This window comes from Cygnus atratus, chromosome 4 (assembly GCF_013377495.2).
Source record: "Cygnus atratus isolate AKBS03 ecotype Queensland, Australia chromosome 4, CAtr_DNAZoo_HiC_assembly, whole genome shotgun sequence".
Classification (NCBI taxonomy): Eukaryota; Metazoa; Chordata; class Aves; order Anseriformes; family Anatidae; genus Cygnus; species Cygnus atratus.
The window spans coordinates 16,532,254-16,667,366 of NC_066365.1; the positions used below are offsets into that span (position 1 = coordinate 16,532,254).

The window sequence follows — 135,113 nt, forward strand, 5'->3', positions numbered from 1 at the left end:
GCTTTTATTGCACCCCCACGTGCCACCAAGGCTTTGTGACAGCGGGACGGCGCCTGCCGTGCTCCTCAGGCACCCGGCACAGGGACGAAGCCCTCACGACGATGCTCGCCGTTCCTCGGGGAGCACGGACCAACGTGCGACAGGCCGTGCTCAGCGCCGGGGGCTCCCCGCTAGGGCCTCTCACCATGCGAGCAACCACCGTGACGGGGCGGCCACCATGACAGGGCGGTGCTATGCCGGGGCGGCGCCATTAGGGGGCGGTGGGCCGGAAGTGCGCAGCGCCGGGGGGGCCGCCATTACGGGGAGCCGAGCAGGCCGCGGCCCCGGCCCCCGGCGGGCAGCGCCGCCGCCATGGAGGAGAAGGGCTTCACCAAGGAGCTGGACCAGTGGATCGAGCAGCTCAACGAGTGCCGGCAGCTGAGCGAGAGCCAGGTCCGCAGCCTCTGCGAGGAGGTGAGCGGGGCAGGGCTGCGGCGGGGGCGGCTGGAGGTTGGGGCGGGCGGGAGGGAGCAGCTGAGGCCAAAGGGGCCGAAAATGGGGGCGTGGGGGGGGGGGTGGGAAGGGGAGCGAGGGGCGCTGAGACGGTGGCCCTGAATCCCCCGACGCCGGGAGGAGGGCTGCGGGCACCTGACGAGGGGCCGAGCAGGGCCGGGGTGGTGGGGAAGCCGTGCTGCTGACCTGACCGGGCTTGCACGCTGCTGGAGGGGTAAAGAGCAGGGAACGGCTGGGAGAAGGACGTGGTTCTGGTTGGGACAGGCCTTTGGCGGATTGCTGGTTGGGTGCGTTCGGTGCACGCTGTTAAAGAGCCTTTTTTGCCTGTCAGGAGGCAAGTCATGATGGATTTTGCTTCAGAAGTTAAATGCCCGTGTGTGAATGCTCCCTCAGTTCTGCAATCTATGACAAAGTTAGGGTTTTCTTTGGGCTTAGATAACGTGACAAAACTGAAGAACTGAAGTAGGCTTCTTCACAATATGGTAGCAAAGATTGTCCTTTCTGTTTGCTTCCTATCTCAGCAACCAACAGAGACCACTGCCACACACCAGACAGTCCAGAAGCACTCTTTGCTTCCTTTCCCAGACCAGCTAATAGTTGTCAGGCACAGGAGGTAGAGCAGTTAGTTCAGCGTTCCCTTTAGCATCATGTTGCTTATGGCGAGGTTGGTGTTGTCATGCCATTGCTTGTGCATTTTGCTCAGTTTTCTCAGAAGCAAATCATCTTTTCTGATGCTCCTTCTTGGCAATGCGTTTTGGCCAGTGACTGAACACCTTGGTGCCAGCTTTCAGAAGACACAGGTATTTCCTTTTCTCAGGTCTTTGAACAGCAGAAAGGGTCCACACTGCCACCCCGTAACGTGCCAGGGGTACTCTTCAGAAAGGTGGGAGCTGTTTGAATGTCACAGGCAGAGAGATGCTGTAGGACTCCAGGCTGTGGCTTCCTGGCAAATGCTTTTGCCAGCAGTCCTGACTTCTAGCTGGGCCTCCCAACCTGTGTTTCCTTTATCCTGTTCCCTTTTTTTTTTTTTTTTTAACCCATGCTGGGACTGTCCATTTGCTTTAAAGGCTTTTTCTCTGCTTGCAGAGCTGTGTCAGCTCTGAGGGACTGTGGTGAGGAGGGCTGGTGCTGCAGCAGGAAGCAACAGCAGTCACTTGAGCAGTAGATGTCTTGAAGAGCGAGCAAGAGCTCATTGTGGCTGTGCTGTCTCTTGTGTCAAGTCCAGCTAATAAGCCTGAAAGAACTTATTAGTGCGTTCTGTGCCTTGCTCCCAGCTTTGCTGGTTCGGAACTGCTGTTCTAACACACATGCTGTTACAAAGAACACATTTCCCTTCTCTGGCACCGTTGTTGATTAAGGAGCTGCGGCTGCTGTATTTTCCAAAGCTGGAGGGTACTGCTAGCAGACTGTGGCTGCATGTCAATGGTCGCACAGAAAGTAGGGAGCTTGGCATGCCATGTTGAGAGTGCAGGTGAGGGGGGTGTCAGCCATCCAAATAGCAGGTAGGAGCCAGAGCCTTTGGACACGGTGGGTTTCCTTTGATACAAATGCAAGCTATCACAGCACGTGGCTTTTCAGGAAGGATGCTGACAGCTGATCAAAATGGCTTGGGTATGAAGTAAATGTGGTGGTCTTACTTGGCTTATTCTTAAGCTCTTGAGGACTGGTTGTATGGTTTAGGTGGTAGGGGAGGGGAGCTGTGGGTTTTGTGGTCTTGCTGTTGGTGTGAAGCAGCGCTGCCTGAAAGCATATTTGGTGTCCCTGAGATAATGATCAGAGAAACCTTTACCAACTTTCTTGCTTCTGAGTACTCCCTTTTACATGACTAATTTCGAAGAGGTTAAACACAATAGTACCTCTTGCCTTGGGTTTAAATCTGTGAAAGACTTTGGTAATTTAAAAACAAAACTGAAAGGTTTATGTGAAAGTGGGGGGGGGGGCTGGGAATGTCCCAGACTTACTTGTGTGGGTTGTTCTTGGTTTAGTTGCTGGCCTAATGGACAGTAATTGAGGAAAAGATTGGAGACAGCTAGGCTCATGGAGGGTATGAAAATTAGAAAGTTCTTGAAATTTGCACCTGCAAAATCACTGTAAACTCACCTGCCTGATTACGACATAGTTTTGGCAGCTAATGCATCATATATTCCGTATGCAGATAATCAAGACGTCATCTGAAGACAACATGAAAACACTTGTTTCCTGTTCTGCTGGTCTTTAAAGTGAAAGCTAACTAAAATCATTCTGGCATTTAAATGATAATAGAAGGACAAACAATTATCACTACTGGAGCTTGTAGGCATGAGAAGTGTTCCAGCATGTTAGGGGAATGGGCATCAGATATCTTGCGTCTCACGCTGCTTAACTTCATCATTGTAGACTCTCTTTGCAGAAGAAGGTTGTTAAAACCTTTTTCAGCTCCTATTAAATAAGCAGTGAAAAATCTGTTGAGTTCTGTCTTAGATGCTTCATCGGGTGCAATGGCAGGTTTGTATCCGTGCTGCTAGCTTTGAGCTTCTGCACTTGGGTCCTGGTGGGAGGGTAGCGCTTGCTGAGCTGCCTGTGAGCTTGCAGGGGTACTGCTGCCCCTTGGAACCTGCACTTCGGACCCCTAGAGCCAGGCTAAAGGGCCAGGGAGGTGGATTTGCTCCGTGGGAAGCACTTCCAAGTTTGGACATGGTAAGCTTTAAATTCTTTGGATTTAGGGTTCAAGTCAGCGAAGAGTTGAGAGCCATCCGACTTACAGTGAAAGAAAACAGTTCTTCATTGAAGTAATAAGATGGGGCATAAAGGAAAGCAAATAAAAGGCTGTTTCTTAAATTAAACACAAGCAAACAACCATCTCTTTAGCTTCCTTTTTCTTCCATCCTTGGTCTTTGTATGTTTAAGAGGGGGCTGCGGACTTGTTGCAGTGAGCAGATTGGGAGCTTTGTGTTGTGAAGGGGTGGGAGGAGAAGGACTGTAATCGCTAATGAAGACTTGCGTTTCTCATCCGGTTGTTGAATGGTGACTGTACACCGATTCTTCAAACCAAGCAGCAGGAGCCAGTTGGTGCTCCGGGGAGCGCTGCTGATACTGGCACGTATCTGCGATGCTTCTGCCCTCCGAGATCATTTCACCCAAGAATAATCTCGCTAGAATGAGCTCGTAGGCTCTTCTGCACTAATTGGTGGAATTAGTGCGGGAGATGAAGCCAAGTGGCATCCTGGATGCTGTTCAAGCCATCTGAGTGTTGCATTGAGTCGTGGCCAGCAGTATTTCATCTCTCCAGCAATGGAGTTCACCCTAGGGTACGCTGGCCCGGATCGCTCCAGGAACGTGCCTCCAGTTGGTGCTTGGTGTCACTCTTGGGGTGTCCTCTGCTGCCTTGCTGTTGAAGGGCAGCTCCTCCGCTCCAGCTCCCCTCTCGTTTGGGGAGAATCTGACTGGTTCTTGTTCCTGGGGCAAATCCTGCGAGACTTTCCATCCTCAGCGTGCCTGTTGACACAGTAGTTCGATTGATCACAGCTGACGAATTTTCGATGTGAAACTCCATAGCTGGTTTCTCTGTTTCTTGAAGTAAGAGCCTCTTAAAAATCAAACTGAGATGGTGATGCAGTCGATGAATCTTCCAGAAGGAGCCGAGTCTCTGTGCTCTTGAAGGATCTCGCGTGCTAATCGGGTGCCTGGGGTCTCTGTTGTTCTCTAGGGAAAGCCTGAGGCTGAAAATCTGCCTCCTGGTTGGACATTAATCCCCTCACCGATGGAGTCAGCCTACACAGCCTTGTAGACAAATCTGAACAGCAAAGTACTTGATGTGGATTTGATCGTTAAGTCTCTCACCGAGGGATTAGTCTCCTGGTGATCCTGATGGTAGTCTCAGAGTCCCCGTAGCATCTCTGCTTTTGGAGCAGCGCATGAAGGGGTTGTGCTCAAGCCCCGAGACCGCTCGGTTTCCTCTTGTGGGGATGATGCAGTAACATATGGGGGCGTGCGTCCTGCAGGCTCCCTCCGTGCAGGCTGAGGGTGGGACAGCGTGCAGGCTCGTGTTCCTGTCTGCAGAGTCTGAAACTGGGCAGGAGTGGAGCTAAGGTGATTGACAGGCTCACAGCTAACAAAAATCATGGACTCTTCAGAGTAATTCTGAGCATGGATGTTGTAAATATTGTGCTTAATGGAGGCTTACTTGATAAAAATAGCTAAAAGCTCCTCCTTTTCATTGTGACCCGGCGGGTGTTTTTCATTCAAAACAAAGGGAACGCGCTTAGGAAGTTGATGTGTTAATCGCCATTGTCTAAAACAAACGTAGCTAAAATATGACTTTTAATAGTTATTTAACAGCCATCATAAGTAAGTAAAGGACAGTCGAGCGGGGCAGCTTTCCTCGCATCAGCTTCTTCCTTTCCTTGCTTTGTAATGTGCTCTTGTTACTTTAAGCCTTTTTGCTGTAGTCTTAGCCCTGCACAGTGAAATGTGTGAGCAGAGCGCGCTGATTAATTGCAGCTTTTCTGGGATGTTTTTAATGATGCTTAAGATTTTAAAGGTCTTGTTCTGCCTTAGACAATCATGTGAGGACGATCTCATGTGGTCAGCTCAGCTCCCAAGCCTGATTTGAACCATCTCTGCAGCGTTAAAATGACAAACTTTATTTTTCATGTGTGTGTACGTCCACATAGTAAGCTAAAACGGGCTAACCAGTAACAGCTGGTAGGCAGCTTAAGAAGCTGCTGCTCTTCAGCTAACAGCTCCTCCTCTGCCCCGAAGGGAAACTTCTAGATGCTCCTAGTAACCAACATTTCAGGAGTTGTGCTAGCCCATCTTCCTAAAACGCATTTCACGGGAGCCTGTTTGCGGTACTGTGCAAGAGGAGCTCTTCTCTGCTCCCTGCGTGCTGCCCTACCTCTACGTGTCTTTGGGACGTGTGTGGGTTGAGACACTGGTAAGCGTGCGTTGTGTCTGCGTTGTGACCCGCATCTCTTTCCCAGAAGCTTCAAGTAAGTCTGCTTGTTCTTACGCAGCCGGGAAAGGAGCAGCACGCGTGATACGAAAAGGCAGAAAACACCTAACACCTTTTTTGTGGTTAAGTTCACTCCAGTTTGCAGTGAAACCCTGTCTCTTGCTTCATGCAACATATGTCGGAACACGCTGAGCAAATGTTTTGTGACTGTGTTTTGTATCCTTCTCTCACAGAGGGTAGAAGCTCTCGAGAGGCATTGAAGGTGCTTTTAAAGACGTGAACAGGGAGAGTTCCAGTAGGGCTGCTGCACTCAGATGCAACACGTTAAGCAGTTTCCAGTCCCTGTAGAGCTGCAAGGTAAACTCCACATCACTGGCTGTGCGTGCAGGATGCCTTTGAGGGTCAGGGCCACCTCCCTCGGGTTACATTCCGTGCAAGTGGCACGCTGGGTGCTGCTCGAGCCCTTGACTGCCTGGGATTTAGTTACTCTTTCTGAATATACGCTTTGCTTACAGGAGGCTGGGCAACTGACCGTGAAGAGCAACAGTGTGAAGACAGGCGTGCTTGGGGAGCTTGTGAGGGATGTCCTCAGTAATCAGCTCCTTCCTGGTAGCGGCAGGTGGGACCTAGATCATCCCAAGTGCAGGGACTGGGGGAATTGTCCGATCATCGCCTGCGGGTGGCTGTTCTGCACGGTCATCCTTCATCCATCCCTCTGGTCCAGATCTGAGGGAGCCGGCCTGCGGGTGCTCTTTGTGCCTCACTTGTGCCTGGAGCTCTGATCTACATGAGCTGATGAGCTGGAGGCAGCAAAACAAACGTGGTATTTGATAACCATAATAAGGTAATGCAGATCTGCTAATTACAGCCATGTAATCTAGCCTAGGAACCGCTGGATGCAGGGAAAGAGATGACTAAATCCAGGGATGCCTTCCCTCCATCTGTGGTCTTTTTGTTGCCAGCTGGTTATGGCTGGGGAAGCTGATGGTAGCTCCGTAGGTTTAAATTGCCTCTGAGTTTGCTCTTCCACTTGTATGTGACCTGCTGTCAGAAAAATTTGTTAAGCTGTTGTGCTTGGAAGAGGATGGCAAGTCTGGCAGGCAGAAAGCCCCCTGGGCTAGAGAAGTGCCTCTCACTTATGCAGTGAGCTTCTGTGCCAGGGTAGTGAAGGTAACTTTAGGAACACTTGCTTCCCTCAGTGGCTTCAGCAAGAAGTCAGCCCCCTCTCAGAGGAGATGGAGTTTTCGGAGGGCTGGGGCACTGGTGCTCGCCGCTCAGCTCGCCTGGTGCCGTAGCACTGCCCAGCTCGTGTGCCAGGCGAGCTGCTTTGTCACGTGCGGCCGTTCTTCGCATCGGCTCTGCTCGCATGACGGGCTGGCTCTGTCGGTAGGGAGCAGGCGTGCTGCTCGCAGCGCTGTTTCCATGGCGCAGACCTGCTCCTGCGAAATCCTGGCCGTGGGACAGCACGCTTGCTTTCTGGGTGTGCGGCGATGGGGGGAAGCGCGAGGGATGCCAGAGGAGGAAGGCAGTGAGGAGCAGCTGTCAGTGCTGGCAGAGGAGCTGCTGGAGCCTGCTGCCAGCGAAGGTGGCGACGCGCGGGGTTCCAGGCGGCTGCGTGGGATGGAGAGTGATCAGCTGAGCAGCCGGGGTGGTAGTCAGCCTGAGGGAGCCCGAGCATAAGCGCGTTGTTGTAAGTCAGCTGGCATCTCAAGGAGGTCTGGGAGGTCATGGTTTTACAACAAGTGCAGGGATGAAATAGCATCTAGCTTTACGTTTGCTTTTGCAAATCAAGTTGCTGAAAAAAAACATAATAGCTGCTTGGGTGGTGATTTGCACGGTCTCCTCTGGTATTTCTGCCCAGACAGCAAGATTATTGACTGACCCCTCTTCACGCAGCTCTCACACTGAACCGGTGCTGACAGGACGTGAGCTGGCCAGTGATTCAGCTGTGGTTCTCGAGGTAAAAACTTGTAGGCATCGTGAGGCTGAGTAGCACTTGACGTTGGCAGTCAGACTAGAGTGTCGAGTGCTGCCGTAGCTCACGTGGTTGAGATGAGCTCTCTTGAACATGTAGATGGAGAAATCTGTCAAAGGACCGGTATGTTTCAAAACCAAAAAGTTGTTTAGGGTGATGTCTGCCTGTGGTGCTGATGGAAGTTGCTGGAGTAATGCTTCGTCTTGCTGTGTTCAGAAGACAATTAGTCTTCAGAAACAATTGGAGAGGATTTGTCGATGAACCCCATCAGTGATGGAAGTCATATGCAGCACGTGTCTTGAAGTTCACACTCCTTAATTTCAGGCTGAGAAAGAAGAAAATTTATTTCTTTGAGTTTGTACCTCAGTGTGCCAATAAACAATAAAATCTACATGACCTGGCCTCAAAGGAGCAAAATTGTTCATCTTGCGCAGTGATTTGTAACGTGCCCTTTGTCTTTGCTTATTCAACAAGCTGTTTTTCCGGTGGTCATCTGGAAGGGAGCCACCAGAGGGAAATTGAATTTCCCGTGCAAACGCAGTGGAATAACTTCTGCACCTGCCTGTGAAAGAGCTTCCTATGTTTTTGCTCTGTGTTTTTTTTTTTTCTCGCTAGGCTAAAGAAATTCTTACGAAAGAATCAAATGTGCAAGAGGTACGTTGCCCGGTCACCGTCTGCGGGGATGTCCACGGCCAATTCCACGACCTTATGGAACTCTTTCGAATCGGTGGGAAGTCGCCAGACACAAATTACCTGTTCATGGGAGACTACGTGGACAGAGGCTATTACTCGGTGGAAACAGTGACTCTACTAGTAGCATTAAAGGTATGGCTGGATAGCATTTTTTATGATAACCTTGGACAAACTTGTGGTTTTGGGGAGGTGTGAAAGAATTGCTCCCCTCGTTGACATTGCAGTTGGCTTGAGCTCGATGGATGTAAGTTGAATGTGTTAATGGAACATGCTTTTTGTAACAGAGCTCAGTGCTTACCTGCTGCTTGAAACTTCTTAGTATTTCTTTCCATACTCATTGTCCAATTCTTGTGTTAAAAGTTGGTTGTGTTATTTTTTGTTGTTGTCGATAGGTGCGTTACCCAAAACGCATTACAATACTGAGGGGAAACCACGAAAGCAGACAAATTACACAGGTGTATGGCTTTTACGATGAATGTCTGCGAAAGTATGGCAATGCCAATGTCTGGAAGTATTTCACAGATCTGTTTGATTATCTCCCGCTTACAGCTCTAGTAGATGGCCAGGTAAGCTTTTGTGCCTTGAATAAGGAAAACTGCCCGTTTCTTAGTATGAGAAACAAAGTTGTGTTTTTGCAGTAGAGAACTAATTTTCTGTATTCCAAGGTAGCTGTGTACTGATAACAAGGAGAAATGCTAAGTAGATAAGTGGACAGTAGAAGGCCTCACTGTTCCAAAATAAGGGAGAAGCTTGAGGAAAAACAGGATGAGCAGTGTGAGAACAGTAAAACAAAGATCACAAGTTCTCAAAACATAAGAAAGGAGAAATTAAAGGAGAAAATAAAGAAAAATCATACATGTATGGTATAGAGGAGCGTCGAGTAGCTTGTGAACCTGTAGTACTCCTCCAATGAGGAAACAGGGGAGGTGATCAGGCGTTGGGTAATAGGGAATAAAAGGTTATGATTTGTTTACTAAAATGCGCTCCTGATTGACAGGACGCCCGCCATTGCAATCGCGAATAAAATAGCTTCACAGAAGATCCTGTCTGAAGAAAATTATTTGAGATTTTTCTCACATTAGTGCAGCACAGGCTGTGTGGTCTGACCCGTACACGAACAGTCTCAAACAAGCTCTCTTAGTATGTGTCCAGAATTATTTTAAAGCCAGTGTATTTACTGTGGATTTTGGGAAAAATGTGGTAGGGTAGTAACACAGGTTGATGGAGCAGCAACGCCTTGGCACCTGCTGCTGAAGGAATGCAGGTAGGGTTTATTTGAAAGGACTCCCTGACAATTGGGACTCATCTTGTGATGTGTTGTGTGAGTCGAGGTATTGCTATGAGTCAAGCTAGTCTTGAAACTGAAGGCATGTTATCTTTGTAGCTCTGATATTGGTATGCAATGTGCACCCTTTCGGTTTTGTTTCCATCTGTGGGAATTAAATCTGGTTTCTCTGCTGCGAGGGTGAGGCCACTGTAATTGTAAAAGAATGATAAAGTTAAAACCAGCTATTTCTGAGATGAGTCTTCACAGCACAGATGCATTGAACGGATTATTCCTTTTTTCCTGCCGTAGATATTCTGTCTCCACGGTGGCCTCTCTCCATCCATAGATACACTGGATCATATCAGGGCTCTGGACCGCCTGCAGGAAGTTCCACATGAGGTAACAGGAAAGGAGATCCATTGTGATTTTAGATATGTTTGCTGAAAATGCAAATACGTAGTCATGTGGAAATCCATTTGCACAGTGAGACGCTGTTACACAGCAGATTATTGCCTCCGTAAGAGCTAGAGCAGATGAACATTCATTTGGGCAAAACACACCCAAGTCAATATGCTTTGATTGTAGCAGTCTGTAAAAGGAGAGCTGTGGGGTTTTCACAGCTGTTTTTTGCAGAAACACAGATTTTCTCGACTGTCGTGCTGACTCAGAGTTGTATTGGCAGGGGAAAGTGCCTGCTGCCTTCAGCCTCATTGCAGACTTCCTTGTGAACCAACCGCCACCATGTGAAACTGTCATGTCACCACCCCTCCTACCCAGCCAGCTCTTTCTGTGTTGTTTCACCTTGGTTGTTGTTACCCTGTTTTTCTGGGGACCTGACAAAGTCGAAGGGGGCCTGTGGGATATGCTGATGTACAGGAGTCCTGCGTGGAGCAGCCAGGGGGTGCCAGCTGGACCAAAGAAACCACCTTCTGAGCTCCTAGGCTTGCAAATAACTCTTCTTTGTTTGGGTGGTTGGAGCTTGCAAACAGTCTTATTTACCCTCTGATGAAAACAAATTGCTCGTCCTGAGATGTTGTGGGTACAGGAGCAAGAACAATGCAGCAAGGTCTGCCTAAGCCTTCAAAAAACCTGAAATAAGCTGTTTGAATTGCTCCCAGAATTAGGAGGCTGCCTGGTGGGGCTTCTGACTGTAGAGAGATGAAATGATTGTTTTCTTGCTCCGGGGCTTCCACAGTCTTATGCTGCATATGTTTGCTGAAATCTGACTTCCGTGAGGACCTCCATGTGTGATCCCTGCCACATAGCTGGGATCAGCGGGTGGGAGACAGCAGCGGGCTTGGATAAGGACTGGAGAGTTCTTTCTGCCCCATAGCTTCTAAATAGCTCAGCAAGAAAAGCCACTGAGCTTCATTTGTGCCTGTTAGATGTATACTGGGGTATTTTTGAATTTGTAAAGTCCAACAATCAACAGTTCAGGAGAGGAAATGAAATGCTTAGTACCCTGCCAGAAAGACTGCTGAAGATTTACCATCAATCTCTTGAACAGTTCACAACCTCATGTGGGTCATTTCCATTCCTTTAATTTATTGCAAGTTGGCTGGCACTAATGAACCCTTTGTGCACCCTTGGACTCGCGTACTTTCTCACGTGGCCTTTATTACACCGCGAGAGTCAGGAGCAAGTATCAGATCTGCTCTCCATGCCTTTGCAGGTCTGAGATGGTAAATGGTGTGCACGGAGGAGGAGGTGGAACGGTTTTCTGGTAGCATGGGCTCCTTTCTCAGCTGTGTGCATATTCATGTCTTGTGAGAGGATGTTTGATTCAGTGAGTGTGATGATGTGAGGTATGTCAGATAAACGTGTGTGGCTTGTGCAGAGAAGAACATGCAGGCAGTCTTTTTACTGTAAATAAACTATGTTTTAGAAGTGTCTTTTTATAACCATCTTGCTAGCAAAAGGAAAGCTAACGAAGAAGCTTATCTTTTTCAAGGGTCCAATGTGTGATCTGTTATGGTCGGATCCAGATGATCGTGGTGGCTGGGGTATATCTCCACGTGGTGCTGGCTACACATTTGGGCAAGACATTTCCGAAACATTTAACCATGCCAATGGTCTTACACTGGTTTCCCGTGCTCATCAACTCGTCATGGAGGTAGGGCAAGCACTTTCTGGTAGACGAAGCTAAAAAATGAAGGTAGATGAAAATTCTTGTCTACGTTGTGAGATCTGCTGATGGGTTTGCATAAGCTGACATCTGAAGGCTAAGCAGGTAAATACCTAAGAGGGATTTTAATCATGTGAAGGCAACAAGCAATGTAAACTGATGAGCTTTGACCTGCTGTGTAAATAGGGGGGTGTTCTACCTCCCCTTCTTCGAACACATTGCCGAAGAGACCCCGCCATACCCCATTTGTGGAAGCTGTAATCTCCTTACACTGACTGCTCTACTTAGGCTGCTGCTATGTTAAACACACTGTCCTATAACACACAGCGCTCAGATATGGCAGGGATTAAGCCCTAATTTGGGCTGTTGATAGGCTATTCTTGTATGTCTTGGTGGAAAAATGCCAGGTGGGTCAGTGGAGCAGGCTTATTTTTAAATCCAGTTCAAGTAGATCCTGGAGGTAGCCGTGTCCCTCGCAGGTGAACTGGCAAATTCTCATTTGTGGTGAACGAAGCCTGAGGGCTTATCTAAAATCTCTAGCTTTCCTTCTTGCATGATCCGTAACTTGCATGCAAAATGAATAAATCCACAAGTGGCACACAGCTATCTTCTCTCTGTGAATGGCTGAAACTGTTAAATCCAGGTAAGCACAGCTTGTTCATGCTGAGGAGTGCTTTTTGGAAATGGAATTTTAAGATGAAAGTCAAGTCAGTTGAAAATACATAGAAGAAAGTGTTTCACAAATGCCTCAAAACATTTCAGGTGGTAAGAGGAAATTCAGATGGACTGAGGGTCGAGGTTTAACAGAGACCTCTCTTTTTCTCTGGCAGGGTTATAACTGGTGCCACGACCGAAATGTGGTTACCATTTTCAGTGCGCCCAATTACTGTTACCGTTGTGGGAACCAGGCTGCTATCATGGAACTAGATGACACTTTAAAATATTCCTTGTGAGTAACCTGGCTTGAGCTGTTCTCTCTTCCTGCCTAACCATTGTGGACTGTGAGGAAAGTCTGATCCTTTCCAAGGGGGTTCTTTCATGAAAAGCAAGCTTAAACCACTCTGGTTTTAACAGGGTATGCTCTACCTGCAAGAAGGTATTGGGGAAAAAAAAAAGTAGCAAGTTGGGTTCTTAAAAGCTTTTCTCAGGTGCTTCTTTTTCTCTCTTTCCTGGCTCTGAAACTTTGGACCTTTTGCATTTTTTTTTTCTTTTTTTGTTAGCACTAACCTTTGTAAAGGTTGGTGAGATTCTGAATTTTGCATTTGGCTGACCTCCCGTGAAAGCAGCAGTGGGCTGCTGAAGCACTGCCGGTCAGGTGATGTTCACTCTGCAAGTAGCATTTCTACTGGTGGCTGAGCTTGCCTCCTGCTGGTCATTTGTTTTAGGACCTCATATGTCCTCCAGATTTAGATTTGGGGTGGTGGGAAGTCTGGGACACCTCACGCAGAAGCCACTGGGAAAATAAAATGATAGCAGCAGGAGGGTGAGTCTTGTGTTTGTGGTATTGAAAACTGCCTTGTGCGGAGGCAGGGAAGTGACCCCTTTTTCTTTTCCACAGCCTTCAGTTTGACCCAGCACCTCGTCGTGGAGAGCCTCATGTTACCCGTCGTACCCCAGACTACTTCCTGTAAACCTCTCCTAACCTTTGTAGAAGGAAATACACCCGGCATTTTAAAAAGCAACAATATTTACGTGTTTCTGTACGAAATCAGGGTTCGTCTCAATTACAATCCCTATCATGGACCAAAATGTGCCATACTGAGGATGAAGAGCATTTAGCACAACTTGAGACTGAATTCCTTACAACACTATATATCCTGTACCAATCAGTCCAACAGTCAGTTTGCCTGCTGTATTTGTAGTCTTTTTTTTTTTTTTTTCTGGACTGTTCAGAGAAGAAAAGGTAACTCTAACACTTCCATCTCCTTTTATGCTTATTTGTAAATTTTTAGTTCTAGTGTTTAACTGGCATGAATTAGCATTTTGGAGTTTATTTTTAAGGGAAATGCACACTAACTTCTTACCCCCTCCCCCCCCCCCCCCCCCCCGTTTATTTTATTGAAAGACGATGGGCCGAACTGGAGAAAAGGAAGCAATTCCTGCTTTTGGGAGTACGTTGTCATAACCCGGAATAAAGCGTTCCCTTTTTAGCTCGATTCCCGTTCTGTGTGGCTCACGTTTGTCTGCCCCCGCCCTGCGTTGCTTGTCACGGAAGCCCTTTGCCACCCGCCCGCTGTACCCGAGCAATGAACTCGCCCTTCTCAGCCCGACCCGCGGTGCTGCGCTCTGGGGGGCGGGCCGGGGGCGGTGCTGAGCCGAGCTGAGCCGAGCCATGGCGGCGGCCGCCTACGAGCTGCTGGTGCTGGGAGGTGGCTCGGGCGGGCTGGCCGGGGCTCGCCGGGCCGCAGAGCTGGGTGCCCGCGTCGCCCTGGTGGAGCCGCGCCGCCTGGGGGGCACCTGCGTGAGTCGGGGACCGGGGGACCCCTGCGGGGCCGGGGGGAGCTGTCCCACCCGAGCCGTCCCTTGCCCGGGCTAACTTGGGCGGCGGGGAGGATGTGTCCGTAGAGGGGAGGAAGACGAGGTGCCGCTGTCAGAGCAAGCCGGGGAGACGCCAGCCTCACGCTTCCCCCTCCCCAAATGTGGGAAAGCGGCAGCAGACGGCAAGCTCCCGGTGGATCCAGTCGGAGCCGCTACCTTACAGGCGAGCACCGCGCACCTTCCGTATTCTCCCTCAAGGAAGTGAAGGGCTACGAATAAACCACGAGGCCTCAAGGCTCCACGCTTGGCTGCGGACAGGAATGCGCTGCCCTGCCTGCCTCTGCCTGGCAGGGCACAGAGGGGTGCTGCGTTCGCTGCTGGCCCCGGGCAGGTGCTCTCTGGAGCATCACCTCACAGAAATTAAGTGCTGCGCTAAGACTCGCTCTTCTTCCCTTGCAGGTCAATGTTGGATGTGTGCCGAAAAAGGTGAGCGGGTGCTTTTGTGGTTGTTTGTAACGTGTTGCCTGCCCTGGGTTTGTTGTGGGGCTGGGCACAGACCCCGGTGCCTGGGGTTTCTTCCTGAGCGAAATGCCAGGAATTGCTGGGACGCAGCCGGCAGGGAGGAGGGCGTGGGGAGGAAGCAGGGCTTGGAAAGTGTTGAGCAACCGGGGCGCCTGGACCCGTGTCCTTTGGGCTGGCCCGGGCAGAAGCAAGGCATCAGGAAGCGCGGCACATGTGCAGCTGGGCTAAAAACCTGGTGGCACAAAGCCAGCGCAGCCAGGCTTTATCACCTCGCGTGCAAAGGGCTGCTCGGGAGGCAGCAGGAGCCTCATCGCCTTTGCGTGGAGGCTGGGTGCTTGCTGCGACAGGCCTCGGGGGCCCCACGGCGTTTGTGGTTTTCCTGAAACCTCGCCAGCCTGCCTGGCGCAACGGGCACGTCCCGAGGCGCAGGGGCGCTGAGCGGGCCGTGGCTCTGTGCGAGCAGGTGATGTGGAACGCCGCCGTGCACGCCGAGTTCATCCACGACCACCCCGATTACGGCTTCGAGACGTCCGGCGTCAGGTTTAACTGGAGGTGAGGTGGTGGTGGCTTCACCCGCATGGCGGCGGTTACATGGAAGGGGACAAGGGGCTGGAGCTCGGGGAAGGGCTCCCCAAAAGACGGGAGTGGGCTGCTGGCCTCAGCAGGGAAAGCAAGCAGCAGCACAAGCGTCAACGGGATGGCGCCTGCCTGCCGCGTAACTCGGGGCTGGTTTATTTTGTGGCTTGTTTGCCACGTACCGAGGGGATAGAGCATTTCAGCTGAGCTCAGTGGCTTTGTTAGTTGGCGGCCGTGATAAACTTCCACTTTGTTCCAGAACCATTAAAGAGAAGCGCGATGCTTACGTGAGACGCCTGAACGAGATCTATGAAAATAACTTAAACAAGGTGGGGGCACTTTTATTCCCTGCTGGCCTGGAAGCAGTCCCTTCTGTGTGTCTTCTGTATATATCTGCTGCTAATGCAACAACTGGGCTCCCTGCTGTTCCTCCCGCAGGCTCGCATTGACATCATCCACGGCTATGGCAAGTTCACCGCCGATCCAGAGCCCACCATCGAAGTCAACGGTAAAAAGTACACAGCTCCTCACATCCTCATCGCGACGGGCGGGTTCCCGTCGGTCCCCCCGGACAGTGAGGTTCCCGGTGAGTCCCTGCATGGCACGAGTGGTGCTGCGAAAGCAAATGATGCGACTGCGGGGTTGCGGAGAGCCCGTCTGTGGTAAAACTACTGCGCTGCTTTGCAGGAGCCAGCCTGGGCATAACCAGCGATGGGTTCTTCGAGCTGGAGGAGCTGCCCAGGTAAGGTGGAGTGTCCCCCTGCCTGCCGGGGGATGGAGCAAGGAGGTGGAGCCGCTGCTCGGTGGCTTATCCAGAGCTCCTGCTGGTGGTGTCACCCAGGGCTTCTTGGCTGTGCTCTGAGATGTTGCGCAGGCTGCTGTTTGGCAAGGCTTCCACTGCTGTGGCACCCAAAATGAGCTGCTCAGGGCCTCTGTCCTTAGCTTGGGCACAGGAGAAGCTGCCAGGCTTTCGCTGCACATGCTTGTCAGGCTCCAAATGCACACGTATGGCATCGTTGCTTCTCCGCAGGCGCAGCGTGATCGTTGGCGCAGGGTACATCGCGGTGGAAATCGCGGGGATCCTTTCCACGCTGGGATCCAAGTCCTCCTTGCTGATCCGTCGGGATAAGGTACTGCCGCTGGCTGGCCCCACAGTGCCTTCCGTCATTGCTGCATCCCAGGCAGCTGCAGATCTGCGGTGGGGCAGGCAGGGAGGCTCTGGGCAGGAGGCAGAGCGGAGGCGTGCTGCCGAGCCCGTCCCAGCAGCCACAGTGCGTGCAGAGAATTTCTGCAGCAGAGCGTGCCAGGGCACCTGCTTCCCCGAGCCTCGTGTTGAGTCACGGCCTGAAGAAAGAAAGATAATTATGATATTAAAAAAAAATAACAGTAAACAAAGGAGAGCTTTGTTATCAAGCGGAAGCATCACTTATCTGTGGCTGAGTGGGGCAAGAGTGCAGGCAGAAGGGGGATGTGGGCGGATGGGGCTGTCGGGCAGTGCCCCAGCATGCAGTCCATCATCTCAGATGGTGCGTGGTCCCTGCCCAGGTCCTAAGGACGTTTGACTCGCTGATCAGCACAAACTGCACGCAGGAGCTGGAGAACACCGGGGTCGATGTCTGGAAGTACTCACGGGTATGGGCCCTTGCTGGGGACATGTGGGCCAGCAGGGCAGCACCCCAAGCGAGGGTGTCTGCTCACCAAACCTGCCAGCACCTTTTCACCGTGGCCTCTGGTTGCTCCCACAGGTCCAGTCTGTCACCAAGTCCCCCAGTGGCTTGCTGGAGGTGACGGTGACGTCCTCAGCGCCTGGCCACAAGCCAACGATGGAGGTGATCCGGGATGTGGACTGCCTTCTGTGGGCCGTCGGGCGGGAGCCAAACTCAAAGGACCTGTGCCTGGATCGTGTGGTGAGACGGGAACATGTGTCCTTCCCCTTGGGCATCACCATCTTTGGGCTGCATGGGCAGAGCTTCTCAGAGCCATGTGGAACCATGAAAAGTGTGGCAGATCTCTGCTGGACTCGGTTCCTCCATCCGGAGACCTTCAGGTCACTGTGAGGACCACAGGGTCCCAAGTGCCAACACAGATGGTGTTCCCCTGGCAGGGCGTGGAGGTGGATGCTCGGGGCCATGTGGTGGTGGACAAGTTCCAGAACACCTCCAGGAAGGGGGTCTATGCTGTTGGAGATGTCTGCGGCAGAGCCCTCCTCACCCCAGGTGCGTGCTGGTGCCCCCCATCCCCTTGTTCTCCAGCCAGTCCAGGTCTCAGGCTCCTTGTGCCTCTCCACAGTGGCCATCGCGGCTGGGAGGAAGCTGGCACTCCGGCTCTTTGGGGGCCAGCGGGATGCCCATCTGGACTACAGCAACATCCCCACTGTTGTCTTCAGCCACCCACCCATTGGGACCGTGGGCCTCACCGAAGGTAAGGGTGGAATGAGCTGCTGGGAGGCCTGCAGGCGTTAAGTCACTTCCAGTGCTTGTGTGGAGAAACAGGCTGGGGAAACCGATGCACGGTGCCTTTTGTTGGCAGATGAAGCCATCTTTGCACATGGGAAGGACAATGTGAAGATCTACACCACGTCCTTCACCCCCTTGTACCACGCAGTCACCCAGAGGAAGGTGAAGTGCGTGATGAAGCTGGTGTGTGCTGGCAAGGAGGAGAAGGTGTGTGAAGGGGGACGGGGGTGTCCTTGCCCAGGGGGATGTGAGGGCCCCTGGTGAGGACCTCACTGCTGGGAACACCACTGGCTGTCTGCATGGTGGGCCACCAGTGGTGGTGGCATGTGTGTCTTGCCACGAGCCTGACCTCTTGCTTCTTCCTGGAAGGTGGTGGGGCTGCACATGCAAGGCCTGGGCTGTGATGAAATGCTGCAGGGCTTCGCCGTGGCCATCAAAATGGGAGCCACCAAGGCCGACTTTGACAACACGGTTGCCATTCACCCTACTTCAGCAGAAGAGCTGGTGACGATGCGCTGAATCATGGGATGGACTGGTGGCAGCTGAGGCAAAGGAGCCAGCTGCCACCTCTTGGCACTACCTCCTCTATGCAAACCAATTACATGAGCAAATGTCATCTCCTTCTCAGAGAAATTTTCCTGGGTAGTAGGGAAATTTTTTTTCATGTCTTAAAAATTGCCTAAATATCAGCCAGGTGCTCAGAGAGCCCTGCATCAGTAGAATCAGCGTGGCATGATTTAAAGTGGAAAATAAATGCAGTGATGCTGGAAAGCCTCTGCCTTGCGCCTAATAGTTACGATCCCATGCTGTGCTGAGCTGCATGTGGCAGGAGTAGGCTCTGGGGCATTGTCCCAGCCCAAGGGGACAAGGGCAGGGAGCCAGAACCATGTCCACTGGGCACAGAAAGGGGATGATGAAGGACCTGAGCCCATAATAGGGGAACATCACACGTGTTGTTGAAAAGTGTGAAAAGGAGGACCCTGGAAACCACCCAGCAGTCAGCTTTACCTCTCTGCCCAATGACACGATGCAACAGATCCTCCTGGAAGCCACGTGGAAATGTATGGAGGGCACAGTGGAGATTAGAATCATAGAATCATCTAAGTTGGATAAGACCTCCAAAATCATCATGTACAACCACCAGCCTGACCTTCTGATTCCCATCACTAAGCCAGGTCCCTTAGCACCATCTCCACATCTCTTAAATCCCTCCAGAGATGGGGACCGTACCACTGCCCTGAGCCAGCCAGCATGGCTTCAGCAAGGACAGTGGTGCCTGACCAACCTGGTGGCCTGCAACCACGGAGTGACTGTGCTGGTGGACATGGGAAGAGCTACTGGTGCCACCTACCTGGCCTTCTGTGAGGTCTTTGGCATGGTCCCATCCAACATCCCTGCTGTGGAGAGAGACAAATTTAACGGATGGACTATTAAATGGACAAGAAATTGTCAGGGTGGTTGCATCCAAGGAGTTATGGTCCATGGCTCAGTGTCGTGGTGGAGACCAAGGGTGAGTGCTGTCCCTCGGGGTCTGCCCTGGGACCAGTGCTGTTTATTAACCACGCGGGCAGCGGGACTGAGCACACCCTCTGCAAGCTGGTGGACGACGCCAGGCTGAGCAGCACGGGTGGCAAGGCAGAGGGAAGGGCTGCCACCAGAGGGACCGGGACACCCCCGTGAAGTCCTCCGACGGCGAGCACACAGGGCTCAGCTCCCCCCGCGAGTAACGGGCCCCGCACGGCGCCGCCATTACACGTATACACAGCCCAGGGCGCCTGCGCGGGGCGGGGCCTCCCGGCCGCCATCTTCCCTTCTCCCTCACGGTGCGCCGGGGGCCGGAGCCGCCGGTGACGGGGCGCTGCCGGTGGAGCCGGGGGGGGCCGGGGGCTAAAGCCCGGGGCCAGGCCGGCTGTGTGGGGCCGGGAGGCAGGGGGTGGGCTGGGGGCGGCTGCCTGAAGCCCAGGGTGCCGGCGTGCAACAGGCAGCCTCTGTTCTGGACGAAACGGCACTTGTCACACTCAGCTTTGTTCAGTGTTTGTACAGCGTGCAGAATGGTTACCGGCTTGGTTGTGCGATATTTGTACGATATTTGGATAGTTGGAGCTGGAGGCATCCGGGAGACTTCAAGGGCTGGAGGGAGCTGTGAGCTGCAGACAGAGGGAGACGGAGATGCCCAGGGCTTAAGAATTATGAAATACAAACTGAATAGTCTATAAATTAAAACACGCAACTGCAGCATGCAATATTCAAGTTATAACAGTGATTGATTTATGAACGTGTATAAAGCCCAGATCGTAGCAACAATTATGCACTATAATGAGTTTGAGACATCCAGAACTAATAAATAAATAAATACAAACTAAATTAGTCAATAGTTTTACAATGCACAGCTACGACATTCAATAATAATACTCAAGCTATGACAATGATTGATTGGTGACCTTGTCTTAAGCTCAGATTGTTTTAACAGGCACAAGTCATAATTACCCAGAGCTTTAAGTGCTGGAGATGTCCACAAGCTGCGCATGAACTGGAGGGGCGGCAAGCTGGAGATGTTCAGGGCTAATTAATCAGTAAATACAAACTAAGTTAGCCAATATCTATACAATGCACAACAGTGACATTCAATATTAATATTCAAATTAAAACACCAATTGATTTACAACCTTGTGAAAAGTCCAGGCTGTCTTAACAAGCATGAGCCTTAATTACCAGGGGTCAGAAATGAGCTGGAGCTATGGTGAGCTGGAAACATCCAGGAGACATTGGGGGCTGGAGGCATCCGTGGATTGCAGACACAGGGGCCAAGGGATCCAGAAACACAAACTACTCCATACTTCAATTCACACTGCACGACTACAACATGCAGTATTAAAGTTACGACAGTGATTGATGTACAGCCTTGTCCAAACCCCAGACTGTTGCAACAAGCATGAGCTGTCACAAGCTGGAGGTGTGTATGAGTCGACGCCACAATGAGCAGGAGGTGTCTCTGGAGGCATCCAGGGCTGGGGATATCCCTGAGGTATGAGATGTCCAGGGCCATTTAATCAGTACATACAAACTAATTAGTATCTATGCAATGTACAACTACGACATTCAATATTAACATTCGAGTTCTGTCGGTGATTGTTTTACAACCTTGTCTAAAGCCCAGGTTGTTTTTACAAGGACACTGTCATGAGCTGGAGCCAAAACAGAGCCAGAGGTGCAAATGAACTGGAGGTGCAATGAGCTGGAGATGTCCAGGAGACTTCCAGGTCTGGAGACATCCACAAGCTGGAGCTGCAAATGAGCTGGAGAAGTCCAGGGCTAACTAATCAGTAATTGCAAACTAGTTAGACAGTATCCATACAGCGTACAACGGTGACTTTCAATGTTCATATTACAACACCAATTTATTTATGACGGGCTGCAGTTACCTGGAGCTGGAGGTGTCGGGGCAGGAGCTGCGCTCCCCGAGGTGCAGAGCCGGGCTGTCCCCAGCCATGAGTGGAGCCACGAGGCACAGGGCAGGTGGTGCCCACAGGGACTGTGGCACCCAGACCAGACACAGCACAGCCACCAGGAGCCAAGGGCCATGCTGCCACCCACAGCTGCCCCTGGCACCCACCACGTGTCTCCTCCCCACCAGCCTCCCTCAGGGCACTGCTCCACCCTGGGGTCGAGCACTTCCATGTGCCAGCAAGCACAGCCCTGTGGCACCGCTGGCACCGGCAAATCCCTGGTGAGGAACCATCAGCAAAGAGGCTGCAGGAGCTGCCTGTGTCCAGCTGGTGCCAGCGATGGGACTCGGAGGATGGCAGGAGCCAGAGTGCAAACCCTGAAGCGGCCACATGTGCAGGGCCCCTGTGCCTGCAGGAGCATGTTTTTACTTAAAAGGAGGAGTTTGAGCTGAAACTCACAGAAAATGGGGTTGCGGGGGGGGGGGGGGTGAGAAGGGGTGTCACTGGTAATTAACAGGGTCACAGGTAGCTGGGGTGGGGTGGGGATCACTGGTAGGGAGCGCGTCCCCTTTGCAACACGCAGACAGGCGCAGGCGTTCGGTCACCCTTTTATTAGCACCGTGACAAGCGCGACCCCTTGCCCCTCCGGCCGGCGCTGGGACCCGCCTGCAGGTTCCTGCAGCCGCTGCGGGGAGAGGAGAGCAGGGGAGCTGTCAGAGCCCCCCAAAAAGGGGGTGGGGAGGTCCCCATCGACCCCCCGCAGCCCCCCACACCTTCATGCGACGTCTGTCTCCAGCACGTCCTCGCTTTTGGAGGGCAGGTTCTTGCTCAGCGTCTCCATCTCCTCTTCCTTCCTCTTCCTGCGCTGCTTCCGACAGTGGCTTTTTTGGGGGGAGGGGGTAATAATTAAAAAAATAATCAGGATGAGGCACCACCACGGGGCCTGCCACACTGTTGCCCCCCCCCCCCCTCCTCTCATCCCACCCCATGGAAGCTGTGGATGGGGCTGTGGATGGCTCCCAGCCCCGTGGCGATGCCCCAGCGCCCTCAAACACCACTCCCGCTCCTCCCATCCCCACGCCCCGTCCCCACGTACTGTGCGCAGAGGCAGGTGCAGACGACGAAGACGATGAGGATGACGATGCCAGCGATGAGGGAGATAACCACGATCTGGCCCCGGTCGCCCCGCAGGTAGAAGATGTCCACCCGCTCGCACCGCGCCCCCGTGTAGCCCCGTTCGCACCTGCCCCGCGGCACAGGGGACAAGGATAGGAGTCCAAACACCACCTCACATTGTCCCCCTGCGCCACCGGGCCCTCTCCACCCGGACTTACACGCAAGCCGGCGCTGCCTCGGCCACGAGGAAGCGGCACCTGCCCTTGACGCAGTAGTGCCGGTACTCCTCGGGGCACCGGGAGAAGTGGCCCCGCCGCCGCAGCTGCGTCACGTTACCTGCGGGGACGAGCACAGGGTGGCCCTGGGGGTGGCAGCGCCCCGAGATGCTCCCCAAACCGTGGCGAGCCTGAGCCAGGCAGGCCGCCAGCACATGTCCTTGGCCGCTGCCGGCTCGGGGACACGGCGCTGATAAGCGGTGCGCCAGACAAAACACCGCTGGCATCCGCGCCGCTGGCCGCCCCCCTGTTACCTGCACAGCCCTCGCAGGGCAGCCCCTCGGTCACGTTGGCGTCGGCGCCCACGCAGCTGAAAAGAGCCAGGCCTGGAGAGGAGGAGGCATGGCTCAGGGGAGCGGCACAGGGAGGGGACCCCCTTCCCTCTGAAGCATCATCGTCAGCTTTTCCCTGGGAGGGGAGGGGAGGGGAGGGGAGGGGAGGGGAGGGGAGGGGAGGGGAGGGAAGGGAAGGGAAGGGAAGGGAAGGGAAGGGAAGGGAAGGGAAGGGAAGGGAAGGGAAGGGAAGGGAAGGGAAGGGAAGGGAAGGGAAGGGAAGGGAAGGGAAGGGAAGGGAAGGGAAGGGAAGGGAAGGGAAGGGAAGGGAAGGGAAGGGAAGGGAAGGGAAGGGAAGCTGGTCCCTGTCTGCAGGTGCCTGGCCAGGTGGCATCGTGGTGCCACATGCCACCAGGCACCCTCCTGCCACCACCCCATCCCCTTCGTGCTGTTGGCACGGGCTTGGGGGACACAGGGGCAGCCGGTGGAGCCCCAGGCAGGGATGGACGCAGCAGCTAAGCGGCCCCTTTGGAAGAGCCTCGAAGGGGCAAGCCGGGTGGAGCCCCAGGCAGGGATGGACGCAGCAGCTAAGCGGCCCCTTTGGGAAGAGCCTCCGGTGTCTAAAAAACGTGCTGGCAACAGGAACGGGTGAGGTGGCCGTGCTGCAAACCAGCACCTGGAGGCTTCACGTGCCACCGTGCCAAGCCCCCGCTGTGACGTTGCTGCCGCAGCAGGACATGGGACATCTGTCAGGGAGCCCAGCCGAGGCAAGCGCCCTGGGTCTGGCACCTTGCGGGCGCCAGCCAGGAAAGGGACGCCCTGGGATGTTCGCAGGCAGCGGCGCGGTAACCGGATCGCCGGCATACCAGCACTGACTCAGCACGGCTCCGCGGCGTGGGGCCGAGCTGGGGACGGGTCCTGCCGGCGGGGCCGGGTGTCTCCCGTGGGGTGGCACGGCACGGTGCTGCGCGGCACAGCGGGCACGTCCCTGTCCCGTGGGGAAGAGCTGGGGTGGGCGCGACGTCCTGCTAGGCCAGCACAGCCTCCCCGCGAGGGGCAAGCCTGGGAGGGTCACCAGCGAGCGGGGTGGCAGCGTGGGCAGCCTCCCGTGTCCCCTGGCTGGTGTTGGAGCCTTTTCCAGCACCCGCGTCCCTCCTGGCTATATATAGGCACCGCTGGCGCAGCGGCACGCTTCGAGCGACCGGGCGCCAAGGGAGCGGGGCTCAGCCTGCGCTGCCTCCAGCAGAAGGGACGAGGCCAGGGCGGGCCCCCCGGCACCAGCTGTGGGCTGACTTCACCCCGAGCGTGCGGCTCAGCGCGGGAAGCTCCCCAGCAGGGCAGTTCCCCCGGCCTTATTGCAAACAGCTGCCGCAGCCGCCCTCCGCGAGGCCCCGGTGGCCTCCCTCCGGCAGCCTCCCCTCAGCGGGGTGGTGGCACCGGGGATGCTGCGGGTGCTGGTGGCACCGCGGGGTCCCCAAAAGCTGGGTCTCAGCCTGCCCATCGGCGGCTCCCAGCGCTGGATCTGACGCCCTCCATCCGCCCCGTGCCGGGCACCGCAGCCCCGAAACAGGTCGGGCACCATTCCCCGGGCGGGTGCGGGTTGGGCAGAGCGTGACACCAGCCCCACCAAAGGGCTGAGCCGGGGCTGCTCCCGTCCGGAGGTGGGAAGGAGCACTCCGAGGTGGGACCTTCCCCTTTCGTGCACTTTTAGTGCTCAGAGAGCCAGACCCCGCAGCGGGAAGATGCCCGTTCCTGCGCCAACGCGTGCACCTGTTGGAGAGGTGCTCGCTGCGCCCGCATCCTCCATCCCTGCTGCTGCCTGGGACAGCGAAACACGTCCACACGTCTGTCCACACATCTGCCCGCACGTCCACACGTCCACTGGCAACAAGGCCACCGGCGGGCAGGGTCCCAGTGCAGGTGACAAAAGTGCCCCGCTCAGTCCCGAGGGATTCAGAGCCGAGCGCAGCCCTCGCCCACGGCCGGGCGCAACCGGGGACCACCAGGACAGGACACGGGGACACCGCGGGGCACCGGGGACGGGACCAGAGGTGGCACCGGGACAGGCGTGCGGGACACCGGGCTGGGCACGGCGAGCACCGGGCCGGGAAGGGACGGGACGGGACGGGAGCACCCCGGGCGGGCTCAGGGTGCGGGGACCCCTCTCCAGGACCATGCGAGCCCCGTAACGGGACAGGCCCCCCCCTCGCCGCCCCGGTGCCGCCGCTTACCGGAGGCGAGGGCCAGGCAGAGCAGCAGGGGACCGGGGCCGCCGCCCGGCACCGGGGCCGCCGCCGCTTCCATGGGCGCCGCAGCCTCCGCCTGCCCGGTGCCCGGTGCCCGGCGGCCGCGGCGGGGCGGGACGGGACGGGGCGGGACGGGGGCGGCCGCTGCCAGCACCGCCACCCATTCCCTCTGCCCTCCTCCTCCTCCTCCTCCTCCTCCTCCTCCTCCTCCTCCTCCTCTTCCCCCCCGCGGCGTGGAAACCCACGGGTGGGGTCCCGGTGGCGAGGGTTTCCCCACCGGCCCCTCATCGGGGGCTGCGGGGAAGCGGGGAGGGGACGGGACCCTTCGCACCCTCCCGAACGTCCCCGCCGCGGGGGTCCCGGCAGCTCCGTGTCGCGGCGGTGGGACGGTGGGTGCCGGGAGGGGGGTGGCACCGCAGGGTGGGCCCCCCCGGCTCGCCCCGTGCCCGCCGTCCCTGCAGCGTGAGCTCGGGCGGAGGAAAGAGGGGCTGGGAAGGGAGCGGTGACCTCAAACCGCAGGATGGCAGCGATGGATGCAAGCCCTGGCAGCCGCCCCATTTGGCCGCCGGCCGGGGCTCGAGCGAGCTCCTGCAGCAGCCCCGGAGAGCAAAACCCCACGCGTGGGGCCCTGGCGGCCGTGGGTTGTCCCCTGGCCACGCTGGGGACGTGGAAGGCAGAAGTCACCCCCGGTGCTGCAGCTCGCCAAGTGCCCCCCACACAGCGTCCTGCTCGCCCCAAATCCTTCGGTGTCAGCTCACGGCCCCCTCCTCCGTTAGGAGAATCCCATCCACCTCCAGGGAAAAGGTCTGGAGACCCGTGGCCAGCCCGTCTCTGCTCCACGTCGTGACCCTTGCGGTGTCCCCGACACCGCTGCCGGCCGTCGGACCAGACCCCACACCGCTCTTGGGGTGACTCCCGGCTCTGCTCACCCGTCCCCTTTGTGTGCACCGCTACCTCCAGCACTCCCCAAGCCCAGCTGCCCTTCCTGCTCAGCAAACTCGCTCTTGTTTCGTCCTTTGCCCCCTTGCTGCCCTCTTTCCCTTCTTCTTTTTTTTTTTTTTTTTTCTTGGTTTCACCTCTTTGAGTCTGAAAAACCAGCCCTTTCCTCGCCACCTGCCTGGCTAAAATCTGCGTCGCTGCCCGCTGACCGCAGCGGTAGGAAGGGCTTTCCGCCGAGAAGCTTTCCCAGACACCAAAACATCAGGACAACGCAGGAGGCTGCGAGAGGCTGGGAGCAGACCCGGAGAACCCCTCAGGCACGGGGGGATATAAAACGGGCCCACCAAGGCGCCCGCTCTTACCGCCCGTGCCAAGCAGCGCGGGCAGAGGTGGCGGGGGAGAGGTGGCCGTGCCGTGGTGGCTTCGGCCGGGCCGGCAGGTTCAGGGGCTCTGCGGGAGGAAGGGGACCGAGTGACATCCCGGGGGGTCTCCCCGAGGGGGGGTCCCCAGCCTCCGAGCACCCCGAGCTGCGCCCGGCCGGGGGGCGTGCGGGCACCCCGCCTGGCAGGGGGGCGACGGAGCCGCCGCCCGGCCCCGTCCCGGTTCCCGGCCCCGTCCCGGTTCCCGGCCCCGTCCCGGTGCCAGCAGGTGCCGCTGCGCTCCCGGGGCTGCTGCGGGCGGGGAGCGGGGCGGGGAGCGGGGCTGGCGATGCCTCCCCATCCCGCCTCCTCCTTCCCTCCCTCCGCGGCTGCCCGCGCCGCCGGGACCATGGGCTGCTGCTGCCGCCTCCTCCTCGCCCTCCTCCTCCTCCTCCCGGCAGGTGAGCGGCCGGGGACACGCGTGGGAAGGGCACGCGGGGGGCACCCCCCTGCCGTGGGGGTGGGGGGATGTTAGGGGTGAGGGGCCCCGTGGGAAATAACCCCCCCCCCCCCCAAAATAAAACCACCACCCGCGGGTCCTCGGGATGGGGGGGGGAGGGGGGGGATGCGCCCAGCCTGGAGCCACGCGTGTCCGCGGCCACTAGTGGGGTGGGCAGAGATGCTTGGCCGCTCCTGTCACTTGCATGGCACAGGGACGGAGGTGTGCCCCCAACCACTCCTGAGGGGATTTGGGGGCAGCCCAAAAGCAGCCGGGGGGGGGGGGGGGGGCGGTGGGCAAGCCCCACGCAGGGAGAAACGCGGCAGGCACAGCAGCAAGAGGCTGTGCCCCCCTCGGTGGGATCCGGGGACATTCACCCACTGCACGAGGGGACCCCACTGTGCAAGGTTTTGGGCACACTGCCCCGGGCTCAGCCTCAGAAACGTTCAGCCTGCCCGGCTTTTACTTTATTTTCACTGCTGGAAAGTGAGGGGGGGGGAAAACAAGCACGGGAGCACTCTCAGCCATTCGTGCATGCTGTGCATCCCCGGCAAAGGGAAACCTGCGAGGGGACCAGAGTGCTCAGAGCACATCAGCTGCTCCTGGGACATCTCCCCCCAGCCAAGCATCCCTCCCGTGCCCACTGGGAGCTGTTTTTCCCAGTGCCCAGGATAGTTCCGGCACCATTCCCACCAGCACCCAGCTCTGCAGCACCGGCAGGGCCCCCGTGGAAGAACCCAGGAATATTTCCTAGGATTTTGGCCCCGCAGCTTTTGGGATGCTTCCATCAAGGGCCTGGATCTTTTGGGTGTTTTCTATAATTTTTCTCCGCTGGAGCAGTATTTACAAGAAAAAGTCTTCTGGCATCAATGTATTATTTAAATGTGCCTCAAGTTCATTCTCCAGGGCTTCATGACAGAGAGGATGCAGCTTGGCAGGAATAACTCCGTGCTTTTCTTGGCCCTGTAATGAAATAATAGCAACCCTTGCACAGTGTTTGAGAGGAAGGAGGAAGTTTGTCATACCTCTGACTTCTTGCTCAGGAGGCAAATTAGAGTGCTTGCAGCCTTGCCGGCCCAGCTGACGCAGAGGGCAAGGTCTGCGAATGAGGTGAGCCTCAGCACCCAGGTGATGCCACCCATCCCAAAGGGACTCACGAGGGGATGGGGACCTGCAGACCAGGGTCCAGCAGCAGCCCCAGAGGCTTTCACCCCGTGCTCAGGCCCCTTGGGCAGCTTGGGCACCAGGCTGGCCACGGGTTGCTCTGTCTCTTGGGAGAAAAACCTTTATGAGCTTCTCTGCTGTACGCTGTGCAGCATGCAGGCAAGTGTGGCCATGATTTAGAGGGCAGCCCTGTCGTGTTTAGCTGGGAAATAACCCCAGCAATGACAGAAATGTCCCCAGTCAGCACCCACCTGGGTGGAGGGGTGCTCGGGGCAGCCTCTCCCAAGGGGACGGGGCTCAGGAAAGCGGGTCCCCAGGCATCCCCAGGATCTGCACCTGGGACCCCTGCCCACTCTCTCTCTGCCCACCAGGGAGAAATAACCTCTTATTTCAGCTTGGCTGGGGGGCCCGTTTCTCACCCGAGCTGTGTGCTTGGGGCATGTGGCAGTGCTATCGTGCTGTAAGTTGTTTGTCTCCAGGGTTTTGTTTTTGGGTTTTGTATAGGTTGCTCCTGTAGACTTGCTTTTGGCCACGTGTCCTGCACTTGTATCGCTTTGTGTGGGATGGTGGATGGCGCTGGATCACTGTCTGCAATTGTTCACCCTGGGTAGATCCTGCGGGCAGAAGATGAGGCTGCCCTTTGGTTTTGCTTCCACAAACCCAGACCCATGACATAAAAATGGGTCTTACCTCTATGCTTCTTCTAGAGGCAGCTGCTGGGCTGGGGTAGGAAGTAGCATCCAGTTTGCTGAGCAGCCATGGGTTCTCCTCTGGGCTGACCTGGCCATTGTTCACTGTTGCATTTCCTGGCTTCAGAAAGGGTGGCTAGGTTAAACGTGGAGGGTGTCATAGTCAGGATAAGGTGCACCATTCCCTACGCTGCTCTCACTTGTCTCCTGAAGGAGATGCACAGCAAATGCGATGGCTGGGGACCGCTGCCAGGTGGGTCTGGGTTAACCCAGGGTGAGAGCACTGCTGCATTCCCCATGTAGATGAGGACTACCTGCTTGCCATGGCACAGCTGCCACATCCGGCTTCGTTTTCTTGGGCTGGAGCTCCTCTCTTTTGAGCTGCCTCTCAGCTGGTGTAACAGCCGAAAAGCTTGCCACGCTTGCTTCTGGAGTGGCTCCGAGCAATGTGCTGCTAATGAAGCTCCCAGCCCAGGTCAGGTATGTGTTTCCAAAGCAGGGCACGTAAGTGAGACATCACCTTCATGTGACATGCAGGAACCAGGACAACAGCATGCCCGCAGGAGAGGGAGCTGCTCCGTGCACTAGGTGGTGTACCTGGGGTTTCCCAGATGACTGGGATTGATGTTCTCGAAGGGGAGGATATCTGCATTACAGGGATTTGGATTTTTCTCTCCTGTTTCCATCTTCAACCCGTGCAAAGCCCCCACGGGGCTGTAACCTGGGCAGAAGGGATGGCACCAGGCGATGTGCCTTGTCCCAGCAGCTCCGCATCCAGCCCTGCTCCCAGCCGGGTCCAGCAGGGCAGTAAGGCCCTAAGGGAATCAGATGGGCACATTCCTTGGTGCTGAACTATGCTTGGTATCCTTTGATAACTGATGTCCTTCAGTTGCTTTGACAACCCTGACTGCCTCCTAGCTCCTGAAGTCATGTGGTCCTAAAGGAAGATTTCTGGTGCTTTTCTATCTTTTGTTCCAGTGCACTCTTCTGGCTACTGCTCCCAGCCACAGCCCAGGTGCTGGGAGGACAAGGGAACCACTGCCTCAGCAGTTCTTCACCTTTTCAGGTGTGCTCGTAGAGGACCCGGCTTGCTGGTGACCTCCCAGCCCTGTGGGTACAGGCCATCCTGAGCAGGATGTGGTGGCATGTGGGGCCCTCAGCCAGGGATGCTCCGCAGGGTCCCCACAGGACCCAAGGCTCAGGAGCAGCCTGTGTTGCTGGTGGGATCCCTTTTCTATGCTGGAGGAGAGGACAGCCTGACGTGTTGTGACCTGAGGTGGCAGTGGCCAGGCTGGAGCTCGGGGTCCCGTGGCGATGGTGGTGCAGGGCTGGGACATTTAGGGTTTCCAGAGGCAGCGTTACCCACCTGGGAAGCCGAGCTCGGCTGGGACCGGCCCTGCCCAGGCAGGAGGTGGATGGCCAGGGCCGAGCGCGGCGGCTGGGGCAGCAGGGTGATTTCTTTCAGCTGCTTGCGCTCTCCTGGGCAATGCCTGTGACTTGTGACCCGCCTGGGACAGGCGCCCAGCCGAGGACTGCATCCAGCCCTGCCCGTGAGGCCAGCTGCCTTTCAGCCCTGTAGATATTATCGGAAACTTTCTGACTCATCCTGGCCAGCAGCCCTGCCAGCTCTGCAGGATCCCCATCAGCTCGCCTCCAGACCCGGCGATTCTGTGGGACACCTCACATGGGACGGCCTTCTTGAAATGCACAGAGTAACCCACTGCTGCTGGGCTAACACCACTTTATTAACAATACTCGGCACGACCAAGTGCATCTGCAGTTTGGGGTTTGGGTGAGGCTTCAAGCAGGCAGCACAGGATCCCAGGGAGGTTTCTCAGAGGGTCAGCGAGGTCTCGCAGAGGCCTGGCAGCCCTCTGGGGTCCTGCCACACCTGGTAGAGCAGCAACACGTCCTGCTAAAGGCTGCGGTGACAGCCTGTAACCTGCTGGGTCAGTCACACCCCGCTGACGTGCCCTGGGATGTCTGTGGGCAGCCTTACTTCAAAGCCACCGAGGTGCAGGGCCAAGCCTGACCTCGAGAGCCCCAGGGCTGGAGGACGCGTGGTGCAGGCCGTCAGCACGTCCCCTTGGCAGCTGCTTCCTGACCCGGCGTGGCCACCTCTAGGTCCCGGGCTCCCAAAACGCTGGGTGCGAGCTCGGCACTTCCCTTTGCAGAGGTTTAGGTGCCTGCAGGTGTGATTTTGTGTTTGGAATTAACGCTGCCTGCTGGTGGGGGAGTGAGGCCTGGTGGTGGCACAGCTCGTGGTGCCGAGTCCTGCCGCCTGCCTGGGAGAGGTGCTCAGTGCTCCTCGTGAAGGCAGCCCGGGACTGCGGATGCCACCTGCCAGGAACCTGTGCCCGCTTCCCTTTAAATAAACAAAAGGCCACCCCAGAACACCTCCTTTCCCTCGCCTTTGATCTCCTCCATGTTCCCCCTGCCAAGTGAGTCTTGGGAAGACTGCGGGCATGCTTGAACCTGGTCAAGGGAGGAGAAATGGGGGATAGCAGTGTACCTGTACCAAAAAATAAAAAAAAGGCTATAAAGGGAAAATCAACTACTCTAACCTCAACATGCCTCCAAGTGCTCCCACCTCCCCTTCAGCACTGGGATTTGGAGCCAGCCCTCCTGGGTGCCACCAGCAAGGGGCTTTGGGGGAGCTGGCTTTCAGGGCAGGAACGAAAATCAGTGTTGTCTTGAGATTGTTTTCCTCCTTTCTCACATAGCCCCATGACAAGGTGCTCAGGGGTGTACATAAGAGAGTGCATGGAAATAGAAATTCCTCCCGACGTCACTTGCTGTTGGCATGCCCTTTCCACAGCCTGGCTGTGCCTGGGGAGCTGCTGGGGATGGCCTGGAGCTGAGCTTCTCTCTGGAGAGAGCAGGAGGGAGAAAAAAATAGCAGTCACTGGTGGGGACAGGGGAAAGAATGACTCATCTTCATGCTAAGAAATGGAGATGAATGAATGCACAAAGAAATGGGAGAGAAGAAAGCTGCCCAGTGTTATCGTCCCCAGCTGCATGGTGCCTGCTGGAGGGGCGGTGGGGATGGGGCTGCCAGTCTGGGCTAGGGGTGCTGAGCCCTGCAGGGGGGTGGGTTGGGATGCATGGGATGGGGAGTCCCAGGGTGCTGGGACCCTCTACTCCATGGCCCAGGAACGAAAGCAGGAAGAAATCCTCCTTTCCCTCCCTGTCTTCTCCTAAAGGGGGATTTCAGCTGACTTCGGGTTCCTGGGAGTTGTGACAAGCACACAAGATGCCAGCTGCCACAAGGATGTCTCCCTTACTAACCCTCATTTTTCTCCCTCCCAGGACTTGGTGATGACCCCACAACTTCACCCCTTGTCCCCGCCAGTGCCCCCCCAGAAGTGGTGGGGACAGCAGCAGGGCCAGGCTCGGGGGGCACAGCTGTCCCTGCAGCAGCTCCCCACCAGCCTGCACCACTGACTGCCACAGGACCCACCAGAGATGAGGTGTCCTCCAGGCCAGCTGAGGTGGATGACCCCAATGGGGGCACTGTGGCCATGTTGTCCCCTGCTTCCATCCCCACGAGCACCGTCGCTGCAGCAGACAACCCCCCCGTAGCCTTCAGCTCGGTGCCACCAGCCTTGGAGACCGCCCCAGGTCCTCGGACAGCACATAATGACAGCGTGGAGGGAGGGACGACGGATCTGGGGACACCTCCCAGCCCCACGGGCACACCTTCACCCTCCTCTTCCTCCCCACGCAGCAGCACCCCATACTCATCCCCTGGGACGGTGTTGTCCCCACCGACCGTCCCCAGCAGCACCACCCAGTCACCGATGCCGATGAAGGATGTCCCTTCCCCAGGGACGATGGCTGTGGCATCGAGCCTGGCCATGGAGCCCACATCCCCCTCAGTGACTGTGGCCAGCCCCACCGAGGACACAGCCGACGGCAAAAGCACCCCCGCCACCGGAGTCACCATGGAAGAGGTCCCACGTGCCTTGAGCGCAGGTGAGCAGCTCCCCTCCCCGTGCACGTATGCAGGCACATACACCACTTTTTTTTTTTTTTTTTTCCTGCCCTTGTCATTTATGGCTTCCCTTTCTAGTTGTTTTTCCACCCAGAAGTGACACAAGAGCCCGGCTGTCAACCCTGAGAGCAAGGCTGAGCTTTCTTGATGTGCTCCCTGGAGGAGCCCATGTCATCTGCTCCACCTGTGGAGGGAAGGGGTCGTAGATACCCAAACTTAGGTGCTCGGTTGTGAACAAAATCCTTAGCCTCATGGTTGTCCTTAAAAGCTCACGGAGGGGAGGAAAGAAGTTTCCTGACGATGGGCTAGGAGTAAGGGAGAGGAGAAACATGTTCCCTCTGGAGCGACCATGAAGCTGGTGCTACCTGTTCTAAAGCTCCTGGTCAAGGAAGAAATGGGGCCTGTCTGTTGGCAGCCATGGAGAAACCACCCACCACCTGGCTGCGGTAGCCTCCCACCGTGATTACTTTGTGACCTGTGGGCCCTGGAGAGAAACCCAGTTGTGTTTTAGCCCAAATCCACCTGCACTGTGTTACGGGAAGGGGGAGATCCCGAAAGTATATGGGTGCCTGACACTGCTGCATGGCCCAGCAGCCTCCAGAAGGGGCTTTGGGAAGCACTGCGGGGGTGTCTGTGCTGGCGATGGCTGGCGGGGTTGCATCCAGAGCTGCTGTGGACGATGGGGTGGGGGCTGAGTGCTGCTCTCTCTGGTGCTGCCCGCAGGGAGCATCGTGGCCATAACAGTGGTGGTCATCGTGGTGGTGGTGCTGGTCTTCGGGGCGGCGTACCTCAAGATCAGGTAAGGCCAGCAGCCCGCAGCAGGGGCAAGAATGAGGGCCATGCCTCGGGGCAAGGCCTCGAGTCGCAGCCTTGTATATCATGCCCCTACCAAAAGGCGCCTTTCCACAGGCAGGTGGTCGGGGTGGGATGTGCCGGTGGCAAAGTGCCCCCAGCTGAAATACCCCAAAAGCTGAGCTGTGAGGGCTCAGGTGCATTTATTTAATTTTACCCCACAGTAAAAGAGCTAATAAACCACCGAAACAGCCAGTGTCTTATAAATACAGCTCCCGTATCTGTGTTCCTGCCAGCTCCTCGCAGCCCATCCTGCAAGCGCCACAAGCTCAGCACTCTCCTCCCCGCACAGGCCATGGCAAAGCATGGGGGATTTTTCCTGCCCGAATGAGGGATAAATTTGGGCTTCAAGGTGCTGGAGGGCAGCCGGTGTGCCCGCTACTCTGCAGGCACCCCTGGCTGCATTTGCCTTCTGCAGGCTGACCTGGTGCGTGCTTCCCCACAGGCATTCCTCCTATGGCCGGCTGCTGGACGACCACGACTACGGCTCCTGGGGGAATTACAACAACCCCCTCTACGACGACTCCTAGCAGGAGAAGATCCTTATTTATCAGCGCTTCTGCAACACAGCACCCGCTGCTTCCCCCCCACCGTGCGTGCTGGGTCGCGGCCAGAGCAGGCGCCTGGGCCACAACCGCCGTGAGCAGGACCACGGCAGGTCCAGCAGAGGACAGGCGGCTGGAGGGCGGGTGCATGGCACCCACAATAAACCTGAGCGTTGGCCCTTTGCGTGGGAAGCTCTCTGATAATATGGGATGGATGCCGCCGCACCTCGGCTTCAGCAGCGGAGTGGGTCTTGGGGGGGGTTGGCAGCTTTGCTTTTAGCCCGATAAACCCGAATTCCCTGGGGGAGGTGAGGGGGGAGGCTTAGACTGCATCGTGGTGCCCCCGGAAGAAACATGGGGGAAGCTAAGACGGTCCCACTGCTTTGTGCACCCCTCCCTCCAAAATCACCTCCTTGCATTGCCCCACTGCAAAATCCTCTGCCTTCCCTCACCCGTGGTAGCTTGCCATGGGTGACAGGAAATTACAACTGCTCCTTTGCCTCTGTTTTCTTTTTTTTTTTTTCTTTTCTTTTTGTGTGTGTGTTTGTGCACAGAAGCTTATTTCCTTTTTAATCCCACTTTTTAATTTTTATGTTTATTTTCCCAAATACCATGTGGGAACCCCCAGGAAAGTTGTGCTTCCCACCTGCACTTCTGGGATGAGAAGCAACTCACTGTTGCACCCATAGCTGTTTGCTTCACAACATTACTTTTAATCCTTGAAATACCTCTCCTCTAAAATACACTGAAGCTGCTTTAATCCCCAGTTTATGCATATACCTGCTTGGACAAAAAAAAAAAAAAATGAAAAAGAGAAAAGGGGTGATTTATGGCTGGTCTCATCTTTACACGCTGTAATGCAGATGCATGCTTCTACCAGAGCAGGTGTGCTGGCAAGGTCTTTTTGTCACTTTTGTGGGATCAGCACCTTGAAGCTGCCCATTCAGGGGACAGCTATGATGGGCAGGACTGCATTTCTGCTCTGGCTCTGTGGCGGAGCAAGCCCCATGTGTCTCCTGAAACCAGGAGCTCCAGCCCTCCTCTAGCCATGATGCGCGAGCATCTGGGTGACGCTGGGTGAGCACTGGAGCAGGGGGTTATTTTGGGAAGGGGCCGGTCACTGCCCCCACAACAGGGTCTCCCCAGCACCCAAACCAGTGGGCCCCTGGAGAAAACTTCATCGTTTTTTTGGGAGCTGTCACTGGGTGGCTGAGGTTCACCTCAATGCGGAGATCCCACTGCTGGGCTTGGTGGCACTAAGGCTGAGCTGCGGTTACCAAGTGGTTGTTTAATCTCTTTTAGTTCAAACCAGGTAGAAACTGAATAAAGCAGAGAATGCTGCTAAAGCACTGCACAGCCCTAAGGTTTGCCCTTATCTGAAATACCGCGTGCACCTGGGTCTCCTCTGCCCTGCGCTGAAGGGCACTGCAGATTTGGAGCAGGTGTGACAGCAGGCAAGAAAAGCAATCAAGGTACTGGGAATGACCAAGGGGAGAAGAGGAAATTGTGATAATTAAAACCACAACCTGTGCAGGGAGGGCACTGCTCATATATTGCTTTTTCCAGCATTGGTGTGGCTGGTGGGAAATGGGTCCATGACAATCCCATGGTTCCTTGGTGGAGTATGCCAGCTCTAGGAGAAACCAGATGAGTTAATGGGAGAAAAATGCACTGATAACAGCAACTTCAAGCCTATCCAGCTGAGGAAAGACAAGCTTTCAGCATATACAGGGCAAGTTTTATGATAGGGTGTCTCTTTTCTTGTATTTCCTTATATTATTCTTATATAATATATTTGTTTATATTTGCTTTTGGCCAAGAAGAGATGACGTTTCAGTGGGCCCCAGGACATCCTCTCTTCTGAGCTTATGTTTATGGGCTTAAATACATCCTAGCAGGCATACCCCAGGAGGGACCACTCCTTTCCCATACTGAGTGATATGGGGCAGAACCTGAGGGCACCTGTGGAAAACCAAAATACCTCCTGGGATGCTGAAGCTCCGCAGTATTTAATATGAGGGTCCCCTTCTTTTTCCCCAGCAGCCCTGAGGATGAGGGGATGCTTGCAAAGCAGCCAGTGTGTGATAAAACCTGCTCACATCGTGTCAGGATGTGAAAAACCAATGCACAGATGAAAACTGATGTCTCGATGGAGCTTTCTCAGCCACCGAGTTAACATTTCCTGCAGAGATATTGTGGAACAGAAGTTTTATGGTTTCACTTCAGGTCATGACCCAAAGCATGAGGGCAGCCTGTGGCATCCCCTATCGGCCCCGGCAAGCTGCCTGGGGAGGCTGGGGAAGGGAGGGGAGAGGATGCTGAGGACATTTCCTTGTGTCCAGTTGTCACCTGAGAAAACACTGTCACCCTCCTCCCTGCAGCCTCCTTTCAGGTTGTGCAGCATGGTGAGGTCTCCCCTCAGCCTCCTCTTCTCTGGACTAAACAGCCCAGGTTCCCTCAGCTGCTCCTCACAAGCCTTTTCTCCTCCCTGCACCAGCTCCACCTCTCTTCTCTGGACACATATGAGCAGCTCAGTGTCCTTGTGGTGAGGGGCCCAAAGCTGAACACAGCACTCAAGGTGGGGTCTCACCATAGCCGAGTACACAGGGATGATCACCTCCCGGGTCCTGCTGGCCACGCTACTGCTGATACAAGCCAGGATGCTGTTGGCCTTCTTGGCCACCTGGGCACACCCTGGCTCATGTTCAGCTGGCTGTCGACCAGCAACCCCAGGTCCTTCTCTGCTGGACAGCTTTCCAGCCACGCTTCCCCAAGCCTGTACTGCTGCCTGGGGTTGTGTGACCCAAGCACAGGACCCGGTGCTTACCTCTGTTGAGTGCCATGCGATTAGACACGGCCCATCGATCTAGTCTGTTCAGATCTCTCTGCAGAGGGATCCTGCCCTCAGGAAGATCAGCACTCCCACCCAGCTTGCAATTATCCACAGCCTACTGAGGGTGCACTCAATCCTCTCATCTGGGTTGCTGATAAGACGTTAAACAAAACTGGCCCCGGTACTGAGCCCTCGGGGACACCACTGGTGACTGGCTGCCAGCTGGGCCTCACTCCATTCACAGTGCCCCTTTGGGCCCGGCCACCCAGCCAGTTCTTCACCCAGTGAGCCAGGCCATGAGCAGCCAGTTCCTCCAGGAGAAAGCTGTGGGGAATGGCCTCAAATGCTTTACTGAAATGTAGGTAGGCATCATCCACAGGCTCTCCCTCACCTACTAAGCCGGTCATCTTGTCACAGAAAGAGATCAGGTTAGTCAGGCAGGACCTGCCCTTCACAAACCCATGCTGGCTGTGTATCACTCGACTGTCCCATATATGTGGTGCGATGGTGCTCAAGATGATGTGCTCCACAACCTTCCCCAGCACCAAGGTCAGACTGACAGGTTTCCCCTGTCCTCCTTCCTGCCCTTCTTGTAGATTGGTGTCACTTTTGCCAACATCCAGTCAGCTGGGACCTCCCCAGTTAGCCCAGACTGATGGTAAATTATTGAAAGTGGCTTGGTGAGCACTTCCACCAGCACCCATGGATAAATCCCATCCGGCCCCATAGGCTTGTGTACATTCAAATGTTGTAGAAGGTCACCTGCAGTTTCCCACTGGATTGTAAGAGCTTCATCTCACTCCCTGTCACCATCTTCCAACTCAGGGGGTGGGTACCCTGGGAACAGTTGGTCTGACTAAAAAAGACTGATGAAAAAAGGCTTTAAGTAAGTACCTCAGGCTGTGCTGTATTTCCAGCAGCCATCTGGGAAGTTGAAGTCCCCCATGAGAACAAGGGCTAGTGGTTGCAAGATTTCTCCTAGTCGCTTGTGGGATGTTTTGTTTACCTCTTTGTCCCGGTTTGGGTGGTCTACAGCAGACTCGCATCGTAACATCATCCTTACTGGCCTTTCCCTGACTCAGTCCATCTGCCAGAGGACTACTTTTCCTCTGACAGATGGACCCCGTCAGTCCCCAGGAGACTTGTCTCCCAGTCACTGGAATAGATGAGAATCAGAGACCAGAAAAAGCAAATTGCCCATAGCTAACTTCCAAAAAGGAGGATTTTTGCACAAGTTCCAACTAAAGACTCCAAGCAGTAAACAATAAGCAAATATGTCACATTCATCTGAAATTGCACGACCTGGGAACATCTAGGACTTGGTCAGCTAAAGAATAAGGTGGCAATTACAGCTGTTTTCTTGAGAGGAATGTAAGATTTAGTCGAGTTATATTTTTTTTCCCATAATAGTGAGTATGGAACATTTCTGACCCCTGATACAGAGGGACCACTGACTTGCTCTTTGGATATCATTCATTGCTACTGCCCTGCATTTTCTTAAAATAGTTCTTTCTTTTAGCCATAGGCTTGGGCTCTATACATCCAGGCATATTGCATGCCTCTAAACCACCATGCAATAATAATAACAGTAGCATTGATAAAAACCCAAACCAGTAGCACGTGCAGCAAACTGGAACAGCGCTGCTGGTGAAAACCCTTGGGTGACGTGGGTTTGGATACCCACCTGCGCTGCAGGCCCACAGTGCGGTGATGGTGGCCACCTCCTGAAGGGCAGGTGTTCCTTTCGCAGCAGCAGTACTGCCTTCCTGCAGTTGGTGGGAAAGCTAGCTCAACCTCAACCCGCTACACCCGCCAGAAAGCAAGCGGAGGGATGGTGCAAGCACTGGGCTAACAGTAAGCTTTGTCATCTGATGGGTCCCCTTATCAGAGGAGGATGTAGTGATGGTGGTGGTGTGCCCCCAGCTCTGGGATGAAAGCTTTTGGTGGTTCTTCAGCCTTCCTGCTGGCTTCTGACATAGAGTTGTCCCTGATCTGTCCACCCTTTGCAAAAGCAAGGGCTGCATTATTCAGCTTGAAGAGCCTGTGCAAGGATGTCAAATTCACCTCTTTTCAAAGAAAAGGTAGCTGCAAGTTATTGCATCTGTCCATAGGTAAAGCCCAGAGCTCTCCCAGAGCTTCCACCGGGCACGCCAATGACTCCCATTAACTCAGATGTTCATATATATATATTTTACACACAGTTATAAAGGCCCTATGAAAGAAATGACTCAACAGCGACCGCTTTGATTCGATTTCGCGATGATGTACAGGAAAGGTAATTACCGTCTTCGCGTTATTTCATTTCCTCTGGCTTCGCCAGAGCAGCTCCGCACGGCCAAACCCTGCAAGGTTCCCTGGAGGAGGCAGCAGGGACTGTGACCTGCCACATCCAGGCTGCTGTACACCCACCGGGGCCCAGGCTGAAACAGCAGAAGCACTCGACGACGGGAGTGCACCACAGGGAACAGCCTCTGCAAGGGGCTGCTGTAGAGGCCAGAGACTCCAGCGCTGCCTGCCTCCGCCGTGATGCCCCATACCCCTCCCCGTCCTGCCACCTCCTTCCCCGTTCCCCAAGGATCTCCCTCCTCCCACAGCACGATGGCAATGCAAAGGGGGAAAAAGAAAAAAAAATGAAAATCAAAGCATGTTAAAAAGCCTCCCCCTCGCCCCCCTCCCCCAAATAAATAAATAAAGCAGGATATCTATGCCACAAGCTTGCTTTATTTACAGAAAAGAGCAATAGCCTCCTGATTGTTCCGAAAGCTCTCCCCCTCCCCCTTTTTGGCCAGATTCCCTCATCTCTTGGATACTTTATTTATTAGAAAACATAGCTCGCATAGCTGCGCCCAGCACAGCACGTTCCCCAGGCCGGTGGCACAGCGTGGATGCAGCACTGCCGAGGCCATGGTCCTGCTCCAGCTCTCCTGCCTCACCTTCCCTGGGAAGAAGGGCTTGACTTTGCCACGTGTAGAATCATAGAATCACCTAGGTTGGAAAAGACCATCAAGACCATCAAGTTCAGTCATCAAAATGATCTCTACAACTCATAGCTAAATGATCTACAGCTCCAGCATCTGTTACTTTAATCCTCCCACCCAAAAAAACACTAGAAAATTCACAACGCAAGGACCATGCCTCACCAACTTTTTCCCATAGCCCGTCTAGCACGTGCCACTGGATTGCTGTCATCCCCAGCTGCCAGTCATTTTTAAAGGTCATTTCTCAAGCTGTCCCCACGTGAGCACGGCCACTGGCAGCAAGCTGGTGCTGACGAGCAAGAGGAAGCCCAGGGAAGCCCTCTCCGTCACCTCTCACCGCTCACAAGTACCTCCAACAAAAACCCTTGGCCTCCAGCCCAACCAACTTGTGCTCCTGGATGTCACAGAAATATTTGTGCATTGTTATTTTTAGCCCTTTTTTTTTTTTTTCTTCCCACTTGAACAGCGCAGTAGGACTGACGGTCAGGGAGAAAAAGCAGGGAAATCACCCCATTTTCAGCTCCACTGGGGGAGGGTGTGGGGAGGGTGCAGAGGTCCTGCACCAGCCCTGCTGCAAACTGGACAGATAGACGCTCTGCTAGGGCTCGGTTATAAATAGAGCCCAGCCGAGGAAGACGCCAGGAGCACTGCACTAATTGCGTTCATTCCAGCTGGGGAGGAAGGCAGAGGGCTTCGTGCAGGCAGGGCAGCGTCGCTGCCAGCAGCCAGCTCCAGGAGAAGCCCACAGCCCCATGCTCCTCTGCTTGTGGGTCATCTCCCCCCCGGGTTTTGCATTCCTCAGCAAGCCTTGGCTTTATTAATAGCTCCTCTGACCTTGTTTGCATCCACAGCCTGCTGGAACGCAGAGCTTTTCCCACCAGGCAGCAACAACCCCATCCGCTCCTCACTTTGCTGTGCACCAGAGAGGGGACTTGGGCTCGGGTGGTGGACAGCAGGTTTGGGCATTGCTGCTGGGGGGGCTTCAACGCAAAGCCCTTGCCCACCTCCCTGCCCCTGCTTTCCTCAGTTTCCCCGGGAGGAAGGGACGAACCCAAGGCTGTGGGAACAAAGCAGGCTTTGCACCACCATGTGTGCACAGGGCCTCAGCTCTCCTTGCCCCTCAAAAGAGGGCAGCACCCAGCACCTCCATGGGAGAGGGCAGCTCTCTCTGCAGCCTTCCCATACGCGCTCCTTGCCCATCTTTATCCACTGCATTTATCTTCATCTCCAAGCCATTCATTTTCTGCTGTGCAGTGCATTTCGTGTCCCTGCAGGAGGGAGCGAGGGCTCCATGCCAAGCTCGATGCACAACGTGGGAGTCCAGCTCCTGTTATCGGGTTTCCCAGCTGCTGCCCCTTGCTCTGGCCAGCTCCGGTGGGGGATTTAGCCCTGCCTCCCCATCCGGCAGCAGCCGTGTGAGAAGATGGGCTTTCCCCCAGTTTTCAGCTTTCCACCTCACCTCCGCCACCTTGGCGCTGAGCTGCTGCAGGTGCGTTTCAGAAGCCTGCTGGAAAAAGCAGTGCCAATGTAACATATTTACAGCTGAGCCCGACTTAAAAAAGAGAGAAACCCCTTGCTAGAGCAGCAGCAAATACCAAGAGCAAAAGAGGAAAAGGTCAAGGTCGGCTGGAGCCCACCCCCTGTATCATTTTCGTTCTCAGCCTCATGCAAACGTACAGCTGGGGAGGGAGCTGCTCTTCCAGTGCTCAGCTGAACTAAGGGTTTTCTTTCAGCCCAGTCTTGTGATTGAAACCCGAATAGGAATATTTCCAGCTGCGACGAAATTAGCACAGAATTTAGCATAAAATCTGCCTGGTTGTGGACTTGACCAGCATGGTTTTAGATTTAGCAACACAGTCAAAGGCTACGTAGCTACTGAGCTTCCTGATGCTTGCTTCGCATCTGCGCTATGATATACTGTCAGCACATTTACCTCGTAATTTTTGCAGGGGGAAAAAAAAAAAAAGAGAGACAAACAGGAAACAATTTGCTTGTAATAAGCACAGCACTATGGAAATGATAGCTGGAAGACGCACGGAAATTCAGCCTTGACCTTTGCAAGCCACAAGCCCGCGTTTCCCCCACGCGGCGCTCCCCAGTAGCAGTGCACGTGGTGCAGCCTTCGGCCCCAGCCCACCAAGTCCTCCACCTTTTGTGCCCCCTTTCCTCTGCACCTCCTTCAGCCAGCAGCAGCCCTGGCATGCTGCAGCTCTTTAAATACACATTTCACTGAGTTAATGAAGAAGCTGCTGCATCTGTTTCTTCCTGACAGTTGCTTGCAGGGTTAATTTTTTCTGCTCTTTGTTGTTGTTGTTGCTTTGTTTTGAATTAAGGCTGGATTGATGCTTCTAGCCATCTCCAGCAGCTGCGGGGTGGAAGCATCCTTGCCCCCATGCTCACGGGCACACGGGTGGAGGCAGCAGCCTCCGGTTTGTTCGGGCAAGCCCAGCCCTCGTGGTCTCCTTTCCCCACCCACCCACCAGCACAAACCCTTCAAGACGTGTATGGGACAAGTTGCTGTGGCAGCCTGCCTTGGTGTTGGAGCCCACAAGGGCTGCAGGTAGCTCCCCATGAAATATCCCTTCGCTCCAGTCACTGGGTTTTGGCTAGCATGAGGAACTCATTCTTTATTCCTTCTCCGGCTATGCCATCTGCCCTGAGCACGCAAGCACTTCTCCACGCTCTCTCCTCTGTTCAGTTGCCACCCAAATCCCACCCCGTGCTACCAGGGTTCCTGACGGAAATGGTTCCTGTCCCAACATTTGCCATCAGTAGGTTTCTCAAACACAAATGTGGTCAAGGGATTTTTTCCCTCCCCTTTCGGAGGAGAAAAACGATAACTGGTGAAATAATACGGAAAAACAGCGTTCCTCGGATTCACCTCGGAGACCTCATTCATCTGTCCTTTCCAAGCCAGGGCAAGGCACTTTCAGAATGGTAACTCAAGCTAAAACACCTTGCAGAGATCTAAGAGCCATCCCCTGAACTTTTTCACCCTTCCCGCACTGCTCCCCAGCAGCCGAAGCCACCGTGTCAGAGCCTACCTGGGCGCAGGTCTCCATCCAGCTGGCGAGGGCAAAGCCACCAAGCAGCGGCTCCTGCTTCCAGGCAGCTGGGGGCTTGTTGGCAGCTGCAGGAAGGGAACGAAAACCACGGTCTCTGAGAAAGAGGACGGTCCTTACTGCCTGCTGGAGGTTATAGCAGGGGTGTCAGTGCTGTAGGAACACCTCACCCAACGCGTCCGAGGCAGCAGGGACTCACAGCCTCAGGACCAAACCAGCCCCTGCCCTAAGACAGATGCGCCTTTGCTTCTGAAGCCAGCTCAGGCTGCCAGCCCCGCCCTCAGAGCGGCCCTCCCAGCGCTGAGCCAGTCCTTGCTGCCCAGAACAACCTCCAAAAAGCCCCTTCCTCTGCAAGCACCCCTCCAGACCCCCCTGCACCCCCAGGTGCTCCAGCACACCGAGGAGAACCAAGCAAACACCTACAGCACTACCGACACCTCCACAAAAGTCCAGGCTGGCCCGGAGGCTGTTGACGGGCTCAGGATGAGCTGCCGCAGCCCACCTGGCCCCCAGTGGCTCTCCACGAGCCCGCTGGGAAAGGCAGCCCCAGCCCGAAGCACCTCATCTGCTGCACAGGAGCCTTTGTCCAACAGCGTCACTCGTACCCTAGCTTGGACAGGGGAGGGGATGGCCAGGATTGGGGCAGGAGAGCAAAGACACCAGGCTCATCCCCAAACAAACCCGGCTGCAGCAGGTGCTGCGCTCGCAGTGCAGCTCGCCAGATGACACGAGTCGCTCTCGTTTCAATTTTAATCGGATGTCTCCCGAGCAGGGCACAGTTAATTTGCTGCTCGCCTGGCAGCAGCTGCTGCTTGTTTTGATGGAGTCACCATGACTCAGGAGGTGACGCTCGCTCCCTCCACATCTGCTCGCTGTGGCCTCCCGCGTCGCCGGTGGGTGACTTCACTTATTTTCCCCCGGCAGGCTGCAGGCAGCGCCGCTCGGGAGATGCAAAACACGCCTGCTTTCTGCAAACACCGTCCCGCAAGAGCACGGCAGCTTTCCCCTGTGAAAAACTTCATCGATGCAGAAGGGCCCCTGCTCCACTGCCTGACCACCCTCAGGTGAAGGGTGCTGGATCTTGGTTCACCTGGGAATTTCTAGAAAGCACGCACATAAAAGGAGGCCACAGCACACGGCATAATTTGTTTTAATACACATTGTTTTACATTTATGGCACTGAGAAAAGTGCTTCAGAAAGAGATAATTAAGCAAGCTACAGTAAATGCTATCATCCGATTCCTAATATTTCAGACATAAAGGGGCACTGCCAGATCAAGTCTGTTGCTTTACAATAGAGCAAGTTAAAGACGAGTAGTTGTACCGCAAAGAGAAACTGTTGTCACGTTCCCCTGACATTTCATGCAACTGGGACACTGCACATTCTGAAATTCTCAGAAACGAAGAACTTTCTGTGATACTTAGTTCGCAAAACACTTTGGGCAGGATATCACACAGAAGAGAAGGGGGGGAGGTTTTGTTTTTCAGAAGAAAGCATTTCTCCATCGTACCTTCTCTGACCACAATGAAGATGCCACATAAAAAAAAAATAGTAATAATAAATCACAGAAACCTGGTGCCTGTGCTACTCGAGTCCCTCTCTGAACTGCTGTTACTTTAGCAAACACCCCAGGCTCAGATGGATTAGTCAGCCCAATATTAGTCTGACAAGACAATGGTACGTGCTCCATTTAATGTTACCTAACCAGCAAAACATCAAGCTACCTGCCTGCCTAAAGCCCTTTGTAAGAGAACAAAACAACCGAGGATCAAAAGCCGTGTGAATGTAACTGCAGCTGGCAAAGGAATCTGCATGAAGAGACACCAGGTGGGGTGGACCCTTGGGAGAGGGGCAGCCTTGCGTGATTTTTAGGCCATTCATCACATGTACCCACGCAGACCAGTGTTGCTTTTAAAATGGAAGTTTGTACCGTGCATGTGTGCACGTCAACAAATCAAAGTAAGGGATGCAATTTCTGCAAGCTTCCATCCGCTTGCACCGATGGCTCCAAAGCCCTAGAACAAACACGTCATTTCAAAGAACAAAATGTTCTCATGCAAAACTTTGCAGATGTCAGCATTATGTAAAAGGCCACTCTTAAAGCTCCCAATTTTCCCCCACAGCTGCAGCCAGAACAGCTATACCTCCACCCCGCGTTACACTCACAACCTTCGGCTGCCCCAGAACACGCTCTGCTCTGACAGCTGCTGCTTACAGCAGTTTCCCATTTTGCACCTCACTAGTTATGCTGCCGAGCTGTCTCCTCCCTGGCGGGGTAAACCACTCTCTCCAGAGACTGACCCTTGCTGGTATCGCACCGCCCGATGGGGAGCTTCCCAACTGCGTGGTGCCCCAGGTACTAGGGAGGGGGACACTGCTTGCAGAACTCCTTTGCACCAGCACAAAATCTTCGCTGTCGGTGTGACAACTCTGAGTTAACTTTTACTGAAAATTTATTATTATTATTTTTTAATAGATAGCCTCTTCCACAGTAAGGTCTTCCATGTCCAGCCGTATGTAGCACGTATCTTAGTCACTGCTACTCCGCAGGCTGCTTGGATTTTCCATCTTGGGCAGTATTATACGATTCACAGTTTGTACACTTCATGCCTAGGAGATGGAACTGCACTGTAGAGCGGGCATTGCAATCATTACAAAGGATCTACGTATATAGGAAAGAAGGAGAGAGAGAGAGGCTGTAGCATCAACAGGACACTCAACAACATAGTACAACTATGCTTTTAGCAACTACAGAACTGCCTTGCCATCAGGGCACAACGCCAAAAATATTTTCATGTTAAAGGCAGCAGAAGAATATACAGGGCTGATTTAACTTTTCAGTTTGCAGCTACAGGGACAGACATGCCTTAGCTTCTCTTTATGTAGCAAAACACCAGAGAAAACCTCAAGTCAAAACGAGAGCAGATTAACAACAGCTACCAACATTAGCTAGTCTGCTATGTAAGACAAAGCGAATGCTCTTCTCAAAACGAGCAGTGAAGAGATTTTCCATAACGCTCTGACTCAAAGAGTCAGTAAGATGTGCTGCCTAAACCAGAACAGATGCAAACAGAACATCAATGATCTGAGTGGTTTAATTCAGTCTTACTAGCAAGCAGCACCCAGTTTCACAGTTCTGAGGTAACAGAAAGGAAACAGAAGTTGGTATTTGCCAGCCCTGCACAAATCAATAGCTGAGTATTTTTGCAGAAAAAAAGAAAACACAGAACATGAAGCTCCAATGTATGAAAAAATGAAATATTTCTGCTTTTTGCTATGACAGCACCTAATGCTACAGAAGAAAGCAAGATACTTCCAAAGACCGAGCCATTTCTCCACTGTGTGATATTATGGCATTTTCTGTTTTTATTTTGTTGTTGGGTGTTGTTTTTTTGTTTTGTTTGTTTTGCTAGTGGCACGAAGGGTGCCTTTGTTTATAAATCCAATAGATCACACCGTAAGCTGACACATGACAGCTCTTTATCATTCCCTGAGTCAGGCTGGCTTCTGATCCAGGACAAGTTCCTACTGCCCTCTACCGCCAGTACGGGAGAGATGCAGATCTGCCAAGAGCAGAGGCATGCACCCATCTCTTACCTCCACCATTATGTTCTGATACTCTGTGGGCATAGGAGTCTGTGCTACTTCATCATCCAGCTGCCGCCAGTACCTTCTCATATCTAAAGCCGAGTGCATGCACAAAGGACATCTGTAACCTCTGGCAAAGGAGGGAAAAAAGTCTAATTCAGAAGATGGAGAAGGGCTATGGAACAACAAAGGTCAAGTTTCTCATCATACAAGTCAGAGAGAAACACCACAAACCGAAAGTTCTTGCAAACAGAGCTGGAAATTAAAAGCCCCCTTTCCCTTCAGGAGTTGCCCTGAAATTACTGGGTGCTGGCACCATGATCTTGGCCCCTCCAAGACATCTGCTTGGATTAAACCATACACAGACAAGAGAGGTTTATAAATACTTACTCCTTTAACATCTCCTCATAACATGTTCTGAAACGAAAATAGAATGAGAGGTTCAGTAAGAAGAATGCAGCTACTGACCAGTAACACATCTGTGCTACCAACCCAATGCATTTGGACTGAACAAAGGGAAAAGGCACATAGCTATCCCCAGACCATAAGTTAAAAAACATCCTGAGTCCAAGTGAAAAGAAAGCTTCCCCACAAAACCATTTGGTACTTAGGCAAACAAGCAGAGATAAAGCACATTTGATTCCATTCTAAGGTCTTCTAAAGTAATGTGAACGAACAGATTCAGAAATATGTCAAGGGTTGTGTCATTCAATTTTGCTAAAAAAAAAAAAAAAAAACAGACTTTGACATATCACAAGGTAAATTTAAGGTAGATGGGAGCTGAGGGAAGATTCAATCTGGAGAGGCCTCTGTCAAACATGGAGGCCATTAACTTTGCACACAGAGAAAAATGTGGAAGGGAAAGTGTCTTCTATCTCAAGGTTACAGTGGGAGCAGGATGGAAGGGAAACAGGTGGCCCTGCTGTAATCATCCTTCCAAAGACACCTAGTGCCACCTAACACTACACAACAAAAGCCCTATAGAGTAGACAGGCTTTGTAGTGTAACAAAGTATTCCATGGCCTTGGAGGTGCCTAAGGAAACTCAGCAGAGAAAAAAAAAAAACAGAATGAATCCTCTACCACCACCAAGATTCAGTGGATTGTGGAAGGAAGACATCTTTTCTGAAGAAAGTACTTCCTGATAAAATGCCACTCTACCACATGACTCCCTTCGAAACCAAGCATGCACATCAACAAGGCCTGTAGTGCTGCTGAACACAATCATAGAATAATTACAGTTGGAAAAGCCCTCCACGACCATCTGGTCCAACCACCCCCCTACCACCAACGTCACTCACTAAGCCATGTCCCCAAGCACCACGTCCAACCCTTCCTTGAACACCCCCAGGGACGGTGACTCTACCACTTCCCTGGGCAAACTGTTCCAATGGCTGACTGCCGTTTCTGAGAAGAAATGTCTTCTCATTTCCAACCTGAACCTCCTCTGGCACACCTTGAGGCCATTCTCCCTAGTCCTATCACTAGTTATCTACAAGAAAAGGCCGACCCCCAGCTCCCAACAACTTCCTTTCATTTGTAGAGAGCAAAAAAGGTCTCCCCTGAGCCTCCTCCAGACTAAACGACCCCAGTTCCCTCAGCTGCTCCTCATAGGACTTGCGCTCCAGGTCCTTCACCAGCTTCGTAGCCCTTCTCTGGGCATGCTGCAATAAGCAGCGCACACTAGGCGGCAGGTATTTCCAGTGCTCAAATATTTGCAATGCTTTACTTGTGCAGAAGATGACCACATGGCAGAACACGAGCTTCAACACGGGATGTGTGAATATCCTGTTTCAAGACAAGTATTAGACAAAAGAAAAAAAAAATATTAAATTCAAGGACAGCCAACAATACATCCAATTGCAAGAGTCAAAAAGAAGTAGCTCACCTCCAAACATATTGGACAATCCTGTCTGGAGACATTTTCGATGCACTTTGCAAAGACAAAGAAAAAGGTTAATCTACTATATGGTTATTTACCTTTTTTTTAAACACCAAAATTCCTAGAAACAGATAAGAAAGAATGCATAAAACATTGTTTTCATTTATGCTCGACGTTCTGAAGATTAACAGGTGGCTTAGCATAACAATAATAAAAAAACACATCTTGGAAGTATACATAGGGAAGTGGCTCCCAAAACTTGCCTAGCTCTCCCCGTGCTGCAGCAGGGACACGAGCTCAGATTTAAACAACGTCAAGGTCTGCAATCAGCAGCAACTTCCGGAAGAAGTTGGGTGGAAGGAGACCAAGGCGTGTTTCCTATGTGTGTTTTCCTTCAGCTGTGGGCAAAGCCAGCCCAGAAGCGGTTTGTTTGGGATAGGTGCACTTAGAGAAAGACTTGAGCCCGCTGCCTGCGTGTGCTGGGATCAAGCCAAGGCAGCCAGCTTTTGTTAGCAAAAACTCATTGTTTTTCAAAGGAAGGAATAAACCGTCGCGTTCCTACCTTGTGCTTTCCTCGAAGGCTCAAGCTTAGACACAAGTTGCATTTTGAGCAGTGGAAGAAATCCTCCTTTGGGCCAATCCTGAGGAGACGCGCACCAGGTCAGCAGCCGCCTCCCACCCCGACCCCAACCCCCAAGGGGCGCGGCTCGGCCGGGGGTCGCGCACCTGCAGATGCCGCACTCGTCGCAGTGGTACTGCTTCTTGTCGCGGTCGAAGAGGTGGCACACGCCGCAGTAGTACTCGCCGAAGAGGCTCTGGCAGCCCTCGCAGCGCTGCTGGGCCTGCCGGGGACGCGACGCCGGGGGACCCGGGGGTGAGGTGCGCGGCCCAACATGGCGCCGCCGCCCCCCACCCCCCGCCATGTCGGCGCCCTGCCGCCCCCCCCGCCCCGGCGCCCACCTTCTGGAGGAGGCGGCAGCGGCTGCACTGCACCTCGGCCACGCGGAAGCGGTCGAGCCGGTGCTCCTCGGCGCCGTCGTGGCACAGGCGGCAGGGGTACAGCTTCCCGCAGCACGGCGCCTGCAACGAGCACGGCTCGGCTCAGCGCCCGGCCCGGCTCCGAGCCCCCCGCCCGCCCCGCCGCCGCCTCACCCGCAGCAGGCAGCCCCGCCGGTAGTGCTCGCAGCCGCCCTCCTGCTCCCCGCCCGCCGCCATGGCTCGGCTCGGCTCGGCACGGCCCGGCACAACGCCCCGCCGCCGCGCCGCCCCTTCCGCTGAGGGAGGCCGGGCTGCCCGGCTGCCTCCTCCGGGAGCGTTGGGCTGGCGGCTCGGCCCGGGGAAGGCGTTTCGGGGGCGTTTCAGCTCGCAGAAGCCAGCTGGCGTCTTGTATTTCCCTTCTTTCCAGGGCCGTCCGACACCACCCCGAAAGGCTGCTGACCGAGGAACTATCCGGAACAGCTCTCCTCCACAAGGGAAGGGAAAACGAGGAGGGGGTGCCGGGGTCATACAGCCCGCGGACCTCACGGGACCCCAACCAGCAGGGCTATTCAAGTCCGAGCTAGGGTGGTAAGAGGCAAACTGCAGAGGACCTGTCTGGATGCTGCTGAGGGCAATGAGGAACCTGTGCTTGTAGAGGTGGTTGCAAGAAAACTAGATCATAGTTAATAAAAACTAGATCTAGTTAATAAAAACTCCAAAAATCCTGTTTTTCAACACAGGCAATGCCACCAATACAAATGAGCAGATATAACGCCAAGTTTACATCCAGTGAAGACTAGGTGAGCACCTTTTACGTATGCAGTCACACACTCATACCAAGAAATTTGGAATTTTAATATCCTTTTATTTAAAAATTGTAACGTACCTGTCAAAACAGCATAGCAACAGAGCTCTAAATATGATGACATTCATACTGTATTCTGCCATGATACATCAATGAGCCTATTTTGTGGAAAGGCAACAAATTCGAAAGTTAACTACGCCATTCAGGGGTGTGAGCTGTGACAGGTTGCCAGAACACAGGGCTGAAGGCAGCACAGGGATACCACAGAACTGCCCAAAGCCAGCTGAGAGCAGGTAAGCAAAAGTGGACACATAACAGTCCAAAGATAAAAGCGATCTGTTCTTTTTCTCCCCACAAGCCGCTGTTGAGGTTTATACTTCCAAGTCCCATTCCCCCAAGGGACCTAAAGGACTATGACTTACTAAAGGACTAAGTGACTTGCTGAGCACTCACAAAAACCTTTCCACATGCCATCTGCATCGCAGTTCAGTATTTTTTGCCGATATTCTTCCTTCACCATTAACAGAAGACACACGCTCATCCAGTGCAGCCAGACAACAGGCCCAGTTTAACACCCAGAAGTCTGGGGGAAGAGAGCATGGAGGGAAAAGGAACCTAACACAAGTTCACACATGCTGCTGAGCAGAGCGAGGGTTTCAAAGGAACAGTTAGGAACATTTACACATTTAAATTTCTTGCACATTTTTTTCGTGCATATTTTTGCCAAGGCAAAGGTGCTTTCCAATACAGAGCAGGTAGCCCACCAAAATATACCAAATTCAGCAGCTATCTGCTTTTGTCACCACCCATTTAAAAAGAACCCCCCCCCTTGTGAGGGCAGTAGTTAAAACAAAAGAAAGCCCAGCCTCCTCTGAAATTCTCCAGAGCAGCTTCTGCCCAATACACACTGACAACCACTATTTCTTTCTGAGCAGCCTGCCAAGATCTGGCCCTAAGCCAGGAAGTCAGCATTTTGAGAGCTGTTTCGCATGCAAGAAATCCAGCAGCAATGGCTGCGAGAGCTCTGTCCTCGGACTGGACCCAAGCCACTTCCCACCGCAGTCCAGTGGCTAACATGAGAGTAAGAGGTCCTCCTCTCTTCTCCAGAGACCGCGTGGTGTTAGCACCTGGAGACTTGGGTGGGTTGTTCCCACTGTGTCAGCCACCTGCATCAAGAGGAGAAAAGCAGGATGATGCAGGCAAACAAAAACACGGAGGTATTCCCTGGTGACAGGCTTCCTTTACTTTTATTCATTACAAGCTGTGCACTTACACCTTTGTGTTTCACAGATGAAACAGCTTTAGTAAGATTCCTTTTTCCCCACTTATATTACCAGGATTGCTTCTTCTTTCTTCCTAGTAGCATTAAGCCATCACATCACGTGCATGTGTGTGCCAAATACACTCACCTAGATTAAGAGCACGTGCAGTACTTGTGCACAAGACTAAAAAGACATTTCAGAGTTAGCAGTTGCTCCTCTGCCTCAAAGAGGAAACACCAAAGCCCAAACTATAAAATTAAGATGCACAGATTGCACCTGCACATTAACAGTCTTGCCATGACAAGCCCATCTATGCAGGACACAAGGTTCCAATGAAGCCAGCAAGATTTTGGAGCACAGCCTCTGAGGAGCCTTTCAGAGCACCTTGCCTCCTTCCCCCCCCTTCTCCTCCCCAACTTCTGCTCCCTTTGCAAGGTGCAATTGTTCCGTCCAGCCTCAGTGAGATCACCAAGAGTAAAAACCCTCAGCAAACCACTGGAGTTCTTGCTTTCAAGAGACATGAGAGAAACTCTGTCATATACAAGATTCCCTGGAAGAAGTTGAGCAACAAGAGGTAACAATATCTCAACAAACAAACAAACAGAAAAGAACAGAAACAAAAACAAAAAACACCAACCCGACAACCTTTTCTTTGATTTTTTTTTTCAGACAAAACCACTTTGAGAACTGCTCAACAGCTACAGTAATAAACTTAGATCAAGTTAAATTGCATGACATCATTATTAAGCAGCTATTTCCCTTTTTGTTACTCTACCAGCTTCAACTCCCAGATTAACGAGTGAATTAATTTCCAACACCACTGCCCAGCACTTCAGCCCAAAAAATGATTTACCTGCCCCAGCCCGTTTCAATATCTGTAAAGAAAGCTGCATGCGGTCCTCAGTAAGCAGTCTTCACACCCAGAGTGTGAAATGTAAAAGGATTTTCCCATCACACCTCCCAGCTAGTTAAGTGTTTATGAAACAACCCATCTGAAAGACACCAGGAGGCTCTCCTGTAGAAATTAAAGCCTACCTTTTAAAGGCAAGTGTGATCTTCTCTGTAATGCTAGTGCTCAACTCTAGGGAAACCGGCTTCTGATGCATCAGGCATCGAGTTCCCTGACATCTGTCAATTGGGAAAGAAATTTTTCAAATTCCAATTGTAGTATCGTATAGGGAGAACAACAAGAAACCACCTTCTAGGTACATATGCAATGCCAACACAACAACTGTTCTTTGATCAAATCAGACTTCAAAAAATTATGCCAAGAATACACCTTTTTTCCCTCCAGTACAGTCTGCCAAACCTCAACTGGAAGCAAGGTTGCCAAAGTGGCAGCAGACTAGGGAATTACACAACTCCCACAGCATTTCAGCGTTACTGGGGAAGTAACCTCTAAGAGTTGCAAATATTTCCCTTCTTTCTCTCCCTATGCCTGACTCCTACACTTTCTCCCTCCCTACTGTACTCATCCCCTCAATGTATAGCACAGTCAGACCAATTCTGCTCAAAACACGTTCTTCCTGTTTTTTCTTCAATTTTGGAAAATTGGGTTTACTTCCACCTCGACCCAGCCAGATGAAATTGCAACAATTCACATTGCCAGTAAAAACCACAGTATTTAGTTAACCTCAGAGAGAAAAGCAGAGCCCCATGTTTCATCTGTGACCCTTCTCCTTCCCCCCCCAGCTCAAGGCCTCCGATGTTTCTACTTAGACACTTGAGAAACCAAGACAAGTTTTGCTTCTGTTAAGAGCCAGGCAGAAACCTTGTGGGTCACACTGTTCAGAAAATCCTGAACCAAAGAAAAACACAGCACCAAGAATTATTTTATTCCTTTTTTACCTGCTGTGAGGCCAGACTTGGGTTATGGAGATCAATAGCAGCAAGGTAGGGGACCCGTGACTCTGAAACTGTTTTATTTTCCTTTTTGGGATATCTGGGATGCCATGCTGCAAAATGCAACCAATGCATACAGTGTTAAAGAAACCAGAGCTGACTGTTGTAATGCAGACTGCCTTCTGCCACTGATTTAGGATCAAGGTTTTATGCAGAGGACATTAAAGCTCATACCTTCCACTCCTCTCAGTTCAGGGAGAAGATTTAATTCTGGCAAACGCACATCTGCCTTGGAGAATTCCCATTTTTTCTTATTTGCCTGAAGGATGTTCTTGTCATTAGAAACCTGAAATGAATTATAAGTGCCAGCTTGTGCAGAATATAAAAAACAAAGCTATTTTCAAGTTTCAAACTTAAAATTTATCAACACAGCATTATTCTGCTGTTGTTGGAACTTGCACAGTAGTAAAATAAAAGAGTATGCCATGTTTAAAGGAATTCATTCTGATTAAATGTAATTTACACATTAAAGACCAACAGAATGGCCACAACAGAACGAACAAACAAACAAACAACAACAACAAAAACAATGTTGATCATCTAAATGAGACTGCTTTCAAAGAGACAAAATACAATGGAGAATGGCTCAGATTAGTTCTCTGGAAACAGTCAAATATTCCTGCTAATACGGAAAAATATTATCTAGGAAGTGAGTGCAATGGAGAACTTTGTATTTCACTTGTTTTCATTAGCAACTTCACATGCATTTGTGACCTGACTAAATGAAGCCTTGAAAAAGTTAAATCAAAATCCTAAGCTCTGCTTCAGCAGTGCAGCACACAGAGTCCACTCTTTCTGTCCAGACAAGATGTCATGGATATATTCCACGGCTCCAGGTATATATATAATCCAGGTATCCTGTGTTGGACTGCTCCCTCCCTTCCTTTAAAAAAAAAAAGTCCTCTAACATAAAACGTGTTTAATGTAAGATAATATTAACAAAGGATAGTGGATGACACAACTGTTGGAAAAAAGGGCTGAAGAACACAATATTTCTAGTTGAGAGTTATGGTGAAGGCTGCAACAGAAGGGATTCTAGACAATACAGCACATACTTCAGAATTTTCTTTTTTACTTAGTCAAGGGGGAAAGACACAACTTACCGATGTCAAGCTTACACTATAATGGCCTGCTGGAGAACGCTTCCTTTGCTTTAGAAATGGGTTCAAGTATTTTTTACTCTTTTCATCAACTCTGTAATGAAAAGTGACCCAAACTTTGTATTAACCAGGGTAACATGGTAAATATAAATACAAACAAATTTAAGACACCCAGAACCACTGACATTAAACAGTAAGCGAAAAGGCCCGAAGGGATAACACTCTCCATGGGCCCAGCTAACAAAAAAGTTTCATCCAAAGGACTCAGAGAAAGGCCAGTATCACAGCTGCTGGCAAGCTGTTGCTGTCCAGCAGTGCTTTGCCAAATGCAGAAACACAGAGACCCCCTGGCTGCGTGGACCCTCAAAGCTGCTCGAGGTGAAGCCAGGCTTTCTAACCCATGTACAATCCTCCTCCCAAGAGCTGCTCCTAGCTGCATCCTGTCCCAAACCCCCTTCTCGCACTCCCACATCATCCCCTTGCACCTCCCTCAGCACACTGCAGCTTCTCAGCAGCAGGGTCAATAGACACAAGCTTCTCCAGCTCTGCTCCCATACCTGTAGTTATGGTTTCCAGGCACAGGCCCCATCCCAGCCATAGTGGGAGAAATGTTCTGGTTGATGGGAGGAATAACTATGCCTGCGTTCTTGCCATAGTCCAAGCTGCTGCTGGAATCTTTTAGGCTGGTTTGAGGGCCTATTTTAAATGGGTTGATTGCACTGTCATACAGGGAGCTGTGGTTGGAAGATCGCTCTGCTTTCTCTCCATCAGCTTTACTGCACTTCACTTTGAACAGCTTTGCATCACTGCTCTTTGGGTCAATGTTGAAATCCTGTTTGGGAAGATAAGCATCATACTTCTTTTATAGTTATGTTTAAAAAGTAACTTAGAGCTGCGCATGCAGGAAAAAGTCAAAAGCCTAAACCTGCACAACTCTGCAAGGATCTGATGGAGATGGCATTGTTTTTAGTAGTGAGATAGAAAACCTGCTTGCCATTACACTTGGAAGGAGGAAACTTGTCAGGGTTCCAGCACCCTCTGTAAATAAGTCACCTTGGGATGTAATCGGAAGTGATGGAGGAAGAACAGCCGTATCATGTGTCACTTCCAAAGAAATAAGAACCAAGCCCAATGTCACCTCAATGTCACTCTGAAGCCTCTAGTCCTTTGTATCTGATTGAAAGCAAAATATGCAGTTTTGGAGACAGGACTTTAACACAGGTAAACAGACGCATACAAATATGTTTTGCTCATCCAACACGACTTACACTTTCTAACTGATTCTCCCTTCAGCTCTGTATTTGCCAGTAACTGCATCGCGATGCATTTTACTGACAAGGGACTGACCAAATAGCCACCTGGACACTGTCCAGCCAAGCACCAGAGCAACTCGTAGCAGTCAGTCAGCACCAAAGGCACAGAATTTCTACGCAACAGCCTGAAGGCTGTACTGCACCGAGCACCAGAGCTACAGGGGCACAGGACTGCTGTAATGTCTTGAACTGAATGACCAAGTCTTCAGCACTGTTTAGACTTACAGTGACTTACGGAGGTGAACTTCTCTGGCACATCAGTAATTTAGTTTTTTTTTTTTTAATGAAATGTAAAATTATGCTTATATTTTTGCTATGCAATTAAACTGCAGCACATACTTACATAGTGATTTTAAAAGACAAAAAAAAAAAATACAGGTTTGGAAAACAAAGATCGACTAACCTGGACACCAAGCATCTTTCTTTCTTCTAAAGCATCATCTTTATCCTTTCTGCTGATTTTTGATTTTTTTTGTAATTGATGATCTCTGGCATCTTTCTGAATCTTTAATTTAAGCTCCTGAGCAAATCTATATTACATATCATGTAAAGGGGAAGGGAGGGGGAGAGAAAAGGCTTCTGTTAATCTAAATATCATTAGTTAGTGCTCCGCCCAGGCTGTTGTTATAGCCATCCAAGTAATCAAACAAACCTTGTCTTTTTAAGCAACGAGAAGCCAACTGAATACAATTTATCCATTAAAATAAATAAAGTCTTACACATGCACACTTTCCACATCACAGTAATAAAGGAGGTTGTATCCCAGTCTGGTATAGATGTGGACACTAAATACGCTGCCAGACAATACTACCCACTACCCAAAATGCTGTGACACTGGGCGCACGCTGATGAATTAATGTTGTGACAAGGTAATGTGGTAAACATGCTACTGCACTGTGTTCCCATTCAACTGTCCTCCCATTTTTCAGGAAGGCTAAAACCAAAGAAAACCAAAACACTGGGCAACTGTCAGCTCCGCAAAATCAGCACGCGATCTTCAAGCACAACTGCTTAATTTCCTTTTAATCTTGCCCTATTTTGAGCAAGAAACGAACTGTTTACCTTTCAGCAAATCCATCCTCGTTAAAGAAATCGCACTGCAAGAGTTCAGCACAAGACGGTCTTTTGTCTGGGTCAATCTGCAAACACCTCTGTCAAACCAACGTAAACATTAGAAGGAAGATACTTCAGAAATGAAACAAAGGCTTTAATATTTCCAAATGAAGTCAAGAAAAACAGCTGCAAAGCTCCCACTTCTGGGGTCTCTTATGATGAGATAGGCCCAAGAGACATACACACTTCTTCCACCAAGAAAAGTTTAGTATTTGCCGGCTACATCCATTCTAATCACTAGGGTTCACAAAGACTGATTGCACAGGTAATACCTGCCACACTAATAGATCCCAGTAAAACTCTCTTGCTTTCAACCACATTTGTTTGGGTGAGGCTTTAGAAACTGTTTTGCTCATGAGGCATTTCAAACACAACCAGGAGTTTTTTAGGTTATTTTAGTTACCCAGCATATCAATGCTCCAGTTCATTGTGTGAAAGAAGAAAAAATCTTCAGGATCAATTACAAGTTGTATGCTTCCTAGCTCCCACACCGTAGACACAGCTCAAGAGCAAGGTGCGTGTTTGGATGTCATCCTACCCAGGCCTATTTGCTTGCAGTGCCTCCACCAGCCTGTGGAGAGGGTTGCCAGAAAACACTGTATCCACACAGCTCTGCTAGCAAGGAAAATGTAAGGAGCTGTGTATGATCCACAGAAGAGGTGCAAGGCACGCGACAAGCCTCCCTCAGAGGGTGTGCAGTGATCCTTTTGGCTCTGGGATGACTGGCTCAGTCTCCCCCATCATGCAGGACAGCAACTGAAGCATCTTTATGGTCCTCACTGACCTGCCAACCCAAGCAGTTCATCGTTGCATGGGTAGTTGAAAGCAAGCCAGATTAACAGACCTAGCCCTTTCTGCAGGCTGCATTCAGTTCCCCAAGGCAAGGGACAAGTAAACAGGGAAGCGTTTGTACTAAATTCTAGACAGAACCTCTCCAAGGAACTTCCAAAATGATCAGTTACGTACCTTGGCTAAATTCAGCACTGCAGCAGAGAGCTTGGGGTATCGTCTGTCCAGAGATTCAGCCTCCTTCACTTCAGGCAACCTCATGCCAGCAAAGTGGGGGTTTTTATAGAATAACTCTTGGTGTCTTAGAATTAAACTACCTGGAATCAAACAACCAAAGCAACCACATGGAAGAAATGCAGTCCTACAGAACGTTCAAGAGGCCAAAATACTGGATCAGCATTACTGAAAGGGCTACAATGTAGGTCACTCTCTTTCCACTCATGCACCATGACTTGATGCCATCTGTACTCACAAGCTTCTAGCCCCCCTTCATAAGAGATGCTAAGAAATCATGCTCTCAGAAACAGTTCAGCACACACCAAAGTCTCTTCCCACACCCTCTTCTCCCGTCAAGACTTATTGAACCCCTTCGTTAGTGAGCAGGCACTAGCAGCCTGACAGGCTGTTCTCACCCAGGCACTTGGTGATATGGTAGAGCTGGTCAATGTCTGAATCTCCGGGGAACAGGGGCTCTCCTGTGAGCATTTCCGTTACCAGACAGCCAATAGCCCACACATCCACAGCCCTGGAAGAAAAACATCCCAGCTCAGCACGGCTTCATTCCTCTCTTGGAGCTAAAGGCCGAGCTGGGCCAGCACCCAGCAAGTCTTCTGCAGGTTAGGAGCCCCAAGGGCAGCTTTGGCCCCATAAACAGCAAGACGGCTGTTTTCCAAGCTTACAAGTGCTCTGACGAATGCCAAGGATTCAGCTCCTGAAGCAGGCAAACACTAGAAGAAGCCTGACCAATCTGAAATCAATTTCCAAACCCCAGTGCCTTAAACATTCTAGTGCAATGTAACACATAAGAAGATTTTTGCCCTTTGGAGACCACAAAGGTAAGCCCATTTTCCTTCTGCCAGGGCACTTACCAGAAATGAACTTTAGGGACATAAAGAGCTGGACAAACAGGCCTGTGAAAGGTAGTTTAATGTCTGACATGTTTTTGCAGCACTGGAGAACCAGGTAAGAAAAATCTCATTCCTTCCACCTCCTCCCTCCTGAAATGTCTGTCTCATACCGTCTAGAGGGACTTCTCTGCCTCCCATCCAGCACTCCAGCTGTGCAGGGGGGAAGCAGCCTCCTCTGCAACTAGCACTGGCAACCAACAAGTTCCTACAGACAACAGACTAGGAACGTGGCTGGCTCAGTGTCTCCTTCTCCTCTCCTTCTGAGCCAGGAAAGCCTAGCACTGGCAGTAGTTAGCTCCAGAGAGGAGGAGAAAAGAGAAAAGCTTCAGCATTTACAAGCAAGTAACCAGCATTCCTTTAACCTGTTTGCCAAGCAAGAGTCCTCTGCCTCCCCCCAGAGCAGAGCACCCCCCAGTCCCACAGCCCTTCTGCGGCCTCCCTGCCCGTCTCCTACCTGCCGTACTTGGTATCTCCCACCAGCAGCTCTGGGGCTCGGTACCATCGGGTTGCCACGTAGTCCGTGTAAGCTTCCCCAGAAGCTGCCAATGTGCGAGCAAAACCGAAGTCACACAGTTTTACAACTCCCGACTGGGAGACTAGTATGTTCTCTGGCTTAATATCCCGATGTATTATCTGCACAGAGAAAAGCAAGTCAAGACAAATCATTTCCCCATGCTAAAATGACTGGCCCACCAGAAACGGTAGCTTTATCACATTCAGGTAAAAAAATTACATTTCTGCAGGCATGGGAAATGCACAGAGTTTATTTATCAAGCGCCATCGCAAGTGCACAGGTGAACACAAAACCTCCAGGTTTTGTACAGAATTGTTAATTTTATGCACCTCTCTGCATGTATTTACCACAGATATTTTACAGTCACACTTTATTATACTTTAAAATCACAAGTTTAGAAGTTGTAAGTATTGCATACCCTGCAGTTAAACATGAAGAGTATTTTAGGAATACATGTGAGACAGCTTCTCCAAACATACGAAGAAATATATACATATATACATCATAGTTACAAGAACACGATTAAATTGGCAAACCTGTGTTACAAATCAGTCAAAAAGGAAAACCTAAAAATGTTGAAGAAAAAAAAATAAAGCTTCTGAAAGACAGGCCGTATCCCTCTGCCAGAGGAAAGTCAGCCTTCAGTGAGGTGACACCAGCATTTGAACCCTCTGGACCTCTGGACCCTTCCTTTGAAGGACTCTCACAAGTCAGCCACTGACAGACTACTGGATTAGCTGATGTCAAGCTCTGACAGTTAGTGTGAAACTCAGTCAGGCCTTTCTGCTCAACTTCCATCTTCCAGCCCAAGCTCTATTTCTCTAAGTTTTAATAAATACCAAATATACATCTCTGTATCTCTCCATTCAAAGTTAAGTGCAGAGCGCACTTCTCATGCATACTTACGTTATGGCTGTGACAAAATGCTACTCCTCTTAAAATCTGAAATAAGTATTTCCGAACCCTGCTGTAGTCTAGTCCGTTTGGAAATGCCTCAAGATCATCAAGCACTGTGTGATCCACGAATTCAAATACCAGATACCACCGTTTCTTCTTTTTACAGACTTCCAGCAGGTTCACGAGATTCTCATGCCTGAGTTGCTGTTATAAAACAGGAAATATTTTGTGAGAGCACAAAAACATGTAATGAGTAAACTAAGACCAGACACTTTTAACTACAGCCCAGCAGATGCATTGCCCTAGAGTGCTCTTCCTGTCATAGCACCCGCATTCGTTTGTTCTTAAAATCAGCTCGCCGATATTTCAGACAGGCTTTATTTTGCCACTTTTTAAGGTAACTTGGAGGACTTCCACCACCTCCTATATGCAGACACCTGTATTTGGAACCCAGAAATAAATAAAATACTGGCTAAGGGCACTGCTTTTTGCTGCAAACAGCTCAAGAAGCAATAAACACAGCTTGTTGCTGTAACGTTGGGCTGTGTCTGAGACTCAAACTTATTTATGAGACATTCTCATAAAGGTGGCCAAGTAACTCTACGCTACCCTGCCAGCTGCCTCAAAGCAGAGTACAAGGTTCAACGCCAGCTACTCCTTCCAGATGGGATTCAAAGCACCCAAAGAATTGATGAAGACAGTTGTCAATGTTTTGTTTTAGAAATTTTTTTGCCTCTCTCAATAACCCAAAGCAGATTCATCTCTTTTCTCCCATATTTCCAATAAGTTTTGCTTTTCTTCTCTTTCATTCCTTTCTCTAGGACTTCCTTTTAAAAAATCTCTTAAATCCTCATTTCAAATAGTTCCCAAACCAGTTGCAATACCTCTGTTCTACCTAGCTGCCAGTTCATCACCAACTACTTAATATCTGTATCTTAATTTTTCTTATAAGACTGTTCAAAGACTTTTCTTTTTTGCTCTTACCATACCCAAAGCACTTCTGTTGGCACTGCCAGCACATCTACAATAAGCAAGGTGACAGAATACAAGTACACGGAATGGATAAAGTTCAGCATTCTTACCTAAAACACTCCAGTTAACAATTAAACAGCTTTGATTAAACTGTCTCTAGTGGATTCTGAGTGAAAAGTGACAAGCCAAGGATTTGAAGATTTTTGTCTTTTATTTATTTATTTATTATTATGCAGAGGGGAAAGCTGTAGATCTCAGGGACCACGACCAAGGAAGATGCAAAAGGACCGCAGACCAATGTCTCAGGAGGTCTGAAAGATGAAGATTTTGTAAAATGATGCTCAGTTAGAAATCGAGAGTGCGGGGCTGTTTTTTGTACCTTTTTGATCTGAACGCAGCACCTGAATTTGCTCGTTACGTATTGACACCTCCCAGCCCAGCATCCCTGCCTGGGCAGGTCTGCGTGGGTGAAGATGCAGGAGGACCTCTGGGTGCAGGAGCTGGGCTGCTCTGCACAAGCACTGCCCTGAACCCTGAGCCAAATCTAGCCAGGCTCTGCCTTCCCTGGCCAGCATCCCCAGGTCAGTTTTTTCCAGCACCAAGACTCGGACTCTGGCAGCTGCAAGATCGAGTGCTGTCCTATGGGCACTTCTCCACAGTGTCATCGACATGACTGGAGGTAGGGCAAAACGCTACCGGCTTTGCCAGGGGCAAATAGCAGCTGAGGTGCTAAGATCTGGCAAACACTTGTGATTTAAAAGACCAGTAAAATGTAGGCTCAGTGGAGCAACTTAACAATAAGAGGGAGAGACTGCAGCTCCCATCCTGGGGCTCAGCAGTGACCGGTTCCTCTATGCCCTTTGTGGTCACATCCATGTCCATGCAGAGGGGTGCTGTGCTAGGGAGGACTGCTGCACAGCTCATCAGCAGGTGAACTGCTTTTACAGATGCTGTCATATTCTTAATACTGCGTTTCAGAATCAAGTTCAAAGCAGCTGCAGCAATTCAATCCTCTCAGCTGTTTCCTCAAGCTCTCTTCTCAAGAATAATTTACTCCCTGCACAGGGGATCTGAAAAGATTTTGCCGTTTTCAGTACAGATTAAATTTCTGCCCAAACTCCAGAACACAAAAAATAAATAAATAAAATAAAAGGTTCACAGGGAATGAGCAAGTGAAGAAACTACAAGATTAAATCTCTTGATATTTATTCTCACTGTGAGAGGCCATTTACTGAGCTATATATGGAAAAGTCCCCCTTGCTAAGTTCCCATTTACCCAGGAAAACAAGTTAATTTCCAACACACCTAGGAGGTGGTACGTGCTTTGACTCAGTAACTAAGCGAGGCGTGCCAGCAGACAGGTACAATCCAGACTCATGCAGACTTGCTGTAAGCATTTGAGGGACTACGCTTTGAGCTGCTGGCTGCATCTCAAGCTCCAGCAAGTACACTCCTATTAACTCTAAGTGTCTACATCTCTTGCAGCAATGGCAGAGATGACTTTCTCCCCTCCTCAGCACAGGGACTGGAGTCTGGCAGACTTGGGAAGAGATTCTTGTGGAAGCCAAGTGGAGAGGCAGCAGGCTGGCACACATCCAGCACACCCCACATTCTGAGGAGAAGCCTAGATATACCCCGACTGTAATCAGACTCTCTTTCATTTCTTCACCAAAAGAATTTCTTCAGCCATGTCCTAACACTTAACACTTCCACATGTGCCCTCGCACAGGGACAGACACTTTTCTGTGCACACCGCTTTGAGAAAACACCAAGGTACCTAACACCTCTGGGGGGGAGTAAGGCAGGACAGCGCACACTTTCACTGGAGCTCAGGGAAGAAGGAAAATGCTGCTACTGCTGCTAGAGGTTACAGTGGAGAATACAGGGCCTGAAGGTGGTGAAAAAAACAACTGGAACGGATGTGTGTCCTGGCACTGAATCCCACCTGCATCCTTATCATCCTACTCATGAAGAACCGCAGCAGAAAAACCTTGCAGTGAAGCAGCTTAGGAACTTGCAAAAGCTTTCATATAAAGAACAAAGCCAGAACAGGGAGCAGGAAGACCACATGATGGAGCACTGAAGAGCACGCACACAAAACCCCCTTGTTTATCTAAAGCTCCTGGGTATTTTTCCAGAGTATCTACAGCCCATGGAGAACCTTTAATGAACTAACCCACACAATGAGACTACAGAGCTTGCCAGCACGTAACGCTGCTGATAAGAAGCCAACAGGCAGATGGGCATTTATGTGAGGATAAAGAGTCCACAACTGATAACAGACAAATCACACACTCAGGCAGCAAGAGACACAATGCCAGCTGGCTTCAGCCTAGGGGCTAACCGTTGACCTATAAGGTTCAGGAGTTTGCTGCTTGCCCTCCTCCAGCCTCTTGCAGGCAGTTCAAGCCTGCCAGGAAAGTGCCATAAAAACCCCACCGTGTTCCTAGGAGCAGATTTCCATATCAGATAACATTAGCACCCAGCCTGGTCAGGCCCACTGTCACACATCCAGGTCACCATTTACCTGCAGATTTTATAAGCTCAACATTTGCCTCGTTTTCAGCAAATCAGTAGCAGGAAGGTACTGTCTTTCGGTACACAAGGTGGAGAGGACACAATTTTTCCCAGGAAGGCATATGGAGACCTTGGGGTCACTTCGTTTTACCTTTACCTGCTGAATACCGGGCACATAAACACGCTTCTGACTGAGTCGGGGCTAGCCAGGGAAACCCAGCACAGCAGCTAGCCAGAGGGAAAAGTTCAAGGGGTAAATGAATCCACCACAGCTTGGCTGCTCGTGGGAGCACAAACAGGACCCGACCGAGCCTCACTTTGTCGTTTGTGCTTTATAAGCTGATGTACAGTGGTACTGTGTACCCCTTCTAAAAAACTTGTCAGAACTGACAAAAAATTGTCAAAACTGACAGAGTGTCTTAAATTTACACCCACCCTCCAGCTTCCCCGGGGAAAACACCACTCCTTAAATTAGGGAATCTCAAGAGGCAGTCTTTCCCCATCTAGTCTCTATGGGAAGATCTTACTCACATCCGTCAGCTCTGGACCACTAACACCTGTAACACAAGGGAAGCCCTGATCACAGACACTCAGCTCGAAGGAGACGTTTGCCTTCAGGACAACGTTTAAACACCTGTCTCAGAATTCAGTAGTGAGGAATATACCCCCAAAGCTACCAAAAAGACACCTGCGTTGTCTTTAAAATGCAGCTTCGCCCCCCGTGGCTCCCCCCGCTCACCTTCAGCAGCTTGATTTCCCTCACGGCGATCTTCCTCACCACCGTGTCATCCTCGCTTTCCAGGAACTTCTTGACGGCGACCACCTGCCCGCTCTCTTTGTTCCGGCACCTGGTCACCACCCCGTAGCTGCCTTTCCCGAGGAAGCCGAGGACCTGGTACTTCTCCATCTCCCCCCTCCTTCCCAACCCCCGGGAAGCCCGGGCAAGAGCTGGGGCTCCTCGCCCGGACCCTCACGCTGCCCGGAGAGCGCACCCCGAAGGCCCACCGGCACCGGGGCAACGGCAGCCACCTGCCGCAACGCGCAACGGCCGCCGCCACCCGCCGCAACGGCCGCCGCCGCGGGCGCCCCCTCCCGCCCTTCGCCGCAACGGTCGCCGCGGCTCTGAGGGGACGGCCGAGGGGCTCCGCCGGTCCCTGTCCCCCCCCGGAACGACGCCTCGTCCCGTCCCCCGTTACCGTCCTCCTGCCCTTTGCCCCCCCCGTTACCGTCAGCACCCCCTTGTGGCCCCCACCGCCCCCGTTACACTCCTCCCCCCCCCCGTGGGCGTCGTGTGGAGGCGGAGGCATCGCCATGGTGCCCCCCCCCCGCGTGGGGTTTATGTCAAAAGCGATAACGTTTTTTGTTTGTTTGTTTTTATTTTTCTTCCCAAGCTTGTCCAGTATGAGCAAGGGATTATTTTCGTGTAGGAAACCTTTTTGTTTTCTTAGCGCAGTGGTGCCTGGGGCCTCAGCACTGCACGCAGAGCACAGGGACTGGAAGGAAAACACACAGCCCACAGCATCCTACAGCCCCCCCTGTTCCAGGGCTGACAGATCGGGACCCTTGTGTGAGGGAAAAGCTAGGAGACACAGCAACCTACAGCCCCCCTGTTCCTGGGCTGACAGAATGAGGCCCTTGTGTGGGACATGCCTGCAGCAGGACAGCTGGGGAAAAGGCTAGACTGGCTTTGAAGAGGAGCATTTTCCAAGCCCTATAACATTATATTCTAGCATTCCTTCCTATTTCTAACATTGCTGCCTGTTTCTAACATCCCTCCCTATTCTAACATTCCTGAGGGAGCAAAATATGCCCTTGCTTTAAAAAGGAGAGGAAGCGTCAGCCTGTGTGTTGGGCATGCAGTTACAGAAGGGCTGGGGAGATGAGGAAAATGGGGGCGTTGATCTCATCCCTGCTGAATTGCTCTTGCCCCGCTCCTTACTCTGTGTTGCAGCCACGCACGTGATGGGCTCCTCAGCACAAAACTGCTCTTGCAGTGTGCTTACAGTGCCCGGATGAAAGGTGTCCTGAATAGACCTCCAGCGTCATGAAGCAAAGATAGGAAATGATAGTCTGTTCTTCTCTACTTTTCATCTAGCTTTTCAAGGTCTTCAAATCCTTGGTGAGGGCTTAGATACACTAATTTACCTCTTGGGAAAGCTAAGGCAACAACACAAAAAAGCAAAGACAGCAAGCCCTTTTCAGAGATAAACCATTTTAACTACTTGTCTTATCAAGAAAAGTAGTATTGTTTTCTGACGTGATTCAGAAGAGTACATGACCTTGTCATGTCTTGCATTGAAAGTTAAGGTTCAACTACATTATGATCCTTGAAACTGTCGTCTCCTTATTATCCCTAAAGAGTGTGGTGAGGGGCAGAAGATTGAAGAAAGAGGTAAGAGAAATATAAGTGGCATTTGATAAAAAATCAGCAGTAACAGCTTTTCTTGCCTTTTTTTTTTTTTCTGACAATGTTTGAGCCTCTTGGGGTCACTTTTAATTTAACGTTCCTGTCACATTTTCCGTAGAGGTGCATGCAGCAGTTTGAAGAAGCTGCCTCAGAAAATGAGTACAACAACCACCATTCAATATGTTCACTATTTCATTTTATACCCCCTTATTTAATTTATTGATATAGAGAATATCAAATGTGTATCTATGTACGTTTGCCTACTGCTTTCTTGGATAACTTTTCCCTTTGTGGCAGTGACAATAGGGAATACCAGGATGTCAGAAGGGGGTGTCCCATGAGCCTGCCAGGGGATGACATGGAGTGATCCGTGTGTTCATGTACTTAGATTTCCCCCATTCATGGTAGATGATTGACAGGAGCATGGAAGAGACTGCTCTCCAGCAGGCAGCTTAAATGCTGCATGACCTTGCTCTTTTAAGGGTTGTATGTTTCCCTCAAGCAGCGGAAGTTTCCAGTACTTTCAGTGGCAGTTCAGCCTGAGTCAAGGTGAGACACAGTTGCAAGCTGCTGCTTAAATGCACTGGAGAGAATTTCCAGGTTGTCTTCGGGCAGACTTTGTGGCAGCAGAGGGGAAGAGTACCTTCCCTTCACATGGGCGCCACCAAACATCCGAATTCTTTGCCCATCTGTGCAATTGTCCCAGGTAAAGCCTGGTATCTGGACTGTCACAGATGTGTGAGAGGCTGTCTCCCAAGTGGGGAGGTAACCCAGGTGGGCAGAAAGAGGCAGGTTAGACACAGAGCGCAAGGAACCTTAAGAGAGAAGAAGCACATCGCAGTGAGGAAAGTCACCTGCAGCACGAGGGGGCAGTACTGGGAGGGAAGGGGAAAGCAGCACCACAGCCTCTGCAGCTCTGCTCGCTGCACATTTTAATTCCGCAACATAAACCACACTGGCCCGTGCCAGATGCCTTCTGTGCAGCCAGGTGGTGAGAAGGGCCCACACAGAGGTGACGCAGAGCGCTGTACGAAGAGGCAGGGTGCAGGACAGCAGCCAGCTGGGGAATCGAGCTCAGGGCCCGTGCTTCCAGTCAGTTCCAGCCACAGACGCACACGTCTCAGTTGTAGCAAGGATGTCCTTTCCAGGAAAATTTTTGGCCATCCTCTTTTCCAAGCACCCTGCTGGCTACTGAGCTGTGCCTTTACTGAAGAGTTTCCAGGGAAGAGTAATTCTGCTGACCCAGAGCCAGAGGGCAGAGCTGCTGGGAGACCTGACCAGCTGGATGCCTTCCCCCGGTCCCCCCCGGGGCAAGATATTGAGTGCCCTCTGTTTAGCAAACCACTTAGCATTTGGCCCACACAAACCACAAATGATACCTTCTCACCTGAAGGGAATAAAAGCACTTCACCTCTCTTCATGCAATGAGACTGTTACATTAAAAGCCTCTTAAATTTTAGACCTCGTGATTAATTTCTGTTGGCCCAACCCTCAAGTTCAGACCATGCTCAGACCATGCTATCATCTGCTTCAGCTACTGTTTCAGATCCACAGAGGTCTTAACCCTTGCTGTTTCTCCAAAGAAAAAACACCTTGGACTTAAACAACAGTTTTGTCATGTTCTCTAAAATCAGAGCAACATCAAGTACCCTCTGAAGACATGACTTTCGCTAAAATAAACCCCACTAAAATAAACTTTGCATCCTCCAATTTGCACTGTGTTGAAATGGTCTTTTAAGAACAAGCAAACAAACCAAAACTGAAAGCTTAGGGGTCCCAATCCTGGCTAAGCGTGCTGTTCTGACACTGACCTGTTTGCAAATAGCTTCTCTTTCAGACAGTGCTTTGGAGCAGGAGGCAGCGAAGCTTAAACAATAATCCCCCAGCAGCGCGCCCCAGTTTTGCAGTCTAACACACAGTTCAGGTTTCCCCAGGGATTGGGGACTGCCCACCAACACCCCCCCCCCAAAAAAAGCTGCTCATTCTCTGCAGCTGCAGTCCTCCGTGGCTCTTGGACAACCTGAGTTCCTTTCTTTGGCTGCTGAGCTGGAACCATTCTGTTATTGGGGGGATACTAAAAAGCATTACCCGGATAAGAACACCTCCCACTGACCTGCCCCAAAAGCCTGCCTGATGCCAGCCTGGGGGTGAGACGGAGGAAGGTGGAACACCAGTGCAGCAGAACAAACCCAGCAGATACTGTCCTGCCAGTTGAACTTTACAAAGGCTGCTGTTCTGCTGCCCCATTTCCACTAATTAAATGCACCACGTTCATGTTCCTTTGGAAAGCTTCAGTATTATGTTTCTCTGACACTCCCTTCTCTATTCTTTTACTCCTTTCCAAAACGAAAATAAAAATAATTAAAAAAAAAAAAAAAGGCAGACTGTGGGCTGAATCTGAGCAGTCATGCTTCGAATCTGAAGGTGCTCCCAACACCTTTTTTTTCCTGTCTCAACCCCAAATTTGGGTCCCTAGTCTACACCCTGTACTGTAAGAAACTTTATTGATTTGACAGCAGGATTTAATACTTACTGCTGCTTCACCCTGGCACAGGTCATTCTGTCAGTTTGTGCCCCACCAACCACCTCCCTCCCATCTACTGCACTGTGCCCTAAGTGTGCTCATTCCTCAGACTCCCAGGATTTGTGTAGAAGGACGTGAGTAACCCCACTGGCCTTTTCTCTGTAGCCTGCTGGCTTCATATCACAAAAGCTTGCCCAGAAGCCCCTTGCTGCCCCTGGCCAGCCACCGTGCAGCCCGCTCGGGAATCGTACTTCATCTATAGCCGTCAGCCTTCCTCTGTCCTCTTCCTCCTCCCTCAGCAGCACCTGGGTTGTGCAAGTGTCATCGCAGGTGCTATCAACCAACCTCCTGATATCCATGAGGTTATCCAGATAAGATAGGGAAAAGAGCTGGTTTCAAGGTCTTTAGTCCACATTTCTATTTCCTCGCTCCCCTGCCAGCAGAGCGCTCCTAATTTTTCCAGAAGAAAAACTTTGCTTTAAGTGTAAATATATGGGCACAAAGCACAGCTGTGTGGGCGTTAAGTATGTTGACGTGCTCCAGGGCAGGAAGAGGGGCACTGATTCTCCCTGTCCGCTTCATCCAGATAAAAGTGGATGCGTGGTGTCAGGCTGGCCACGGGGGAAAGGTACCTCAGCAAGAACTGTCAGACCGGGAGCTGCCTCAGCTCGTCAGCTGCTGCCGATCTGGCTTTGGAGAAACCAGCTGCGCTACCTGTACTCCTTGACTTGCTGCGGTGCTGCCTTTGATGGATGGGAGCACACCAAAATTCTCACCGGGCGTCTCCCGCCCCTACCTCAAAAGCAGAGCCTAAAGCCCTCCCAATCTTTCATTGGTGAAATGAGGCTGGCCGGACTTGTTAAGATCAAGCCGCCCCATCTCAAAGTTTTCCTTTTCAAAGGAGGAGCCGTCTGCTCACGGGTTCATTGATTCCCTGCCCAGCAGGAATGTTTGCTCGGCACGGACAAGCCACACCTCTGATGACTGTAACAGGCAGAGCGCTCTCTGTTTTGATATACTATCAGCTGGGTTTATCAAGGTATATAAACAAAACCTCCCCACTCCAGAACTCTCCCTCTTCTGGCCAGTTGTCCCTGTGGAGTGTGCGGGGGCTGCGACTGAGCTGAGCTCACCTGCTATTTCAAGGAATTTTAATAGCAGGTTTTAAGCTACTTATTTACTTTTTTTGGTCTGTGCAGGAAGTCTGAGCTAAAAAAAAAAAAAAGATAGAAGTATAATTACCCTGGCACGCCTGCATTCCTGCTCCGGGCTCAGGCGGGGAGGGCGTCTTTCTTGTCGGTGCAGGCACGTTTGAGCCAGGAAGAGGACCAGATCCCTGGAGATCATTGCCACAAACGCGTGTAACTGAAACCTCCAGCCATGCTGAAACAGATATTATCGGACATGTACATCGATCCTGACCTGCTGGCAGAACTCAACGAGGAGCAGAAACAGATCCTCTTTTTCAAGATGAGGCAGGAGCAGATCAGACGGTGGAAAGAAAGAGAAGCTGACGCAGAAAAGGAAGAAAAGAAGCAGCAAAAGAAGCCACCGCCAAGAAAAGGTAAGTCTCGACCTGCCAGCTGCTTCCCCCTCTGGCACAGACCTGACCAACTCAGCTGCTCCCCAGAAACGGGAGGTAGCGTGTCCCTAGGGCAATTTCTTCTCCCAGGGACACATCATAGCTGCGTTTCCAAACTGTAACTAACCTCACTTCCCAAGCTTAGTTTGGCCTGGCATACAATGGTTTTACTCCCTTACCCAGATACTTTGCCCTTTGCCAAGTTCCTAAACTCCCTTTCCTGGGAAGCTGTCGCTTCCTTACTCCCGGCAGCAGGAGATGCAGCTCATCAAGCATCCCACTGAATGGGGGCCTCTGACCCCGTCTGTAAAATAACCACGGACTCAAACGCCTGTCCTGGGGTGCCTGGAACATAGGGGAGCTCAGCAAGTCCCTTTACCTTGTCTGAGGCACCAGATCTGCAGGAGTTTCCCTTGTGCTTTTAGATGTGAGGTCTTTTTGACTGGATTACACAGCATATTATCTGCTAGCATGGTATCACTGCTCTCCCACCTGCTCTGTTTGCAGATAGTTCACCCTCACCCAGGCCCTGGACAAGATGCTTGGGGAGGGTGGTGGCAAGGAATTAGAGAAAGAAAGGAAATACTGGCATCCCTTCTCCCCAGATTCAGAAATGTCCCCTTCACTGACCTGGCTGCAGTATTGTGAAATGAAATGGGAGGTGCGTCCTGTGTCCCAGCCAAGCTTTCCCCATGTCCAGCCAGCCACTTTTGGAAAGGCTCTGCCAACGGCAGCAGCCGGTGGATACAGCACGTGGGACACAGGCCCTGCACAGAGTGCTGAGCAAACAGTGTTTGCGAGAGAGCTACTTCTTTTCCAGCCAGCGGGAAGTCAGTGAAATGGAAGCTGGGTGCCGACAACGATGTCTGGGTCTGGGTGATGGGCGAGCATCCTTCAGATAAATCGTATGCAGCCATCTGTGAAGAGATCCAGGCACAAAGGGCAAAGCAGTTAGCAAGCGAGCAAGGCAAGGAAGCGAGGTAAGCACTCTCCACCTGGAGGACTTGGTGGGCAGACACAGAGAAAAAGACATTCCTAGAAATTGGAGGCTGGACTCTTCTCTGGGGACTCTCCCCTCTGTTTTGTGAATTTTCCTTCTTGCGAGGAAGCGGGTGGGCAAGTCCAGCATCGCCACCAGGAAGTAGCGCAAGCCCTTTATAAAACCTCTTTTTTCTTTCCTTTGATTTGCACCTCGGGGCTGGGCGGGGTGTGGCTGTCACACTCTACTTGCAGGCAAAGGGCTCAGGCGAAGGTCGGCTTTCTGCAGGTACGCACAGTGCTGGCAGAGACCATCTCCAGCTCAAAGCCCTCCCCAGCTCACGGAGTCTCCCGTGATGTCCCTGCTGTGGTCACCGCAGCAGTTCATAGGAAATGGTAGCTCTGTCACCGCAGCAGGTGATGCATTTGGATTGCACCGATTCACCAGCAGGTGCTCCCAATGAGTAATTAAATTAATTATTCCATCTACCTGATCTGGAGATATGATAGCTGCACGCACGTGCTCCATCGCAGTGCTGTTCTGCTCATGTGTAACTTCCTCTCGGATGCTTGGAGAGCAGAAAGTGACTCCCTGGGATTCCTAAGACCTGTCTCTCCCGTTTCAGAGAGACCAACTGTTCTGTAACGCCGTCTCTGCACCCCCAGCCGGGAGTCCTTGGTGAGACAGATGTTCAGGGGAACAATAAAGGCACTCTGGAGGAACAGAAAGAAGATGATAGAAAAACTGCTGCTGCTACAACGGGGAAAAGCCAGGAGCTCAAAAAGGTACTTTCCCCCTTTTCTCCATACTAACCAGCATCATTTGCCTGAGATCTAGGAAGTGCAGCAAATCCTGATTGCTATTGATACAAATTTGAGTGAGAGAAAAGCCAGCTGACTGCGAAGGGCTTTGCTGTACTCCTAGAAGAAGCCATGCTGTTACATCCTTGGGAGGACTTGGGAGGTCCAAGTGCTATTCTCAGCTGGGATAGATCTGCTCTGTAGCACCAGACAAGCTACTCTCAAATCCTTTGCTTCTGTTCTTTGTGGATAAAATGAGGGTCAGAGTACTCTCCCTCCTGCTTTGTGGCTAGTCTGGACTGCTTTCTGGGCAAGACCAGAGAGCCTATCCCAGGATTTGAGGGCTATAAACTTGCATGTGCAGACAAATCATCTACTTTTATAAGAGATCAGCTGTATACAGTTTTACCAGTATCCTCTAACATGCATATTTTCAGGTGAAATAGCTTATGACCTTTACAGCATAGGAAAATGCCAAATGCAAGTAAGCAGTGTCAGTAACTACACCTTTACTGAGGTAATATTTTTCTCCAGTAGTAAATACATTTCTATTTTTTAATTGGCTACCAAAAAAAGCCATTTGCAGAGAACAGAAAAGGACAAATTCAGTTAACTACCAATGCAACCAAAGCTGAACGGAAACGTCCTGTTGACTCACTGGGAAAAGTCCAATCTCATTCAGTGAGTTTTCATTCAGCCTTTTGCTGCTAACTTGTATGACCTTATGTTCTTTTATTACCCAGCCATGCCATATCTCAGTACAAAAGCATGATAACTGAAAGCTGGATTTTGGTAGAGTGCCTCTCCCACTGCTGCCAAAATGCCGAAGGGAATCCAGTGGCTGACTCCTTTATCAAAAGGCTCTGAATCACACTGGGTTTTTCTCAGCACTGTTTGCTGAAGCTGAGCAACTATGTGGGAGATTTTTTTTTCCTCCCCCTTTTAAAGGAAGTTATTAGTCAGAGCTATCTAAATAAATAAAACAAAACCCAGCCAACCCAAAATCCCACCACCACCAAAAAATGGAAAACCCTTTCAAAGTTTCAAAAGAAACTGAGGCTTTTTTTTTTATACATATATTTTACTTTTTGTTTTCTGTCATTATGCTATGGGTAATTTTCCCAGGTTTCTGATGTTTTTGCTAGTAGGAGGGATACAGGCTGCAGAGTGTTGCATTTTCTAGGTGTAGAGAGGGAGGGGAGAAAGCTCATTGTACTGTTTTTTTTCCTGAGATGTAGTTCCCACTTAACTGTACCTGAGGGAACTGGGCATTGTGCTCCGCCTGCCGCAGGGGGCAGGGGTTTGATCTAAGAAAACAAGCTGCTTCGCTCACATTTTAACTTCCTAGCTTCCTGCCTAGGACAGGGAAGTTGGAAACATGGGTTCATACTAAGCATTGTAGAAGATAAAGTGTGTCCTCGGTAAGCCGTGCAGTGCAGGTAACTCGTTACTCATTGTGCTGTGGAAGGCAGGCTGAGTCAAACAGGAAGGTGGGTGGGTGTTTGCTCAAAGACAAGGCTAACTTTTTCTTAAAAGACAGGTCTCGGATACCAACCTCTGCTAGTGTAGCTAGACTGGTTTTAGGGAAGAGACACGCAGCTTGTTGGGTCAGTCTGACAAGCAGTGGTTTGCAGCACATAGCAGCAGCTGAGCACAGGCAGGTAAAGCTCTGGCAGATTTTGGGAGGGAAGGAAAGGAAGTTGTCCACTTCCTGGGACCACTTGGGATCATCACTTAGCAAATCCAGGCTTGGGACAATCCTGACACCCCTGACTCTTTCTCCTGGGGCATGTATCACATAAAAGTGAGAAGGAGTGAGCAGCTTCTCCTTGGCATCAGCTCTAAAAATGCAGAATGCTCCAGCCTGCCCTGTTGGGGTCTCTGGGGAGGGCTGTGAGAGGAGGGCAGCCTGCAGAGCACAACGCGTGGCACTCCCCCACGCACAGCTTCCCAGGCTATGGCAGCCCAGCGCTGCTACGTGGCACCTGTACTCTCCACCTGCAAATTCTCCAAATTTGCAAGGGCATGCTCTAAAAAAGAGTAAAGGTCCTGATGCTGCATTCATTTCTCACCGCTCTTTTCCTCTGCCCAGAGGGAAGCCAGGGATGTTCACCAGATGCTGGCAGACTGCCACGTGAGGAAGGGTGGCTTCCCGCAGGTAAGTTGCAATCTAGGACCTAAAAACACATTGAGGCAGGCCCAGACTTTATCCTAGAGTCCCAGTCAGCCTCAGAGACTCACCTGACCCACAAATGTCCACCTCGTTGACCAGTTTTACTCAACATTGCCATATTCCTTGAGTGTGGTGTTAAAATTTGGACTGGCCAAAAAGCAGGCCAGCCTGGCAGACTGGGCAATACCATGGGACGATGTTCCTGATTATTTCTGGTAGACTGTTTTCCCTATTTTCTCTGTTGTGACCTGCAGTAAAGGAAGAGGGTCTGCATGTTATTGAAATAACGGATTCACAAAAAAGAACGCAGTACTCAGTATTTCAAGGCTAGCTAAAAAGCAGGGCTAAAACTAGCCTGGGACAAAGCACTAAGCGTACTATGTCTTTCACAGATGAAGGAAGCACAGAAGAGAAATTCAGAAGAAACCACAGTCCCACTGAAGGCAATACCACAAAGCCACACAAGCTCAGAGACCCAGAGTACGCTGCAGAAATCTGATGAGAATGAGCCTGAATGGCAGGAATCCTGTAAGATCTTAGGATGACCTTTTCCTGTGGGGCTTGAGAAATCTTAGGGCTCTGTGTGGTCATCTCAGTCACTCTCCTGCAAAACTGGAACTGAGTATTTCTCAGTCAGTGGCTGGAGAGTACTGCCAAAAGCTACACTGCTGCATTATCAGAAATTTTTCTGAGTCCACACAGCATTGAGACTAGAGCTGGGCAGGGAAACGGAAAATTTTTCCTACTGAAAAATCACCATTTGGAACCATTTCCCCATTTCAGTCTTTTCTGTATTTTAAGCTGATTTTCTTTTTAGTTGAAATCTGATAGCTTTGAACACTAACAGTGCCAAGCAGAATGGGTCCTGCTGGCATGTGGTAGTGCTCAGACACCCTATTAAAATAATCAACAAATAGGAGCCACGTGGGTGTAGCCAAGATAATTGATTTTAAACCAGAGATTGCCTTTGGTAGAACTTTGCAGTAACCATTGCTCTCGTGGACTAGGATAATGGGTGGCGAGGACAAACTAAAGAGGGCAATTTCATAAACACTTGATTCATGGCAAACTGCTTTCACTGAGTGAAAGGAGCCCTTTTTGGACTTCAGAAGGGAGCAAGGAGGGCTTTTGCTGGTCCATAAAATTCATTTCTGTGCAGAAGGTCAGCATAAGGCCAAAGCAAAACTCCTTTGTGCACAACTGAGCCACGATGTGGGCTAATCCAAGACCTTAGAAATAATATAAAACATGAAAAAAGAGGCCACATAAAACATGAACAAGGGGCCACTCCAAATCTCCTCACTTTTTACCATTTCTGCAAGGCATAGTCCTCCCATCTGCTTCCTTGTCATACAAAAAAAAAAAAAATCCCACCTAAACAGAGCACCTTCTAACATAACAAATCCAAACAATAGAAAGGAAAATGACAAAACAGTATGAGACTTCTAGTGACATCTGTCACTGCTGCCAAGTACTTCCTGAACTCTCTGCTTTAGTCACTATGATAGCTACATTTCCTTCAGAGATCTCCCAGAGTAGCTGCATACTTCAAAGGTGATTTTTAAAAAATAGCCTGAGTTAAAGAGACATCTTGACTCGATTCCTTTTCATGGAGTCTTGCTGTCCAGCTTCCTCAGAGACTGAAACAAAGGGTTACAAGCTTGGTATGTAAGAAATACCCTCACACGCTGCTTGCCTTTGTTTCCACCCAGCTTCAAATTCTGCCCCTCACACTTCCTCTCCTGGGAAGAAGGAATATTGGAGAACTTGATGTGTTTTTTTTCCTCAGTTCCTCCCCTGCTGTTCAGTAGATGGCAATGCAGTACTACCAATTGTTTTCACTTCAGACCAAGGGTTTTATTTTTCTTACTAATAAAATAAATCTGCAGTTGATTACAAAAGCGAGGAAAGAACTAGCCTATCTCAGACTGGAGAGCCCATTACTCCTGCAGACTCCAGGATGTGCTACTGAATGCGTATAACCTGGAGAATCAAAGCAGTATTTCAGAAAACAAAATATCCAGCTAAGTTCTCTACTTCCCATAACAGTCTCAGCAAGACTTCCTTCCCTCCTCAAAGTCCATCAGGACTTTCAAATCCTTCAGAAGATTGATTTTGGGGTCATTTCAGCAGTTGTTTTTGTTCTCACAAATGAGTGCATCTTTCAGACAGTGGCCAGAGTAGCTGAGCTGCTACAAGCTTGTGTGGAAGATGAATGACTTCCAGCTTAGGCAACCTCAGATGCCTCCTTGAGAACACAGGATGGGGAGAACCTTAGTCCTACAGTAACCTCCCTCCACAGTAACACTGCCTGTGCCCAGGGCTAGAGCACAGAGAACCCAAATGCTCTGAAATGAGTTATTCCTCAATTTCAGCAAGCAGGGAGATGACCAAGGGGCAGCAAGCTTAAAACTTGCCTGCTTGTTCGCTCCTGTAGGACTCATTTTTTGTTCCAGTGCGGAAAGCCAAGGCAGCAGATGAGAAGAGACGCTCCCTTGCGCGGCAGGCCAGGGACGACTACAGGAGGCTTTCGCTGCAGGGTGTCCACAGAGGGAAGCAGGCAGATATATCCAAGAATGCCACAGCAGGAGATCGGCGACCGCTCCAATACCCGCCTCTCCCACCCAAGCCTAAACTTCTACCTTCTGTGATGGCAAACGGGAAAGCAGTTAGGTAAGAAACATCCCTGTGCGCTCTTGAGGGATGAGCTGCTTCTGCTCTGGCAAGGGCTGGCTGAGATGAGAAATGTTACCTGTCCTCCTTGTGTGGAGGAGAGACACTCCACTGGGAAAAACAGGCTATACAATATTCCAGCCTAGGGTGTGAAGATTGGGGCAGAGCTGTTGATTACAGTGATGAGGCGTATTTGTTCACTCCTGGAGGTTTACTGTCCGACTGGGATTCTCATTGACATTCCTGTTCACTAGATAAGCTCCCACACCAGAAGCCTTGCTCCTGTGACACTCATACAGTTCTGTTCAGTCTTCCAGTGATTTTCAGTGACTCCAGTTCACCCAAGGCTCCTTGGACAGGAGTTGCTTCTGTCATGTTGTAACAGACAAGGACAGATGGTGGCTTACTGCAAAGGGACCCACCTCCACTGAAAACACTAGAAATCCAGGTTTGGACCATTAAAAACAAAGATGAGGACTTAGCAGCTGAGGATCAGCGTCCATGTCATGGTGTAAAAGTTGCACTGTGTGTTTTCACCCAGCTGAGGGAAATGCCACCGGAGCTGCTAACCAGCGTGTCCTCAGGTTCAAACCCTCAGCCTTCTGTTCCTGGCTCTTGGCTCTGCCCTTCTTAGCCACCTCCCAGAATGCCCAACCTCCGGATTATACGGAGCTTTTGGAGATAAAAAGACCCTCTTCTGACAGAGTCAAGTTCTCTTACCTGCCATGCGTGAAGTCAGACTCAGTGACAGGCTTATATAGCAGAACATCCTAAAGCCTAGAAGACGTACATCCTCTTTGCTGGGTGTCCACTGAAAACCATACAATAATGCTGACAGCTTCATTATCGTAAGCCTTCTGTTCAGGGCTGTTCTTAATACAATGAACAAAAGGTAATTCCTGCCAAGGACTCAAAAGCTGTTTGAACTTGCACAAATTCGCTTTCTTTTGTAACAGGAAAGAGGGAATCCAGAGGACAATCTCCACTTCCACTGAAGAAAGCATCATCAAGTGGTTCAAAGAGGAGCAATTCCCGCTCCGAGCTGGCTATCAGAAAACCACAGACACGATAGCACCGTGGTTCCATGGTGAGTTCTGAGCATTTCTGCCCCAACCCAAACTTTTAAGTTGGTACTGCTAACATGGCTGCTGCAAGAGGCTGGGCCCAGGAGCTTTTCAAAGGTGCCTAGCTATCAATTTTAAATGTGTACGATAGTTTAAATTCCTTTAAATTCCTCTAGCATTACAACAAAGGCTAAGCTAAAGTCTCAGAACAGAGGCCAGATCTTCTCAAACTCTCATAGCCCATTGATAACAAGCCTAATATGCCAGGAATGAAACAGTTAGCATGAAGTACAGTTAGCATGAGACCATGGCCAGCTACTAGCAATGGCAATATCGCTCTTGGACTAGTGAGCAAGAAAACATGCAGTTATGGAAGCACTGTGAATTAGTTTTAGAAAGGTAAAGCACACTTCTTGTGAAAAGTGTTCCATCCCCTCCTCTGCAAATGCTATTTTCTCTTCAGCTCTGTGTTTTGGTTTTCAACAGGTATCCTGACTTCTCAGAAAGCAGAGGAGCTTCTGAGCAAAACGGTGCCGGGGAGTTTTCTGGTCCGGGTCAGCGAGAAAATCAAAGGCTACGTGCTTTCCTATCGGTCTGTGGAGGGATGTAAACATTTCCTTATTGACGCCTCTAGTGATTCCTACAGCTTCCTCGGAGTGGACCAGCTACAACATTCAACGCTGGCTGACCTTGTCGACTACCACAAGGTGAAATTCTATCAAGGCACTCATTAGCTATTTGTTTGTGTAGCTGCCTCAGGGCATTTCAAAATAAGAAGGAACAGATTTAGTTGTTATAATGTAGGTCAGAAGGCCCATTTTTGCTACCACTGAGTATCCTTTGCGATGCTCCAGCAGGGTATGCCAGCCCTATAGGGATGTCTCAGACAACCTAATACGTCTCAAATGTCTTAGACCTGAAGTGCTCCTCCTGAAGTGGGCAGAAGACCTTGCACAGGGCTCAAGTTCCTACATATTATTTAGTAGAAATACTGATAAGTTGATAGGTGACAGCATACTTACTCAGGCATTTTTGATTTTGTCCGTTGTTGTAGAGTCCCAACAGGCCAGGTAAGCAGAAAATATGCTTGTCTCTAGCTCCGGAAAGAAAGAGAACAAGGTATCTTTATAATCTCCAAGCAAACAAAGCGCTGTACTGAGCAAAAGTAGCAAATACAGGAAGGGAAGGAAGAAGGCCAGTACACTCTTGCAACAGTAACACCAAGTATTCGCTAGCATTGACTGCAGTTGCGTAGGGTCCAAAAACAACCAGATCCTGCACTCGTTTATTGTAAGATCCGCCCAGGGCCAGGACAATCTTTTTGCCTAAAGGTTCATATATTTGTGTTTCTTTTCAGTAAGTGCCTAGCATAATGCATACATGGCTAAACTAAATTGGACATGGGGAAAAATATCTATGCTTATTTGCTAGAGCTCTATCTGCACTGCTTCAACCTGCTTCTTTTGTGTGGATTTCACAGTCCGGGCTGAATCTGTTGAAAGCAGGAGCTAGACAGCTACTGGTACCAAAGCTGGAGGATTTAAAGCCTGGCTGTGCATGTCTATATTAAAGACAGAGTCACACCCACAGTCTGCAAAGAATCCTACAGACTCCACTGCACTACAGCAGATGTGTGTGGGAGTAGGGTGAATCTACCCTGATGAAATGCTCTGGTGGGTTCTGCTTATCATCCACTGGGGGACCATGAAAGAAGGCAAGTTCCCACCATGCTTCTGTTGCTGAGGTTGGGAATGAGATTGGAAGCAGAAACCCTGCTTCGAGGGAATTCTCGTTAGAAAAGGGCTTGCCAAAGCAGACGGCATGTGCTCACCGCAGGATCCACCCTTGTCCCTCTCACAAACAGAGCCAGAAGCTCAGATCCCACTCGTGCGCACCCCTGCCTGCACTAGCACAAGTGCAGCGAGCTTGTGGTCCTGCTTACCTGCATGCTGCACAGTCCTCGCCCTGGCTCTTCCTAGGCAGGACAGCACTGCACCCTGTAGAAGCCGTGGTCACCTACGAGACGAGCAGTGTCGTTTCCAAGAACTACCAGAATCACACCACTGGGTTATCGCACCAAGCACTGACATTGCTTTTTGAAGGCAGAGGGCAGCCCTGTGGATCTGTCCCCTGAATTCCCGGGGCTCTGAGTCGTATTGCACAGCAGAATGAAGAAGTCCACGCAGTAACGGAGGCGGGGAGGCTGCTGTTCACTTCATGACTTTGTGATAGGTCGGGTGTATCCTGGTCTGTTTGAAAAGTGTTTTAACTTTATCCTCTGCCAACAGGAAGAAGCCATCACTTCCATGGGGAAGGAGCTGTTGCTTTACCCGTGTGGTCAAGAGGACCACGAACCAGATTACGTCTCTCTCTTTAAGTGAACTTCTCAGTCTCATCACATAGCCCCGAGCCTGTTTTCACAAAGACCGCACTTCGAACTGGAGCTGGCTGACGCTTACCTGAAACTTGCCTCGAGTCCCTGTATTTTAAATCCTTCACAACAAAGCAGTAGGAGGATAAATGCTGTTGTGGGCTTCTCATTTCAACAGGACGCATCAGCCCAGCAAGCTACAAAGCACCCAGAAATATCACGCACATTGGAGTGAATTAGATGATGAAGTATCAGCTGTACGGGGAGATACTGCCATGTATTTTCATTGGGTTTCTGCAGATTTCCTCGGGGACATCTATGTTCAAGCTGCCTTTTGCTATTGACTGCAAGGTTGTGCGCTGCCTGGGAAATAGATTGGTATCTGCAATTGAATGAGATCATAGCTTCCTGAAGGCACCAAACAACTCGGAGAAGTGAATTGGTCTTGAGAGTAATTTGTGTAATGTGAAGCTTAATCCTGTAAAATGCTGTGCCCTTGGAATCAAGGATGTTCGAGCCAAACATCCGAGCAAACCCCTGGTGCCTTTCAGTGACATGTGTTCTCTGTAGAGGGATTTTCATGAAAAATGCATTTTAAAAGTTCCTTTAGCTTCTGAATATAGATTCTCACTCTTTTAACCTGTATCTATATCCCACGCTGGCCGTTCTGCATAGAGGGGGACTAATCTTTTGGAAGGGAGAGGAGAAAGGATACAGGAATTTGTTTGCAAGAAACATGCACAGAGCCTAAACAATGTAAGAAACAGGGCATATCAGTATTAGTAAAGTTTACAGAAATGTTTGCCAGTAAAGAATGCTATTTTCTAGAATGGAGCTATTTATTACAAGTTGTGTCCAGATTACTGCATCTGTTGTGAACTTTAACATAGAACTATTTCTTTCAACATAATGTTCTCTCTTCGTATCTGTTAAACTGCTCTTTAAAAACACAACTCAGAATATTGGGGGAGAAACTGGACAGAATCACACAGCAAATTAATTCTTACCCTGACTGCCTCCATTTGAGTTGCTGCACGTGACAAACTGTACAGCCGAGGGTTGTGCAAATCTCCTAACGTCATCATTTGTTAGAGATGTGACCCTCAAGTGAGCAAGCGCTCAGTTGTTTACCCATTCCCTTCCTTCGGGTGGATCGGGGCCACTCTGCTAAAAAGAAGCAGTCAAAACCTTCCATCTTACATCCACCTGTATTTTGCAGAACATTGATTAAAATAAATTCTTGTAATCATCTGGTCTTAAAGTTTGCAGCTGTGCATGGTGATTTCCATGCAAGGATGGAGGGCAAAACCTGCGCTCCAGTTGCAGCATGTTTAACTAGAGATGAAGTCTTAATTTAAAGTGAGATTCTGAAAGCAACGGCAGTGGCAGGACAAATGATTTATGGAGCTTCTTGAGCACTGTATCATGTACCAAATGGGTATTTTCAACATAACCAGCATTGATCATGGGAAGGAACACTAGATTATTTGTAGGGGAAAAAAGCCCTCCTTCCCCATTAATGAAGTGTTCCTTCTGAAAAACGTGGCCAAAATGAAAGGTCATTCAGGGATCTGCAACACTCGGGAAAAGTCAGCATCTGCTCTCTCATGTTCTCAGGTGAAGAGCATGGCAGAGCTGTTGTCCTGCTGGAGACAAATCAGGACGTGTTTTGCACAGCTCTGGGCTGGCAAAGACAGGGGACAGAGACTCCTTTAAAAAGGCAGTTTGAGAGGCACGGTGTTAGCCTGCAGAAACCAGGCGCAGGCTGATCTGGCACGGACACAGCAGGACCTTACAGACATGACCAATTGTAGCTCTAAGATCTACAGTGGGCCAGCTCGGTGTCTGGACAGCTGATTAGTGGACCAGTAGCTTCACATACTTTTATACTCTAACTGCTTGTTTGCAAGTGTTGACTCAGCAGGGCCCAGGAAAAGCCACCATCAGTGTTCACAGCTGTCCTACATGTTTGACGAAATCATGCCTCAGCTTTTAAAGACTCACAGCTTCACTTGTCTGCTGTGAGGGAAGAAACCCAAAGTTTTATACCCACACCTTTAGATTACTGTACTGACAGCAAGGGCAGCAATCCCTGCTAGAATACATGCCCTAAGACTGGCTCTTCCACTGTTCTGAAAGCTAGTTACCCTGAAAATGAGTGGAGCCAGGATGACTTGAAGCAGTCAGGAATCAGGGATGCTGGTTTTATTCGTCTTAGGGAGCTTCTCTACAGACTCTTTCTTTCTTCAAGGGATACTGTGAAAGGATTACAAGAGTCATTGCATTTGAAGACTGTTTGCAGGAACAATCATGACACCTGGAAGTACGTGGCAATTTGTTTTGCCCAACACCTCCGCGCCTATAGCTGGAGCATGCACAGTCTTCAAAAGCAGAGCACGGAGCCCCCCGCGTGGCCTCTCTGACTATGCAGGGTGACCTGTGTTCCCTCCCCAGCTCACATTCAGTCAAAGCTGCCATTCTGGGAAGGATCACAAGCTGTTTCTAGGCCAAGGAAGGTAGAGAGCTGCTTGGCATAAACAACAATTCTGTTGGATGCTCTATTTCATCTAACTGGCCTGAAAGATCCGTCACAGCTCCTACACTTCTCATAGAGGTGTAGATAACAATAACTTCCTCCCTTTCTTCTGTTGTTTTTCACCTTCCCACGTCAGTGCAGCCTCCACCTTTAAGCAAGCCCTACCAGACTTCTGCTGGGATTAGATTTTCCTGCACTTCTCACCAGGGTGGCCAATGACTGGGGGCTGGTTCTCTCCATCATTGACTCAATCCCGCCTCCTGCCAAACTGGGTTCTGCAGCCAAAGGACAGGAACTGCTCAGACAGTCTAACTCCTGGCATCTCTGTGGGAAAGGACACGCAAAATCACAACACACAACAGACCTCTTAGAAACATAAGACGTAAAACTTTGACAGGGGCTCGATGAGGTATCCAGGGCAGTGATGTGTTGAACTTACCGGTGCCCGGTGCTTCGAATTAGAGACTAACAGAGGTTTGAAGGGACTTATGGAGATCACTGGTCCAGCCCTGCTCTGCAAGTGGGGCCTACCACAGAGTTACACTACACTGCTCAGGTCTTGGGGTCTTCTTCTTAAGGGAAGATAATGGAAAACGTCATGGGAAACAGGAAAGGCCAAGCTCAAGGCAAGTTACAATGATGAAATTTCTACCATATGCATCATCCAGTTTCAAATCCAGGTTAAATGGGAGTGTAGGAACAGCTGTCACCTTGCAACAGCTCCGTTGTCACAGCTCTCTTATGCATTCAACAAGCCACACCTGGCTCCTCCCAGTACAGTCATATTTGTAAGGTTTCTCCATCAAAACAGATTCATTTGTAAACAATTCATCATACATGCTGGAGACCAAAATGTTCTTTGGAGGACCTGCTTGAGTTATTGCTGAAGTTTTTTTGTGGTAAGTGATGCACTGGGGGCTGTTTTTAAACATACAGAATTCTCTTTCCATCAGATCTTCGTCTATTTTTGCACTGTTTTGGGACATGCTTGGTGTTTTGCAAGAGAAGTGCAATGAAGATCACTTGCATCTAACAAAAGGCAAAGACATGTAAACATACATCAAGGGAAGAAGTACTAACAGTGGCACGTTCTCTGTTTGCAGGTTCTGCACACAATGCTTTCTAGAGAGGTTCACAAGCACTGTTCCTACTGCTCAGCAGCAGGACAAGCAGCATTTTATTCATTGCTCATTGTTAGCTTGTATCCTTCTCCCTCAGCTTTTACAAGCCAAAGAACACATTAGAACCTAGTTTCAGACCGCCCTGAATTAATCTGAAGCTGTAAAACAGAGACCACTGGGAGAAACAGCATTTAGGTAAGCAAATGGGATTGCCAAAACCATACATTTTTTGTTAGCTAGTAAAGATTAAAATGAGAAACAGCAGTCAGCGTTAAAAGAAAGTGCTTTACAACAGCAATAACTCATGCCTTCAACAGTTTTAGACAACTGAAAAAAACATCTATTAACACAACTAATTTTTAGGATGCACCTATAATTACCATAAAATAATTTGCAGGGTCCAATAATCCACCATAAAAATTTATTTTCTTAATTACAAAAAACTTTGCTATGCCCTGGGCAAGATTCTAGATTTGGTTTAGAAGGAAAACTTTGGTATAAAGGCAGAAAATGTTCATTAATTTTGGTATCTGGCATTCAGAGTTTAAAGTCTCCCGTTAAATCAGTACTGCAAGTTGAAATGCGTTTCCTTTTCTCCAGCATAAAGCTTCGTCCAGCACACAGGTTCTGTAGTAACATCACTTCACTTATCTGAACCCAGCTCCCATTCACAGGAAAAACAGATCTGCAGAGCATTTTCCCAGCATTGGAAGGCTGTACTATTTCCCAGTAAGGTTAGAATTAGAAAACCGCAAGTATAACAACATAATTCTCAAGCAAAACCAACTCCATTTAAAAATGAATCTTGAGATACTTATAGCACTGTAACGCAGGAATACACCATCTGATTCACGTGGTACAGACATGGCTCGTTGCTTTTCGTTCCCTGTCCACAAAATAGAATCAATGCTAACCTGCAGCATTTTTGAAACATCACACTTGACTGGCAAGGCTTTGTCTTTCTGAATTTTAGAAAGCACTGAGATTTCTTGTCTCTGAATCAACTGTAAGTGAACTGCTGCTGTTCCCCCATCCCAGCCCCGTAAGGGTAAAAGATTTTTGGTCACTCCAGCTTAACCATCGTTAACAATCAGGTTTTCTTTTCAGAAAGAAAACCATACTTTTTGACAGCAGCCCTTTTTAGACATGTAGAAAATGACTCGTTATTATCGGTTCACCAAAGGGTCAATCCTTTAAACAACCGCACACATCTTACAAACACTTCCACAGAGAAGCACATCCATTTGTTATTGTAGCACACTGGCATTCACGTAATGTTCATTGTCTCCATGACCTCGAATCTCATCAAGCGTTCAAGTCTCCCCCAGGAGCAAGCACTGGACAGTCAGGCTAATGGAGAACTTAAAAGCCCTATTAAGAAAAGCCAGAATTAGTGAGGACAAGAACTTCCCTCATCTGCTTTGCTGCCAGGCTGCTAGAATCCCCATTGGCTTTCAGTCTCATCCCATCTTTTCTAGTTAGCAACTCCTTTCACAAAAAATAATAAAAAAAATCCATTCAGAGGCTTTTTGCCCACCTTTCTGGCTTCATGTCTTCTTACTGCTCAGTTTCTGTCTGTGCAGGTGAGTTTCAATCTCTTGCCTGAATACAAGCATCCCCAGCTGGCCGTGAGAAGCCTCGTTCATGGCCTTGGACTGCATGCACATTTTGTACTGCTCTGGGGTCAGCTCGTCCACACATCGCTTTTCGTGCCAGAGATGGAAGAGCCCCCTGACGGGCGTTCTGATCACAATGAGGTTGCTGTGAAGGTATTTGCGGTACAGGTGCACATCTTCACCACCCCAGCCTTTAATATCCAGGTCAAAGCCACCTGACACAAAGAAAACCCAGAATAACAACTACAAATGCATACCTTCCACTACTCAACGTGATGCTATTCGTTGCACTACAGCTGTTCTCTAGTTCCAGTCAGCCCTTTAAAACAGCCAACAACAAAGCGTTCAAATTCCTCAACCTCAAATCTTTAGCACCAGCCAAAACGGATTTATTTGTACTAAAAAAGTGCTTAGATTTTGGTAATCTCTATGGCACCTGGGAGCAGTCTGAGCATCTAGCCAGATCACTGCTGCAAAATAGAGACTCAGCCACACTGGCCTGGGAAAGGGAAGCTGATCACAATCTTCTAAGCTTCAGTAAAACAGCAGATGTATTTGAGTATATTTTTCTTACCTATGTTGATAAAATCAGATCGGTACTGGCAAGTCATCCCAAAACCGAAGTCTCTCCAAAATCCTGTTTCTTTTTTAATAATCTGCATGGGAGAAAAGGAATGTTTATATGGGAGCGGAAATGCTTTCAGCATGAACAGCAGAGAAACAAGTCGCTGAACATGGTCAGAAATAGGAGCAACTGCCCATTTATTATACATCATGTAATGTTTTTGTTGATCCTAAAGCACCTACCAGCTTTTGTAGATATTTCATAGCATGTTTTTGCCAGGAAAAGCAGCCATGTCATTAGCTGTCATGGATAAACCCCCCTGATTAAGAATGATCAGGTTTCACTCCACTGCTGCTGCTGTAGCCCAAGTGGAGAAATATCCCACCGCTCTCTGGAGTTTGCTTCTTTGGAGGTAAATCATCCTCCAAAATCATTAAGTTTTTGCACGATTCAAATCAGGTATAAGAAACATATTGGTAAATCAGGAAGCCAGACTCTGCAGTACAGCAGATGGTGACATCTGGATTGCGGACTGCAAGAGCTCTGGAAGAAAACAGATGTTCTAATCTGACTGCACAAATGACAAGTTTTTGATTACCTTAACTTTGACAAAAATTTGGAAAGTGGTAAGAATATTTTTCATTACAGAACTGTTGTAATCCAGCTAAAACTGGAGTCCAAAAACATTAGGTGGTGAATATATAAGCTATAAAAGCCTTTGTCAGAATGAAGGCGTGGTCTACACTGTTGAGGTGCACTGTGAAAATATAGTGTATTATAGAAAGAAAATCAGAGCCATGAGAGGCCACGCATATCATTTTCAAAAGCAAATATAAACATATACATCACCACGGCCATAGTTCATGTGTGTGAGTGACCTAATCCCATATGGTGAGACATCCAAGAGTTTCAAGAGACTGGACAGCTATTTAAATCCCTTTAAGGATGTCAGCTATACTTCATGCTCTTGAAGGGGTGGTTACAAACCTACCCTTAAGCAGCTATTTTTGAAAATTTTGGCTTCACTTGCAATAATGTTAGAGGAGATGATGAGGCAGGATTTCCATTTCTGGATTTACAAATCCAAGCATTTCCTTTACCAAAAAATCCTCTTCCAAAACAGTCTCTCCTGGTTTCTCATTCATGCCTCTCTCTTTTTGTTCCTTGTCATTTTAGCAATCATTTTTTTTATTATTATTATTTTTATTTTACTGCTCCTGTCGCTCTCTTTCTTTTCTCATTTCTTCTCTCCTTGAAAAATCCAAGCCACTGCAGAAGCCAATTAGAAGGAAACAAGATTGTATCTGTCAGGTCTGCACCATGACAAGGAATCTCCGTAACGATGCCCTTACAGCAAGCTACTCTTTTGCATTAGCATTATTATTTCCCATTAGTGCAAGTGGCTGCTTCACAAATCAATTTCTTTCAAACATTTCTGAAGGATTTTTTTTTTCTCGGCAGCCCAAATACTGGGATAGAGATCTAACTGTCTTGTTTCAATGGCAGGGACCTGACCTCATGCCCAGCAACTAATATGGGCTGAAAATATAAAAATCTACATAAAAATGCGATTGGCAGTACTTCCTGAAATCAAGAAGCCTTTCTGAAATAAGCATCACATTGTAAGATTCAAGTATTAGCTATAAATATTTACACAGCCCTGACTATGCAGTTTGTGGAATGTATGCTAGTTTGTGAGCCGAGCAGTATTTCCTTTCTGAGCACAGTGCTTGCAAGCCTGAGGACCTCTGATGGGACCTCATCAGACAGAAGAGCTAATGCGAATTCTATGGTATTGCCAGAACAGGTTTCCCTCTGAGACAAAACCAATGAGAAGAATTTTCCAGACACTGCAGTAACACAAAAAAATAAATTTTAAGTGTGATGGCTTAAAAAATACTTTCTCATTCATGCAATTGTTTTTAATCCCTGGGTGCTACGCAGTCTTGATCTTTAACAACTTTTTCCCTACATCAGTAGTCTAGAGCATGCTATATTTTAGAAGAAAGAAAAGATTGTTTGGCTACCTGTTGTATAACACAGGGAGCAGTAGCCCCCCCCCAAAAAAAACTTTAAAAATATTTGGGGTGTAGTTTTCAAACTCATACTTCATTTTTCTAGATGGATTGCATGAGGTGGCTGTAGCAATGCCAGAAGATTGGACTCGGCCCCCTAGTGACTTTTTTTTTTCAGTTGTGACTGTTGCTGGGCTCTCAACAGCCCCAAACTCTTGACTCTCAAACAGTGACAGTGTCCAGTCTGGGACATGACGAGCCCTGACAGATGCAGTGCCTGGCAAGCACCAGCTTTTGATCATGCAAGGAAAGGAAATATTCAGTGCAAAGAGGAAATGAAAGCAACATCAGGGACTTTCATCCTAAAAAAAAAAAAAAAGCATGCCATGGAGGAGTTGTTTATTAATTAGAAAATCCCTTCTGACAGAGAAGCAGAGTTTAAATTCTCAGGTTCTATGTATAAAATCTCAAACAAGGGTTAAAATAATTGGTACCGATATATTTCCCTGGGAAACAACTGCAGAACTCACAGTGAGATGACCGCTGCAGTTAATTTCGTCTACATAGTACATGTCTTGTGCACCTCACTGTGCAGAAAGAACAGGGAAATGCTACCCAATAGCACATGCACTTTTTAAAAAATGAAAGCTTTGTCCAAATAAAAACAGGCATTCAGAAGAACATATACTTACTAGCTGCTGTTCTAAAGATGGGATGGAATCCTGGTGGCCATATATTATACTGGGGTTATACTGGCTGAAGAGAACAGGATAAAACACTTTCTTTCCTGGAAACGACAGCAAGTTATTTTTTTAAAAAGCTGCATAAAACACATTTCATGCTCCTCCAAGATGCTTTCCAAAAACCAGACCAAGTGATACAAGTTTTCAACTGAGCCTATGTTCTTTGCATGAGAATGAGAGGATAAAACCAACACAAAGATCCGGTTCCAGAAAGCAGAGATACTGAAGGGAAGGAATTCACTCACAGTGGGTGCAGGGGTGTTGTAACCTTTTGAAAGCCAAGAAGCAATGGAATTTTTATACATGTCTTAATTAGTTCTCTAAGTTTCAAGAATGATTTACAGCAGCTTCATTACCAATTCAAATGTTAGAATACTCTGGTGAGGCTGTTATGCAATATCTAAAAACCTGCTGAAAGGCTCTGTACTTAATGAGCAGCGGTACCTGGCTGTGTGTTCAATCTACAAGAGTTCAGGAATTCAGCTGTGAAATATATGTCCACGTCGCAAAAAAAAAGAACAACGTTACTTCCTTTCCAGACTCGAGCTCCAATGTCTAATCCTTTGCCCCTGGAAAATTCTTCATTCAGCTGGATAAAGGTGAAGTTCTTGAAGTTGGCTGATCTAGGAAAAAGAAAACAGTCAGCAACTTACATTCTCCTTTCAGCTTCTAATACAAGTTGGGGGTGGGAACCCAATATGAAAAAACTTACCTAGAAATCTACAGCATTGGGGTTTTCAGAGCGGTTTAGGGGAAGAGATGACCTCTTAAAGTCCTGAGGAGATTTCCACTATGTCTACATCCAGAGTTTGACTCCCTTACTACTACGCTAGTATTCCTGTCAGAGACTTTCCTTGGGCAGACCTCACAAAAATCCCAACAAGGCTTAGATAGACAAAAAATATTGCCAGCAGGCAGATATAAAATACCTGTGGTCATATTACTGTGTCTATATAAGGATCTTCTTCCAGCGTGGAGATTATAACTAAGGGCTACAAAAGATCTAGCCAAGATCTTCTGGTTAGATGGCCAAAACCATCTAGGTCCTGTGTGCTCTGCTGAAATTGTCTGCACCTGACTCTGGGAGTCAGACTTCAGTCCTAACAGTTAAAGAGACACCTTCAAAAGCAGTAAGAAAGTTTGGGCCTGAGCACTGTTACCAGTTTGAAAGAAAAGCTGCACTGAGGTAAACTCAGTAAAATCTGCTTTGTGGCCCTAGAGACCAGTACCATGAAACTGCAAATCTGGGACTGTCAGGATAATGCTGCTTTTATCTGATAGAAGCAAAAGAATGTTTTCTCCAATGCAGTCAAGGACATTTTGGCGCAGCTACAAATTTGGGCAGCTAATTAGCCTCCAATTCACGGTACGAACGCTGTGTTTGAACAGTACATCAGCCATTCAGATACTTACTTAGAGGTATTTTCAAGTATAGATTTGACTTCATTCATTTGTTCTTTTCCGAAGTAAACTACAGTGAGGTGAATTCTCCCATCCTGCTGAATGCCCATTTCCCTAGAAAACAGAGACAGATTTACGACTTGTTCTGCAAGTTAGCTTTCTTCAGCAACCAGCACCAGCTGAAGGCAGAGTAGGGTGGATCTTGGAAGGCGTTCCTGAGGGCATGACTCACTGACGAGGGTCTCTGTCCTGACAAAAGGGCTCACTGCCTGTCAGAAGGGACCCCGGACTATATTTGAGGCACATTTATCATCCACTCTCTCAGCGGCGTTTGCTATAATAATAGGACACTGCTCAAACAGCCCATTCAGCCACAAGAACGATCAGGCAGGCATTGAATGTATCACTTCAGAGAATATGAAAAGAACGAGAAGAGGGTTTTTAACAAGCTATATGACCTCTACCTCTTAACCTTGTTTTTATAACAGATATTTCCAAGTTCAGAGCTTTGGCATTTTATTAAGGAACATTTCCTAAAATCTCATATCAACTGGAGATCAAACCAACAGCCTAAGGGTACAACCAATCTGACCTAGCAATAGACATCATGCCTCACTTGCACAATGTTTAGTCAGCAAGATTTCTCCTATCATCAGCAGAGAGATCAGCATGACCAGAGGGTGATTTTTCCCATCCCAAAAAAGCATTTATCAGATGGCTAATTTAGACAAGGAGCCTATTTATAGATGGCTGTAATTAGCAAAACAAATCCCATTGCAAGAGTCAGTATCTGTTGCTAAGACAGTCTTTTCTGGGCAGCTATGTAAAACTATATCTCAATTAAGTTTTCCCTCCAAACAGCACCTCTATGCTGAAAAAGAAAAGGAGTTTAAAACTAGCTATCCTGAATTTCAAATACATTTCCTTTCTGCCTCTTATTGCCTTAATCTCTTTCTCAAACAGGGCCTGGCAAAGTGTCTGGGAGCACTAAATTCCTTTTTTTTCCACTTGCAGTGTTCCTCTGCTACTAACGGCACGATATCCTCACAAGTGCCACATAATAGCGTGTGCCCCAACAAACCAGATTTAGACACATAAGCCAGGTACATGCAAATCAGAAACCCTGATGACTGAAATACAATTGCTTTTACTGCTAAACAGTGCATTAAGATGCCTTTCAGTCTCTGTAATCTCAAAAATGATTTCTTAATGGCACAGTGAGATGTTATGTAAAAGTAGCATAACTTTTACCGAGGGAGGCCTTGATAATTCCTGAAATTGCATCTTACTTTGCAAGTAAGATAAGCAAGATAAAGCAGAGGCAGCGCTGGAACGGAGACCCACCTGAAATTCTGCATGAATTGCCGAAATTTGCTAGCTCTCTTGGCCAAGGGCACGATGACATTAATAAGTGTGTCAGCCATATTGAGATTTTCGTTTTTGACTTTCATTACAGGACCAAATGGCCGAAATAGAACAATCTTCTTGAACTGATGTTTCGTGTCTCCTTTGAAAGTCAGCTCATACAACGTGCCTTTGTCTTTTTCTGTGCGGTAGATCCCTGCGTGAAGACAAAAGAGAAGTTTTTGAATTAAAGACAGGCTCTGGGGTAGGGGGAGAAAGGATGCAGTCTTAATGTGCTACACCTCACCTGAAAAAGCAGCAGAGGCACGAGACATTTACTATTAAATCAGTGTGCAATTTGCTGTCGTTTGGAGGAGGCGGTCACTCTGGCAGCAACACAGCCTGGGCTGCAGGACTCATTTGGTATTCTGATGAGCACGCTCCTAGCCTTGGCTGAGTTACAAACCCCTGAAGGTTACCATTTGCTCACACACAGTATAACCCAGCAGACATACTGTCCTTAGCTTTCAGACTGATCCAACGGCACGCTGCAGGCATGTAGCCTCCACCCCAGCACACGGCACGCATGGTAATGGCGATGCAGATATTGCGAAAGGCAACCTGCCTCTCTGCAGCGTGAGCAACTAAGCCATCTCTCAGAAAAACAATTTCCTGATCAACACATTAATTTCCTCATTTCTGGGAGGTGCTCTGCACCTTCTGCTCAAAGAAACTCCAGATGTGGCTAAGCTGCTTCATCAGAGCTGGTGCTAAGGTAAGGGAAGTCCACAGACACGTTTCTGGACAGGATTTCCTATACTAGGTGGTCAGTACTTTTGGATGTATTTATTTCCTAGACAGAATGAGCTTTTAACACATTCCATGGCTGAAATTAGCCCCACGCTGACAGCTGGCATGAACTGTAAAAGTAATGGTCACGTCCTACTGAAATACTATTCTGATGCTGACTTGCGGAAAATGGACTCCATAGTCAGTAAGATTGTAAAGTAGGTATGTTTCTTCAGCGCTGGGCAGCACGGGGGGTAGTCCCACCAAAATCGTGCGCACCTGACGTGGCAATTTGCCTTGGTTATGTGCAGCAAAGACTTACATATGCATGAAGTTTCACAATGTGCCTATACATATTCATGACCTGTCCCCGCTTCATATTAAAAATAGTTCCAAAAAGTCATTTCCATAAGCTCCTCCCATCTGCGCTTGCGCAGTGTCTCCTGGTGGTGGTCGTCGGGGGTCGTGGGGATGAAGGTTGATGACTCTTCCTCGTCACCGCTAGTTGACCTCTTGTCTTTGCGCAGACTCAGTTGCTCCTTGGCTCTTGCCCATCCGCAGGACCAGTTTCTGCCAGTTTCTGAAGATAGGCTCACACTCCTATTAAGAGACTGACCTTGGTAAGGGGCCCAAGGCTTCTTGCTTTAGTTAACTTGCACAATGCACAACAGTTAGCAAAGACACTAAGTAGCATCCTAGTTTAATGCTGTCAGCGCTCTATCTCTACTTGATAAGATTCTCCTAACTCCCTCTCTCAATACTTTAAACACAATGTAGTTGGCAAAAAGGCTAGAGATTTTATCTGATCAACATGACGTTTCAGGGCCTGCAGTGCATACAGCTTTTTCTGAGATCCACTAGGTTTAAGAAGGAAAAATGAAATGCTAGCTCTAAGTAGTTACACCTGCTGTAAAAATACTCACAGCTTCATCAGCGGAATAGTGTAATAGCATTGCTTTCCATCTCTTCAGAAATTCAAGAGTCAAGGAAAACATACCTGGAAGAAAATGCCTCAGCTTGATTTTTTTTTCCCTCTCACCTGGTTATGAAGAACAGCTTAACCAAAACAACAGCTTTTTTTTTTTCTTTCATCTTAGTTATTCCTTGATGTATAACATTCCTGTGCATCTGACCTGTAGATCATTGGCTCTGCAAAAATTTCTTGTGGCAGTCAAGGTCAAAGTCTCCTCTGAATGGCCAAGTGATACAAGCTCTTCATCTTGCATTGTAGGTCTTACATTGGTGTCCCCAGACCATCCAACAGATTCATGAGGTGTGGTTTTATCTAGCACGAGTTCTGTGGACTGCCTCATCTTCACTACCATTGTCTAAGTGTTTATTCTTAAGTGAGGACTTCAGCTGGTTAGTATTATATGCAGAAAAATTATGTTATTCCCCGTGTTTTACTTTTAAAAGAAGCTTATCCAAGAAATGCTCCATTCCTCAAGCATAGCAGACGAATGCAATGAGAAAGCAGATCCATCATTATTTTGCTGCCAATCTTGTAAAACTGTGCCCTTGATTCCCCCTAGCTTTTTCTATACAGTCTGCCCAAGGTACAGACCATAAACTACATCTGTTACTGAACTTGAACCTGCACTAGAGATCATCTGAATGGTGACCAAACAGTCTGTGCACTTCCTCCTCCTGGTGGTCAGAGAATGGAAACTGGGGCTTTCAATTCAGCTCTCTCGCTTATTCTGACAGAAAGCTTGCTGCCAATCTGAGTGTATGGCTGGGTGCACTCATTTACAGTTTTTGAACATAGGTCTTGCCAAAGAAGTTTGTGTTGTGGCAGGGTAACATAGCCTTTTGACTAAAAGCTATTAAGCTAAACAAACAAAAAAATAAATTAAATTTGCATTTTCTCCAGAGAGAAATGGATAGGAATGTTTTACGTTTGACATAGTGAATTAATATTCGTCATAACAGCAAAGATCCAAATTAAGTTATCCAACTTAATATCTACCAGGCAACATCTAAAACTCTTTTCTACATCCTCTCCTATTCCAGCCAAGAAACAATAACCCCATAAGCACCTCTTCCCCAGAGATATATACTGTATTAGAGGAACGAGGTGAGCTTTGCCAAATAAACAAGAGGCAGCTTAAAGCAGACTGCATGTGGCGACCCAAGGGTCCCCTCCTAGTACTATACAAACATCAGCAGGGGCTTCTTCCAACACCTCAGTTCTGTTCTGGTTGAAGATTTCTAGTACTGCTGAAGAGAAGCAACCTAGGTGAAGGCAAGGCTTCTTTGTGCAAGGTGGTAATCCAGGAATTTATAATCCTAACATTTTATCTTAAAGAGAACCGTATGCGAGTTTAATGCACGTAATTAAACACAGCTATTCTCAGTTCACATTTACACCACTTGTTTTCCTTTCTTACAGGATAAGCACCTAAACTGACAGAAAGTTATGCATCTTTTTTAGAAACAGGGAACAAAATGCTTTGCCCAAGGTCAGACAGCAAGCCCTGGAAATGAGCCTGAATGTCTTGAGTCACTGTGGAGACTCACCCAGCAGAACATCCTGCTTTTCACAAGATTTTTTTCCATTTCCGAAGGCACGGCTTCACTTATGCCATTGGGAATTTTTACATCACTCAAAGATGCAAACAGTTTCAAGTTTAAGAAACAAACTATAAGGAGGGGAAGAAAAAGGCTCCGAAAACAAAACAAAAAAAAAAACCTTTCCTGAAAAGGTTGTTCCTGAAAATAGAGTACTTTGGAAAGGCTAGATGTTCACTATGGGCAAAAGAAGGTTAATCAATCAATCACCTCTTGCTTCCATTGCAGCAGCTGTGTTTCAGGATTTGCACTGCTCCTTTCAGAGGCAAGAAAAAAACCCTGTGGAAACCCAATATAAAAAGGTAAGTGACCAGAAGCCCTGGGTCAGCAGAGACTAGCCCTAACATGAAGCAAAAGGACAAGTGAGAGCAAAAAAAGAGACTTGGGCTGAAGGACTGACTAAAGAGCAGTAAATGTAAAGTCTTTGGAACAGCAATTCCTAGGGCACTCTGAAGAAATGGAAATACCCAATCTCTACTCATCATGGCAGGCAAACAAGCTTCAGAGACCTATATGGAAGTGAGAGCTAGCACACAGTCATGCAATCTTATCAAAATGCTGTTCAGTGAATGCCAATTTCAGCCTCAGTTCCACAGACCATAGGTTTCATGGTCTTCCACTGCCAATAGAAACAGTCCCTGGAACGGTGCTCACTGCTGATATTCTGCTGGATGCCGTAGGAACCACTTTTAGGATTTATCAGTATTCATTGTTGCTTTTATAATTCAATACTACAGTGGTCTTCCCTCTCCAGAGAGAGAAATACAGCATCATATCCTTCAGGGAAGAGCATCTTCCTTTCTCCCTGTCTTCTTCCTGGGAGAAACTACCTCAGGTAGCCCATCCCCAGTACCTGACAATTTGAGAAGGTGAAGCCACTCCTCTTCATTTGTCTCAGACCTCATTTAGCATTCCAATCGCTAGCCTGCCACACACTTCAGGTAGAAAACTTATGATGCAGCATATTTGACAGTGCTGTGACAGGGCACTTCTGAAGCAACGCACAGATTTTTTTTTTTTATTGGAACGGTTCCTATTGTGAAAGAGTATCCTCCGACAGTGATTACATTCACTTTTGTAACACTGCTCAGGCTTTTCAGAGTCTTCAAATTATTACCTTCGTCTCTGAGAAAATGAATGACTTCCAAATCTATAACAGCTCTGCTGCAATTATATAAATTAATGATCAGACCTGCTATTCTGCCCACTGAGCAATTGGCTTTCTACTGGAAACAGAACAATCCTTTGCCTGTTTAGGATCTTTTCCACGTTGTTTCTTAGTAACTCCTTGTGGCAGAAAACCTGTGAACGTGGTGTAGAAGTGGGAGGAACGGGGTGGCTGAAGGGAGACTCAGAGCAGCTGAACAGCCCAAGTGCCTCTGTGAACAGCAAAGTGGAGCAGAGCAGCAGCCAGATGGATGTGGTTCAGGCTCCAGGGAGAAGGTGTGGTTCTCCTGGTTTTAAGTGAGAAAAAATGGAAAATTCCACCACGTGTCAGCTATTACTCCTGGAAGGAGAACTGTCTGAGAAGCCTAGCCAAATTCCACGTAACTGCAGATCTGCTGAGAAGGAGTTTAGCTCTGATGTAAGGTAGTAAGGTCACAGTCTAATTCCCACACACAAGTAGTTTTATCTATAAACTGCAGAGGATACGCTTATTTTTAGGGATCACAGCCACAGAGACAAAATATTTCTCCTTAAATGTAAGAATTTGAAGAATACTGAAGTACTCTGCAAAGAGTAAAGGTACAACATGGAGAAAATAAAAAGAGCTACAGACCCTAATGAAGTTTATTGCAGCACACCATCACTCTGCCTATTGGTACATGTTAGCAATGAACTAGCACTGAAAAAGTGATGGCAGGCACCAGGTGCCAGCCACAAGAATAAAGAAATCCACACAAGAGCCTCAAGCAAACACGGTTTACTTGCATCATTTGATATGCCAGTAATAGTCAGGATCAGCAGCACACTTGAGCAAAAAGGACTAAAGCAGGTGTCAAAGGCTTTGCTGAACTGGGTAGAAACAAAGAAGTCTCACATCAACAGCAGCAGTTCAGGTTTTGAATCCATCCCTGACCACGATTACCTGATTTTTGTATCATCCCTCCACCTGCCCAACCTGAAGACAAAAGCAGGAACCCCACCTTTAACATAAGGGACGCATGCAGCTCATGTGTGCTGTTGTTTCTAAAGCATCTGGATGATAAAAAGAGGGTTAAGTGTTATTACTTCCAATGCAGAACTGGGTCACGTCTCCCAGAAAGCTCCAGCTATGCGGGGCAGCTCTAGAAAATGGAAACAGCTGGCTCTGCTGGCTGGGTAACACCACTCATGGTTGCTGTGTTGCTCAACTGGTGCGAAGCAGCCAGAAGCTGCCACGAAATGCAGCCTGTTACTAACTTGTTACACAGGGGTTGTCTCCAAAGCAAGTTTTGAGTCCAACTGATACGTGAAATGCAGAATTGGAACCCCTCTCTCTTCTCCTCATGATACACAGCTTGTTTTGTGCTTTGATCTGCAGTTTTTGCTGTTCTTGGAGAATGGAGGATGTGGGAAAGACTGCCAAGAGGTGACAAACTTCCAAAGCAACTCTGCAGGGAGATCTTCTGCCAAATCAGCTCTTTGTGTCCAGATTGAATGCGTGGATCCCTACATTTGCAAACAAATCAGTCTGCACAGCTGAGTAAGAATGAGGATTTGTTACCTTTCATTTACAGAGGCACCCGCCTTGCAGGGAAGGACACAAGGAAGGTTTCTTGAGCTCACACCGAGTTGCAGGCGAGGCTCCCTCCTTCTGAATTCGCTCATTACTGAATGTGAAAGTCAACGAGGCAATTAGTGCATGAAAACAAACCACAGAGCCAGCACTGCAGAGCTGCAGCATGCATCCCTTCCAAACGCCTGCCTGCACACCAGTTTCTGCCTTGTTCCTCAAGGACAGCACTGGTAAGCAGGCAAAGCCCCTGGGTTGTGTGTGCATAAAGGCAGGCTCTAAGAGAAAGGTAACTTCAGTGGAATATTGAGCAATGTACAGCAAGAAATGTCTCCTCCTTTCTCCTCAGCCTCTCCCTGTGAAGCAACTGGTGCCAAACACTCATACGTGCTTGTTCAGATCCTCAGAGTATGACGACAGCTCCCATAATAAACAGTGGCAACATTTTGAAATGATAAACTGAGCAAGCAGCAGGAAGCAGACTAGAAGCAAGTAGCCCCGTGCTGCACTCAACTGCTGACAGACAGGAGAACTTGCCAGTTCTCCGCCCATGCCCTTGTCCCATCTCTGAGCAAGAAGAATTTGGCTGGCATGGAAGAAATGCTGAGACCAGGACCTGCCTCAGCAGGGCCTCCAGTCGTGCAGCTCGTGCCCAGGCTGTGGGAGGCACCTGCCCACCTGCAGGTGTGACCTGGCACGGCCTCAGGAATCTGCTCCTCTGCACACTACGGTCACCAGAGAAACATGCAGAGCAGCTGGGAACAACTGGCCACTGCACAACAGCAAGAGTTCGGTCATCACATGGAGGATGCATCTTGCTCTGTTCATTAAAGCTAGGTGAAGAGAACAATTAACAGCAAAATCGGTAGTCATTTGGGACAAGCATAGGGGCTTGTGTTCAGCACAAAGCAGCCATTCCATAAAAGGTGGGCGTCTTACCTACAAGCCCTCCGAGTCTGCAGCAAGATCATCTCAGGATCAGGAAGGCAAGTTTCTCCTCCTCTGTCAAACTCAGCTAGCTCAGCTGTGGATTAAATCTCTCTCACAGACAACATTACTGAACAAACAGGGAACGTAACAGTTCCCATGAAGTGAAACTAGGACGGCCATATTACAAGACAAGATGTAAGCTTCCTTAGTCGCTAAGAAACAGTCGTGAGCCCTTGGAAACAAGATCTGTGAAATCTTGTCCTATGTGTTTCTGCTGCACACATCCCTGTCCTTTTAACTCAGAGCTCAGACTTCACAGCTGCCGGAATACATCTGGTGCCTCTGGCTAGGAAAAAGCACCTGGCTGGAAACAAGTAGGCATTTCAGACAGAGGGACAGAAGGCAGGATGTAAAAACTGGTTGTTGTTAGAAGTGACACTTTAAAAATCCACGCTGACTGCCTCAGTATCATATGTATGAGTGAAGACAAGTGTCTGTTTAACTCCTTGCAGAACTCAAAGGCTTCTGAGCCACGTGCAGGACTCCCCCCCTCTCAATTACTTCACTGCTGAATGGGTAAGCCACGTGTCACCTCATGTAAGAATCCAAGGGCTCAGTTTAGAACCCACCCCCAGTATGGGAGATCCCTTTTAAAGGTTAAGGTTTCCATACCCTTTTGAGGCTACAGGTAGTATCAGCTGAGTTCCTGAGCTCCTCAGCTGCCGCCCTCAGAACCTGTCTCACCACGGCCCCGTTGCCTCAGGTGGAACTGTGCAGGTGGAGTGAGGGCAACACCGGAGTTTGGGTTTGAACTGGAAGTGCCAACTTTAACACTGGTGACAGAGGTGGGATTACAGCCCATGATTTATTCCTTGCTTTGTCAGCTCTGAAGTGACCATGACTAGAGAACCCAAAGCACGCGTTGGTGGTCACTACGAGAAACTGACAGGCTCTGTTGTCCCCAAGTCCAGCTCCCCAGAAAAGCTGGCACTCTGCAGCTGTGCCCAAGGCAGCCTCGCTGGCTCACAGCACTAACGCCGTCTCAGACGTGTGCTGCCACACCGCACCCCCTCAGCAGCACCACGCACGCGGACTCCAACCCGCTGCCTGCACACAAACCTTCGATGAAGTCCGAGGCTGTGTACACGCGGCGCTTTGCGTTGCTGTCTCCCTCTGGATTGTTCAGATTCCCAACAGCTAACTCGATCACCTCCACCAGCTCATCTCGCTTATCCTTCCTCACGGGCTTCTCTTCTGGGTGGCGCGTCAGCCCCGTCTCCAGCTGGTACACCTTCTGCAGGGTAAAGCTCTCAAAGGGCACGGCCGCGTACTCCGTGGACAGCTTAACGCCGCTGTGCACCTCTGCTCTGTCTATTTGGGAACGGAGGAAAGCCAGCAGGTTAGCCTGGGCCTTCTCTGGGTTACCAGGATCAAGCCGAACATCCAAGGGGTCTGGGAACTGGTCCTGCACGTTCTTAAGCTGTTCGCTCCTGCCCTGGAGCTCAGCCTTCAGCTGGGCAATTTGTTTCTTCAAGCTGACGATGTAATTGCGGTGCTGCTCTTCTCGCTCCTGGAGAATAGCTTCGTACCCCTCCTTCGCAGTCGGACCGTGCACCCTGGGCAAGGCAAGCTGCTCGTTGTCACCCCTGGGTGTGCAAGCCAACATGTAAACGATAGACACGGAGCAACAGGCCACCACCAGCAGGCCTACGAGTCGGGGCAGAAATATAATAAACCCTCGTCGGAGCATCATTTCTCAAAAAGCAGAGTCTAAGCCGAGAGGTGCAACAGTTCTTACATCCATGCAGCGCCACAGAGGCCCCTGGATTTGGAGTACTCTTCCACAGATGCATGTATGGACAGGAACTGGCTTGTCAGCTCTCTTAAAATGGATGCTCTGCCCGCATTTTGGGCTCTCTCTGGTGTTTACCTAGCAGGACCAGAAGACAAGCTGCAGAGCAGGCAGGACACCTCCTGATCCTCATGGTAACACCTGCACTGCTGCAACGTGCTCAGCTGGTGTCTGATGGAGCCTGCGGACCTGAAAGACAAATGACAAGGACAGTTGTTCAGGCACATTAGAATTTGGTCAGTCAGTCTGCACTGTCAAGAGCATCCTACGAATTTACTGTCATTTCTCAACTGCTCTGGTGGATCTCAGAGCTGTGAGATGCTCGTGCTGACATCCAGGAGGTGCTAAGACCCTTATGCAGACAATCCTGCACGCACATGCTTCATTTTGACACCATGACCAGGCCCATTGCCGATGAAAAACCTAATCCAGGCCTCAGAGTCTGTCATGCTTTAGGACTACCAGGAAGTCATCATCTGTTACTTCCCAGTCAGGTGCTAAGGGCTCAGCTCATCCAAGCAATGCTGAGCCCTCCAAGTTCTCAGCTCCTGGAGCGCACACATTTTGAAGGCAGGCAGTCCCACGGATATACAACACGCTTCAGCTTCCAGGCATGTTCTTCCAAAACACCAGGTGGCAAACATGGTCCTGTTCAAATACATGAAGCTCGATCTGGAGCAGCAATTCTAGTTTCTAGAACTAGCTCCTACTAGAGTCTACGAATCGCAAACCAGGTATTTTGTTTGGGGTGTGTGTGTGTCAACCCAAGAGGGAACAGTGACAAGGTTTTTAACAGGTGACAATACAGAAAGAAACTAGAATCCTATCAAGGCCAATTGCTGAAACTCTGCTTCAGTGTGACATATCCTCCCAGGTGCTCCCATAAACACAAAGAACTAGAGACAGGGTTTTTCAGAAGCATTCAGATCAAGTCTTACTCAAAATGAGGGGAAGCTTTGTTTCCATCCAGCAGGCTGTATCATCATTTTAAAGCCCTCTTTGGTTTCTCATAACATTAAAAAAAGGTCTTGCAACAACGCCTCATACTACTCTGTTTTCCACATATGCTCTCTGCCCAGGAGTAAAAACCAAAGAGGAGGTTTAGGGAAAATCAACCTAGGCATTTTTAAAAATAAGGGAAGCTAAAACTCTGAGCATAATCTTTTTTTTTTTAATTTTCTTTTTTAATAAGACTTCCTTGAGTGGTTAAAAACAGGAAAGAAAAATTAGATGACTTAACATCAATATTGATCTAGACGTAAGCTACATTAAAAACAATTATGCTGACAACACTACCAGTGGGATTTTCAAAATCCCTCAGTTTTGGCACAAGTCCGGACCTATGAAAGGAACTTCTTCATTTATTAGTCTGACAGTAGACTTAGAGCAAAGCTGAGTAACATCCTAGATTACACTGTGAGACTGCATAGTTAAACTCGAACACAATCAAATTAAGCCCATCCCAGTCTCCTCTTGGATGCTTGCATTCCATTATGACAGGTTTTTGCAACAGAGATTTGTAGCCTCATTAGTCAGACATCCTTTCTGGCAGACCCCTAGGTAAAAACAGTTTATCTAAGAAAGCACATACTTTTCAGAGTTATTTCTAGTGTCAAGTCAAAGACTTCTGTAGGACTTTTTATCAACTTCAGTGTCTTGCTGGCCTATTACTCTGTATGCAGCAATTATCCAGTGATATTCCTGATATTTTAGCTATTATCAATATTTTAGCAGTCTGAAGATTTACTTAAAAAAAAAATAGAGGAGGAATTGAGGGGACTAGAGCAAGCTATAAAAATACTACCATTATTTTTCTCAAAGTAATGCTGGATGGCTATTTAGTATTTAGAGGATTCTCCAGAAAACATCAGTGTTTTCAAAGGAAGAATTGCTGATGTTGAAGAAAATATTCAAGCAGCCGGAAAAAGGACAGGACGAAGTTGGCATCCTTACCTTTCTGCAGTGATCTTCTCTTCGGAACATCTTGGTCTGCTACAGCTGCTTCTCAGCTTGCCACAATCATCTCTTGTTTATCTCCCTTCTTATGTCCTTCCCAGAAAACTCACGTACTATAAAAAGCACTGTCAACCTCACAACACCTCTTCATTGCTTTCACATTTGCCAGCTGCCTACATCTTCAGTCTGCCTCCTGCGCAGTGAAAGGCTGTAGTGGAGACGCTTCCTATGGATGCACTATAAAAGTTGGCCTCCTGCAATGTAAAGGAGCTTGTCAGAGCACGGAAATTAAGCTGGGCAGTTCTAACTCTACAACAGATCTGGCTAGAGGACTGCAAGAAGGTAGTGTGCAGTGAGACAGGGTCAGGAAGTGGTGAGATGCAGTACATAAAGCCCTGCTGTGCTTGTATGCTTCGGTTCACACAATTAGTCCATTGACTGAATTGGCAGAAGCTGAACATCACTGAAAGGATTAGTTGTGCTAACATGGCCTAAACTGAAATTACATCCCAATGGCTTAGATAAACACACAATTTCATTTCTATAAGCAGCATCGGATTCAGGTTTTGGGTGAAGAGCTCTTCAAACATTGACCTTAAAATATATGTGCATATATAGCTGTATTTGCTCAAACATACTGGGTCTCTCTTTAGGGGACTCTTTTTCCTGACTAGTTTTCTGGTTTGTAATCTTACCTGTCAGTGAAGCATCTTAAACACATTTTGGGACAATAAATTAATTGAGCTACTCTGTCCTTTGAACCAGCATTGTCATAACAAGAAATTCACGCCATGGGTATTTCTACCTCCTTCAGGGAGATTTTACCATCACAGCTGGAGGCATCCTAACAACAAGCACTCATTTCTTGCCCTCTGTTGCGAGAGCTGTCTTATTAAGTTGGACTGGTGGCTTTGGAGACACTGCTTTACAGACTGCAATTGATACTTAAATATAGAGATGCTACTGTACTGTGCTATCTGATAGACGTGCTTGTGAAAGCAGTCCCCATCCGTGCCAGTGCCAAAAAAAGCAGCCGAAGTCAACACTGAAGGTGGTCACGGCTGCAGCATCTCAGCTGCGCAGACAGTACCAGCAAGCCAGGGATGGGAAAACTCCTCCTAACAACCATCCTGTTGATTTCGCCAGACCTACAGTCTCACACCAACTGAGTGAGCCTGAGGTGAAGTGGAGACAAAATGAAATGCCAGTTTTTTCCAGGAACTGACAAAAACACCTCTGTGTTTGACAGCAGTCAGCTGCATCGAGTAGTATTAGTCTGTTTGCAAAGAGGAGCTTTAACAAACACACAGGAGTTAGTCTGATCGCCAAGGAAAAGAACATTAATTCTAAAAAAGGCTCTGTTTGCCAAAACATCTTCAACCTCAGCTCAACCTGCTAGCCCAGCCAGAGGTCAGCCTGGCTCACAGAGGTGCTTTTCATGTGTGTCAGGGAGCCTGGCCCTGAAAACGACCTGAACGAAGCAGCAGGTTCTGTCCCCACTGCAAGCACCGCGAAAGCTGCTCCGTACAGTGGAGGGTGCTGCGCCCAGCCACTGGGAGTGGCAAAAATTAGGAAAATTGGTTTGAAATTTTGGATGGCATGTACCCCCTACTGTTACTCACCAGCATCTGGATTTTTAACGGACTATGGAAGTACAGGAAATTTATCTCTGCTCATAAAAAAACAGCGTGTTTCAAGCCTGAATTTTCGGCACTCAAAAGACCAAAGCGTGAATTCATGCAGAAGAGAGACTCAAAATAATATAAACATTATATCTTTATATAGGCTTCTCCCCTCTGAGCTCTGCACTCTCTTTACCCTTCATGTTGAGGACAGAAACAGATGGCAGAAGAACAGTCATATCTGCAGACAACAGTCTCTCAGCATGTATGGCATGGACAATGCCAAATAATCCCATGTTTTTATGTACTTTCTGCCACAGCTTCTCATCACAGGTTTAACTGAGACTAGCAATTGCCATTTTAGAAAACAAAACTTTTGGATTTTTTTTTTTAAATGGTGAATGACAGAAGCTGCAATTAGTTTTCACGTAGGTGTTTGAAAGGTCCTCACTGAACAGCAGCACACGTCACGGTGAGATTTCACTAGAATCATATTAACCACCAAAATGAGCCGCAGGGAGAAGGAAACAGATGTTTCACCCAGACTAAGTGCCTTACAAAAAAATACTGCAGCCACTTGGCATTTGCCTTGAGCTTTCTAATTACAAGGACTGCACATAGCACTGCAGACAAATTAATCTGCTTTAAATGTTAGAAACAAGATTGCCCCAATGCCACCATCCCAAGCAGACAGAAACTCAAGCCACTCATCACCAGGGAACATGTCACGGGGTTTAAAATCTAGTCTCACCAGTGTCTAAGATGCACGTGGAGGGAATGCAAGAAGAAATGATTTCTCCTTAATGACAAATCATGATTTCTCACTACTGCTCAGTCCGTGGCATCCGATATTTGTCATCTGCTGAGGGATGACTTATACAAAATGCTGCATAAAGGCAAGAGCCCGTCTGTTAAACTGACTGGATGCACCTTCACGGTCTTTCTTTATTGTCACCTGTTAAAAACTGTATCACTGCCCACCCCCCCCATGAGCTGACACTCACACATACCAAACAAACCACTTAAAATCCTAATATCTGGTTTGCAATTCACACAACACTTGAAAGAGGAATAAAGGATTGCTAAGAAATTGCATCCAGAATCAAAATGCTGACTAGAATTGTTAAAAGCTAAATGCTACCTGAAGACAGTAGCAAACTTAAAGGTAAAAACCTTTATTTCTTAATCTGGTTCCAGAGCTATTTTATAGAAAATCTTGCATGCATTGCCACCTGTAATCTCCAAGAGAAAAGTGTCTAACTCCACCCACAGGAAGACAATTACACTGTTTCCCTCTATAATTAACAATTACAATCCGATCATCTTGCAAATCAGGTGCCACAACTCTTAGAAGCAGTCTTAAACAAACCAAGAAAGCCTCAAAACGATGACTGGCAATGGAAACACTATGCTCTGCTCTTGTGAAGGAAACGAGTAGTAGCTGGGTTTACCTTCAAGATACACCTATATGCTCCTCACTCTAAAAGTTAAAAAAAAACAATACAGGAATTATCACTTCTACATTCATTAGTACTCCAGCCCCTCAGGCTGCTATTTTGATCGTTTCCCTCTTATCAAGGTAAATCAGTAACTTTACCTAACCACACTGACTGCCAAGCCTCTCCAGTGGAGTTCGGAGGTCCATGTGTACTTGGTGCATTAGATCATCCACCTGGATGCAGTCTCCGTGTTTGTGCAGGTGATTCTTTCCCAAAGACAGTCCAGGACAGAAATCCAGAGGCACTCTGAAAGTCTTCTGCTCTTATAAGCAGTAAGTATGGTATAGTTTCAATATGAAATATAGTTTTTACAGTAATCATTAGTTCTAATGCAAAATCTCAGGAGTATTGGGGCCCGCCTGTCCTGCCTGTTTATTTCTGTGGATGTATCGACATGGATACAAACACAGGAGTGAAAGTACCCTTGCTTTCCACTCTTCCTTGTAAAGAAATTAATTTTAAAGCAAAAACAAAAAATAAAACAAACAACAAAAAAAAACACAACGTAAGTGTTAAACCTCAATTTCTAACTACATTCCAAAAGAACCAACGTCTAAAATTATCTCCACAAACCAACACCATTTACTACAGAAGAGAACAGTTTTCCTTTAAGTAACTGCATCAACACTCCTCCAGAAGCATTACCTGTTGAAGACCCAGCTGTTTTCCACAGAAGCAATTGCATGAGTCTGCATTAGGGAAGTTATTTTTGCGTGAGACACTCAGATTTTTACCACACCACACCACACCACACACCCTTCCACAATACACCACCTCCCTCTGCTAAACGCAGTAGCTTGTAGTTACAGAAGCCCGCACGTTCTCAGTACCACTGTTAGTTGGCTGTGCTACGGGACACCTCCAGAAGAACTGTGAGAATGAGTCAGAAACCCACCTTTTCCTCAGAAATCCCCAAATTTTGCCCAGTTTGTATCACAAGGCTCTCCAGGCATGCATAACATTTCATTCGTGTTTATTTGCAACAGAGCAAGACAGACAGAATGCTCTGCTCAGTGCTAGAAAACACGGCAGTCTGCTTCCTCTTACAAAGTAACCACAAATGCCAAAAATCCTTTGGAACCCAATGTGTTTGCAAAACTTCTCTGGAAGTTTCCACCACTCTGTTTAAACCCCAGCACGCAATGTGACAGAAGCATCATCCCCTGTCAAGCTCCAAAGAGAAACTGCGGAGAACAGATGACAAGCATGCATTGCTGCTTCAGAGATGCTGTGACTCATGCAGACACCGATTCCATGCTGCACAGAAAAGAAAAAGGCTTTTCCCTAAGTAACCATTTCTCCCTAGCGTGCTCTGACCTGCAGAGGTTTAGGAAGTCAGATGCTCCAAAAGTGTTTTCAATTTTCTTAAAATGGAGATGGCAAATCTGCTTTTGAGCTGGCCTGAAGATATGCTTGCTCTTTGGAGAGTAAATTAAACTCTTACAATTGCCAGTCCTAAAAATTAATTGCTGAGCTGGACAGCTGAGATGTGCAGCTTTGCTGGCAGACTGGCACCTGCTGACCATGACCTTCAATTTCATTTCATTTCAGTAAGTGCCATCTCAGTTTTGTAGATGTGAGAAAGAGCAGTTGACCCCAAAGACAGCATGCTGCAACAGCCCTGTACTACACTGCAGGTAGCTGCATGCTTCCCAAGAACAGAGCCTTTCTGCAGGAAACTAGCTCACAGAACAAGGACAACCTGCAGCCAGAGAACAGCTAAAGTTTACTGCGCTAAACTTACTTCATTTAAAGATCTAATTCAATAACTGCTTTGCATTTAGAGGGTTTCCAGAAAGACTAAACTCAGTTGAAGCATAACACTAAGATATAACAGCTTCTGAATTGGCTTAGAGTCAGCATAAGATGCACAGAAAAAAAAAAAACAACTTTTAATATGCTGTCATTAAAACAAGCAATAGACTAGATTCTGCTTATCCATTTAGGTCTGGACATGAAAAATGCTGTTCCTTCACATGTAATGTTTACACACATGCACTCAGTGATTGACACTGATGAAATCTGGAGCCCAGTGTATGTGCACAGACCTGCGATGTACATCACAAACCGGTGAAGGATTTAGCATGCTTCTAATTAAGCATGAGCTTTTTCTCCATTGATAAAATGCATGAACTTCTGTTACTCTCACGGTTTTGGCTGGGATGGGGTTTATTTTCTTCACAGAGGCTTGTGTGATGCTGTGTTTTAGATTTTTGACGAAAATAGTGGTGATAACACACCGATGTTTTTAACCGTTGCAGTTACCAAGGACTTTTCTACTACTCAGCCTGCCCTGCCAGCGAGGAGGCTGGGTACCTGAAGCTGGGAGGGGACACAGCCAGGACAGCTGGCCCAGGCTGGCCAAAGAGAGGTTCCACATCATACGGCTCATCAACAAAAGCTGGGGTAAAGGAGGAGGAAGGAGGGGACACTAGAAATGATGGCATTCATCCTGCTAAGAAACCGTTACACATGGAAATTGTTTTCATCTCAACTCATGAATTCTTGCACCTTTACCTTTCTGATTTCTCCCACCTGGGGAGAGCGAGCAAGAGGCTGCGTGGCACCAAGCTGCCTGCCAGGGTTAAGCCACACCAGTGAGTAAGCTGCGTTCACAAACAGGAGAGTTAGCTAGACCGAGGTGCAGAATGAGAAGCAGCGTGTGTGTTTTGCAATTTTATCTTTAGTCAGGGCTATATAAGCACGCCCACATTCATCTGCCACCAGACTAGCCGTTCAGCTGGAGCTGCCAAGCGCAATGGAAGTCCACCGCTCCGAGAGGAGCTGTTAAGTAATAAAGTACAGCAACAACAACTTAGATCCCTATCTTATAAAAACCCTTGAAAGATAGCAAGGCTATTTTATGGGGCCTGAACAATCCAGTCTGACCTGGAGATCCTCTCCTGCCCTCCCTGTCAGAAACCACCCATGCAGAAGATAGTTAGTACCACGCTAAATGGTGGACTTGAACTTCATTAGCTCCAGCAGAGATGGCAACGGAGAAGGTGTCCTCCCTTCTGAGTGTGGTACATGGGGGACAGAAGAGAGCCATCTGTGTCCCACAAGCCTACTGCTGTATTTTCATGGTCCTGCAGAGCCCTCTCCCTGTTCTTCAAATGAGGTTTCCTAGGTAGGTTGTATCAAGGCAGCACTTCAGATAAAATACTGAAAAGTAAAGGGTGCAAGAGAAAAAACGTCTCGGGATGTTACCTAGGCTGAACAAAACCCATCAAGACAAGAACTAACACTGCTCTGCAGGACTACTTTTCAGCTATGGTTTCCATTCCAAAGGAAGCCAGGAAATAACTGCAACCTGGTTTGGTATTGAGACTGATTAGCAAAGCTCTACACACACCTCTAAAACATGCAGCATTAACAGCTATCAAAATTCCTGTACCAGCCCCCAGGCTCTGCTTTTCTCTATCAGTCTGGTCAGCACTGACCTGCAGGAAGGGACCAGTCCCCTGAGTCAGCCCCCCGTTTCCTTCCTCCTCCAGGTTAGCACTGACTATAAAATCAACACACGCTACAGAGTCCCACTTAGCTCACCACTGCTGTTCTAATACGTGGTTTTGGTCAAACACCTAGCATTTCCTTGATTTATCAGAAAAGAGGCCTCTGCTAATTCTTTGAAAAGCCTGAGCTTTCTTAGTTACTTCAATTGAAAAAATCTCCTAGAGGAAGTTTCCAAATATCTTTTCAATTTTTTGAGACACACAATGTTTTAATCTCAGCCAATCCACCTTCACCATTAAGCTAGCCAATTCTTTATTAAAGGAATTTAAAAATATTAATTACAGCAAAGTTTCTGCAGAAGAAGTTGAGGCAGATGGAAAAAGGAAGGCTTTTTACATTTAATACTGTACTATCTACTTGGTCATGAAATTCTTCTTCCAAAAAAGAATTGAAAACAACTGAAGACAACCAAAAATAATAATAAAAAAAAAATCCTAGAAAACATAGCTAACTGCAAGTTTTTACTTAGATCAATTGATTTCATGAGAATAAGGACATGTATCCGTGTATGATACTCTATCACTTACGTGAATCTATTTTGAAATAAAATATTTCAATAGGTTTAAACGGCCTATTTTGTTTTAACTTAACAAATTGGTGCTTCACCTTTCCACTTCATGTCACGTTTTGTGGGTTTCTTTGGAAATGCCAGAACTCCAATACACCCACAAAACCAAAGTTTTGGTAAAATGGCTGTAAGAAGAAATATTTTTTAATTTTCTGGAAAAAAAAAATCACATTTCCATATCCTTCAGTTAAGCAATCCAAGCCACATTTTCAAGTGATAATGGACACCTGTTCACAGTTACTTCGGTTTCCAAGATTTCAGCTCTGATCCTCAAATCGTATGGAAAATGGGATCTAAGCTTTCAGGTTCTTTAACAACTACCCCAATTCAGAAAAGCAGTCTAATCTACTGATTTACAGCCACAAAGACAATGGAAGTTCTCATTAGTGATCAAGAAATTGTAGTTTCCTCACTGAATTCTTCTGGAATCTTGGATTGAAACTGTAGTTAATTAGGAATATTTATCTGCAATTATTCCATAGCTGTCAATAGCTCTTGAAAACCAGTCCTTCAGCTAGAAATGTGTTAAATTTTAAGAGTTCACCCAAGAGGCATCCTTTTTCTTTAACCCAGAGCTGATTGATGACAAAAGTAAAGCCAGTTTTCCTTGCCAGCAAAAGCCAGATTTTTTTCTTTTTCCTTTTGTTACACAGGAGAAGTACACCCTGCAGTCAGGTCAGCATTTCCTGAAAGGTTCCAAAGAGCATCTCTCTTAAAACAACAGCTTCAGGCTTCAATCAGAAGCAAAGCACATTTCATGCAAACTTATGGAATAATACCCACACTGTGAACTTACGGTATAACATTTTTTTCTCCTTTTACCACAGCGGTATCTGGCTTGGTTTGATTTAACAAGTCGTGTCTCAAAGTTGATGCAAACCCAACTTTTTCCCTTTTTTTTTTTTTTTTTAAAAAAAAAAAAAAGGGTTTCTCTTTTTAAAGTGAACGTTTTCCTAAAATAAAATGCATTTATAAAGGTTTTTTAGAAAACAGAATAGAAACAAAGCATAATTATCTTAACCTACCAGAATATTTGAAGAAAAGAGATTTCCTTATTTGATGAAGCTTCTTGCTATTGAGTCTTTGTTTCTTTTCATAAGGAAACCTGCCTGCAAACGATAGCATTATTTTTTATTTTAACAAAGATTGGCTAGAATATGTGCTGGCACAGCTACGCAAGCTAATGAAATAAGAAGGAAAAACACTGCTATGCCATTACAGATTTCTCCCTTCCCCTCCTTTTAGAAACACGTTTCTGTAGAATATAAAATCTTACCATTTTCAAAGAGGACCCACAGTTTAACTCAGAGAAAGATATTCCCGCCTCCAAGCCAGTGTCCTCTAGTCTGCCAGTTTTTTAACCCATGCAAAAGGAAATGCGTCTGTTTTCTGTAGTCTCTTGGAAGCGTACATTCTGTCCCGTTTGCTTCTGCAAGGGGCTTTCTGTAACCGTGCAAAATATTCACAGGTAGTGAATCACAGGTCTACAGGCTTCAAGTCCTTATTCTGATAACTGATTATTCCTATTAATTTTCTTGTTAAAAAGCGCTAACACTCAGCTGAAGAGTAGATGTGAATAAATTTGCAACGATCTCACACATCAGAGATGGAAATCCTTTCACACTAGTTAAACACCTGAAGGATTTCAAACCGAGACCTGTATTTCTTTTATTGTTACACTTCCAGCAGCTTCTTTCTGAGTATTCTTCTATTAGCATGGAATCAGTTTGACAAGAGCTATTAGGAAGAGCTGTTGGGAAGTGAAACAACAACAAAATGTCTCACTACAACTATTTCAATGGTCCCTAAAAAAATAATTTTCTCCTATTGATGGGAAAGCATCTCCTTTTCCTAGCTGCAGTTGATTTAACAGGCAGAGTTTTCCAGTATCGGGATCTTAAGAACCAATGACAAGAGAGTTTAACACTTTCTTGCCTGAAAGAGAAAGGAAAGTAGGTGAACAGCAGCTGGCAACTGCTGGGGGGAAGGTGTTAGGTGGAATACACCAGTTGAAAGATCCTATAGGAAAGAATAAAATCAGAGCAAATGGTGTAAACATGTGGACATGGAGCACATAAAACAAGCCACTCATACCTAGTTTAAGATAAAACTATAATAGAAAAATTTCTTAAGCTCTCAGTAAGAGCATGCACAGGGGATCGTGGTCATTTTGCTCCCTTTTTATGCACCCTTGAAAACCAACACAGCTTGAATTTGAATTGACAGCTTGACAAAAAAACTTCACTTAAGCTGAAGAAGCTGAGAGAATTCCCTATGGTTTCGAAGAAAAACCTAGGTAAGAGCAGCCACTCGACAGAGCAGATCAGCCATCCATTCTTGCAATGGTCTGTATTGCCTCTCTCAGAGAATATCAAGTGCTTTGGAAGGCAGAAGAAAATCTTTCATAGAAGAGAAGTAATTTTAACCTTTGTCTTTTTGATGACCGAATGATTCCCTACCAGTAAGCTTTTACTTTATAACAGACATGCACAAGAAACAATTATCCTATTAGGGAAACACTGTGTTTCTTCATTGCTTCTCTGGATTTTTGACCCTGTTTTAATTCTTGTTCTAATCCTTACCATCACCCAATGCTTCAAAGTTGGTATTCTTCAGTCTCCTCCCTTGTTAGGGCAGCCACACACTTCCACAAGTTGTGTACGTGCTACATGGTAAAGCTCTTTGAGAAGACAACCATTTCTACCAGCTACTCCTCTTGATTAGTACTTCTTCATGCCTATGGATGGCTGGGGCAAACGCTCCCCTGGTCACCCGTTCAACACAATTATTTCACTGCAGAACTATATGTAAGCAGCATCACACTAAGCCAACAAACCTAATTTATATAATTACAGGGTATTCATGACTGCAGAAGACCACAGCTTTAACAGAAGGAATGGGCCAGGAAGTGGGAAGCCTCCTGAGAATTTGGAAACACGGACTTGCCAGCAGCGTCCTACTGCTTATTCGTTTTTCTCCTGACTCCAGCCACTCATCCTGGATGTCTCCCACAGCCTGCAAGTTCAACCCAGAGCTTGCATCTAGGAATACAAGAGCTGTCCTCATGGAACAACTGGGATGCAACTCGGAGCAGTGGCAGTAAAGTGACATGTTGCAGCCAATAGATGTAGTAAAATGAATGTTCAGAAAAATTGCCCATTTAGGGGGGAAGGAAGGAAGGAAGGAAGGAAGAAAGGAAGGAAGGAAAGGGAAAGAATAAAGAAAAACAGATGTTCTTGACCCCTCCTTTGGTTTTATACACCTGTTTCTGCTTTATCCCAGATCTTCTACTTCAAAATGTACAATTGATGCTAAATATAAGAAATGCAAGAACCACCAGGCACCAGTTTGAGCTAACAAGCTGCTCGCTAGCTGAAGAGTCGTGCATATATCCATTATTGCAGGTCTAAAAATAGCAATCCTTTGAGAAGTTGTTAGAACAGCAAAATGGGGCATATGGAATATAAAATAATCTGTGGATAACAGAAAAAATGGTGCGAATCTATTGCAAACAGATGGTTAAATAAAGCCATCTCACCCCAACTACGGGTAGCAAATATTGCCATCATTACCAGCGATGGCAGAGACAACTGCTCCATGTGGGGTCTGGGCACGCTCCCCCAGAAAGGCCCAGCTCACAGGCAGCAGGGTCTGCGCCAGGTGAAAGCTCTGCAGATTCCTGGCACTCTTTGAGCACTCCTTTCTACCCATTTTGCATCTCTGCATGGTAAACCTCTCCAGAACAAAGATCTTCTTACTGTTCTGCACTTTGCACAGTGGAAGGCAGGTCCAGTTGGGTCCCCGGTGAACCTATTGCAACAGCAGGGCATCAAACACCAGTTATTGGCCCATTCTCTGTAACAGATCCACAGACTCTTTCAAAAACCCTTACAAAATAGGCCTGGCTCATACTGAAACTACATTTCAATGCTGGCAATCAGCCCAGAAACCTTAGCTATGCTACAAACTATGATACCATCCCAGAAGAAAAAAAAAAAAGAAAGAAAGAAAGTGACAAATACCTTAAAATTAGGACTCCTCCAGAATCTCATCAGACACTTAGTCTTTACAATTAGGACCCTAAAACAAAATTCTGTGCACATACTGCAGCTAAACAGGCAGGTTCCTCAGCTGTTGGCAGATCTGAAATTTCCCATGAATCTGTCATACAGTGGCAAAGAGAAGGAATCTGAGTAGCAGATGAGAGGCAAATACCTTGGTTAGGATCTCTCAGCGTCATTCTGCGTTTCCTTCTTTGAACAAGTTCATGCCCTCAGGAACACTATTTTGATGTGTGCACCTTTTCTGGCTGGAGGTTCGACCCACCACTCTCCTTGATTTCCAGGAGAGGCCTCATGAAATTTACTTCTTTTGTATAGTCTTATAAATGAGTGGGAAGCTGAGGTTTAAGGAGTACAGCTACAGACCAAAAAAAAAAAAAAAAACAACACCAAAAAAACAAAAACCAGGATGCACTTATAGGATAGGCCCTGCCATATCCATTAGCACAGGGAAAAGAGGATTCACAGACAAGAGCAGCAGCTGAAAACCTCCCTCAGCTGCTGAACTGCACGTGCAGACCCCTTTAGATACAAAAAGAGACCCCCTTACACCCAGCCAGAGGGAGGCATAAGTCAAGGGAACTTACCATGATGGGTAGAAAGACTTGCTTTTAGGCAGCCTCTCTTTCCAGAGTAATTCAAGCTATAAGTTATTCCTGAGAACACACTCCGCTCATGCAGTGAAGCATTTCTTAGAAGCACACTTCATTGTCTGCAAAGATGCAAACAAAGTTCTACCACTCTCATGCTCATAAGTTCTGGCAAAACACAGCTCTATCTCAGCCCAAATCCACACTTTGGAAGCACGCCACAGAAGGCAGGTTATATTCATTAGAGAGGTCTGTTCTAAGGCTTAATCTATTTCAGTCTGCAAGTCAAGGAAAATCACAAAATTACCAGAAAATGCTTCCACCATACCTGTGGAAGACAACCCAGCTTTTTCAGCTGAAAACTTTCAACACCAAAAGCACATAATGTTGAAGACCCTACCTTCCCTGTTTTCTGGGAATATAAACACCTGGTCAGCCTCATCTAGGAAACACTGCATCCATCACTGGGAAAACTGAGAAGTCTTTCTAAAGCCTGTGACAGGGCAGGGTCTTTTTCACCTGCACAGTAATGATGTAATTAGATGATGTCTCTCACACAACCAAAGCCGTCACTCAGCCAGGCTACCTGAAGGAAAGGAGAAGGTGTACCGTGAAAGTGAAGCTAGAATTTCCATTTCAATAAAGAGAGAGATGAAAATGTGGGGGCAGAGGCAACCCCCCAAAAGAATATTGCTCTGATGGTCACTGGAAATGTTTTCCTTTGGAAAAGGAAAGTTCCCCAAGGAGTGCCAACGTAATGACATGATGCTAGAAGAACATTTTTAACACCCAGTACTAGTTCTACTGTAACAAAAAAAACCATCACGACACAGCTTCCTTTGCAACAGGTAAAACAAACATGGGGAACAAACCACCTCTCTCCCCTGTGCAAAGACATAAGCAACGTTGAGAATACAGACACTACAGCTTACAAACACGTCAGATAAAATGAGGAAGTCACACAGATGAAATCAGTAACTACTGATAAATTAAGTGAGAAAATTTGCAAATGATAATTTCCTACTGAAAACAAGTCAGCTGTTGCAGTGGAAAGTAAACCTTTTCACACCTCTGATCTTATGCCTCACAAGTATATTTCATAGGCTCAGCAGATACAACAAAAATTATTTTCAGAGCCTTAAGTCTGGATACTTTTAGTTACCCTTTGCTACTTTTTTCCTGTAAAAATGCACTCTCTATAAGCTTTCCCATTTATTCTGGAATGCCATCAATCTCATCAGGCTTTGGGACAGCTAGGATTTGTCTTATTTCCAAAATTCCTTGGAAGAAAAAAATAGAGAGCATTTATGTATGATCTAAATGGAAAAATTAAATTATTGTTACGTGCCATAATGATTTTTTGTGGAGGCTTTGATACCATTTTCAAGTAAAAGAAGATTATTAAGATTTTTTTTCCAAGATTTAGAACAGTATTAACTGCTGAATCACAATCTGTTTTTCTTTTTTTTTTTCCTGGCACTGATGCTTTGTCAAGTATTGTGTCAGTCCAAAATATCAGTATCCTAGTAGTAAAGGCTATGAACGAACACTGCAAGCAGACTGTCTGACAAGACGCCACAGCCAGGAGCCACTACTTAGAACAGCCCCTGCACTAACTTCATTGAAAATTACAATAAACATTGTAATTTTCCTCCAGAATTTATCTATTCAATCTTTATGTCAAATCCCTATGATTAGCTCAACAGATACATTGTAAAAGTACATCTGAAAGCAGTTTCAAAGAACACAAACTTGGCTTTGTGTCTTTGCATTACGTGCACACACTCACTAAAGAACACAAAAACTTTAAAATTCATTACCAAACACATGCCATTTAAGCTCAGCCATCAAATTACAATCTTTGTATATACAAGGGAGGAGATGTATTGCCTGCCAAGATGACATTTATACTCGAAATAAATAAGCAGCACAGCCTAGGTTTCCTAATGCAGCAGGCTGTTTACAGGCTCTGATTTTCAGGTGCTGAGCACTCAGACCACATGCATACAAACAAGCCACACGCTTGTGAATACACAGACCACACGTTCAAACCCCAGAACTTCATTCTAGAAACTGGAAGGGACTGGGTTAAATCAGAGCTTGTGCTGCCCTCAAGCCCTGGTACACCTGAGCTGGGGACATACTTTATCCTTTTACTTTGCTGGAGGGATGGAAAAACATGTACAGGAGGAAGATGTGAGGAGGGCACAAGGACGGACAAGGGCATTTGCAGAAGCCTCTTAGAATCATCTAGTCCCAAACTTGCTAAAATAACCCTGCATCATGAAGAAATCAGCTGTGAGCACGCTACCAGCTACAAAGAGCCACAAAACCACAACATGGCTTGAAGCGGTTCTGCTGAAGGGAAGGAACTGCAGCAGCTGGTTTGGATTCTGAAATATGTTTGAATAAATAACAACCAACCAAACAAACGTGTGTTCAAGACCTACAAATCTGCAGAGAGCATCAAGACTGCCTCAGAGCAGAAACAAGGCCCAGAGTGGGAGCCTTGCTGAAGTGATTCTCCTGTTTTCCCTGTGCCGTCTCGACAAGCAAGGGACCCTCAGCTTTCACCCTTCCTACGGCATTGGGTTAGGAGGCCCTTTCTACCGAGTATATTTATCTCAGCCAGCCCCTGTGGGCCTCAAGCCAGCTACAACAAATTTTCTGGGCATTTGTGACTGTTATGAAATGGAGTGACTCAGCCAGGCTACACCAGAGAGGGAACATCTTTTATTTGTTCACAGAAACTTAATAAGCCATGGGAGGAATAAAAAATAATAATAATAAAAAAAAAATAAAAAAACAGGTGTCAGAAAAGATGCATCCCTACATACCTTCACTTAAAAACTTTTCTTTCTGGCCTTAGGCAGGTGCTACTGTCTTGCTTTCTGTCTCCTCACACACTTCTGATCATTCTACCTTCCTCCCAGACCCACAGATCTGTGCTCCAGAGACTCTTCCCCATCTGTCAGGGGTGCAGGTGAATCGAAGTATCACTCTTTATTTACCACCAGCTTTTTCCTCATGTCCCCATTGCCGTGGTAAGCAGCAACACAGCCTGAAAAATAAGGTCAAACCACGGCCTACATATCCCACTAGCCCTCTGGAAGAATCATTTTTTGAGAAATCTGGCTTGGATTTACCTTTCCTCCGTGAGGAGGAAAGCCAAGTCCAACTCAGCACTCCAGAATCCTAACTGAGCTCCCGGGATACCCAGGGACAAAAACCCGGCCCTAAAACACTGAACCCCAAATTCCTCTCTATATACACTGAGAAGTTCCCTCTAGGTTATCAGTGTTACCTGCTTGGTCTGTGTCAACCTCATTCTGCTTCTCTCCACAGTGTGGCAGTCCAAGTCCCAGACACGTACCTGCACTGCTTTGCTGAGCACCCCCAACATCACTTCATGGGAATCGATGATTATTTTCCATGTTTCAGAAACTTTACAATCTATCCTGCACAAATTACAATGATGATGTGTTATATATTTATGACGACAAAGCAGATTTCCTACCCGTTTTACTATACCACTGAAAATCATGTCTGTATGTCTTGGATTACTCACAGATAATGCAATTAGCGTCGAAGTACAGTTATGTAAACTGTTAATCAAACATCGAAACAGAAGAAAAAAATAGATGTAAACGAACCCTGGAAAGAGGCAAAAAGTACTGGCTGTCAAGACCGTGCACGCTGAAGTGCTGCGGGAAAGATGAAAATTACTATGGTAAGTACAGCATGATTTAGGCCAACCTAAGAGGGAGGCTCTCTGCTTTGTGAAAACCTGGCCTGACGCAGATGTTCAGCGTGAGAGCTTGTGTCCTGGAGACAGTTATGAAGACACACTGTGGAGCACCGAAAAGGCAGAAATGATGCCAGCATACGGCAGCTCTCTGTCCTGTATCAGCAGGAGCCAAGCTTCAATCACTGGAACCCACCAGAAAATTGGACTTCGGTATAAGTCAGCACTTCTGAGCATTGAACAGGACTATTTGAGAGATGATAACAGAAATTACACTACTGACAACGGTGTTTACAGGAATATCCCAGCATGAGAATGGTGTTATTTTGATGCATCTTTATTTTCAAACCATACTAAGTGTCCAGCAGTGACAAAATTTCTGTTAGGAAACCCACACAAGCACACTGCTGAATTTACATTTCAGTCACCTGCCACAGCCTGCCTCTGTAGCAGTCCACGTGCTCCAGGAACCCACAGCCTACAGGTTGCAAACTGCTCCTCTAGATGAAGCCAAAACACAGAGAGAAACTGATGATGGGAGACGAAAGAGCTTTTTATTTCCACACCTTTATGTCCAGGGCAAAAATGAGAGGATTCAGGATATGCAAGAGTCTGTATGCAGTCCAGAGTGTCACAGCTAAATACTGGAAGTTATATTCAAGATTATGCAGGGTTATTAGAGGGGAGTGCAATCAGTGGATTGACAGTGACTCAGTTTATTGGGAACTCCCAAAAAATACTCACTCTCTAGGATCTATCCATCCAGCTGTAAAGCACTGGTATCTCCTTAAAGTGGTAATAAAAACCAGGCTGGTACAGTGATATCTGCTGAAACTGTGCTGCAGAAAACAGGTTCGTGAAGGGAGATCGAGCCCATTCACTTCATTTCACTAAGTTCAGCTTAGATACTCATATCAGCAATAACCTCAAACCTCCTGGAGCTGTGCAAAACGTCCTGAAGGCAAAACACAAAACAGCTGAATAGGAGTGCAGGAAAAGAGTATGGCTAAGTGAGGAGGAGCAGCACAGTACCACCCTGTCTTGCCATCCCACCCTGTAGTTGTACAGACATTTACACCAAGTTTATTATTAATTAAGCAAATTGAAAATCACAACAGAAAGGCAAGAGTAAAGTAAAAAGCAGTGAGAAAGGCTGTAACATACTGTCACTGACAGAAGCAGCAGTGGGGATCCTTTGGAACAAGGCTGTTCCCAAACTTGTTCACAATGCTTTTGTTCAGCTGAAGTTTTCCCTGCCTTCTTTCTCGTGCATGTAGTTAGAGGCAGCAAGAACACACACCTGCACCCATAAAGTCACAACCCAGCTCAGCACTCAAGGCTTGGTGAACTATGTACTGGGCAGGACGGAAGCTTTTCACTTCTGTGTTATCTCCTGCGTCACCTAAGCAACGTCTGAATTAACTTTATAAGACAGCTATTTCGGAACTTCTGTGTTACATGAAACCAAAAGCAGCTTTATGTCAGTTTTAGTCTGGGAGACTGCCTAAGGGACAATTCTAACTGCAGCCTGCACGGATTCAAATGCAGATTCGCCTTAGTTTTGACTTAGGTATTACATCAGAGACATCAGCTGTTTTTCCCCCTGTGAATCTCAACAAACCACTACTGGGAAGTCCTCGTATCTGAGCTGGTTTCTGACCTGAAAAACACCACAGCTTGGACATTCTTCCCCTCTATCCTGAAACACACTCTTAAAGAGCCAAAGTGAAAAGTTTACTTTAATCTGGCTCACCAACAAGATACAGTATGATCAAAAAAAAACCAAAACCAAAAATTAAGAAAAAAAACAGTGGCGAGGAAACCAGATTTAGCCAGAAAAAGAGGCATAACTGAAAGGAAACTGCCCTGGGTAACAGAAATAATGTCAGAAACATGGTATGGATAATTCTCATCTGCTTTTCTCACTTCAGATCAAAATCACACTTCAGTGTTTTGTTGCTTCAGTCCTAAGAGAACTGAAATGCTTGCCTTGAGCTAATCAGTTCAAGGAAAGAGACCAAAAGTTCAGCAGAAAGCACACACCAGAAGTGCAGGAGGAGTGACTCAAGACCTGTGCTATCTGGCATGCCAATATCACACTAGAGCCCCTATCACTTGGAAATAAACCCTCTCTTGAAACAAGCCTTAGAAGTAAACACAAAAGGATGTTCTGAAGACAGAGCAAAAGCTCTCTCACTGCACTGAGGTGACTAAAGTGGAGCATGTCAGCATCTTTCCAACACAATACTGTACTTTCTGGGTTACCATGTGCAGGTTTCAGCCTCTTTCCCAGTGCAAAAGGGTCTGTAAATCGGTCTGCAAGACAGCTCTGATAAATTGGTAGATGACAGGTATGTACACAACTACGTCACAGGAGTGAACACCAGCCTACGCAAGCAAGGTCTCCTTCCTAGAGACAACAGGATCCTGTGCAAGTCATTTTCACCGTCTGTTTCTTCATATTTCCAACTGTAGCAAAGACAACAATGACATGTTGAAATAATACAGTGAAAGAAATCACAAGTACATTTGTACTTCAGATGAAACCACACTCTGTGGCTTCCTCTCTTTGCAGAGTGTCATGAAAACCCAGCCAGCTGACTTAAACTAGACACTGAACTTGAGGACATTTGGAACTTGACAATCTAAATGCAACCCTAGCAGTGTCTGAGTTAGTATCATTATTAATATGCTGAATACTACTTCTCCAAAACCTCAGTGTGAAGTACTGGAATCCTCCAGAGGGTAGGTTATTTGCCCTCCCCACTGAGTACGTTATCAATAGACATTAATTTAAAAAGCCTATTTACTCCAGGTACAAAGTGAGGGGGTGGTGCCAAGGCCAAAGTTGCCCATGACAGTTGCAGAAAAAAAAAAAAAAAAGAAACTCAGGAGGCCTGTACCAACATGAAAGCTTTCAACATGCCACTGTATGACAGATTCAAATGACAGATTTTTCCAAGAGTAAGACAATTTTTGTCACAAATCACTTCAGTGGTGGTGTATACTCAGACAAGAGGACCTGTGGACATAATTTGGCTTCAATTCTCCAAACTCACAGATTTTCATTTTTATCTTGAGAAACAAAATAAAGGTGAAAACAAAACTCTTACAGAAAAGAGCAGGGAAGTCTTACTGAGGAGCGCAGCTTTGCAGTGGCACTCAACGCTCAGCTGACAGAACGCAATTCCACCAGCATGAAGCCATTGCCACAAACTGACCCCAGGACTCCAAAAATGCTGTTGTCACCTCAAGCTGATGCTCACCTAAATAACGGTACTCAGCAGGAAGAAATGAGCACTGCACGGAGATTTAACACACTAAGGCTCTGACCTTTCCCACCCCCTACTCCTCCTTTTCCTGGGTCACTCTGCACTTGGACTTCCCTCAAAAGCAAGGGACGTCCAACTTGCCCAGCCTGGAAGAGGACCCAGCTGGAAGGAAACTGTTAGGGACCTAAGCTTTCCCGTAACAGAAAAGACTCACCTATTACCTCTCTGGTTCTCTGGAGAAGAGCACATTAGTCAACCAAGATGAAGTTTATAGCGGATGCAAAGGAGTCCCTGAAGACTCCTCACCTCGAATTCCCTCCCTTGCTGTTTTATGAAAGCTGAAATCTTTCACAGTTTTTACCGGTGGGAATGTACCATTGAACTCTCTAGGAAACTCTCTAGGAAAACTAAAGAAATAGACTGTACCTTCTCTATGAGTACCAGCACCTCTGTAAAGCAAATACCATAGTGATGAATGATCTCAGCTAGAGAGCAGGACCCCAGAGCTTCGAAACTCATTCTCTTATGATATAAATACAGCCCCATGTCTGTATTTATCTATATATGTATATAACCCATCCGCTTTCCTAAATCTCCTCTAACAGATCACTTTTGAATCATGCATATTAGGAAAAAAAAAATCAAGACAGTATTATTTGCTGCACTACAAGTTGCAGAAGCACAAAATGGCATGAAATGCCTAAGCCTTTTTAATAAAGATGTTAATTGCTACAGATTATCTGGCACACAGCTTGGCTCTCTGAAAAAATCATGCAGGTGCTCCCTGATTAAAGTACTCCTGGAGCGAAAAAGACATTGGACAACCTGCCTGTTTCACCTGGCTGCATAGTGATGGAACTCAATGAATATGGAAATAATTGGAAATCTTAGAGACAAATATATAGGAGGAATGGCCCAAATAATGGGTATGGTGGACCTGCCTGCAAGTAAAGTCAAATTGTTACATCAAACAAGTGAAAAATCCTTTGTATCGGTGATAGGGATTAAAAAACCAATAAAGATGACTTTAATAAAAGGCCTGAGGGTTCGAACACTGATGCAGAAGTCTTTTCAAAAGCTCTTAAAGTCTGTCATCCTAGGAAAGAGGTGAAACAGGATTGCTAAATCCTTATTCCTAACTCCAGTTTAGATCACATCCAGAACCAAGGCAGGAAAAGTTTAAACCATATTTGGACAAGTCCAAAGGCACACGTACACACAGTTCTAAACTCTTTTGGCCACATCTAAAAATTAAGGCTCCTTATAATACCAACAGGCTCTGAGCTGTGCTCTCAAAACACACGTTTTCATGCACTTTACAGCTGTAACAAACTAGTTTCTTGGTAAAGCTAGTTCCTGAGCATTTTAGAGTCAAGGATTATTTTCCCTTCTCTAATGCTATGAATTTTTCCTTTCATTCCTTCAACATTACATAAGTGTTTTTCATTTCCTGAACAAATCTTAGAGAAAGCTGGGATATTTGTGGGATAGCTTATTAATTCATTCATAAATATAAATACTTGGCTCCTTTAAGCAGTAGAAAACACCAGGATCCCACCACCGTGCTTTATCTCATGGATTCACGTTGTACTGTCCTGTAAACTGGAAGATAAGTGACATTTAGGCTTTTTTCTGTCCCTTGACTCTAATCTCTACATTAGTTTCTAAGGTAGGAAACACCACTTCCATAATGAATGCAACTCAAAATATTTCTATTTCGATTAATTTCAGTTTACTAGGATAAATCGATATTCTGATTTGTTACATATCCACCTTAGATTTATTTTGTTAATTTAATAGCAATCTGATGAGAGAAAACAAGTGTTGGTAACTTGTTCCACAATACACACTACTGTATATCTTACCAATAGCTTTCTATAAAGTTTCCAAAGTTAATTCAAAATCTGTTCCCTGAACACAAGAGGCTTCACTTTCTCATAAAAAAAATAAGTTTCCTGTAAAAAGTGTGTTTCAAAACTGTTACTTCTATTTCCAGACTACTCTAACTGAAAAGGAGTGGTTTTCTTAGGTACCGGCTCCACATTAAAAGTGCACACAGGAAGGACTGATGTGCCAGGGTAAAGCTTCTCCTTTCCAAATCCATGCAACTCAAAGTTTCCCACTGTGAAGGACGTCAGTACCTATGTGTTCACTGTAAACGTTAATGAAAACATTGGTTGTAGGAAACACAAAGGCAAAGATCCCAAATAGAGACAGACATATTCCGAGAGAAGAAGGATGACATTGTCTGAACTGGACGAATTGTAACCTAACAGCCCTATAAGGGGTTGGGTGACTGGCTTAATAAAGGTAAAAACAAAAATGCACATAGTGCATCCTTCATAACTGGAAGCCCCTTTGTTCCAATACTGAGTGACTAACGCTGATCTCTGGCACATGCAACGCTACCTAATTATGCTCTGATCACCATGGCCAGCACTTTAAGAGCTATCTTCAACAGAAATTCATAGAGAAGAAGACTTAAAAGAACTCTTAAAGTATGTAAGGACTGAAATCACATTTTCAGGACTAAAGACTCTGCTTCACTACCCCCTTAAAAGTAGTCAAAGTACCTTTGTAGCAGAAATGGCAGTGTAGGAGACACAGCATCTTACCTTTCACCATTTGAATCCCAGAAAAAGCTACAAGGGAAACAGAAACCAGTGACCATCAGCCCAGTGCTTAATAACACGTGAAAGCCACTGAAACCACTTGTTTTAGTGTATGTGCTTGGGAGCCCTTTGGATATTCAATCAGCTGCCACTAGCCTCTTCAGAGGCCCTTGGTAAGTTATCTTACTACACACAAAACAGAAACAATAAGAGAATTTCCTCAAAACCTAAGCAACATTACAAACAAATGATTAATACTGGTATCTGGCTGCAGGCTTTGAAAATCTTGATCCAGTTTCTCACCCTGGAGAGGAAGAGAACAGAATTATTTAGTTTAAGAACTGTCAACTATTTATAGCCTTAGCTTTAAAAAAAGTTTCTCAGAAATAGCAAGCCAGAAGCCTAGTGCTGCCTCAATCCTCTCCAGGAGAAACAGTTCCCAAGGGTCTTTGCACGCTGTTCCAAGGTTGGAAGAGTGCAAATTGTTCCACATCATCTTGCCAGTAATTTTCAGGATCACGGTTAGTCACACAATGGAGAAGAAAAAGGAAAAGAAAACCCCCACCATTTCAATAGTTTCTATCAGTCTTCTGCTAGTCTTGTCTTTCTGAATAGGAGGGCGATGCCCGTGTCCAAGTGGCTGGTGTTTGTCTCCCTGTTTTCAAGTCAACACAAGATGAAGACTATGGCTACCCGTGTATGCATGGAGGCTAACTCACTTCATCACAGGACAGACTTGGAAATGAAAGCTATAATTTCTCTATCTACTTGCTGATGAAGGTGAAATCTTACCGCAAATTTTATTCCTACTGTTTCCCCCTGCCCAAACTTCTTTGCTAGACTGTGCCTAGTCTTGCTCGCAGACACCATTTGCAACAAGGAGCTTACTGAGATGCTTGAGTTACTTCATCCAATCCAGTTACTATTACATTCCACCTCTGCAAACCCTTTCTCTTGAGCTGGGAGCAAGCCACAGATTAAGCTGGCTAAATGGCTAGACAGCTTTAGTGGGGCAGCAGAACTGCACCTTCTTGAAATTTAGGGCAAACCCAAAATCTGTACAGTGGTAAATGCTACTTGTACATCATATAATGCTAGTGCACTCTTACAAACACTTCTCCCACCAGCTTTCGTGGTGCTCAACATGGAACAGTTAGTGTGTTACCATCTTGCCTGAAATAACATAAATAATACAAACCTGTTGATGATGAAATGGAAAACAGAATCCAAAACTGCTCTAAAACTAAGAAGGTAAACCATTGCTTTCAGAATAAGGAATGCAGGAGGGTAAAGCAGGCATTTTGTGACATGTGCCAGGAGTTGGACTAGATGATCCATATGGTTCCCTTCCAACTCGGGATGTTCTATGATTCTATGATTTTACAGAGCTGAATATTACAAGTCCATAGGTTCTAGTAAAGGAAAGAAGCAATATGATCTGGGTTGTCTCTGACAGTCTATGGAGGTGATGTAAATAACCCACAATCCTCTTTTTCTGCCCATGTAATTAAACATAGTTAGAAGTGGTTGCACTGCTGACCCTTCAAAAGCAGACTCAAAATTAGTACTTCTGAAAAAAAAGCAAAATGAACCTGCAAAGCCTCTGATGCCTCACCATTGATTTCTCTGATGCCTGTCAGCCCCAGGAAACTTAAAAGCAGGCATCCACACAAAGAGTATCACAATCAAGAATTCCGAGCACAGTGCCTGGAAGACCAGGCTGCCTTGTCTCTGTTTTTCAAAAAAGGTGTGAAACAAAAAGAAAGGCCTGCTGTACCTCTCAGCAGTTTCTACCTATAGCCATAGCCTAAATGAGTAGTTAATGAACCGAAACGAGTGGAAACCTGCTACTGAGGCCCTAACTTCTGGTGCCTTGTTGCAGCTGAGGTAGAACACAAGGAGTAAAGTGCTTTCAGCTTGATCAACAGGCTCACAGCACTTCTCGAAGCAGATGCTGACAACTGCCATTGAGCTGCTCAAGCTCCCTGGAGGCTGTGGGAGACATTCAGCGCGTGGTATTTTTATCCAAGCCTTTATTCTTGAGCCTAAATGCAATCAAGTCACAATGAAAGGGTCCCACTCAATCGCATGAATAAGCAAAACCACCGGGGTTCAGGCAAGCCTTCCAGCAGCATGGCATTGTGCCAGAGCCTTCTCTGCAGACCAAGACATGACTTCAGACTTGACTCCTTTTCAGTAATATTATAACAGTGCCGAGAGGCCCTCACAGGCTGCAGTTTCACAGCCAGTCTGAAACACACACCACGAGGCAGCCTGGATTAAATACGTGCACCCTAAATAAAGGGAAAGCAAATTTGCCACATGTGACACAGATCCATTTCTGTCTGCCCCTTGGTCCATGAACTCTTCAGTTTATGCTCCACAAGTCTTCTAACCTATCACCTACTTCAGCGGGCTCATCCTTAGCGCAGAGCCATGTGTTACTACTGTTTATCTTCTGTTGAGCAGCCTTCTGACTCATGTGCCTATCCACACCATTTCCCAGAACGTGGCCTTTCGGCATTTCCCCTCATCTCCTTACATGACCTTCCCCTCAAATTAAGCCATTCGCTCTGGAGCAGTTGCTGTTTGACCACCCTGCTGGTAAAGACAGTTCTATTTTCTCTTTTTTAAAATAAAAAGGTGATGGAAAAAAATGCCTTGTTTTTGGAAGAAGTGTTTATAGGTTTTGTTTGATGATAAACTTTTTATACTGTGACATTGGGCAACCAGAACCAAATCCATGATGAGAAAACCTAGCTGATCACAATCATTTGGCTCTGACCACGTCTTTCTGCTTTATACCTACCAGGTTGACCTCACCTCCCAGGACTCCATCAGGAGCACAGCTTCTGCCCTTGTAACATCAATGCGCAGTTGGTTCAAAAACCCAAGTCCACAGGCTACAAGACCATGGAGCCATATATACAACATGCTTAGGGATCAGTTGCTCCCCATGCACTGCAAGAAGCAGCTTGGGGAAAATGCCAGAGCTCTGCAGGACACTCGGTATGTTAATGTCTTCATTGCAAGAGAATACAGCTCACCATGAAGACCTCTTTGTTGATACTTAGCTCCCAGAGGAAAGTGATTTATTTCATTTGAGAAATAAACTGACCAGTCAAATATAGAAGGTAACACATGCACTAATAATCTTTCAGTCTTTAATAATGCAATAATAAAAACGGTAATGCCTTGTCTGGAAAGGCACAAAATGGGGTGGGGTTGGGGACAAAACACTGCAACCACCCAGCCTGAACAGTTTTGAAAAGACAACTGAATGAGGGATTCCTCAAGAATCTTAAAGCAGCCTGAGGTACGCTCCCAAAGCCACGGTGTGATGGAGTTTTCTCTCAGAGAGGTACCCCGTGGGGGCTCACAAACAGGCTCTTTCCAATCAATGTGACCTGACAGGTAAGCTGCGTGCAAGCAAGAAAATGCTGTCAGAAGAGGATCAAACTCGTGAGACGGGGTAAAGAAACCTTTCTCTTATAAGCTAAATAGAAATAGATCAGGCATGTTTCCCATTCAGCTCTTTACCTGTACCTTGCATATGTGTTTCTAAGTGTGCTGCTTATTTTAACCGTCACAAATAAACTTTCTTACTGCATTTACTTTTAACCTGGCTAGAGCTTTGCATGATTGAGGACAATTAGACAATACCCAGCCTTTCCTTACTAAGGGCATGGCAATTCCATAGACCAGCTCACTAGGGTAATACAGTAAGCACCCAGGTAAGCTGACAAGAGTTCAGTGCATCCAAGGAGAAATACAGCAAGCCACAGCCTCTGCTACGTTGCCTGGGCAAATGGTGGCACCACAACTACCTTCTGATGACCCTGGAATTCAGTCAAGACACTGCAGTGTATGCTCCAACCCCGAAGATCCTCAGGAGCGCACCAAGGCAACCATGCCTACCCTCCTTCCCCACTCATGCTTTCTGGCAAAGTGATGCCCTACACACACCCTCTGCCAGTGATGGTGCATCAGAGATGGATGTAATTTGTTGACAACAGGCTTCAGAAAATGTGTTATATAACGGCAGCATTACTTTATTATTACTGCTTCATTTTAAGGTTCTTAAGGCAATGCAAGATATATTCAGTGGTAGCGAATAAGCTTTTTTAGTGTAAAACAGGTGGCAGACATAAGTTGTGTACTTGCGGTGTGACATGATATGAATTTGTAACTCCCCGAAATAGATGACAAAATGCTAAGATTTAGTGCAAAATTTTTGATTAAAGAAAGGTGAGCTTTAATGAGTTTTAACACCACATTTGAAATAATTTATTCAAGTAAACTATAAATGCTTAAAAAGTCAATGTTCTTACTCTGTAAGCTTGAAAATAGTTCACTGTAGCTTTGCAACTCTAACTTACATCATTCCCTACCCCATCCTATGTGAAAAGCCTCCTAACAAACCATTAAAACAGATGTCTTGAATGAAGCCAACACCATTTGCAATTCAAACAGCAAACTTTCAGAGATGTGAGAAGCCAAACAAGATAGATTTAGGATGATTTTCTAAATGAAGAAGGTTCCTGAATCTGCAGTACAGCACGTCTGCCTTAACATGCTTTCCCTTGTAAGAGATGCCACAAATATCCAGATGAATTGATTTAAATAGCAATGAAATTACTGAAATCATGTCAAAATCTTGCATTTAAGAATTGTAACCCTGCTACAGAAAGAGGCAGAAGAAAAATTAACCTCTGTTGAATTGCAACATTTTAAATTGCTTAAAGAGAAAAACAAATAGTAGTATTTTCTAATTCCCCAGACACTACTCAGAAATCCTTAGCAGTGGTATCCTCCACCAATTCCATTTTCATTACAGTTGCATATGGCCAGCGTTGCAGTGACGCCTTTCACCTGAACTGTCGCAATAATGATTTAATGTTCCAGAGCGATATACTTCCCCTAACAGGCAATGTTAAGTAGAGAAGGAAATAAACTCCATGACAGGAATCAATATATTTTCTAGACCTTTATTTTAGAGTCCTATTAAAAAAGAATACACCAACGGTGCCCTGTGTGTTTGAAAACAATTCTGCTTATGTTAAACATTACCATAAAAGTCATCAGCTTACAAGGAAAGTGATTCGCAGTGGAAATAATCTGTAACTCAGTTTTACAAAGTTTGCATAACAATTGCCTACCCAGGGCAAGAAATCCACTCACACACTTAATGTAATAATAATAGAGGAGAAAACCAAAGCAATTGCAGAAATGATATATCATTAATCTAGGGTACACTAGCGAATAGAAACATGCAGAAATGCAATAGCTATTGATGAAATAAAAATATAGGATTTCAAGTGTCACGGGCAAGGTTTTGTGACAAATATTCACATTTTATCAACAAGAAAAATACATAGCAACAGGATAATCTTAGTAACTATGCATGAAAGAAATACTGCATCTACTTCATATTCTAATTTCAGAGGTAGGGAAAGAAGGTTGCCTTACCTCAAATAAAGCTTGAAGAGTGACATTAACAGTATGTCTACAGCCTTTCTTAGTTCTCTTGGTAGCAGTCTAAGAAGAAATACAAAATAGTAAATAACTATCTTCCCTGCAAACAGCATGTGCCCAGGAGCAACATGCTTCCCAGTAAAGCATACTGAAAAGAAGTAAAAAAGCACTCAAAAAGTTAATTGCTTCAAAATAAAAAGGCAAAAATCCTTATACCTAAAATTACCAGTAAGGTTTATTACATTTTGAGAGTAGAGACACTCAGGAATTAGATGATATGGACATAAACGTGATGTCATCTCCCTGTTTTCAATAAAATATTAATTTGGTATATTTGTCTACAGAATAAAGACAGCAAATTCATCTGCACAGAACTCAGTCCCAGAAGATGTGCAAAGATTCCTATCCCAGCAGAAGGCACACATGAGCTCAAACGATACAACCTTGCTAACTTGCTGTTTCCTCCCGAACTACAGTGCTTGCTAAAGCTACACTCAAATGTTAAATGCTTTGGTCAAGAGTTCATCCACTGACCTGCAAAGAAAGCCTTGTGTTCAGCTCCAACATTTTCTAACAGCAAACAATAAAAAAAAAAAATAGTTTCACGGAATGAACTGTTAAAAAAAGAAAATCCTCACATAAGCTTTCCCCGAGGGGGAAGAAATATCCACAAGCTTTAAATTGGCCAGGCAGATTTAAGAGGAAGCGAAAAAAAAAAGCAGCTCTTTCTGTTGCGTCAAAGAGCCCACTGTGCAATAGGAACAGTGAACGGAGTTGTTAAACTGGCAAGCTTCTGCTGAAGACAGCTTTTCAATATGCTCTCAGCATCGTCTCCCCGGGCTGGCTGGAGACAGTCCCACTCCTCTTACATGAGCTGTGCTCCTTCAAGAGGCAATCGCTCTTAAGGACAGTTTCTATAAACATGCTGTTCGACTGGTTTCGCTGCGGTGATGACGGTAATTACACACATACCTGTGTGCACGTACCAGAATCGCATGTTCTTGGGGGAAATGCAAGCATATTCCAACTAGTGATCATTACCTCAGCTTAAGAGCAGGATGCTATTGATGCCTGCCTGCCTGCCACGACTCTGTTCCCTGCTTATGCCATTCGGTGTGCTGTTAGAAGGTAATTCTGAAAGACAGTACTTACAGAGGAAACCTCTAATGTAATTCCGTCGGGATGCTGTAGTCCAAGCAGCATTCGCTGATTAAAGGAAATTAGTCACATGCTGCCGACTAGCTTTGTGTTTACTGCAGAGAGCTGTGGCTCCATGGGATGAGTTAAGTGGCCCTCCTGGGAACGACCGCTACATGACTGAAGGCATCTTCGATGGCTGAAGCAGGGCATTTACTGTGAAGAGAGCATGGAAACTGAGCAGCCTGGTTAGAGGTGAATAGAGCCGCACTACACAGATTTCCTCCGCGTCCGAGGAAATCACCCTGCGTCCCTTTCAGAGACAGGCATTCAGTGCACGGTTCGACCTACCCCAATCTATGTCTTTATCTGATCAGCTGAACTGCCTTCTGGGCTTCGCTGACTATAAAGGGAAACTAGGATGGCTTCTCAAACGAAGGAAAGTTGTAGACACCAACATTTTCGAGGCACATCACACTCCAAGCGACAAGGCCATGCACACCTGCGAGAAGAACCTGCAAAGAGCGAAGAGAAGAACAGAACAAGTCAGGGCCTCTGTTCCAAACACAAACCAGGGAGCAAACTTTTCAGCATCACAGCAAATTAAAAGCAGAGACAAATGTGCAGCTGGTTAATACAGAACTTTTCTATTTCTGCACCTTTCAGAGTTGCCACAGAGACATTATGAGCCTGAACATGTAGGAAGGCAGAGGGAGGAAAGGAAGTATGTCCAGGAGACAAATTCTCCCTTTTTGCGTTCTTTCTTTACTAATATTCTCTACAGGAAAATATTGCTTTTTTTTTTTCTTTTTCTTTTTTTTTTTAACTTTCTTCCTTTCAAGTACTTTCAGGTTAAAATGAATTTCTCCCCTAAAGAGCATTTTCATTAACAGCAGAATAAATTTCTGGAGAAGCTACAATTAATTTACATACGAAAGACAACATTTTCTAAGCTTTTAGCCCTGAAAATTGAACGCAAGGTCCCCTTTGAGCACCAGAGATGCAGCCAGCATGCTGCTATATTCTGTTCTTACCACACCCAGACAAGTCACTGTGCACAGAGCTCCAGCCGCGGCGTCACTTGAGCCATGTGAGCGCACCTTTGGCGCTCTGGGTCTTGTGATTAATAATTCTGTCCATGCTGCGTGGAAGGGAACTACAATCTGGGCCAGCTTCCTAGAGCTAGGGGCTAGGCAAGTGTTTTAACACGTCTCCTAATAATAATATCTGCTCATAAGACTATCTAAATCTTTCCCTCTATAAATGCCGATTCCCCACAGCTCATCACTGTCAAGTTGCAGGCTGAAGGAAATGGATCCCATTTGCTCTTTGCTTGAAATGGATTTTTTTTTTAATTCATCTTAGTGCATAAAACTGTAGTTATTTGCACTTTGAGTAGGTGGCTATACCAGATGCCCTCCTGAGGTCCTTTTCAACCTAAATTATTTTATGATTCAGTTAAAATTAGGTCAATTAATAAGACCTCCTTTCGGCTGTTACAGAAATGAAGTGGATTGTGGCCAACTCCAGTGTTTCAAAGTCAGAATTTAGATTCAGCTATGAAGATGACAGATAGCCCTAGAGCCAGAGATCTCTATTCTGTCATCTCATGAGAAACCACCAGATCTGCTGAAAAAATGCACTTTTGTACTGACATTGCCACCTGTGAGGTCACTGACAGATGCCAGCCTATAGAGAGCTGTGCTGGATCCCAAACACTCTCCGCAATTCCACTCTTGGATTCCCAGTCTCCTTCTATTCTTCCTTCTCATCCATCACCCAGGCACCCAGTCTACTATCCTTCAGCTCCACGGGACAAACAAGGCACTTGGTTTCAGCTTCTGGCAGCCCAGATGACTCCTCTCAGCTGCAAAAATTGCTCTGCACATAGCCCAAGGACACAAGATCCGTTAACAAAACCACCTTCCACACAGTCTCTAGGTTTTGTGCAGACCCTACCACTTGTTAGCTCCAAGAACATCTTCTCCAAGGCCTCACCCATAAAATACTAAGGAGAGTGATGCCTTTCACATCTTTTCAATACTTACATGATTACTTTAGAAAAGAGGGTAGCTTCCTTTTTAACCATGCCAAAAATCAGTCTTGGTCAGTAAGTCAGACTCGAATCCTGCAATTATCAGGAGTCAACAAAGAATGGATACCACCTGCTAGGATCATACCAAAGCAGAAATTTAGGAAGTGGAGAATGACTTTCAAAGCCCTCTGCTGCTGCTCAGTGCCATCTTAACTCCTTCTAAATGGTCTGCATTGACTGGAGGATCACGGCTGCACTAATACGGCCTCAGCTGTGGCGCATACAATCTGGTGCACTACTGCCTTTGTGGATCACGTACGCCTGTCCCTGCGCTGACTGGAGCAACTATAGTGCCTGAAGCCACCACATGTTATCTTTCCCACTCAGATGCCTTCCTCAAGAAACAGGACACTCTTCCCAGGGAACATCAACCTTCACAGCATCAGATGACTAATCTGCCTTGAGGTCAGTGCTGCCTGTTTCCTGCTACAGCAGGTCACAAAGCCTCTTCCTGATAAACAAGGCTCATGTAGGCATTCCAGCTGGGTCCCGAATTCCTGCAGGAAGGAGGCTGTGCGCACTTCTAGTTGGCTGGCTGAGATATGGAGACCTTCAGCATGTCCTGCATTGTGCAAATCCAAACAGCACAATCTGTGTGCGAACTTGGGGAAAGCCGCTCCAGGTGGGGAGGAAGCATCAAGTCTCAGCCCCAACAGGACCAGCCCAACCCTGCCACCACCTCCAGACTTGGCTCCTGGGATGGAAAATGAGTATGTAGAGCCACTGACACATTGGTGGTTCAGGTCTAGCACAGTAACAGCCCTAAAAAGAGCCTGCCGACCTATAGGCCAAACCCTCTAGCTTCTGTTCCCAACACGTTCAGGTACAACTCCTATGCAATGTGACAGACTCAGTATCCACACAGGAAGAAAACAGTGTTCCCTTTCCTCCCACCCACAAACAAAACAATCAGTGTTTCTCACTCTGATACCACTTACCCCACGACCCTATAATTCTCCTGATCCCATGCTCCCCCCTCCTGTATGTATGAGTATCACAGACCAAACAGCTTGACTTCCAAAAACCAGATGTCAAGCATCCTTAATGGAAGACATCTTAAGTTTACCAGCTAATTCTTCCCAGGAATTAGGTGGCTCCTACCCTCGCCTATGTCCCTTCAGGCTTCTTGGCTAGCATAAGTTCCAGTGTGATGAAACGCTTGGACTTGCATCTCCTCCTTTCCTGGGAACACCGAGTAGATGGGCAAACAGATGCAGCTCTGGGAATAAATGCAGAGGCAAGGATTCTACAAATCTCTGCAAGATGCAGCAGAGCATTTAATTAAAAAAATATATATTGACAGATTTAAAAGAAAACAACTACTCAAGAGGCCAGCAAACACACTCACACACAGAAGTGTTCCTACATCTCTGGAGTTCTCCTCTGCCTACTGGATTAAAAATAGCTACATTTTGTTTTTACAACTCCTTGTGAAGCTGGTTCAAAAACTGCCATCTCTCCGTCTAGCTGGTGTCTGGGGGCACTTCCGCACCAGCAGTTTTGCAGAGGACTCCTCACACATCCATTCCTCTTGAAAAGCAGCTTCTGATACCTGCTGCCCTTCAGTTGCCTCATGTAGCACCCTGATCATGGCCTCACAAGCGGCACAGAGGGAGAAAAAAACCCACCCCATCAGTCCTTCCAGGGCAGTTACTGAAGAGACACAACACACAGTCGTGTTCCCATGTTCAGTCCCAAAATGCAAAATGCTTCGACTTCCATTTTGTTCCCCTCTAAGCTGGGTCTATGCATCTGCACAAGCACACAGGGAAGAGTTCTGGATAAACCTACACACCAGCAACTGATTAAAATTGCTGTATTGGCAGGGGATCGAGGGGCTGTGATTTCAAAAGACCTCCGCCATCCTAGAGCAGTTCATAGATTGGACAGTAGAGGCAGAAAAGGAAAATGAGGAAATTGTATGTGTTTTATGGGAGACATCAGGCTTTCTGTTGTGGCTTTGCCACCTCTCTGAGCGGCAAGTGAATCGAGTATTTTGTACTCCTCCAAACTGCAACTGATAAATGTATGGTGAGAGCTATAAAACGCAGCAAGGAATGGGATCCTGCACACACTGCTGAGTATTGATAAACTGGTAGAGTCAAACACTTTCAATGGGGCACTCCTGAAATAATTACTCTGATACTTCATTCTCAAACCCAGGGATGACACCGGGGACTCTATGGTCGTGCCCCCCTCTTCCCCCCAACTCAAAATCTGCTGCAGCCTAACACAAGGTTTCAGCTGCACCAGAACAGTGAGAGAATCTGTGGGCCTTGGGCGACAGCTGAGAAAGAATGAGGAAAAAATATGCCTTAGTCAACACAGCGTAACAGATAATCTGATTCCTAGATATGAAGCTTTATAGACTTCAGGGGAAATTCTCAGGGGCAAAGTCTGCAAGTCTTTGTTGCTACATCAAAAACGAACAGCCTACTTCAAAGGAACAAAACAAAATGACAAAGTTGAGAAACTTATTATTTTAGGCAAGTAACAGAAAGGCTTGAAGGTAATCAAGCATCTGATCATTGAACATCAAAAATTCCTGATTAGTAAATCTCAACTCTCAAAGTTGCAGAAGGCTAGGGGAGTTTCTTTGGGGGAAAAAGAGCCTTAGTTTTGCTGTCAGAGGCTTTGCTCCTGAGCTA

General features: G+C 47.8%; 8 protein-coding genes across 12 annotated transcripts; 4 read left to right on the plus strand and 4 right to left on the minus strand.

Annotated features, from left to right (window-relative positions):
• The first annotated feature begins 260 nt into the window (after nt 1–260).
• On the plus strand, nt 261–13,641 carry PPP2CB (protein phosphatase 2 catalytic subunit beta). 2 transcript variants are annotated; one of them, XM_035568570.2, is made up of 7 exons: nt 261–453; nt 8,016–8,225; nt 8,486–8,659; nt 9,670–9,759; nt 11,312–11,473; nt 12,316–12,434; nt 13,044–13,641. In XM_035568570.2, the coding sequence occupies exons 1-7, from the start codon at nt 352–354 to the stop codon at nt 13,114–13,116; spliced, it is 930 nt and encodes a 309-aa protein (XP_035424463.1). In that variant the 5' UTR covers nt 261–351; the 3' UTR covers nt 13,117–13,641. The 2 variants fall into 2 exon arrangements, with proteins under 2 accessions (XP_035424463.1, XP_050566291.1); XM_050710334.1 differs by lacking the exon at nt 261–453 and adding an exon at nt 5,764–5,782.
• A 138-nt stretch (nt 13,642–13,779) lies between these two features.
• Nucleotides 13,780–18,288, plus strand: GSR (glutathione-disulfide reductase). Its single transcript, XM_035568364.2, has 13 exons — nt 13,780–13,946; nt 14,423–14,449; nt 14,949–15,037; nt 15,321–15,390; nt 15,500–15,647; nt 15,749–15,803; nt 16,092–16,191; nt 16,607–16,693; nt 16,807–16,968; nt 17,166–17,277; nt 17,351–17,482; nt 17,591–17,724; nt 17,887–18,288. The coding sequence occupies exons 1-13, from the start codon at nt 13,818–13,820 to the stop codon at nt 18,034–18,036; spliced, it is 1,395 nt and encodes a 464-aa protein (XP_035424257.1). The 5' UTR covers nt 13,780–13,817; the 3' UTR covers nt 18,037–18,288.
• A 3,271-nt stretch (nt 18,289–21,559) lies between these two features.
• On the minus strand, nt 21,560–24,974 carry BTC (betacellulin). Of its 2 annotated transcripts, XM_035540135.2 has the most exons (6): nt 24,858–24,974; nt 22,609–22,680; nt 22,298–22,415; nt 22,060–22,206; nt 21,737–21,844; nt 21,560–21,648 (listed from the first exon to the last, which is right to left on the minus strand). In XM_035540135.2, exons 1-5 carry the CDS (start codon nt 24,928–24,930, stop codon nt 21,739–21,741), a joined length of 516 nt encoding a protein of 171 aa, XP_035396028.1. In that variant the 5' UTR covers nt 24,931–24,974; the 3' UTR covers nt 21,560–21,648; nt 21,737–21,738. The 2 variants fall into 2 exon arrangements, with proteins under 2 accessions (XP_035396028.1, XP_050566402.1); XM_050710445.1 differs by having other exon boundaries at nt 21,560–21,844.
• A 1,545-nt stretch (nt 24,975–26,519) lies between these two features.
• On the plus strand, nt 26,520–34,097 carry PARM1 (prostate androgen-regulated mucin-like protein 1). The gene is made up of 4 exons (XM_035550118.2): nt 26,520–26,631; nt 31,832–32,497; nt 33,240–33,315; nt 33,814–34,097. Exons 1-4 carry the CDS (start codon nt 26,520–26,522, stop codon nt 33,896–33,898), a joined length of 939 nt encoding a protein of 312 aa, XP_035406011.2. The 3' UTR covers nt 33,899–34,097.
• A 9,823-nt stretch (nt 34,098–43,920) lies between these two features.
• RCHY1 (ring finger and CHY zinc finger domain containing 1) lies at nt 43,921–49,558 on the minus strand. Its single transcript, XM_035549979.2, has 9 exons — nt 49,409–49,558; nt 49,217–49,336; nt 48,983–49,098; nt 48,819–48,897; nt 48,263–48,307; nt 48,104–48,162; nt 46,766–46,792; nt 46,385–46,505; nt 43,921–45,449 (listed from the first exon to the last, which is right to left on the minus strand). The coding sequence occupies exons 1-9, from the start codon at nt 49,469–49,471 to the stop codon at nt 45,327–45,329; spliced, it is 753 nt and encodes a 250-aa protein (XP_035405872.1). The 5' UTR covers nt 49,472–49,558; the 3' UTR covers nt 43,921–45,326.
• Nucleotides 49,559–50,851: 1,293 nt separating this feature from the next.
• Nucleotides 50,852–64,452, minus strand: CDKL2 (cyclin dependent kinase like 2). The gene is made up of 13 exons (XM_035549731.1): nt 64,285–64,452; nt 60,066–60,260; nt 59,100–59,278; nt 58,151–58,263; nt 57,696–57,835; nt 56,679–56,767; nt 56,020–56,146; nt 54,861–55,135; nt 54,307–54,397; nt 53,378–53,489; nt 53,150–53,256; nt 52,337–52,429; nt 50,852–51,205 (listed from the first exon to the last, which is right to left on the minus strand). The coding sequence occupies exons 1-12, from the start codon at nt 64,450–64,452 to the stop codon at nt 52,370–52,372; spliced, it is 1,656 nt and encodes a 551-aa protein (XP_035405624.1). The 3' UTR covers nt 50,852–51,205; nt 52,337–52,369.
• A 5,283-nt stretch (nt 64,453–69,735) lies between these two features.
• Nucleotides 69,736–81,376, plus strand: SH2D4A (SH2 domain containing 4A). The gene is made up of 9 exons (XM_035549853.2): nt 69,736–70,040; nt 70,879–71,038; nt 71,663–71,822; nt 73,930–73,995; nt 74,403–74,538; nt 76,467–76,683; nt 77,640–77,770; nt 78,234–78,454; nt 80,036–81,376. The coding sequence occupies exons 1-9, from the start codon at nt 69,857–69,859 to the stop codon at nt 80,126–80,128; spliced, it is 1,368 nt and encodes a 455-aa protein (XP_035405746.1). The 5' UTR covers nt 69,736–69,856; the 3' UTR covers nt 80,129–81,376.
• A 2,807-nt stretch (nt 81,377–84,183) lies between these two features.
• On the minus strand, nt 84,184–110,588 carry CSGALNACT1 (chondroitin sulfate N-acetylgalactosaminyltransferase 1). 3 transcript variants are annotated; one of them, XM_035538192.2, is made up of 10 exons: nt 110,504–110,588; nt 102,271–102,527; nt 99,585–100,506; nt 91,460–91,676; nt 90,128–90,229; nt 89,159–89,337; nt 88,664–88,758; nt 85,966–86,047; nt 85,313–85,606; nt 84,321–85,146 (listed from the first exon to the last, which is right to left on the minus strand). In XM_035538192.2, the coding sequence occupies exons 3-9, from the start codon at nt 100,216–100,218 to the stop codon at nt 85,323–85,325; spliced, it is 1,593 nt and encodes a 530-aa protein (XP_035394085.1). In that variant the 5' UTR covers nt 100,219–100,506; nt 102,271–102,527; nt 110,504–110,588; the 3' UTR covers nt 84,321–85,146; nt 85,313–85,322. The 3 variants fall into 3 exon arrangements, with proteins under 3 accessions (XP_035394075.1, XP_035394085.1, XP_050566340.1); XM_035538182.2 differs by having other exon boundaries at nt 84,184–85,606; XM_050710383.1 differs by lacking the exon at nt 110,504–110,588 and adding an exon at nt 106,290–106,363 and having other exon boundaries at nt 84,321–85,606.
• Between the last annotated feature and the right edge of the window lie 24,525 nt (nt 110,589–135,113).

Coding starts and splice junctions, on each gene's coding strand:
- PPP2CB (XM_035568570.2), top strand. CDS start 352: ATGGAGGAGAAGGGCTTCACCAAGGAGCTGGACCAGTGGATCGAGCAG. Junction 8,226..8,485: donor CTCTACTAGTAGCATTAAAG/GTATGGCTGGAT, acceptor TGTTGTCGATAG/GTGCGTTACCCAAAACGCAT. Junction 8,660..9,669: donor CAGCTCTAGTAGATGGCCAG/GTAAGCTTTTGT, acceptor TTCCTGCCGTAG/ATATTCTGTCTCCACGGTGG.
- GSR (XM_035568364.2), top strand. CDS start 13,818: ATGGCGGCGGCCGCCTACGAGCTGCTGGTGCTGGGAGGTGGCTCGGGC. Junction 15,648..15,748: donor CCCGGACAGTGAGGTTCCCG/GTGAGTCCCTGC, acceptor GCTGCTTTGCAG/GAGCCAGCCTGGGCATAACC. Junction 16,192..16,606: donor TGCTGATCCGTCGGGATAAG/GTACTGCCGCTG, acceptor GTCCCTGCCCAG/GTCCTAAGGACGTTTGACTC.
- BTC (XM_035540135.2), bottom strand. CDS start 24,930: ATGGAAGCGGCGGCGGCCCCGGTGCCGGGCGGCGGCCCCGGTCCCCTG. Junction 22,681..24,857: donor CTGCCTGGCCCTCGCCTCCG/GTAAGCGGCGGC, acceptor CCTCCTCTCCAG/GCCTGGCTCTTTTCAGCTGC. Junction 22,416..22,608: donor GCCCTGCGAGGGCTGTGCAG/GTAACAGGGGGG, acceptor TCGTCCCCGCAG/GTAACGTGACGCAGCTGCGG.
- PARM1 (XM_035550118.2), top strand. CDS start 26,520: ATGCCTCCCCATCCCGCCTCCTCCTTCCCTCCCTCCGCGGCTGCCCGC. Junction 26,632..31,831: donor CCTCCTCCTCCTCCCGGCAG/GTGAGCGGCCGG, acceptor TCTCCCTCCCAG/GACTTGGTGATGACCCCACA. Junction 32,498..33,239: donor CCCACGTGCCTTGAGCGCAG/GTGAGCAGCTCC, acceptor TGCTGCCCGCAG/GGAGCATCGTGGCCATAACA.
- RCHY1 (XM_035549979.2), bottom strand. CDS start 49,471: ATGGCGGCGGGCGGGGAGCAGGAGGGCGGCTGCGAGCACTACCGGCGG. Junction 46,506..46,765: donor TATGAGGAGATGTTAAAGGA/GTAAGTATTTAT, acceptor CTCCTTTGCCAG/AGGTTACAGATGTCCTTTGT. Junction 45,450..46,384: donor ATCAGAACATAATGGTGGAG/GTAAGAGATGGG, acceptor CTATATACGTAG/ATCCTTTGTAATGATTGCAA.
- CDKL2 (XM_035549731.1), bottom strand. CDS start 64,452: ATGGAGAAGTACCAGGTCCTCGGCTTCCTCGGGAAAGGCAGCTACGGG. Junction 56,147..56,678: donor GAGGATGGATTTGCTGAAAG/GTAAACAGTTCG, acceptor TATGTAATATAG/ATTTGCTCAGGAGCTTAAAT. Junction 52,430..53,149: donor CAAGTCTGGCCTCACAGCAG/GTAAAAAAGGAA, acceptor CCCAATTGACAG/ATGTCAGGGAACTCGATGCC.
- SH2D4A (XM_035549853.2), top strand. CDS start 69,857: ATGCTGAAACAGATATTATCGGACATGTACATCGATCCTGACCTGCTG. Junction 70,041..70,878: donor GAAGCCACCGCCAAGAAAAG/GTAAGTCTCGAC, acceptor CTTCTTTTCCAG/CCAGCGGGAAGTCAGTGAAA. Junction 78,455..80,035: donor ACCTTGTCGACTACCACAAG/GTGAAATTCTAT, acceptor CTCTGCCAACAG/GAAGAAGCCATCACTTCCAT.
- CSGALNACT1 (XM_035538182.2), bottom strand. CDS start 100,218: ATGATGCTCCGACGAGGGTTTATTATATTTCTGCCCCGACTCGTAGGC. Junction 91,677..99,584: donor AGCCTCGGACTTCATCGAAG/GTTTGTGTGCAG, acceptor GTCTTCACGCAG/GGATCTACCGCACAGAAAAA. Junction 90,230..91,459: donor CAATTCATGCAGAATTTCAG/GTGGGTCTCCGT, acceptor TCTGTTTTCTAG/GGAAATGGGCATTCAGCAGG.